Source organism: Amblyomma maculatum, chromosome 9, assembly GCF_055883805.1.
Source record: "Amblyomma maculatum isolate TAMU_Amacu chromosome 9, ASM5588380v1, whole genome shotgun sequence".
Lineage (NCBI taxonomy): Eukaryota > Metazoa > Arthropoda > Arachnida > Ixodida > Ixodidae > Amblyomma > Amblyomma maculatum.
The window spans coordinates 28,304,342-28,419,892 of record NC_139352.1 but is presented as its reverse complement, the minus strand read 5'-3'; the positions used below and the strand labels follow the sequence as shown (position 1 = coordinate 28,419,892).

Genomic DNA, 115,551 nt, shown 5'->3' with positions numbered 1-115,551 from the left:
CTGAAATAATTTTCCTCCTGTATGGCTTATGCCGTGCAGCGGGCGGTCCAAGAGTTCATGCCCACAACTCAGTTACACAATCTTCGTTACGCTGCGCTTCGTTGGTGCATACATAGACCATCAAATACAATAAAAAGAACTCAGAAGGAGAAGAGGCACGCAAACACAGGCTCTAATTATAGTCTGAGATAATAAACTGACAAGAATATTTTTTATTTCATTTTGTCACTCTGTATTTGTTCCTGTTGAAATGTATGCACGGACAACTAGGACGAATATGCACAGGGCGCAAGCAAGTCCAATATAAAAAAAGTATTTACAACACCCCCTATATCAATGCATAATAATAATGATGTTAGAATTAGTATAAACAAACATGCACCACTCAATGCCTCTAAGTGCGCCGAAGGTTAGTGCCAGATGATGTTTGCCCAAGGACTGTTGCTTACCCCCAACCAGCCAACTAAGAAAACGAAATATGGCCCTGCACCTGCATCGTCACCATTGGCTTACCAGCAGCCCTTCCTCCTGATGGCTTTACAGTTCAAGTTACTGGAATTGCTACTCTCCATCCAACAGCTCCAAGTGGCATTCCCAACCCAGCCTTTTTTGAAAACTTCACTGTTTGGACTCTGAATGCCCACCAGAAAGGAAACAGGATTCTTGAGGTATGCTTGGGTGCACTGCTGTCGCAGCAGCATCGCAAACGCTAAATAAGACTAGTTTCAGAATTGAAAGTTCAGGTAGTGAACGCAATAATTTGAAGGGTAACACTGCTTTGCTGCGACTAAAATAGATTTCTCGGGAAATAGTTCGATGTGTAGATGTTTCCATTTACATTCCAAGAGAGGAGTTCCTCTGTAACACAGAAATGTCAATAAGGTGCACCCCACATTCACACAATATTGTCAGGTTTGACTACTGGGCCTCTGCTGAGCCGCTTTCCAGTGCAAATAATACCCTCAGTCTTCTTTCCTGTAACTTATTCATTGCACGAGCACATTAGGGGGCAATCACAGCCTGCTGATTTTCTAAGTGCAATCAAAGTTTTGGTGCACTTTTTGTTGATCTTGAATTTCCTCTTAGCGGAAGGCTTTTCGGAGGATGAAGGCACCAAGGAAGCGCGCATTTCTTCAGATGTTGAAGTGTTGCCAAAGTGAAGTGCGTGGGACCCTTCTGGGGCAGGCGTGACAAACGTTGAAGCTTCTCTTCTGACACGTCCTCATCTGAATCCTGTTCATCTTCCATTTAATTTCCGACCCCGGTCTACATCATAATTACTGTCAGACTCTTCACTAATGTCCCTGCTGATCGCATTAAGGAGTGTCTGGTTGGCTTCTTGTTACGCTTTGATGATTTCTGAAGTGACCAGTCACTCATGGAAACATTTTCTCATGATACTCCTCTGTAGGTAAGGACTCAACCGCATCTACAGATTCATCCTCCTCTAGCCATCAGTTCGATAGCCGGTCATGTGCACAGTCCCTTTAATATAGAGAAAAATTATCCCCTCTTCCTCAAGAAAGCTGAAATCCTGAGGCAAATGTCATGCATCGGCTCAGTCCAATGTGAAGAGGAGGAATTGTGCCTCCCGTTCTTCAACATGACCATGAAAATGTGCCATCCTTGTCTTGCATCCACAGCAGCCGTGGGTACGTCATATAATGTATCGATCATCTGGGAATAATGCTTCCCGGTCTAGAGCGATGCTCAAAATGTTTTTCCCGCCCTATTGCTAATGGCACACTGTGGACAGACCAATAGTTCGCACCAACGACTCAGTTACACATGCTTCGTTATGCTGAGCTTCGTTGGTACACACTTTGAGCGACAACTGTACTAACCATGTACTGAAAAGGTGAAGAGACGCAAGGATACAGGCTTTAAATTTAGTTGGGTGTAATAAACTGATTAAATTAGTTTTCATTTATTTTCTTCACTGTGCAGTGTTCCTTCACATATGTACGCAAAGATTACTGTGACCCAGACCCAGCAGCAAGGATACAGGCTTTAAATTTAGTCGGATGTAATAAACTGATTAAGTTAGTTTTCATTTATTTTCTTCATTGTGCAGTGTTCCTTCGCATATGTATGCAAAGATTACTGGGACCCAGACACAGCAGCTACTATGAGCTCAAAAGGAAAAATTTTAAGGGGTAGGGATACCAAATTTTTCTGTAGTATTTTTGGGTTCTAAATAGTGCATAGCTAATCCGTAACTATATAGCACGGTGTTAGAAGCACTAAATCGCATTACATAATTTACTATCTAACTGTTCGTACAGAGCAGTTTCGGTTTCGGTTCATAGTTGCCAAGTTTTACAAGGTGGGTTTCGTGTGACGTGTTATGCTGGCAACATATCATGAATGACATGTGATCACGAAAAACTGACGCTTACAGACTAGCGCGTCGTCTGCTTGAGAAGCACGCGTATGCCAAGGAGGTTAGTGTATGTGTGAACACGCACAGACCGACCTAGAAGCCGCACAAAATGTCGTGGAGTGCCTCCAATTCAGATTTTTATTTTGGGCCAGACAACGAGGATGAGGATGACGAGGACAGACAAGGAGATGCAGCTGTTGCCAATCCGGATAACCACTTTGTGTTTGACCCGCTAGCTAGCGATTTGGAGGGGAAGAGGCCAGCATCAGGCCTGGGGCAGCGATTGAGACAGCATTAGATGGGCGCAGAGGCAACGTTGACTGGTAAATGTAGAAAATTGTGTTGCTCATAATGTCCCAGCGTCAAAGTGAGCGAGATCAGACAGTCGCTACTTTAAAATTGTAACGAAAAAAAGATGTCTTTTTGACAAGTGTTCTCGCGATGAAAATATATTGATCGTGAGCTGGGTAGAACCATTACTAACGGACAGATATGTTTACGTCCCCTCTCACATTCCAGGCGGTTTATATCCTTATTCGAGTGCGCCAGGAAAGCAAGTATTGTATCTCGTAAACTATTATTGATCGCGACAGCGTGGTATCGCATGCATAGTTGCGTTGCTCCGTCAATAGCACATATGGAGGGTCGTTCACAGACTTGCTCATGCATGTGTTCTTTCACATATGCCATGAATATTCCTGCATGTTTGCCTAGTCGCTTTGCAGCACTCCTGATCGTACCATAGCTCCCGCACACGTGAGTGTTCTCGCGCATATAAGGCTCAAACTGCGCTAAAAAGTTGCAGACGCGTTCAATGAATATACGGCATCGTCTTCGGCTATGGGAGTGATGGGACAAACGGGCTTTGAATGTCAGTTCAACATACACGACGGGAAGGACACAAGACTTAACTAGGGGAGAGTCGGGAGGTCTGGGACGGTTGGAGGAGTGGGACACCTGGTGTATCTCCCTAGCAACTCGTTCAAAAAAGTTCTTCAAATAATCTCGAGGTGGCACTAGCATATGGATAGCCTGGGCGTAATGGCCGATTTCTGTGGCATGTAGAAGTTGCTCCGATAAGAAATCGCCGAATTCAAGTGTCAAAAGTAAGTATCTGCTATTTCAGTCACAGCTTTATCATATTTAGAGAACGCGTAGGTCGCTAATATAAATTTTTGTCCAAGAAGGTGCATCTGTGCCGTGCCTCGTGCAGTAAAATGTTTGGGCCTAAGGAGAGAACTTTCGCCACGGAACGTTTCTTTGTTGGTGCAATGCTGCTTGGGAGGAATGGGACAGTTAAGATGAGGGAGGAACGGGACGCTGTCCCATTCCTCCCGGCAATACGACTAGTGCTGTGGCTAGCGACTCTGCTGCAAGGCTCAGCCGCATTAGCCTAAAAAAGTTATTTTTGTTTATTTCATGTTTTGAGGTAATATTTATTCGGTGCCATCAAAATGGCATGAGATTGAAGATATGCTGGTTAGATGAAAATTCACGCTAGGGCACTCCAAATGGGGAAATAAAGACGCAATTTGAAACGTGAGCCTCCCGGGAGAAGGGCATAACTAGTTGGCTACAGCTGTAGTGCTGTTTAATGACGCAACGAATTAGACAAAGCCAACATTTTTGAGCTTTGTGAGGGTGCTTGTTTACATTTGCATGCTATTGTTCCACTTGAATTTTCAGGAAGATGCCAAGGGTATACAAGAAAAAGCATCCCGAGAGGGTTCGAACGACGAACAGCTTGATGCTGGATGCTGTGAGATTAGTTTGCGAAGAAAAAAAAAATATAAGGGCCGTAGCAGAAGCTCTTAAAATCTTAAAATCAGCCCTTGGTCGAGCAGTACAGAAGTACAAGGGTTGTAGTGCGAGAGACAGTATTTTGTTCAACTCCAACTTGGTCTGCGGTATGGTCTTCACAGGAGAAAATGAAGTACTTTTGAAAGAATATTTGCTGAAGGCAAGCAAGATGCACTATGGACTAAAACCTCTATCACACGGTACGTGTAATGTCATTCGCAGCGAACGACATTTACAATGAATGTCATTGCGATCTGGCATTCCCAGTCTACACGGGCATACAGAATGGCATTTGCAATTGATGACAATGTCCATCGTGGTCCATCTGCGAACTGTTGTGATAAAAAAAAAGTACAAGTGATGATCTTTTATTAACCTGTTTGCTGTTCTTTGTTTGTATTACAGTATTGAACATCTAAAGGCTATTTAAAAATAGACTGGTCCGCCATGCGACAGCTTTAACTGACAAACGCTTCGTTTAGAAATCCAAAGCAAGACAGGCTCAAAGTCGCTCTCGATGCCTCTCGCATCTCGCCCGCCATCTGCAACAAGCCACCATAGAGGTAGCCAGATACTGCTGAGAATACTGCCATACTGCCATGCCTCCGGAATTCGGCGTTGTAGCAGGCGCTGAAGACGTTGCTGGAATGCTGACAGTGACGAATGAAGAGCAGTGCAAAAAAGCACTATTTCTTCATCTCCTGAAAATGAAGCGACGAAACCGGCTCAAGCAGCTGAAGATTGCTATTGAAAGGTGCGCGAAGACCACTCAAGATTTGGAACTGCGTTTGGTGATGAATACGTTTACGGCAGTCGCCGTTTGGGCTAGCACTTCATCGGGGATTATCCGCGAGCGATGGTCCTTTCCAAGGAACGAGAACTGGTTTGAGGAAAATCTGCCAAACCTAGGTGCATCCCACTTCAAGCAAGCGTTCCGCGTCAGTCCTGCCACGTTCCGATATCTTGTGGAATCGCTGCAGTGCGTGTTGCAACGTAAAGAGACGAACATGCGAAAGTCGGTTTCCGCAGAGAAGCGCGTAGCAGTGGGCCTGTACCGCCTATGTTCCAGCGCCGAGGACCGGACCATCGCACACTTGTTCGGCATCGGCCGGTCCACTGTGAACATTGTGTACAGGGAATTCTGCAAAGCAGTCGTCGACATTCTTGAAAGCGCCTGGCTGCACATGCCGCGGCAGGAAGGTATGGCGGAGCACATGCGCGAATGCTACGCAGTCACCGGCTTTCCGCAGGCGATCGGAGCTCTGGACGGCTGCCATTTCGCCGTGTCTCCGCCGAAGAAAGATGCAGCCGACTACTACAATTATAAAGGCTGGTACGTATTTGCTTTCTTGCCTTTAAACTTATTAATAGCTGAGCAGGGCAAGGACAAAATTACCGAGAACTACATAACTAGTAAATGGTTGTTCTTTATTGCACAAATGAGTATGCAGGCCTGAAAGCAGGAGCCACGGAATCGAGATGCATATTTGGAATGTTGAGATTTGTACAACTTTTCCACTCAAATGGGAAATGTATCGGCACGTTGATAGGTGTGATAATTATTTTCTATGCACATCATGACTGGCACACAGGCCGTGATCATTATTGTTTCATTAAGAACAGCATGCAAGAGCTAGCATCTCTTTTTTTCCTACACTAGTGCAGTAAGCCTTTTTAGCAAACCTACCACCTAAAATTGAAATGCTAGTTTCTTGTTCGAAATTGTAACCTGAATATCATTGTAAATATTTCTGTATATACAGCTGTTGTCAGTAGTTAAACTTCATGCTGATAGGATGTGTTTATTCAGTTTCTACACCATGCTTAAAATTACTCCTTACATGCAGGTACAGCATAATACTACTGGCAATCGTTGACCATCACTACCGCTTCCTCTACCTCAACGTTGGGAGCCCAGGCAGATGCCATGATGCCCATGTTTACGGCCGGTCAAAGCTAAAGAAACTTGTGGAAAGTGACAGATTCAACTCTCCCGTGTCAACCATTGAAGGAGTTCCTGTCGCACCAATCATATTATGCGACCAAGCCTTTCCTCTCACGGCACATTTACTGAAGCCATATCCAAATGCCCCAATTGGTTCGAAGGAGGCACTTTTCAACTACAACTTCTCAAAGTCTAGGAGGATAGTGGAAAATGCATTTGGGCGTGTGAAGGCTCGCTTCAGGTTCATTATGAAGAGGATGGAGTGTAAACTGGCAAACGCAAAGCAAGCCATCAAGGCATCTTGTGTTTTACACAACATCTGCGAAGCCTTCAGAGACAATGTGGAGGAGCAGTGGGTGCAAGACATGTACACTTTCAATGCACTTTATGAGCAGCCATCCAACAGCAGTGATGCTGTTGGATGGCTAGTGAGGGTCAGGACGTAAGGGCGGCACTTGCCGATTACTTCTGGAAACGGGCCCAGTAAACACGGCGAACCACAAATTGATCGCTCAAGTACGCTCTTTATTTTTGCAAATATTTGAGCAGTGCCTCAGTCAGACATTTTTCGTTCCCTAGAGATTCACGAAGAATCTCCAACTCCATTTTACGCAGCTCCATTTCTTGTCTTCTGCTTTCCCCGAGCTCCGCGCTCAACTGGCTGTTCGTGTTGATCAGCTGTGATAAAAGTGTCTTCTGCGTCGCGTTGCAACTCGGCTTTGCTGCTTGGCGACCTGGTGGTGGTGCTCTATGGTCTTCTGCACTGGATGCCAGTGGTGAAGGCACTGAGAGCGCAGCAGCCTCACATTCCGATTCATATGGTGCTGGAGGCATCTCAAAGGTATCGGCATCATTCCCATTGCTGTCACCTGGCGACGACTGGTTGTATTGCATGCTATCGATTAGCTGGGAAAATAAAAAAATATACCACACATGAACATATTAGTGAAGAAACTGCCTACAAGGTCTTTTCTGGTTAATACAGAAGCAGAAAAAAAACTACTTGTATGCAGCAGCCTTCACAACCTGACAGTAATATTCATTTCTATATTGTACGCTACTGCAGCATTTTGTAGTAACTGTGACATTTCTCTAACACTTACCATGTACAAGTTGAATTCTTGTGTACATTTTGATACAGAAGCCACAAGAAGCAGTGTAACAAATGAATCAATAAATAAGTGATGCTCCACATGTGTCGTGCAAGAGAATCAGTGTGTCTCCTTCGTTATGAGTGATATAAAATTTGAAAAATATTTCTTGGTCTTGGTTCACAGGAAGCGCGTATAGTGCTATATACAAATGCACGTACTATCTCAACAGTGGCACCATCGCCACACACAGCAGTCTCATCAACGAGGCTGCTGTCGTTGATAGGGAGGTTTCCCAGAAACCTTGCGATTTCTTTATAGAAACGCCATGTGATGGCACCTTGCCCCGCTGTCTTGCGGCTGAGCATCCTGCAAGAAACCATTGTTGCAGTGGCTTTATTAATGTTTCGAGGTCTCCACTACGTCACTGCTACTAGGAAAGTTGCTACCCATTCTCAACATGCAGTATGCCAGTCATATCTGCCCAGGAATGTATTGAATTTATGCTACTTTCACTGCTTGCACGAGTCAATGAGGGGAGAGAAGCTGTAACGAATACTTTGGAACATCGGTGCTTTCGCACAAAACGAATACATTTTCCCGTGTTTCATGCAACAGGCAGTTGCTAAGGGGAACGGGTTGGCATCGCCGGGTATAGGGCACGGCGAAACGGAGGACCATTGCTTTTGGTACTTTTTTCAAGCGTGGTAAGCTGCTCAGCACGCGAGGATTGGCACACGAAAGGGGAAAAAAAAAAATGACGCATGCGTCTACCGGTATATACCATGCTTAACAACGTGCGACGCTGCGGGCAAGGCTGCGGGTGCGCACCTTCGCATCTGAAAGCAGCACACGTGGCTGAATATGGTGAACAGTGGCAGGCGGTGAGAGCTGTGAAGGCAAAAATAAAGTTTTCACTTACCGGTATCTGTTTCCAAGATTTTCTATCTTAGATTTCACCTCTTTCACAGTTTTGTCAATGCCCAGCGCAAGCAAGCACTCTCGTATAGCTACATAAACACGCATGTTGCGCTTTGCCCGGCGCAAATCACTGAGGTGGTCCTCCCAAATTTTGATGAGCGCACGCATTTCGTCGTCGCTCCAGTGCGCCTTCTGCTTCTCACATTGCACTGTCGAGGCTGCAGAGTCGTTTTCCATGTCGGAAGTCGAGAAACTCAGCTGGCGGATATAAGCACACTGCTATGCGACCTTCGCAGCCCACGCTTCACCGACAACGAGGACGGTTTGTAAACAAACATGGCCGACAGTAGCCGTCGGCGACTGGGATGAAGAATATAGTTGCACAAGTTGCTCCAAATATCGTGCTGTATGTGAAAACATAATTACATGTTATTTTCATCAATCAATTTTGACGTTTACTTTAGTTATACTTTGTTCTCATTTATTGATTTTGCGAAAGTTTGCCAAGCCGCTGGTGTTGAGAGTAGGCAAGTCTCCAGTGAATGAGTTCGCCCAGCTCATTCGCTGGGCGAATGTCATTACCTGTAAATGGAATTTACTATGCACGTGTAGCAGGCAAAAAAAACGTCATTAACACATAATATCATTCGCTGCAAATGACATATGTACCGTGTGACAGAGGTATAACAAGAATGCAAGTTCGTTCCCTGGCATACCAGTTTGCAACAGCATTAAGTCGGAAGTGCCCATCATCATGGGAAGTCAACAAGTTAGCTGGAAGAGACTGGTTTCTGGGCTTTATGGACCGTCATCCTGAACTGTCGCTTCGATCGCCGGAAGCCACCAGTCTTGGCCGGGCAACGAGCTTCATTAAGCACAACATCGATGCTTTCCTTTCTAATCTGAAAGGCGTCTACGACCGACACAAGCTAACTCCAGACCGCATCTACAACTGTGACGAAACAGGCTTCACAACTGCCCCCAATCCGCCAAAGATTATCGCAGCAAGAGGAGAGAAACAAATTGGCCAGGTCACATCTGCAGAACGCGGTGAACTGGTGACCGTCTTATGCACTGTCAATGCCATAGGAAATGCTCTGCCACCGGTATTCATTTTTCCACGAGTGAGATTTAGATTTTTTCCTGAACGGCGCCCCAGCCGGAAGTCTTGGATTGGCAAGCAGGTCAGGATGGATGTCCGGCGAGCTGTTTGTACTGGCATTACAGCACATTGTGACACATACAAAGTGCTCGAAGGAAGAACCTATTCTTCTAATCCTTGACAATCACGAAAGCCATGTCAACATCAACACCATCAACAAGGCCAAAGAAAGTGGCATCATTCTGCTGACCTTTCCTCCACACTGTAGCCACCGCTTGCAGCCACTTGATGTATCTGTGTATGGACCATTCAAATCTCGCTACAACGCTGCATGCAATGACTGGCTTATAAATAATCCAGGGAAGGCTATCTCCATATACAACGTTGGAGAACAAGTGGGATCCGCCTACGTATCAACGGTAACACAAAAGAATATAATCTCGGGTTTCCACAAAACAGGTATTTGGCCTTTCAATAGCGAGCCCTTCACTGAGGACGACTACATGATGTCTTCAGTGACTGACAGACCCGAAGCTTCCCCTAGCGGAGTGCTGTCACCACAGCCAGCTACCGCAATATGTGAAATGGATGGATCAAGCCTCCAAGGAAAAGTTCTGAACTCTGAGACGGACACTAACGCAGCTCGAAACATCCTCAGAGATGTCTTCACGCCCACAGCCAATGAAGGTGCATCAACGTCAGCTCCTTCTTCCAGTCGCATTATTCCAAGCGACCTCAGGCCCTATCCAAAGGCTGCGCCACGCAAGTCAGGGCAAAAAGGAAGTAAGAAGGGTAGCACCAAAGTGCTTACAGATACCCCAGAGAAACGTGCCATTGAACAAGCAACTGCGGAGAGGTTTGCACGGCGGAGTCTGAAAAAAAGAGCACCAAAGGCAGCTAAGATTGCTGCCTTTGGCAGCAATCTTAACGTCAAATGGATATAAGCTCTTCGAGTGACGAAGAAACTGTTGCCGTTGCCTTTGACGATTCGGGCAGTGACATGTCAAGTGTCGATGATGAGAGGCACAAAATTTCGGAGGTCGAATGGCCGAATGAAGGTTTCAGAGTGGAAAAAGGTGAATTTGTCCTCGTCAGGTTCTGTGAAAAAAAATCTGTCGTCTATTACGCGGGCAGAGTCGAGAGCTGTGAGGAGTTGGACGTCAGTGTCCGGTTTCTTCGAAAGAAAGATGAGAGCTCCCAGTTTTACTTTCCTCTTCACGAAGATAGAGCAACTGTACCAATCACCGACATTGTTATGAAACTGCCGGTGCCGACTACTGTCGAGGCAACAAAGCGGCTGCAGTCTTGCTTCAAGTTTGAAGTCGAACTATCAGCTTATAATGTTCGCTAATGAAGTTGTCACTACAGCATTACACATGTCCCATTCCTCCCAAGTGGTGTCCCACTCCACCCTAAGGTGGGAGTGGAATGGGACAGATTTTGGTGGTTGTAAATTGTTTTTTTAGAGCTACCCTTGAAGAGGTAGCAAACATTGCTTCCCAGAATTTGTGCAACAAGTTTTGCTTTATATTTTAAATTATAAAACATCTGTTTGTATTCAAAATAAAAAAAGCTAAAAATATATTTGTGAAAAGTGTCCCATTCCTCCCGACTCTCCCCTATGCATATATTTCTGTAGGTGCCACTGTGACCGCTGTCACGCCATGGCGACGAATATGGAATCAATTTGCTGCAATGAAATCCCAAAAGTGGCTGCCCATGTGCCTGGAAACGCTGAGTGTGTCACAGCAAACCAAACATTCGAGATTGGATGCTTGAATATCCACGCGCTCCAGATCGCATACTTCGCACTGCTGGATGACAGACCAGCGCTCCTCGATGGCCGAGAAATCCACAGGTAACTGGACATTACTTTCTCGACCACTGACTCAACACGGGTCATGCGAACCTAAAGTACACTGCGGAACTCATGTTACACTTTTGCCATGAGTTTGGCATGTTCGGCCCAGGCTCCTGTCTCATGTGACACTGAGATGTGTATTTATTGTTCAAAAGTCAAGCACATAAAATGATGTGAAAGGAAGTGATTCTTTCTAGTGTTTTGGTGAGATGTGACTCGAAATGTTTTAATACTTGTGAAGTGCCAAGACAGCGTGTGTGACATAATTTAATTCACTGCACACCTGGGAATGTTCATGTTAAATGCCTAGCTGTGCTACCATAGCCAGAAAACGTCTTCTCAGCCACATGAGGTTGAACTAACTTTACAAGCCTGCGGATTTGTTATATCGTCGAAGTGCCAGTGTGCAGCTGGCAAAAGTGGTGTTTGCAGTCATAGCATGGCACCTTTCAATGCCTGGTCCTTCTGAAGAGCACCAGGCATTGTATGGAGTTCCCTCAACAGTGGCGGCGTCCGTGTAGTACAACACTTGCACCACTGCCACCTGAATTCGTCGACCGGAGGTGTGTTCGGGAAAGACATTGTGAGCCCCTCAGGACTCGATTTTATGATGCAGCCAAAGAAGATTCCTTCTTCACAAATGTTGTTTCAAGAATACGCAGTCTAGGTGCCCAGCTGTTGACGATAGCATCGCCTACAGTAGGCACCTCCAGAATGGTGAACTCATTGCAGCAAGCTCAATGCTTGGGCCTACACCTTTGGGGAGCCCTCTGGACTATAGAAAGCCTCTTGTTCACCACGGTTTTCGAGTTGTGTTGGAGTGAAGGACCAACTCGACCTGACTTTTTTAAGAACTTCATTGCATGGGTGCACAGCTCTGATTCCCTCAACAGACGTCTATACTTTAGCGAGTGCATTTTTTGCAGCACAGGCTCCATGCAGCAACTCACAGCAAATTATAGAAAGCATCATCTGTTGCAAAGTTTATTTTGCTTCAGCCTAGTGACCGTTTAGTTCTGGAGAAAATGTCACGAGAAATAGTATAATCAGAGTTTGTTTGGAGGCGAGTACCTAGCCATTTGTCTATAATTCACTGTTCGTACTTGATAGTTTGCAATTAAAGACAAGTTTATTATTGTGGGAACTAACTCTTGCGACATGCCCATCAGGTGTGCAGTTATGATACTCACAAACATTGTAGATGTAATATCCATGTCATTATGGTGAGATAACTTGCTTTTATAAGTTTAATTTGAAGAACACTCACTGACTTTTACTTGAAGTATATTCAGCTCGTTACATTGTACTATTCTAATCTGTACATTTTTTCTGAAAATTCATTACTTTTTCTTTCTTAGGCTTTGGAGATTTCCTGCGAAGAAGCTTTGGCATTGGATCAGAATACAAGGCAGCAGCCTGGTAGCAATGCGTGAAAGGCAGCACATCATCACCATGTGACAAGTTCAATGCTTGAAGTTGTACAACATATAACCTGGACAGAGAAAGGCTTACACAACTTCGTCTCAAAAGACTATCATGAGTGCGAGCAGTCAAGTAGGCATGCTTAAATATTTCGCGTTTTCTGTATTAAAAATAAACCGTAACGACAGTAACAGGTGTCGTGGATTCATCTTATTTTATTGTTATGCATATGTATGCATATGTATATTTTGGCTGCAGTGGTCATTGTCCGGAAAAACTTTAAATGTATGTAGTTCACCATTTTAGTTACCTCTATCCTCTGGTCAGGAGGAGAATCACTTGAGCAGCCACACACGAAAATAGAGTTGGTAATCATGTTTGGTTAGTAAATTACGTTTCTAATGCTAGGTAGGTGAAAGTTCAAAAAACGCAGACAGATCTGTTGCATATGACATAAATGCATTAGGTGCTCTATTTTTGACTGCCTTGCTTTTTCAAAAGATGCTGCACTGATGTACTGCGATACAAAGGAATTTTACAAGCAGGTTTGGTAACACTGATTGAAGATTTCTATTTTCAGCTTCTGCATCTCAATTCCACTTTTTTTCATAATCGCTTTGCTATAACTGGCGGATCATGAGCATCTTACTGAAGTGCTGAAATAGTTAGGGTGATTAGGTGTTATTCGTATTGGGTACCAGGTATTTTCTACCCACAGACACTTCCGAGAGTTGGCCTTTGTAGGGCAGGGCTTGCTACACTAACTTAGGTGGACAGAATTTTGAGTGACAGATCAGTATATTGACAAGCACATTTTCATTAAACGCTTTGGAGAAAGCCATTTGTATGCGGTCTTATTTTGACCAGAACCAGAAACAAAAGGTGTTCCTAGTTTGTATTATGCATGTGACGAAGTGTCTGCATCATTGTATTTCATTTCTTGGACCCATAACTAGCCTATAGCTACAGGTACAAACAGTGTTGGACACATCTTTACTGTATTTTCAAGAAAAAAAAATACAGAAAAAGAAAATATTTTCTGCATTGGGAGTTTGGTTATGCAGTGCACTGAGTGAATTAGAGTGTGCTCATATTCAGCAAGGAATTTCATCATTTGAAGGCAGCATAGACATCTTTCAGGCTCAAGGAGGTGAGCCGGAATACAGAACAGGACGAGTATCCTGGGATCTTTCCAAGAGTGAATAGGCCGGTTTCGATTCTACCTTACCCTTATGATTGCCACTCGCTGCTGATTGCTCCGTTGAGAGCCCTGGGGATAACCACTGCAATTATAGCAACTGTGTAGTGCTGCAGTACGTTAATCACAATTTTGATCCACTGCACGAACTAAACTTTTCGGTTACATTTTTTATGCAAGATAATATTTGCAAGCAAGAAATATGCACTTTGCAGCTATTCTTCTGAAGTCTATTTCTTACCCTGAAAGATAGTATTGTTTACACAATTTGATATCCATCCTTAGTCTTGTGCACATGCTGTGCGAACTGCAGTTCAAAGCTACTGCTCCCAGAGCTTTGAGGCAACAGCCCCTCGAAGAGGTTAAGAAAACAATTCTTAGTTATATGGGGCTTTTTGGCACAGAAGCAACTCTGACTAGAATGCGTCAAACACAATGCTAGATGATTTATTATGTGAAGTGCCTAGAGATGGTATTCATATTTGATTTAAAACATTGACTTTCTTAAAAAACGTACAAACAAGAGAAAAATCGAATAATTGTTCATCTAAAAGCAATGCACTATGATATGGATGTGTTCATTATAGAATACAGTAAAATATATTTTCCTAATATCCTCAAGTCACGGGCATGAGACTAAAATATGATTGACTGTGAACTTGTCACCACACATTTCACACACTGGTTTGATTTTCTTTGTTAAGAGGAAATTATGTGTGATATGAGTATGTCCTATGTGCAGACGACATAAAAAAGTTCAATGAAAAGTTCCTGATGTCGGCAGGATTTCCATTATCCTACAATGGACTTTATATAATGCAGCTTGTTTGCTTCATGTTTTCAAGCAGCTTGCCAGCTGGTTTTAGTTTACTGCGCATTAACTTTACGCAGTCCATTTGTGGCAAGTTCACACGTTTTATTTCCATGGTTCCTGCTCGTGCAGCACACACATAAGCTCTCTTACTGCCCCTTATCTCAACGCGACTGGGAACCCAGCAGGATTTTATATGTTTTTGTGATGTGATTTTTACCATGTTGTGTATTATGCTGCCAATTAGCAGTTCACCTGCTGTTTAGAGTTTAATGCAGTGAGGACGCTTAAGCAATGAGTGTAGATAATGCTATTTTTGATGTTTTCATTTCTTATTTGCTCCACAGCAGCAAAAACACGCTGCAGTGCAGACTGATGCATAATGAGGTAGTCTTGTGTCATCTTGTACTACTGCACTTCAACATAGTTATTCATTTTGGAACGAGCTGTGTAAAACGCGATGCAATTCATATAGTTTTCTTTCAGTGCCAGGAACTCTTGCCTCTTGCAATATGTGCTCGTGTGGAATGAGCATTTTTTGGAACTGTGTTAGTGTGAGGTGAAAAACTGCAAGGAGAGTATACCACAGCAGGAGTGGTCCCTGTCTTGTTACAATATATTTAGTTTCATTCAGTACGTCAAGATCTCAGTATTTTTCTTTGAAGCACAACAGCAGTGGCTGAATTGTTTGAGGCTTGCTGAAAAGTATTCGAGAAGGGCATTTCGTGACAAGAGTAACAGATGTTTAGGCTGAGGGTGGATTTTGAGGACGTATGTGCAAGTTAGTGCTATTCTTCGATCTTCTAGGAAAGGTTCATTTGTTTCTACATAAAGGTTTGCTATTGGGGATGTTCTATAAGCACCAGAAGATAACTGTAAACCAAGATTATGTATTGGGTCTAGTTCTACGTCTAGTCTAACCCATAGTCATTAAACCCATAGACTAACTTGGAACGAACAAGAAAACGATAGCACCCTAGTTTTAGTACATTGTACCATGCCAGTAGTTTTAGGACATTGAGGGCCTGGGACACTTTGTTTTTTAGGTTATTTATATGTGGTAAAAATGGTAGTTATTTATCAAAAGTGATGCATAAAAATTTGTGTTCTTGTTTGTGTGGTATTGCGATTTAGTTTAGATGTGTGGGATAGGGTTGCAGGTCTCGTCTCAAAGAGAACAAGACTGCTACTGCTTCTTGAGCCAACATGTCTGCTTTCGTCATCGCAAATACGCTCAAAAGCAGCATCACAGGGAAGAGCTACAAAGCAAAAGCAGAAATGGAGACATCGTTTTCAAAATGAAGCAAAAGATCAAAGTCAGAATCTGTTATGTTTGGAAAACATTGGCGAGTTTAACCTACAAGTCACTTCTCACCGCACCCTCAACCAAACAAAGGGTCATAGCAGCCCGTCGAATAACCATTCGCAGAAACACCGAAATCAAGACCAAACACACTGTACTAACCTTCAATGGCACAGTTTTGCCCGAATCTATTCCCGCCGCCTATATTCATTGCAAAGTCCGCCCCACATTCCGAATCCACAACAGTACTTTAAATGCCAGCGCTTTGTACACAGCTTGATGGCAACCAAGGTAAACCCACATGTCACATGTGGCGAACAGAAACACACCGAGGAAAGATGTGAACGCGCACCCAATTGCATTAACTGCAGCTGCACACATAGCGCATACTCCAGGTCATGTCCAGTCTGGAAAACGGAAGAAGAAATTATAACTTTGAAGACCACAGAAAACCTTTCCTACCTTGAGGCAAGAAAGCATCTCTTTCCAACAGAAAAGGGTGCATTCTGAAGTGGTGACACAGGGACCGCCATCGCCTTCAGTTTCAGTTGGCCCACAGGTCAATCCGATGGACCTAGTGTTGGCATCCAAGTCCCCACCACAGAAGCCAGTGGCACAGTCCACAGGGCTGAAACTTTCGCAAAAAGGCCACGCAATCATCGCAGGAGCCCCTCAGACACCACCTTCAGCAGCAATAACCTCAGCGATAAACACCCAGAACAGTTCTGCTGAACTGGAACTGACGCCCCATCCCCCTAACCATTTAGTGCCCACTGTTGCCCAGGAGCAACAGCCCAAAAAAAACTTTTTGTTGAATGTGCCCTGCTTAATGATGCTGCTGGCGCCATCTGTGCTGGAGCAGCTTGTGCTTGAAGTAAATATGTAGATATGGCAGCACCGCTTCTTTGTTGTTTTTTACTGTTCTGAGAGGTGCCAGTGCAAGGACCGCACATGTGAGTAAATTTTTTCAGCTATGGCAGTATAAGACATTACTATGACAACTGCCAGACTTAAAAAGCTCATAACGCCTTGCACAACATTTATAAGGAGGCTAAACGGTGGGGCTGCAATTCGTACAACAAAGTTTTATGTGCCAAAAGTGGTGTTGCCCAGGAGCAACAATGGGCATATGCAGAAGCATGATCACATGTAGGGAGATATCGTTTTTGGCAGTCTTTGATGTGCTGAAAGCAATAAGCAGTGTTCATTCTACCGAATAGAATAAGCATTTCTCATAAGGTCATATTTTATGTCTTTTATATATAAATGGCGATGTCAAAAGAAAAAAGTGGCTTACTGATGAATAAATTCTGGAGCTTATCTTTTTTCCGGACGGTGACTTGTCCGACGCAGGCTTTGACAGTGACCCGGATGACCTCCGACTATGATCAGAGTTGCTTAAAAATTGATTGATGCCTGTCCACTAGAAATAGTGACCAATCTTCGCAACAAAGAGGCATGTATAGAGGATGACGAAGAAATGTTAGGCGATAATGTTGAAGCTTTGCCAGGTACTTCTCGTGCACACTCGATGGCTTCACGCGAGAAAAAGAAAACAAATGTTTGCAGAACATGGAGGAAAGAAGACCTTTTGGTTGATGACACTGACTGGAAGGGGGAGCTGCCCTCACTGCCCGATGAGGTGCTAAGCCCTTATGAATACTTTAGTTCATTTTTTGATGAAGATGTGTTGGACACACTGCACTATCAGTCAAATCTGCATTCTACCCAGAAGAAAGGCACCTGTGCGAATATCATCGAGGAGGAAATGAAGTATCTTTCCATGGTCACCCCTAAAGCAGTACATGAAATCGAAGCGTCACAAATGGGGTTATGAAATTTTCACGAGGGCAGATTCTTTTGGCATTACACACAACTTCCTTATCTATGTCGATAACGGCACTGCGCATGACCATGGGTTCGGCACCTCTGGAAATAGTCATTGATGTGGTGAAATATCTTCCAGAGCACGAAAGCCACAAGTTATTTTTTGATAACTGGTTTACCAGCCTGCACCTTCTGGAGGAGCTGAGGTGTAAAGCACGCCTGTGTGTTAGCACCATCAGGGTTGACAGGACAGGGAAGTACCTGCTGGCTGTTGATGCAGCTCTCAAGGCGCAAGGAAGAGGCTTCGCTAGGATGATATTGGAATCAACAAATGGTTTGATAACAGCTCCGTCCACCTTGTGTCCACCTACACTGGTGTCCAACCCACATATGTAAGCATTGGAACAGCAAGGAAAAGCACGTTGTCGATGTTCCACACCCTTTTGCCGTGAGGGAGTATAGTGCCTTCATGGGAGGTGTTGATCTCGCTGATATACTCATTGAGCTGTACTGCACGGACCACAAGTCCAAAAAAATGGTACACACGGATCATTTTTGTGGACAATTGATGTTTCAGTTGTCAATGGGTGGCTGGTGTACAAACGTCACTGTGCTCATCTCCTGACCTTTCGAGCTCAAATCGCCCAGACCCTTGCACTCGTGAAGTCAAAGCCACTGAAAAGAGGTGCCACCGAGCTTGGAATTCTGCCTGCGAAACAGATGATCCATTGCCCGGTGACACCAAGGACCACAGTGGACGTGAGGTATGATGGCATGAATCACTAGCCTCAGTATGATGAAAAGAACCACTGTAAGTACTGTAAATCTCCTTCCAATCTGCAACTGCTTCAAGGCCATGTGAAGTAGGACCTCAGATGGCCAATGTTGCTCCTGAACAACACCTCATTATGCAGCCATAAATAAACGATTTTTTTTCCTGACAGCATAATTCGCAAGTTCCTGTGATGCTCCATACTGAAATAAAGTTTTGGGCAGCAAAGGGCTAAGGCCACCCCTTTTTCCAAGAAACTGCCACTGGAGCAGGGCCTGGTCCAGTGGTGCAAACAAAAGATTCACGCTAAGGCCGCTGGCCATCAACACCAAGAAGCATCTTCCATGTCCACTGGGGAGAATATGGATGTTGGCGAGGGCTTGCCGACATTCAAAACTAACATCGCGGTGTCTTCATGGAAATCCAGTACCACGAGAGTGACAATGGATTCAACCAGCAGCGGTCAGACTCCCTACAGAGAATTGGGAAACGAGTGACTGCTCCTGAGTGTGCATAACTGTCCCAATCCCCAGACTATCACAATCCATATAAGATACAGTGCAACTGTAGAGGTTTACATAGAAACTACACAGAAATAACCGGCATAATAAAGACAATGGCACCTAGAGCTGTGTGCCTACAGGAAACAAACCTCATGCCACAGCACAAAAACATCTTAAAAAAAATTTCCGGAAAGACCAAGTGCAGGCTAGCCGACTTTCAGGTGGTGTTGCTATCATAATGCAAAGCGACGGCCCTGCAAGAAAGGTACCTTTAAAAGCACACTTAGAAGCTGTCGCAGTAAGCATCGTTAGCCATAAAATAACATAATCTGTGTACATACCACAACACTACACAGTTACCATGAATGACAGAACTTCTTAAGCAATTGTCTGGGCCGTATGTGATAACTGGGGATTTTAACGCACACTCCTCATTATGGAGAAGTGAACATACTGATCATAGAGGATTTCATTCTTTCAAATATCATAGGTTTACTGAATACGGGAAAAGCCACATATTGCTGCCCCAGCTCTGGAAAAATGACCCGCCTTAACTCCTGACACCTCACCTGGATAACTCGAGGCAGTGCCCTACTTTTTGGAGCTAGATCAGGGTGCCTTAAAACACGCAGCTATAAAATCAAGTTTGACCAAGATGACACATGTGCAGTATGTGGTAAACCCATAAAAACAATAAAACATCCTTTACTCGAATGTGATGGTATCCATCCAGGTGTCAATGCAAGTGCAGCCACTCTTCCTGAGGCCCTGGGGTTTACGATACCAGGGTCGGCTGAATGAATCTGAAGTGGAAGGTAGCAAAAAGCGATGAGAAAATTGGTGGCTTAAAAGTAGAAGTGACACAATGTTAGTAATGTGGAAATAAAAATTCAATAAATAAAATGGTCTAAAAGAATATTCAAGACATAAAAAAAAGAATGAGCATGATAGCAACTGCTAACACCCCATATCAAAGGGGATGCTCCTACATTCCATTCATCCATCCAACCGTTGAGTGGAATCATGCGTTAAGTGCTGGGAATGAAGTTTGGAACATTGATTGTTTCACCTTTGATAGATTTTAAGTTTCATTCAAAATCATGAAAAGTGTAAAGATAGCAGATATGACTGCTTTTTCAGCATGTAGACTGGAACTGCCACAAATACGTGTGATCGATGTGCTTCCATAGCAGGGTTAAGCGCTGCCGTGAATGAACAGTTCGTTTCACTGGGTTTTGCGCAACTTATCAAATGTTACCCTGGCTTTATTTGTCATACCTTTTCATTGCCCGTGGACTCACGTTTAGGCATATGAAAATTTTTTCCCTGTCCACAGAGTTCGAAGCTTGGAATGATAATCAGGAAACTCTAGAGACAGCTCATTTTGTTACTTCAGCTGGGCCAAAACAACCAACACCTGGTGTGACAGCGTTACTTTGTCTGCCATCACTCTGGTTTCTATGAGAAAAAAGGATTAGGCAAATAGAGGGCAAAATCGCAAGGTACTAAAAGTGCAACAGTCACTGTTTTGCTACTATGGCAGTGACCGCAACACACAATGAGGTGACTAGAATTTCAAGGTCATTAAAAGGAACTGAATCACCAGCACTTGTCATTTGCATGAAGGGAAAAAAAAACCTATTGGGCATGCCATCAAGAGTTGTTGGGGAAGCACGTTCATCTTGTCAACAGCTGGGTTGATGCCATCTGCTAACTTGAAAGGAGGTGAGAAACCTTAGTGAGGTAGAGAATTGGCTTCATAGAACAGCGAAACAGATGATTTTGAAAGTATGGAGATTTGGATTGAGCAGCTTAGCAAGAGCTCAGGCCCAATTCTCTTGTACGTAGATAAAGATAAGTTGTTTCCCCAAGAAGTGGCGAGTTTGAAATGGCACTCATGAACATTGCTCAGCAGGACAAGTTGATGAAATGTGGTCCACAAGAAATGTGCACTGACTCAACATATGGTAAAAATAGGTAAAACCTCCACCTGACAACACTGATGGTAATTAGAGGCAATGGTTTAGGAATTCCATGTGCCTATCATCCAAACAGTATGTCAGAGAAGTATGCTAATGCCTGGACTCAGACATGGTTGCTCCTGGCTCAAATCTAAAAAAAATGCATTGCCTAGATGAGTCGCAGTTCCAGGCACTTGTGTCAAAATTTCTGCAAAAACCGAGCTTGGATTGACAAACTTTGTTGAATACTTTGAAAGGATGTACTCCAACCACCCAGAGCAGTGGGCCCTGTGCTACAGAGCCTGCACTGGTCTTACTACAAATAACCATACTGAGTCAGTGCATGATACCGAGAAATTATTTTGAAGAAAAGTGTAACCAGAGGCTGGACAAGCTGTTGCTTGTATTATTCGAGCTAAGTTGTGGAAGGTTCATCAAACTGCTCACTTCCCAGATCATGGGCCAATCAGACCACCATACAACTAACTGGTCAATACAGGAAACACCTTGTCGACGTAGAAATTGCTAACTCGGGAGTCGTGTCAAAACTGTTTGAAGGGCAGTGAACAGTGGCGTCTCAATCCCAGGTACGTGTGAACTACAGAGCTGTCCTTACTAGTCAGTGTAAGCTGTGCACATATATGCCTGTTAGGACTGTGGTGCCTGTGTGCACAAATTCTGGTGTGAGTGGAGTCTTTTATGTAAACCTCACTATGTGCAAGCATGTCCATACTGCAATTGGGAGTTGTTGCAGGAATGCGGCTGTCACAATCAGGCTAATGAGGATACAGAGGTTCCTTTGTCAACTGCCACTCTGTTCTGTCACTCCTATCAAGGATTGTCTTCTGTCACTCCTGCCAATAAAAACCACGAAAAGCAACCAAGACATTGGCAAAAAACACTCATGCCTCCAGTAGCGCTCCTCTTCAAAACAAAAGGTTCCACACCTTTGCAACAGCATTATACTATGCAGCAGCTATTAGAGGGTGAAGTTCCAGCAATCCACACTAGCATTTCATTCCATGTTTGAAATGTGCTAACTTGCTCATGATGACAAGCCTAAATTGAAGGAATAGGAGTTGAAAAGGTTCATGTCCCTACCAGCTAGTCCTCTATCTAGCTGTTATCTTTCGTCATTATATTTGGCAATTCTTATTGCTTTCATGTTTCAGCATCCTTACTGTGATATAATAGAAGCAAAGAAATTCAATTTCTGAACAGAAGAAAGGATTCTTTTCTCAAAAAGTTCTGTACATAGTGTGTTTTCCATCTGTTGGTAGTTAGCATAGAGCATTTCCCATTTGCATACAGCACGTTAGTTATTTTGTTTTGTTGAGTTTAATGGCGCATAAGCAACCAAGGGTTGGGGGTTGGGTTGGGTTTTTTGGCACATAGGCAGCTAAGGCCATCATGCGGCAAACACTAGGTTGCTGAGCTTCTTTATGAGTGAAAATGAAAAGTTTAGAAAATTACAGCTGATTAGAATCCCTAACTCTTTAAGAAAACTAAAAACAGATGAAATTTCAACAAGCGGTTTGTCTCCTAATAGTAAACAGGGGTGGAATGGGATGCGTTCATTATAGAATGGAGTAAAATATTTTTTCCTTAACTGTTCAAGTTCTGTGCACGAGATCGAAATGTGGTTCACAGTGAACTCACCTCCACATTCTTCGCATAATGGTTTTTGCTCTTTTCTCAGTAAGAAACTATGTGTCAAGTGTGTGTCCGATTCGAAGACTGCACAAAATCACCTCACTGAAGCGTTCGTTCTGTGTAAATGATTTCCATTCTCCTACTATGGGTTTTACTGTGTGTAGTTTATTTTCCTCTTCGTTATTCCATTTTTTCTGTCATTTATCTATCAGGCTTCTTTTTACTAACTTAATACAATCCTTGTAGGATTGTAGGATAGCAACTAAGGCTATCACGTACCAAACACAGGGTTAAATATCTTTTTAAACAGACTCTAAACGGACTCTAAATATCATATAACACCGCTACACAGACCACTACGGGATTCTCGCCATTTTTCTTATTATTTGGGCATGAGCCATTTTCGCAACTCGACACCATACTTCCTTACTGGCCCGATTCTTCTGAAGCCACCACTGTGTCTGAAGCCTCGAGATACCCTGAGGAGTGCAGGAATCTTGCCCATTCACTCACATCTTCCAAACCGGGCTGATAAAAATATTGTTCTGACTCAGCTAACACCACCGATAGCTTTCTTTCGCAAGCCTGTGTTTGGCTATGTGTGCCTTGTGCATCACTTGGCCTCTCCTCCAAGCTACTGCCGAGATACCAGGAACCCTACCGCGTCCTTGAACGCACCTCACCTGTCAATTGCATTCTTGAGCCAGTCACGTCTTCGCCAGACCTTCGACGACGTGGGCGTGAGACCGTCCATGTCTCTCGGCTCAAAACGTAATACAACCCAGACGTGTTGTTGTACCCTTAAGTCGCCAGGATGGCTCCCTCTTCTCCTGGGGGAGGGGGGCTGATTGCAAAGAAGAAGACCTGGCACCAGCGTGCCGGCACGAGACGAGAGCGCCAGTCGTTTGATCCAGCGCCTACCTGTAAGCCGCGACCTTGCCCTGCAATAAAGCTCGTTACACATGGGGTTTTATGGTGCATAAACAACTAAGGCAATCATATGCCAAGCATGAGGTGTATTAAGTTTATGTTATGAACACAAAATACAAAAATTAGACATTACAACTTGTTTATGAGCACTGCATCCTGTAGGAAGTTAAAAACATAGGAGGTGTTGACAAGTGCATCCTCTCCGAGGAGCAAGGTAGAATAGGATGGATGGCATTTGCTTGCATGTAAAAGCGCGAAGTATTTTTTTCTCACTTTCTCAATATAATACAGGAGAATAATGTGGTTCATAGTGACCCATCTCCACACCCTTCACATATTGGCTTATCTTCTTTCTTAAGAATGAAGTTATGCATCAAACGAACATGTCCAATATGGAGGATAAGATCCCTTCAAATGAGTGTCTCTGATGGCTACATGATTTCCATTCCTCGATTCCTGGTTTCCCAATAAGCAGTTTGTTCTTTGCTTCATGAAGCTTGTCATCTCAGTACTCTTTGTACAAATTTTAAGGCATCCCAGTGTGGTACATTCACTTTCTGAATTTCTACACAGCAGGCAGCTACAGAACCTGCATCAGCTGTCTCACTTCCGCTGATTCCTACGTAGCTTGGTATCCAGCAGAACTTGATTTCTTGTTCTCATGTTTCAACTGTTATTATGGTATGTAACATGTCTCACAGCATGAAATATGAGGCCAGCCAATCAATGAGATGTTCTATGACCTAAAGATGAAAATGTTGAAGGGGGACAATATAGGGATTGATAAAGTTGTGGCTGAGATTGAGGACACCGGTCAGAAACATCAATTGCAGGAAGGGATGAAGGGCACAGGAGACTGGAGAGAAATTGCAGTCAACATAATGTTCTGTGGTATTCATACGTCCACTGACATTGCACACAACACAGGCGTCGACATACTATGCCTCCATCCAAATGCAGCTGACACAGCCCTTTTACTAAACACTGGCTTCTAAGCTGTTTCAGCTGGCATTTGGCAATCATAACTGCTCACTTCTATTTCGATGTTATCCGACTACTATGGGGTACTTTTAATTTCAAAATGGCAGCTCAAAATTTACTTTGTAGAAAAGAAAGTCGCAGTGACTGTCTCATATCCTGGTGGATGTTTGAACTGTGTCGCGAGGGAAGAAAAGCAGGTGGAAGTGACAGACCAAAGGCAGAAAGTGGCGCATTTTCACTTGCAGTTGCTACTCACCGTAGAACTGCAACTGTGGGTGCGATCACTCGGCTACCACCCTGGAAGCCATGTGGAACCTCTGATGTGCCACAGAAAGAAGCTCGTTTGCCTGTACCTAACTAGAAGAGGACTCTACCTTCGCATGCAAAACTGGATGAAAACGCACATAAGGCATGCATGTGGACCCTGTAGAAGGAAGGCACACCAACTGATGGTAGCCGCTCTTTACTGAGGTCGAAATCCCAACATGGCACCCACACTGCTCGAGTTCCACACTTTTGCGTTTCTTCCTTTTCATGTTCTAAAACCTCAGATTCTAATCTTCAATACACTTTGAGCCCCGAGGTTACAACCTCTAATTGATACAGACGCTGAACTGGCCTAACTAGTTCTGATCCCTGCGGCAGTCGAATTCGGCATGTACACACTATCCCGTCCTTGCTCTTTATACATTCTTCAATGACACAAGTTTTGGCGTATTGTCAGCGCGAACAATTGCAACATCACCAGCATTAAGGTTGTGCACATTGTGCACTTGGCGAGCAGGCAAACTGCGAAGAGCATGGAGGTACTTTTACGCTTTGGAGGTACGCTTTGCCAGGACACTTGACACACTGACAGGCTCATGTCACCCAGAACCTTCCTCGCAGCTCCGTCACTGTCTTACGCCGCCATGGAGAACATTGTACACGCATGAAACACCGCAAGGCGTGTTGATGAGCTGTCACAGGGAGCAACACAGGCATTTTTCTTGCTGGACGTCACAGCAGCATTCTGGAGCCGGATTCCGATTCTGAGCCCACCGTCGTCATCGGTGAAAGGGTGAAGATCTCGTATTTTCTAGGATGGGTTGACCTTTTCCCCTTGTGAGCTAGAAAAGCTCCCTAGCAAAAGTCTCTGAATTTGCTTGAACCAGATGATCTCAGCCTCTCGCAGTTCTTGCGCATCAAGGGGATCGGTACAAGTGACCACTGAACGACAGTTATTGATGTAGCGTGCTATCCATGCTATCACTCGAATAGTTGTGCTCCAAGTGCTGAACTGGGTAGCTGGCTCCAGAATCATCAAGTCGCACTTCAGCTGTGATATAACTACACTGTCATCAGTGCATCCTACATTACTGTCTGGCCAAGCGTCGTGAGAGAGTGACAGCCATTCAGGACCTTTCCACCAGAAGTCGTTTTCTATCAGATCCCTCACGGATATTCCTCGGGTTAAAAGATCCGCCGGGTTTTGATAACCAGGGCAGTAACTCCAATGAGATGGCGCACTTAGAGCCAGTATTTCGGTGACTCGATTGCCTACAAACAGTTTCCATTTAGGTGCCACACCATTTATCCAATAAAGTGCGACTGAAGAATCGGTTGAAAAATACTCTCCACCTCTCCCCTCTAAACGATACGGTGTTTCCAAAATATCCAGAGTTGCCCTACAGTTTGGCAGCAATGTATCATTCAAGTGAGGACCTATGCAGGAAATGGTCATATTGCAAAATAACTTGGGTGGGCAAGTAGCTGAACCTACTAAGGGAATCCCTGAAAGACTGCATTTCTAAGCAGCAGCAGTGGTGTCAGGACTTTTTCTGCAAGGGGAGAGAGAAGCTCATTCGCCTGTTATGCCCAAAAGCAGGCTACGGAAACCCGCAACTGAGTGTTGGCCATCACTGACCTGCTTATATGGCACCACAGGCAGCTCGACACATCTACTTGACTGCAGTTTCCACATAGTTTAAATACCTGAGCGCAATTGAATACAAACAGAGAAAAAGCAGCTTTCGTGCAATTCTCATAATGGCCATGAGATCTGCTGGCATGACAATGAGGCAGATGAACAAAAAGTCAACCACAGCTTAATTGGATTAAATTTGGTGTCAAGAAAATAGGTATCACGAGGGGCTCCAGCCAATCTTTTCTTGAGTTATATCTGAATATAGCTGAAGTGTTCAGCTGAAGTGTTTTTTGTGTAATACAAGGCCTTGTACAGGATGCTATGCCGTAAACAAGGAGCAGAATGTCCGGCAATCAGTCAGCTATTTCCAGCACATGCACGACCGTTCTGCGGTTGTCGCCTCGAAGAAGGCACTGAAGATCCCAGAGCAGAATGCCTGTCCCACAACTTCCTCCAGCCATTAAGGCATCATCCCGGCAGCTTACGACAATGTGCTGATGGCTGGATTGTGGTACTGTTTCGGGCAGTTGCTCTGTACTATTTCACGGTTGCGGCAATGGCGGTCAGTGACAGCATGGGGATTTGATGACATAATCCATCGAGGGTGTTTGCTTAAGAATGCAGTAGTGGCACTCGTACCTGCCGAGAAGTTTTGAGGAAAGGCCGGGACTGGCGGAAGGGTGTAATGTAAGCAGGAACAAGTGCAGATTTATCACAGGTGGTTTTCTGCTGCTGCTGCTGCCGAGCATGAAAAGTGAAGGACTGGCCAAGCTGACAGCATTCTTCAGCACAAGTTGCAGCTTGGAAAACAGTCGTGAATGCAAAAGAGTTTGATTGGTATGGAAGACAATCTGGTGCTCACTTGAGCGGTGATAAATGGGAGAACAGTCTCAGTTGCAGTGGTTGGAAGCAATACACATTGCCAGCGTGTCACTGAGGCTCCGGTTGAAATGCTAGACCGTCAAAAGGTTGTGTGTGGCAAGAGGCAAGGGAAGCGTTTTTCTGCCTGCTGCACCCATGTAGTTTATGAGGCACCTTGTTCCTATGGGGCCTAGTATGTAGGTCAAGTGGGTTGATCAATGCATCAATGATGGCCTCAGAGAATATGCATAATCCTTCAATGAAATTATCCCCAAAGGCAACCTAATGGTCCGTTACAAATTGTGCAAAGATTACATTCTGCATTTTGAGCAGTGCACAATTCTAAAATGCATAAGTAAGAAAAATTGTTAAGTCCTTATCATCGCACGGGACAAAAGGGCTTTATGCGCAGGCAACCCTTCAATACCTTTGTCGCGCCATGAGTTGGCCTCATGATTGACGAGGCTGGTATCTTTTTGGGGTTTTTTCGGTGTCGATTCCCCTCTGTTTTCTGTGCATCTGTCATGTATTTATACGCTCAGGCATCAAATAACATCAGTTATTAGCACCCGCGTGTGTCTATACTTCGTCTCACAAGATAACCTGCAGCATTGCGAAAGGCAGAGGAGCCCTTGCAATTGTGCTCCTGTCTTCACCCCTGCACACTATAATAGAGAATTGTGCTCCTACTGTCACCCCCGACAGTTTGGGGGAGCATAGGAGCGGAGAGGAGCGTAGGAGCACAACTGCCTATTGTAGTATGTGTGATCCCGATTGAACTGGGGTTCCTCTGCCTTTCGCAGCGCTGCAAACATCTTGTGAGACGAAGTACAGTCCTTACGTGTCTTGTCTTTTTGCCCTGCTCTCTTTTACATGTTAAATCACCAACTCTCCTAGCAACGCAGTTTACTGAGAAACGACATCTTGTTCTCAGTTAAATTAATTCGGTTTGCAGAAAAGGAGAGGCGCAGTATCTGTCGCATTTTTTTCTGTGGAGTCCCACGAAGAGGACTCCGTTATGCATTGTGAAGGCATTTTGCGATAAGGAAGGTTGACTAGTCAACACTTCCTGTTTTGAACAGCTGAGAAAAACATAGCGACCGAAAACGCTAGAGTTTGTGAACGTTCAGCATACTGAACACCAAGAAAAACAAGCTGAGCTAGAAGCACACTCATAAACAGCACTACATTTGCGTGTGTTTCTCACTCAGTCTTCTAGCATTTTGAACTGTTCGAAAAATGATCATAACAGGCCCTTCGAAAGCAACTGCACTGAATGCAAATTCTGCCTGTGATGTACCTTGATTGTCTGAAACCTTAAACAGGACACTTCAAAAGCAACTGCATTGATTGCATATTCAAGAACATCGTGAATGAGACTGCCTGCAATGTACCTCAATCGTCTGAATCCTGATACAGTGCCACACATTTCAATAGCAACTGAATTGAATGCACGTTGAAGAACATAGTGAACGAGACTGCCCACTTGGTACCACCTCAGCGCTCGTCTGGCAATATATGCGCCATGCAAAGCGACAGCCACGCAAAGCGACAGCCACGCCGCTGGTGGCGGAGTTGAAAGTAAATCCAGGAGCAGTGCCGGCCACCTCATCTGCTAGCCGTGTTTCTATGCAGTCCTCGCATCATGAATTCACTTACCCACGGCGTTTGCATCATTGCATAAACCGCATCTGCTGCCAATGCACTGTGACGCAAACTACGGGGCATTTCTCGCAATAGTTTTCTCCTCGGTAAAGGTTAGAAAGCTATAAAAAACACACAGGAGATTGCATTTACTTATCCCAGCTCGGCAAACAAGATGACCAAGAGCGTACTATTCAAGTTCACCTCGTGTTGACAAGACGCTTGTTATGTCTTATACTTCGATATGAAAGCACTTCAAACAATATCAGCACATCATCGTGAATTTTCTGACGATCGCTACGATTTGCCTTTAAGTACACCCTACAGAAACAAAATAATGATGGTTACTGCATAAACCTGGTACAGTTCATTTACTTAGTGCACTGTTGCATATTTTCCCGGTGCTTAATTTAGGTCCCGAGTGCAAAATAAAGACTAATATGAGCGTCAGGTAAGAGATGTAAACAATTAAACTTGGTGCTCCAAAGTGCAAGGTAAGTGCATTTAATGGTCTATAAACGGTGCATGTTAAGACCCGCATCTAAATATTTTGTCCTTTTACCTAAGCGCATAAATTTTATGAAGCGAAGGTTGTAAGTGCCATTTTATCGCCTTTCACTTATTTCCAACTACATACACTACGACACGTGTCATCACCACGATCCAATCCATCGTTACGGCTAAACCCGTGGAGGATGCTTCAAACATCAGGGCGCTTGTTTGAGCATTTCCTATTAACATCAGATGCAATTGCATTGTCAGACCCTGTTTGCACTGCGAATTCAGTACATGTACCTCTATTTAGCCTGAATCTGTGAGCCTTCCCAACCTATTACCATATCTGTCTCGCAGCCCGAAAGTCCTGGGTTCGACTTCCACCCTCACTTAAAGTTGCCTCCATTTTCATTGCCGCTCAATTACCTTCTTCCAGCTACAGAACTTACTTGACAAATTTAGAATTAATCAGAAAATTTTAAACTGCTCCCAAATTTTCCATCGGGACTTTCCTTCAAAGTCAACAACGGCACCGAATTTTCTACTACATGGGACCCTTAGCGACATCAGACTAAAGTTTAGTGAATTCGGCCGATGAAGCAATATGCATATAAGCGAGCGATGGCACAATTTAAAGGGCCCATGAAAAGCTTGAATGTGTCCATAAGGAAGGCGCAAGAGCGTTCGGCGTGCCTTCACTAGTCAGCAAAGCGCAAAAAATTTTTAGGCTAACATCTTTGATAACGCAGATATTCCATATTAAAAATGACGCTCCTCCTCTCCCATCGCTTTAACCCTCAACTCATACACACCAATGTGCCGGCCAAAAAAGAAGAAAATGTCCGGGCCAACACCCCGCCCGTAACGCATCACGAAGTGACGCTACCGACTCGCGGTTTGTTTACTTTCGGTGGTGCTCCGATTTCTTCCCTTTCGTGTTTGCGTTTCGCGTGTCGGTCGCCATGGATCGCATGGATCCCGAGCTCGAAGCCAGGCTGCGTGAAGCCGCTGCAGAGCTGGACTTTGATCTATATGATTATACTCCGTTTCGTAATCCGCTAGACGGCGACGACAGCAGTGACAGCAGCACGCCATCGACTGGCCCGTCTGAACCACCCGCTGGCGACGGAGGCGACGACCTACCAGGTGCGTTCCGTGGCGCGCGCGCCACTGCATATAAGTAACAACTTTCTTATTTCACAAAATGCCGTTTCGTGTTTGCTTCGGGGCCTTTTCACATCTTACTTATGCGCAGGTGCCGCTGCGGCCTCGAAAGCATGCCCACACCTGAAGATGTGTGCTGCTGCAGCATGTCGGAGGTGCTGGTGGTGTGCCAGCAGGATGGCAGCTGCATTACGATCCACCCAGCACTCCAAAGCGTGTGCCTAACGCCCGATGTCCTTCGGGCTGTGCACATTGCACTAGAGGAGGAGGGTGCGAACATCGATGGAGACGAAGCTGTGAACAAGTAGGTAGTGCGGAAGCGTCGGGTGACAGATTCGCATTATTTTTAATTTCTTTTGTGTGTGTGTGTGTGTGTGTGTGTGTGTGTGTGTGTGTGTGTGTGTGTGTGTGTGTGTGTGTGTGTGTGTGTGTGTGTGTGTGCGTGCGTGCGTGCGTGCGTGCGTGCGTGCGTGCGTGCGTGCGTGCGTGCGTGCGTGCGTGCGTGCGTGCGTGCGTGTGTGTGTGTGTGTGTGTGTGTGTGTGTGTGTGTGATCCGTTTACTGCAAAGCGTGGTATTTTCAGGCAGCACCGCTTCATAGCCTACCGCTGGTTTACCAAGTGGATTTGGGGCAGGCTGGGCGAAGGCAACAGGGTGGTGCTGCCAGCCAGCGTCATTTGCCAGGTTCGGCGTGAATTTCCGTCGTCGAGCTACGTGGGATTCAGGCACCCTACCCTTTATACTCACGGGATTGTCGCTTCACTGCAAGCTGGCTTCTAACTTTATCACGTGTGACAGGTGCGCTGCTTCGAGTGGTGCATGGAAGCGCATTTATTTTTAACATGGAAAAATAGAGAATGCTATTTTATGAACGCCAAGTTATGCACTTTGTCGAGTGTGTTTTGTGGCACTGTTTAAGAACAGACATCTCATTCCTCTAAAGTGCCAGAACTTGTAGATGTGTAAGCAAGAAAGGTGTAGAACTGTTAGCTAGTGAAAAATAAAGCCTGGGAAGAAAGTTCAAATCCTAGTAAAAAAAAAAGATAAACATCCAAAAACAAGCCAGAATGGAGGACAATGCTGAGCATCGCCAAGACTGCTTTGGCACATGCTTTCAAGCATCTACCATAAACATTAATTTATTTGGAATAAAATTTTATAGAAACAAAAAATCAAAACACAGAATGCTTGTGCTGAGGCAGAACAAGCATTCTGTGTTTTGATTGATACCGAGTGTGTGAGTGCTCAATGCTGACACAATGAAATGAGTGCTTCAAGGTTTGTTTATTGATACTCCTAGCAGTGAATACATAACAACAAATTGCAGAATACATCCATTCCAGCAGTGGAGTAATAAAGGTGAAGCACAGATCAAACCACAACTCTTGTTCCTGCATTTGCTGATCTGAATTATTAATTTGAATTTATTTACAGTCTAATACGCTTGCAGAGTATCACATTTCTTATCTCCAAGCTGCAGTAATAGCTGGTCCCTTTCAGGTGTGTTTGCCTAAGTGTAGGGGCAGCACTGCATATTTTCAAAAAGTTGTGCAGATTCAACCATCCTTGAACCAAATTTCATGAGCGTTAGCCATTGGCCGCAGTCACAGTTGCTGCTGCCGCTTCGATCTTGGCTCGCTTGAACTCTTGTTCAGGTTTTTGGCAATGGGCTAGTCTGGCTTCTTTTTGTTCAATGGTCTCAGCAGGCTGTCTGGCACGGTTGCAGCCTCAGTCTTTACTGAGATGGCGTATGTGCATGGTGTATTTCTGTAAGTTTAGTGAAGGAGAAGGAGTAGATGAAACATTAAGACGATCATTGTAGTGCACAAAAATGTCTTGCAGTTAGAAATTGATGGAGGCGATGTTTACTGTACAGTGCGAGAGTGCGTTTTAGTTTTACCACGAGGTGTGATAGGTTGTGACGATAGCATAGTGCTCTCATGTCTGAGCTATAAAGATGACATTGTTTGCTGCACAGCGTGAGAGTTCAAAGTCAACATTGCATTCACTTTGAGGTTTGTGCATGGGAGGAGTAGAGCGAATGCGCTATAAGCCTTACTTTAGCTGTCTCGGCTATCACCAGCTGTCATGCCTGGACATAATCCCCTATTCCTTGATTATCAGCTGTATCTAACTGTGAATTACATCGCTCTCCTTTCATAGTGAATATATGTACACGAATTCTGCCACTACGGTAGCCACTGCTTCTCATTTTGGAGCCTGTACCGCAGGAATCACTTAGTCGGGCTGGGAGACCTTGTCATTGCCTGTTCTAATATTTATCCCTCTGGCATTTTATAGAGCTAGGAGCTTCTTTCATAATTCATTTATTTGGCACTGTTGATAAGGATGCTTTTAACTTGTTCTCTTGCAATTTCTGGAGCCTGGGGCCTGAACTTTGTCGACAACTTGGCTTGTTATCTTGCTTCTTTGAGATATGTGAATATGTTTCTAGTTTTTTCTGTCGCTTTTCTATCCGCATATCTCCTCTTCTGCGACTTCTTTTCATGGCCACTTTTTCCACTGTTGGTGTTTACATTTTATTCATCTATGCAGGATAGTCAAAGGAAAACGAAAGGCAGTATAGAATAGAACACCAGGAAGAAGGAACAGACCTGAAGAATTTACAGCTTTACAGAAAAAAACCATGATGAAATTTGCAAGGAGAGAAGAAGGATGGAGTACTTATACAAGGGGAAGAGGTCACCTGCCTTGGGGCAGAGCATTCAGACCAGCTACGTGGGTGTGTGATGGTGGGCTGTCGGCTTTGACGGTTCCAAGTGGCCTCCACTGGCTTCTGCTTTGGTTATGTAGGCTGAGGCATTCCCCGTCTATGGTATGAGCAATGCACTTTGCAACACACTCTCATGCTGTGCAGTAAGCATCTTTCTCTTCATCAAGTTCAAACTGAACTTAACAGAGCTCCTCATCCGAACACCCGTGTCGACAGCAAACAAACAGGCACCGACATGTGAGCAAGCTTCTCCCACACCGGCCATGCAGGTGCAATGTGCAGTCAGCACGGCACCATTTTCTTTACAGAGAATCCAGACTTTCAGTGGTTTCTCTCCAAGCCGTTGTGAGTGATTCACCTGCAAAACAAAGTAAAAAATGGAGAGATCTTCAAAGTACACATCGTGTACACAGTGCAGAAGTATGAAAAAAAAAATATCACAGCAAAGACGCACTGTCATCCTTTCAGCCATGAAGCACTCGCGAAAAAGCTATCTTGTTTAAAAATTATGAAATCTGAGGCATGGCACATGAATGCAGCTAGCGCAATTACTTTAATTTTAGAGTGATTCAGTTGACCTCTGCGGTGCGCTTCAATATAGCGCGTCTCTTGTATGCATCGGTGACTAATCAGGAAATGCTTTATATTATTCTACACAACGTACGAGACCACAGCAAAGGATCAAGCTTACCTCTCCTAGTAGCAGCATCTTTTCTCCTTGCAGGCGCTTCGCCGACAGAGTTTTCACCAAGCCGCTTGTAAAATAGTTGTGAGACTCAAGCGATTTGTACGCTTTCATTTCCTCCAGTGTCACGAAACTCGAGGAGAACACCAAGTAGTTTACAATGTCTCCATGTGAAACTTCAGGGAAAGCGTCGACATCCATCGTCGTGTCCGCACCCGGTCGCAACGTGTACGGGTCCACATCGTCGCGCAGCCTGATCTTCTCTTGGTAGCGCGCACGCGCCGATCCAATCAGTCCAGCATAATATGCCTCGTTAAAAGCAGGCTTACTATAAACAGGAGGCATTTCTCATAAAAAGCGGCAACATTCGTCTAGAAGCACAAAGAGAAACGAACACTGCAAGCACTGTAACAGGCGGCGCGCGCGGAGTCCCGTTTCCGAATGGTGCTCCAGCGTGGCTCTGACGCGTCGGCGCGGGTGGAGGTGACGTCACGTGCAAGCCATTTATAGGGAGACAAGTGCAGCGGCATGAAGGGTTTTGGAGGCATTTCCTGTTTTATGAGGATAACTAACCAGGAAGCGGTTCTTTTTCCAACTATCCGAAGAGAGGAAAAAAAAACAAATGGGGAAGGTGTCACGATTGCCTGCCACTGTTGTACAGCATTCTTCCAGTGCCATATTTTATTAGTCTTAACAAAACATTAAACCTGATTGACATTGTTATTTTTGGCTTCTCTGGGTGTTATCTCGGAGTAAATCGCTATAGTTGGTTGGTTTGTGGGGTTTAATGTCCCAAAGCGACTCAGGCTATGAGACACGCCGTAGTGAAGGACTCCTGAAATGCCGACTACCTGGGGTTATTTAACATGCACTGACATCGCACAGCACACGGATGCCACTCCGTTTCGCCTCCACCGAAACGCAGCCGCCGAGACCGGGATTCGATCCCACTTACTTGGGCAAAGTAGTCGGGCGCCATAATCACTACGCCACCCCAGCGGGGCATAAATCGCTGCGACTTGCTAACGTCATTTTTTGGAGCTACTTGGCATCTGGTGAAACAAATGTGCTGCACAGCAGGTCTTAAAGGGTCACTGTCCAGGTCTTAAAGGGTCACAGGCCCTTTTAAGCAAAGGAGCCCAGTGTTTCGATCAGGTACCAAAGATAGTCTGTGCAAAATGCTACAGTGACACGCGCGCCGCAAAGCATCGAAAATACAATTCAAAGCTCTCTCATGCTCTTCGCTGGGAAGCCAGCTTCCCCGTTTCCTGCGCTGGCCCGACGAGCCACAGCAATGACGTACGTACCGCAAACGATGTCCATTGGTCCGTCTCGCTGACTGATGGGAGAAGGATGAGTGTCTACCGCTCGCAGCGCACTTTTCCTTCGCCACGACCACACTGAATCCAGCGGCGCGCGCTCGCTCGACCGTTTTTTTTTTTTTTTTCGCGCTCGCGGAGAGCCACGCCCCACCTCCCGCCAAACGCGGAGGAGGAAGGGGAATTTGTATTGCGGAGGCTAGACGACCTCGGGCAGGAGAGTGAAAAACCTTTGCGAGGGAACGGAAGGAGAGAGGCATGATAGAATCGGGTGATTGCGGTGGCTGTAACTGCGTTATTAGTTACTCTTTTCAAAAACATTTTGCGGCCTTGCGTTCTAGGGGCGAAGTCGCACAGTCACCGGGGAAGAAAATATTTTCGACCGGAGAGTGGACAGTGGGCCTTTAAAAGAGGCATGCATTTATGATTTTATTACTATTCTAGACAAGACGCTCATTTTATTACCAGATGTACTGTTCCTGGTAGCGTCCCTAGTGCTTCTCCAATAACGTTTGGGAATTTTTCCACTATGTGTTTTGCGAAGTCTTCCTCTGGAGCGTTAAGTGTAGCTACCAGATCATAGTACATTGTTATGAGACCCATGCTTTCTGCTGTCTTCCAATAGGAGGAGTGAGCTCATCCCTATCAGCTAAAAATTCCAGGGCATGCTCGTTTCCATTTTTGGCAGTAACCTCAAGTTGGGCTATGCCTTTGGAGCAAACTTTGCTTCTGTTCCATGACCACAGTGTCGAGACCCCTCCAAGAGCGGACAAGCTTTTCGACAGCTCAGAGGCCGCGCACACTGCCTCTCGGGTCTCCTATCGGCCGGCTCACGAATCAAATGTGTTCAACGACCGTTCCGGGGCATTGGCCGGCGCAACAACCATGGCAAACTCCCAACCCGAGATACGAGGCTACGACCACGACAGCACGGTGTGGGCCACCATACCTGCTACATGAAGCATGCTGGAGCAGCACCAAGTCTTCAAGAGCGCCGTGCTCACATATCAGGGAAAGCGGGTGGTGTCCTGAAGACCGCTTCCGCTACCGACACTGGCAGATACGGACTTCGTCGTCATCGTGAAGCCCAGAACATGAGCCTCTTTCATGACCCTTTTTCCGGAGAACAGCTTTGGACGGGCGTTCATCCCCCACCTCAGGACGGCCACGACTCGCGCCATCACTGTTGTTCCAGTAAGCAACCAAAACATTGTCCTATTTACACTACACATCCAAAGATTGCCAATGGGGTCATCACTGAATTTGCCATCAACTTCCCATATCATGCCATCAACACCTCCGTATGGATGGGCATGATACCTGGTACGGGGTGGTCACCATCCCAAACACCAACCCTGAAGCCATGCTCCGTGATAGCCGAAACTGCAGGATGGAGAAATCATGCACGTACAGAAACTGGGCGCTCCGAACAAAGTGCGGCTCACCTTCACTGGCAAAGTGAAGCCAAAGAACATGCAATATGATGCAATATGATGCATTACTCATTGATTTTCTCATTAGTTTCGTGTTGTTTTCTGACTGGTTAAAGGCTGCGCCTGTGCATGTTAGACAATAACGCATTTTGGTACGAAAGGGGGGCTTGCTAGAAAGGCTGGGACTGGTCGGCTGCCTGAATCGTGGACTGATGGCCTGACTGGGGCGAGCTCCGGTGAGGCGAAGTATTTGAAATGAGGGCATGCCAGTACCACTCTGGCATAGTGTGAATTACCAGCTGACCTGTGTAATAGTCTACAGTGCCCGACGAGTTGCCCACTCCATTTTTTGCTATGTGTCACAGATAGACGAACCGAGCAGGAACACCATTATTATCACTGAAAATTAAATGGTGCCTTCCTCACTTTGGGAGGACAGGTTGGAACCTCAAAGTTTTCAGGCCACTTCTAGTGGGACATAGAGAGAGCATGGCTTGCTGGTCGTTGACCCTGCTAGGTTAAATAGTAATCTCAATAGTCGCACTTCAAGTAACTCATTTTTCAACACATCCGAAAGTGTTGTTAATCTAGAGCTTTCAGCCATCCGTCCACCAGGTGTCCTGAAAAAGCTACCTGTCGAGGAGGAGGGATATCTGGAAAGAGCCCAAGCCTTCTTCCTGTGAAAGAGCAGCACAGCTTCTCGTTGGCAATAGCTAGCTGGAGAGCTTGTGCAGGGCTAGTCTATATTTGCGTCCGTTGGTAGAAACCTGCCCGTTCACTTTAGGAGGCTGTGATGTCTTGCGCCTCGCAAGTAATATGCACTGGCTATATCTGCGACATACTGAATTTGCAAATTTATACAAAGGTGCCAATGACATTTCTAATCCAAACATAGGACCACAAGAGATTTGCAACATTAAGGTATGTAGTCTTGCAATGCGTTGGCGCTTTTCCAATTTCAGTAATGAAGTCTCATTTATCATTTCATATCCTGCCACTCGTCCTGCAGCTGCCACGTGGCGTGGGCATCATTTTCGTAATAAAAATATTGTCACGTTGTTTCCAGACTACGGACAACGAAGCGAGCTGCCACTAGCTTAACAGCCATTGGCAGCTCAACTGCAAGCTGAAGGCTGCATTAAAGGCCACTGTACATTTGTTTTTTGAGCGATCCGTCTACGTGCCCATCCGCCAATGAGTCAGGTCTTAACACAGGCACAGGAATGCACGCGTACTGCATTCTGCTGCCACTCAGTCTGTCTACCTAAACTTTTGATGAATTAGACATATGCACCCTTCGAGACACATCGCAGCTCGTGGCTGTTGAGACGTGTCATGCCCCTCCTCCTCTCTTTGCATACGCAAAGACGGCCATTCATGAGCCGCCGATGGAGGCCTAGATGGATGGTGGCAGTCGACGTAACTTATAGCAGCTGCATGTCCCTATTGCTCGTTTATTAAGAGTGCTCAAAACAACTTCATAGTTTGCTTTGCCCCGTGCACAAACGTCAAGTGAAAGTTCCCCTGATTACGAGGATTTTCAAGGACAGCTTAACCCTTTGAGGCTTTTTGCCAGAAATGTATGGCTGCAGTTTTCCATCCTGCAAGGATTTTGCCGTACCGATACGGTTTCAATTACAGAGATAAAAAACTAAGCAAATAACATAGCACATTTTCATAAATTTTGCGCTTAACATGCAATTTGGTGGCGATATGCCGGAGGCAACCAGAACTCTGCCTAGTACTTCTTTAGGGTAGGTGGCGCCACCACGTTTCTCGCATTTGCGGACAACCTTGTGCTGTTGGCCGAGGCTATAGTGCCTAGAATATACTGGCCAGTGTGAAGAGCGGCAGCGCTTCCCTATGGGCGAGGGTGGCGCCGTTTGCAATGAAAGCCAGTTGATAGTGGCAGAGGGTGCTCTTGTCAGGAGGGTACCCCTGGAGCAGACGACGCGGTTTTTTCATTTCAGAATCCAGTCTGTTGGTGTTGTGCGTGCATATGGGTTTTCAACTTGGCTCAAGCTGATTCTGCTGCTCGTTTTGTTCACGGAAATGCAGCGTTTGTTTTTGTGAGTAGGGAACTGCGTATGGGAGTCGTTCCATGTGCTCCTGTAGCAATTTCGATGTGACAATCCGTTGTGTGCGTGCAGTGTGCATGTGCAGTGTGCACCTTTGAGCGCTGTTTTTTTTATCTATCTACGAAGAACAAAATGAGTTCGATTGTAGTTTTGTCTGCACGAAAAGATGCCGAAACCAAAGCGGCAGTTCAAAGAGAAGGCTTGCTTTGTGCCTTTATGCAAAAGCGGTCTCCGCTCGAACAAGGAGAGTTTCAATGTTCACTGCACCATCCGACGCTACGCGGCTCGCAGAACAGGAACGCCGCATCAGAAGAAAAGACAGAAAGTTAACGCCAATGGCTGTGGTGGGCGAGAAACATTTGGGAGCTACTATATTGAGCACATGTTCCGTGTCACCGTGAATGGCGTTACAAATGAGCTTCCCCGCAATAAACCACATCTGAAGCCCGACGCTATACCTACTGTATTCCCGGATTACCCTAAACATCTTGCGCATAAATCGCCAGCAAAAAGGAAAAGTAGGAATCTGTGCAAGGAAGAGCCTCCAGCAAAGCGTTACAGGCATGGTGAGCCAGAAACCTCCGAGTTAAGTTCAGCCATTGGGAGTGCCGAACCAGTGATCCTTAAAGAGCCTTGGCCCGCCAACGGAGGTGAAATGAATGAAAATTGCTCCATACGTGGAGGTCCTGAATTAGCAAGCGCTGCTGCTGCTGAACAACCCTCGCCGACTACCAGCGAGAGCATGCACCCATTATATCTATTCCAGTAACTTGGATGAAAGTACTAACGTTTCCCATGGAATCATTGGCTTACGCCTACTGTGAAGCCGAAAAAAAATAATTTCGCCACCCTTTTCATAGAAAGTGGTAGTGTTTGGAAAACCTTTACCTGATGGACAATCAGTGGCAACGGTTTACCTGAGGGGAAGAAAGAAGTCAGAACAAATTGTCATGACATGCGAAGAGGCCGAATCCTTGATCGAGAATGTTTCACTGCCAGCTCTTTGTGGTGGATGCGGCATAAAGCCTGCTTCAGAAAAGTACACTTCCTTCAGGGGCATGATTCTTTCTGAGAAGTGTTTGTTATCAACAAAGTCCGATGGAGAGTCCTGTGCTTTGTGCAAGAACCTGAGAATTCTGGCTCAGGTACAGCAATGAAAGCCTATGGTGCTACCGTCGCTCAGATACATATTCCGTTTTTACTTTGTGAGCCCCGGGGATGTTCAAAACTCGAAGTTTCACTGAAGCGGCGACGATTGAATATGCCACAAAATTCTAGTCTATGTTCACAACAAACCTTTAAACTGGTAGTCAGCTGCCTCCAGTAGAGTTGTGGTCTGTTACAAACTTGATGAAAGCAAAGAAATGCAGCACGTGCCTAGACCTCTTGCCGATGTTAAGAGAGCGCGGTAGGCTGCGGGCGCCGTGACAGGTACCCACCCAGTTTGCAGCGCCCCTGGCGGCGGCCGCCGGCATTCATTGCTGGCGGCACCATCCAGGAGGCCGCAGTCGGCACACTAGCCAGTATATTCTACACTATACCGAGACTGAGGCACAGCTGCAAAGGCCGGTTACAATATGCGCAGAACACATGACTACACTGGGGCTGACATTTAACCCTGCCAAATAAGCTGTGCTGCACTTCTCGGGCTCGTCCGGTGGTGCTACTACCAAATGGAGAGCATACCGCAGACAGCCGACAACCGATACCTGGCAGTTCACTTGAACACAGAAAGTACCCTATATGCAGCCCAAGAAAAAGAAGGCAAAGTCAACTCGCACATGCAACATCTTACACCAAAAATGTCTGTGGGGTTGCAACCGCTATGTGCTGATGCGAGACCAGTGGAAAAGTGTGCATTGTCGTGACGCTGGGGCTAAGTCGACCCGGCCTTCACTTGGTAGCGTGCAGAGACTCGGGGTTGAAGGACTGAATCTTCGAAGTTGGTAAAATATATACAAGCAGGTTTAATGGCACTTTGAGAAAACTTATTTACATGATTATTTACACGAAAAAGAAGGGTACATCAGCAAAATGGCAAGCGTTAAGAGTTCAAAGCGAGAAGCGACTGGATGAGCCGTTTACCCAGGGCTCAGAGCGACATTTCGTGCCCTGCAGCGTCCTTAAAACCACCTATGTCCAGCCCCTCTCTGAAGATGCTGACCAACCAAATCCAGGGCACGCCCCTCAGATATCGGCATCCAATCGAACACATCACTGCACTGATGGTCTGAAGCACTGACTGGCCCGGCATTGTTTCGTTGGGCCTGGTCACTTGTTGGTGGGAAAAGCTTGGGAACGGCGAGGAGGTACATTTCTATTCTTCAGCCAAGAATCGATAGGCTGGTTCCGGCAAGTGGATTTACTTCTCAGAAACCCAAGTGCACGTGCGCGCCGCATACGGCTCCCAGCATTGTCCTTTCCAACAATTGCAAATCTTTCCTGCATTCCCAGGAAATCCTCTAATGGCCGTAATCACCTTGCTCCTTTCTTGTCCTGTACGTCAGCGGACGTGTCACTCTGTCGTCTCCTTTGGACAGTAGGCATTCCTCACTGGACGATAGCACTTCTCGACAGGAAGGGTGAACAATTGAACGAAAGCACTTCCGGCTATTTCCCGCAGGGGGACATTTCTTTGTGTTTTTCTAGACGTTCTCTTGACAGGGTCAATTTGGCATTTGCAGGGTGTCCACAAAGCAAAACAGGCTTACAAAACAGGATTCCTGGAAACAGGCTCACTTAGAGCCATTGTACCAACACCACATATCCACAGCACTTATCCATGCCCACAGGCGAACAATAGAGCGCGCAAGTGCGGATGATGCACGGTCGTAACAGCCTCCTCCCCCGCCAGAAGAGTCTCGGAGGGCAGCAGTCGCAGCGGCTGCATGAAGAGACGACTTAATGACCTGCACATGAACGCTTGAAGCTCGCTGTTGCTTGTCGCGTTGTCTTGATTGTCGTAGGCCAAATTGCTCGAGCTGTCTGAAACTCAACCACATGTCGAAGCAAGCACTCGGCTCCCGTCTGAAGAGACCAGGTTAAAAGAAAACTGCCATTGTTGTTCGAGAAAAGCCCACTCTCAAGACGTTCAGGACCCACGTATTCCTAGAAAACCAAATGTGCTGCTTTACATAGCCACACATGTACAAGTGCACGAGAAAAAAAAGAAAAAAACCCGATTATCAATTTGGATACATGGTGAGGAACACCTCGGACCGCTTAGAAACAGCGGCTAAGCGCGTCCGCATTCCCATTTAATTTCCCCTTTTTGTATCTTATTTCAAAATTGTACTGCTGTAAAATCAAGCTCCACTTAAGAAGGCGACTGTTCTTCGATGTCGCAGTTTGCAGCCAAGCCAGGGGACAATGGTCAGTCTCTACGGTGAATTTGGCCGCTCCAAGATAGCACTGCAATTTTTGAATGGCCCATACAATGCAAGCGCACTCTTTCTCTGACACGCAATAAGCCCTCTCTCTAGAACTCAGTTTTCTGCTCAGGTAGAGCACAGGGTGCTCATTACCGTCGTCATCTCTCTGGCAGAGAACAGCACCTAGCCCTCGATCACTTGCATCACACTGGACCGTGAATTCTCGGTCATAGTCTGGAGCTCGCAATACCGGACGGCTAATCAGCACAGCCTTCAGGTTTACGAAGGAGGCTTCCTTTTGTTCGTCCCAGACTACATTTGTCGGTTCTGTCTTGCGGAGAGCGTCGGTCAGAGGGCTGGCCAAAGCTGAATAGTTAGGGATGTAGTGATTGTAGTACCCAGTCAGACCCAGGAATGCTCGAATTTCCGTCTTCGTGCTCGGCCGCGGGTAATCTGCCACCGCAGAAATCTTAATCTCGCTGGGTTTCCTGAAACATTGACCTACATTGTGACCCAAGTAGTCCACGGTCGCCCTTGCCAGGCAACATTCCTCGGCCTTTACGGTTAGTCCAGCTTGACGCAAAAGGCTCAGTACAGCTCTTAGATGTACCATATGGTCCGCCCATGAGTCGGAAAAAACCGCAATGTCGTCTAAATAAGGCACCGCGAATGTTTCACACCCCTTTAAAACCCTATCCATGAGTCGGGAAAAACAAAATGGAGCATTTTTGAGCCCGAAACTCATCATTGTTGGCTGGTAGCTGCCCGTCGGAGTGACGAAAGCCGCGTATCTGCTGGCGCGTTCAGCGAGCGGTACTTGCCAGTATCCTCGAGTAAGGTCCAGCGTAGTCACATATGCCGCTCTACTGACCTGTTCTACCCTCTCCTCAATATTCAGAATAGGATACACTTGATCCCTGGTGAGAGAATTTAGCTTTCGGTAGTCTACCACAGGCCTAGGGTCTTTACCTGGAGCTTCTACTAAGATCATAGGCGAAGCATAATCGCTTTCCGAGGGTTTTATTACTCCCAATTCCAGCATGCGAGTTACTTCCCTATCCAGAATTTCTCTTTGCCTTGGAGAGAATCGGTAGCACCTTGATCGCACTGGCACGTCTGAAGTCAGCTCAATATCGTGCTCAGTCAAATCAGTCCTGCCTGGCCTGTCCACGAAGCAGGCCTCAAACTCTGTTATTATCTCGCCCAGATCGGTCAGCTGGGATTTCTTTAGTTCTCCTCTCTGCTCGGTCTTTTTGAGAAGCTCCTGAGCGTTGCTTCCTTTTCCGCTGAGGCAAATCAAGTTGTCCCCCATCTCCTCGGGAAGGTTTAACGTTAGATTTACCACGGCTTGCTCCATAGCTAAGTCCTCTCGGGTTCCACTTAAAAGTCTCGGGAGATTACTAGACACTGGCGGCAAGAGGTTACTCTCAAGAACGTCCTCATTCCGCGTCTCATCAAGCTCACTTTCAAGTTGACTTATCTGAGATGCCTCGCTCTCAAAGTTTTCTGACCTGCTATCTTCCGCATCTACCACTGTTTTAACTGCCGTTTCCTCCGCTGTGGATTTTTCTGGAAGGAGCAGTGTAGCTAGTTCTCGCGCCTTTGAACGTGTTAAGGCTTGCACAACTCTGTCTCCGAAAAGGATCCCCCTCTTTCACAGTAGCATGTCCGATTTGTTGGAAAACAAATACGGATAGCACTTAGGAAGCTTTCCTGAAACGGCAGCCTCGGTTGTTAACTTGCTGAAAGGGCCCTCGATGACCACGTTCGCGATTGGCAAGCACACACTCTGTTCCTCCCCTACCTGGCGGATCCACGCACACTGTCCTGTATAGTCGGAAGGCGACACATACGCCGGATAGACAACATCCATCGTTGCGGCCGAATCGCGCAGTACCTTGCAAGGCTTCCCGTTGACTACTAGGTCGTGCAGGTAGGGTTCCAAAAGCTGCATATTTTCATCGCAGTCACTGACATACGAGAAAGCAATCTTTTCTTTCCGGCAGTTGACGGCAATGTGACCCTGCTCATTACACCTAAAGCATGTGAGCCGCTTCCTAGCCCCAAGCTTGTTCTTTGTGTTCTGCGCATTGGTCACTTCCCCACTTTTCTCACTGCCGTCCTTTCTAGGGCGTTTGCCTGAAGAAGCCTTCCTTTCTTCGTTTGCAAATCTAGCAAAGTGCCTTTTCTGACGGTTATTCACCCTCAACTTGGGATTGCGGGGCCTATCCACTGCTGGGTTGCTGAATTGTCGGCGCGAAGCATACTCCTCAATGAGTTCGGCAGCTTCAGTTGCCGACTTAATGTCGCCTCGGTCCTGTAACCAATTTCTTTCATTTTCTGGGAGGCAGTTATAAAACTGCTCCAAAAGAATTCGCTCGACTACAGCGTCCCTATCACTGTAGGAATCAGTGCTCTTTAGCCACTCGCCCAAATTGACTCTTAAATTGTATAGGAATTCAGGGTAACTCTCGTCCCTGGACCTGGTAGCGTTCCGAAAACGTTGTCTGAACGCCTCGGCGCTAAGCCTATACTTTCTCAGAAGGCAAGCTTTGACCTTCTCGTAGTTGTCCGCGTCCTCCTTGCTTAGCCGCGCGACAACCTCCGCTGCCTCGCAGGGCAGAACCGTCAATAATCTCCGAGACCAAGTGTCTCGCTGGAAGGACAGTTTTTTGCAGGTTCGCTCAAAGTTAGCCAGATAGAGACCGATATCCCCTGATATATCATATGGCTGCATGTACTTTGACATCTTGAAATCTGCCTCCTTGTTGAGAAGAGGTACCGCTAGCTGGGGACAATTTCCCGACCTCTTGCTCAACTCTAATTCTAATTTCCGGAGCTCAATTTCTAGCTCCAGCCTTTTTGCTTCTCTTTCAATTTCATGCTTCTTTTCCTCTTTTTCCCTCTCAAGCTCACGCACCTTTTCCTCTTTTTCCCTCTCTTTCTGCTGTCTGAGCTGTTCCTTTTTTTGACCGATGAGGTTCCATGCTTCACTGAGCTCCTCATCATCGGTTCCCAGATCAGTGATTGCCTTTATAATCAAGGGTTTTCGTGCCAAACCACTTGTATCAATTCCCAATTCCTCACATAATAGCAACAGCTCCGGTTTCTGCAGCTTTTGTAGGTCCATGATTGCTCCGAGTGTCGGCTACTTCCAAAACAACAGTGCAAACTACCAAACCTATAGGCGTTTCAACACTCTTTACCAGTTCTAAAATCTAACCCTGTTTTAGAACCTGGTCCACATCAGAAGAAAAAGCCAAGCACTCACCCACACATGCGATCGATGTTCCGAGCTGCTCTCTTGTTGGCCGATTGTTGCGCCTGTTTGTTACTTGAGATGCCACCTCCGATCACCAGATGTTGTGGCTTGTAGCTTCAGATGCCACCTCCGATCGCCAGATGTTGTGGCTTGTAGATTCAGATCCACCTCCAATCAATAGATCTTGTGGCTTGTAGATTCAGATTCCAACGCTGGTCACCAGTTGTCGTGACGCTGGGGCTAAGTCGACCCGGCCTTCACTTGGTAGCGTGCAGAGACTCGGGGTTGAAGAAGGACTGAATCTTCGAAGTTGGTAAAATATATACAAGCAGGTTTAATGGCACTTTGAGAAAACTTATTTACATGATTATTTACACGAAAAAGAAGGGTACATCAGCAAAATGGCAAGCGTTAAGAGTTCAAAGCGAGAAGCGACTGGATGAGCCGTTTACCCAGGGCTCAGAGCGACATTTCGTGCTCTGCAGCGTCCTTAAAACCCCCTATGTCCAGACCCTCTCTGAAGATGCTGACCAACCAAATCCAGGGCACGCCCCTCAGATATCGGCATCCAATCGAACACATCACTGCACTGATGGTCTGAAGCACTGACTGGCCCGGCATTGTTTCGTTGGGCCTGGTCACTTGTTGGCGGGAAAAGCTTGGGAACGGCGAGGAGGTACATTTCTATTCTTCAGCCAAGAATCGATAGGCTGGTTCCGGCAAGTGGATTTACTTCTCAGAAACCCAAGTGCACGTGCGCGCCGCATACGGCTCCCAGCATTGTCCCTTTCCAACAATTGCAAATCTTTCCTGCATTCCCAGGAAATCCTCTAATGGCCGTAATCACCTTGCTCCTTTCTTGTCCTGTACGTCAGCGGACGTGTCACTCTGTCGTCTCCTTTGGACAGTAGGCATTCCTGACTGGACGATAGCACTTCTCGACAGGAAGGGTGAACAATTGAACGAAAGCACTTCCGGCTATTTCCCGCAGGGGGACATTTCTTTGTGTTTTTCTAGACGTTCTCTTGACAGGGTCAATTTGGCATTTGCAGGGTGTCCACAAAGCAAAACAGGCTTACAAAACAGGATTCCTGGAAACAGGCTCACTTAGAGCCATTGTACCAACACCACATATGCACAGCACTTATCCATGCCCACAGGCGAACAATAGAGCGCGCAAGTGCGGATGATGCACGGTCGTAACAGCATGTACACCTGACGTTCACTAATACCGCCCTGCGCCTATCTGCCCTCACATGAGAGTGGCTCGAACGCATACAGCTCAAAGTGGTCCGGCTGGCGCTAGGCTGCCACGAACAAGTTGCTGTGAAGGCGATACAGGGCGACATGGGGTGGTCAAAGTTTGAGGCCCACGAAGAGCAAAATCACCTATATGAGGCATGCCTCAGCACCATGGAAAACTACCGGTAGGCACAGAAGGTGTTTTGCTATGTGCAAGTCACTGGCATCCAAACACAGTCGTGTACCCGTTTGCAGTACCTGCACCAGAAATATAGTTTTGGTCACTCACCATAAATGAGGCCGTCAAGCACAGGAACACCATACAGATGCAATTGTGCCAGGCTGAGAACACCCAGTGGAGTGCTACTACACAAAGGAAGACGACGCTGGCATTGTATCACGACCACAGTGTAAGATATAGGCTAGGTGAGCGGACGGCAAGGAAGAGGCGCGCCTCGGCGGCGCGGGGATAGTGTTGTAGTTAAAAGGCGAGTCAAGAGAGTGCGCACCAAACAAAGGCCCGGCTCCGCTAAAGGCCCGCATCCCCCTGCGTGCCTAAGTTGCTTCTATGTCTGGCTATTCTGTGAGTCACGTTTCTTAATTTGGTGTTTCGTGCTTTGCTTTCACCCTGCCCTGATGCAGTGGTGACATGGGGAAGTGCTTTGTGCCGTATTGTAATACGAGCTACAAGTCCTGCGCCGAGAAGTTATCGCTTTTCAAGGCACCATATGACAACGCCAGGCTGGAAGTATGACAAAGAGCCGCGTGCTGCAGCCGACAAACCATGTATGTGAAAAGCATTTTGCTCCCTATTTTATTCTCAGGACACGGTCCTCCGAAATAGATGGCCATGTCCTTATGTCAGGAAAGAGGAGAGCCGGTCTGATGAAAGATGCCGTGCCTTCAATTTTTGATGGAGTGCCGAGTTAAATTTCGAAGAAAATCAAGTCCCCGAAGGGGACTGTGTTACGGGTGCGAGTAAGTCGTTCTTTCGACGCATCGAATTTCAAAATATCTGTACTTTGACTATAGCCTCTGAAAATAAAATATAAGGAGCTCTGCAAATAGCAATGTCATCTTTGTTAAGTCCGTCGTTGACTTAAAACAAGGCATTCGCCGACACAAGAAAACTACAAAGATCCAAAGATGGGGGCTGATGGCGTGCAGACAGGGGCAAGGGGGGGGGTGGGAAGGAGAAAAGGGCAGTGACTACGCGATATGGAGAGGATCGAAGAGAGCGCATTCCCCGCTTCTGTACTTAGGCTGCAGTTCGCACATTGCGAGTCTTCACTAGAGACGTCCCGAATCCTAAGCCCGGGCACATAAGTTCCGGGGTTGTTGGCGCTTTCAAAGAGCGGAGGCTGCTGAGGTGCACCTAACTGCCACAGCTGGCACCAAAGCTTGCCCCCCGTGGAACTGGCGTGGCCGTGCATAGTGCATACTTTCCCCTGTAGCAGCCTATTGAAATTCTCGCCGCTCAAATGTCTTGCACTGCCTTCTCATGTTGGCAGCTGGCCTGGTTGGCAGGACCAGAGCGCAGATGGCGCAGTACAAAGAGGGTGGAGGCGTTGTGTCGAGTTTGTACACGCGCGTCCTTACCCATAACCGCACAATGACCCTAACCAGCGTACCGCAGCGAGCCCATCCTTCGCCCCTTGTTCCCGTCTCCACCTCCACATCTGACAACTGTATAAATTAAGGGGAGATGCTTTAGAATTGCACCGACAAGCAGTAGCAAAGGGTGAAGCACGCTTTTCCTGATGACGGTTTCAGCGTGTCGGGTACAATGTGAACTCCCAGCAGAGCCGAGATCACGTGAAGAGCCACGCATGTGTTTTCCAATGTACAGGCTCCCCCTGCTCACAATACACTCTCACCCCACCCTTCTTGTCAGCAGTGGCAAGAGGTTTGGCAGGGGTCAGCGTCCTATCCCCTCCCCACCCCTACGGTGTCTTGACAACAAGCTTGTAGTCTGATTTTTTTTTTTTTTTTTTTTTTGCTAGTGGAGATGGAGGGCGCGTTAGGGCGATAATAGTAGGGGTTCTGGACTGAGGGAACAGCCAAAACGGGGAAAATATCTTTTCTTCCACATTCTTTCTGCGAGCGTTGGAGTGAGGACGCAGTAAATGATTGTGTAGGAATCTTTATCGAACCTATATTATGCAGCATGTTCACACATTGGTGACTAAGACCCGAGTGCCCGTTTATCGGTACTCAATGTTGTAAGCTGCAACGCCGAGCATTGTTTCTGCGCAGCCTTGTGTACACGCGAGTAGTTTTAACAGCCGACAAGTGTTCATTCAAATTGGCCTGCCTGCTAGTGTTTGGGAGCACAACAAACACATGTGTCGAAGGCGACAGGGACTTGTAAGTAGCAAAAGCATTCCTCAACGGATGTGAAATAAGTCTTATTTGAACAGTGGTGAGAAATAACAGTTCAGAAGTGCAAGTTGCCGGGCTAGTTGGTACTGCATGTGTCTTTGTCTCCCTTCCTTCGTGTTTCGTCCCGTTCCTTGCGCTGTTTTATTTCATTATGCAGAAATAACAGTGTTCGGATGAAATTTTTTTCTTTCATTTAAATGTCGTGATAAGACGAGAAAGGATAATGAAAGGTGGCCCCACATATTCCAGAGGGTGGCTGGTCAAAATATTAAATTTACTCCACATTTCATGTGCTGTTATCATAAAAAAGTGATGCAATTACTCCCTCTGCATTTAACGTCTTGCGTAGTAGCAATATACAACAGATTTTTTTTGGATGCTATAGACTCCTTCTTTACTCAGCACCTCTTAATTTTTGTCTCAAAATTTTTTTCAGTTTTGTAATGTCTGTAAACCTTCAGTAGATCAACTTCTACCGGCGCAATTGTTTTCTCTCAGTGCTGCAGCTGGTGCACCTTATCTGTTACTATAAATATCTCCCAACGTTACAATAGTTAAGTTGGAGCCTAGACTATGCGGGGGATTCCCGCGGGTGACTCAGTAATGGGTGTGCACAAAACATGTGGTGTTTAGACGAGTGTAAATAAATAGTTTGCTTGCGTCCAAAAATCGGCTGCTGTAAAGTCAATCGTTGATATAACAGTGGTGACGAGGAAGCAGATCCCAGTGCAGCGTTAAAGGTATACTGAATAAAAAAATTGCCGCCGAGATTTCCAGCACAGATAATAGCTATTGCACTGGGAGTGAACAAAACAATTCACTTTATGAACAGAAATGAGTGGAAAGTAAGTATTTTAATGAATATTTCTCAAATCACCACACCTAGCAGGCTCCTACGAAAGCTCCGACAAAACGGGATAACACGACACATTTACCTGCCTCCCTAGCCAACCTCGTCACAAGTGGTCGCACCTGTTCATTTTTCCTTTCCCCTGTGGCACTCAAAGCGCATGGACGGATGTGTTTTTTTTTGTTGCTCGTGTTTCTGCGCACAATTCATCGTTCCCTCCCAGCGCACAAACAACTGTAGCGTCCTCCTCGACCTCCCTCGTATGCAGCATTCCACATTTCTCAGCACTGTGCACGGCACAACCTGGGTAAACCGACACTGCGTGTATCTTAGCCGGTCAACCAGCTTCAGGTGAGGCGACGACGGCCATGACGTGCTGAAGGTAAATGTAACGTCACACCCGCCGGCTCACAGTCGGGAGCGCGTTGCCTCTGACCCGCCGGCCGTTCAGAAGTCAGAAAACGTCAAAAATACAGCTCTCCGCTCAAAACTAACCCGAATTACGTGTCTGTACTAATGTAGTCGTGTCCTAACAATGCAGTTGTGGTGCTTTCTCAATATTCTTGGATATTTCCCATGCAACACCTTGACTACACTCGCTTTTCTCGTACGGATACCGGAATTCAATGGCTTTACTTCGGCTTCAGTGTCACGGAGAGCGCACAGAAAAGAACCCGCACTTGCTCAAGCTGCGCGGGGAGGAGACGAATGACGCTGTCTGTGCCGTGGTCCAGCCAAGCATGCCAGCTGCCGTGGTCTGCTAGAGTACTACACCATCGTAGCTGCACTGAGGAAGCATTTAAACCCGCGGCCATCTGAAGTCAGCAGCCGGCTCACTTCGAATGACGAGACTAGCTGGAGAAAGAACTGTAAACTGGCTGCTGACTGCAACTTTGGAACAATGCCTATACAAACACAGCAGCCACTGAACAGTCAGCCAAAGCAGTGTCGTCGCTATCGCTTGTTAACCCGACTATGTTCCCATTGGTGGTCATGCTTCGTGACAAAGCCTTACAAGAGCGCCGGTTCACTGGAAAGGACCTCACGTTCTGGAAAGCATGTGGCGACCCATCAAGAAGTGCACCAGACAAGCTGTTCGCACAAACAGAGCCACAACAGGGAGATAAGTTTGGAAAAAGTCTGAATAGTTCGCTGCTGTTGGCAATAGCTGTGACAAACAAAATACACAGACATGACTGTTTCAAGAAGTTACGTGCAACTTTTAATTGCTACCGGCATGGGCACCTAGAAAAGGCCTGCATCACTATAAAGAAGCAAGGTAAAGCAGCTATTTTACGTAGCCTTAGCGCAGATGCTTCAATTACACAATTTGGGACCTAACAATGTGTCAGCTTCATCAATGCTGTACGACCTTGAAACCTCTGCACACGGTCTGAGTAACTGCTCACTTGATCATGAACCACTATTTGATGCAGTTTCAGATGAACTCCGAACCAGAGCGGCGTGCACCCTCATCAGCAAGGTCACCTTTCACACAACGTGGCCGGAACAACCACGACGGCAGTACCTGCTAGGTCGTGGTCAGGGCAGATCGATCCTCTCACTAATGGGTAGTGCCGGCGTTGACGTTCCCAACAATAACGGGGTGAACTGCAAGCTGCCACTTTTAGTTGTTTAGACAGCGAATCAAGAATCTTGAGAAGAAGGTGGCTTGGCGCACTCGTGACAGTGACAAAACGACTGTGGAATATCTAAGAAAAATATAAAACCTTCTCGTAAGACGTTCCAGGATACAACATTCTTGTCTACCTGGGCTTGCTAAGCTATGGTATAAGCAGTTCTTCAAAACAAGGTCATTACCTGTTGCCTTGGCATGTTCAGTGGAGGTGAAAATTGACATTTTGCAAGAACAGGGCACCATTGAGCCAACATAATTTCTTCTTGCAAAGAATCTGAAGGCAAGTTATTGGGACCCTTGAACAGCCTTTTGTTGGCTCCCTGAAGTTATGTATTCTCTTAAACCAGCTTTTCGATTGCTTGAACTTGAATCATGTTGGTAATTTTGAATGAGTATAGTAATGAGTATTTTAAAAGTATGAAGTGTGATAGTGTTTTAGAAGGTCGTATTTGTGAACAATTCATGGCCTCATTCTTCCTTAGGGGTAAAACATGCTTTCAAATTGCGTAAAACTAAATTTGCAAAGTGTAAATTCGGGGTTAAATTTAATCAGAAATTAGGATAAAATGATAAAATAATAAAACAAAAAAACAAGAAATAAAATCAAAATTTCCTGAAAAATAATTATGACCTGACAAAATGTGCCCCCCCCCCACGTCAAAAAACAGTTCCAGAGTCCCTGCAAGTGTTCGAAAGCACAAGTATGCAGTGCGAGCAGGATCCTGCGTCCATCTCTCTCCAAGCCATCTCTAAAAATGAGAAAAAAAAAAAAAAGACAGGCAAACTCCTGTTTAGCCTAAACTGCCGCTTCAGGGAATAACAAAACACCGTAAAAATAAACACACAAAGGATCACACAGACAGAATGAAGTGCTCTATCATGACCATTACTTCCATTGTGTGTTATGTAATGGGTTCTGGTTAAGCTGAGATGCCTTAACGTCGCAAACAAGAAGTTGTCACAGTTTGGCACCTTAACACAGTCAACTGCAATACAGAGCCTTAGTCCGCAGCCACAATACTCTAAACCTTATAAGGTTTCCATGTTTTAAGCTAGGCCAATGAAAAGCCAATCAGCTTTTAGAACAACAAAGTTTGGACACAGATGCGTTCCATTAACACTTTCCTGTCTGCGGAAAACGGGGTGGTTTTTGGGTAGTTGTCATTAAATATTTTTTTTCGTTAACAAAACTTGCTTGGCACAAGAGTGTCTGGTATCATCCTCTTCATAATGGTACTTAGTAACAATCAACATATTTATTGCGTAAGTGATGAAAAAAAACTCAGCAAGTAATTGTGGTTAAAAAACTAACACACAAAAGCATCAAAGGTTCTTGACACAAATACAACAAAGATTTTTCAAAATATGTTTTTTACAACCGGGACCAATGCAGCACTGCAGCAAATTCAAGCTTTATGTATACAGTATTCACTGTATTGGGAAAGAAAACAGTAGTCGAGGTCGACCCTCTAGCAGAAAATGCACAAAGGACGTTGTCACCCTGCAGATAACGGTTCTGGCCTTCAAACCGTGATCTCTTCCGATCAGCGTGCAACAAAAGAACTTTTCGGGGGCGAAAGCGAAACTTATTAGGGTATGGCTGTTGACGTTTCGGGACTATCTGATGTAGTTTCGCATCCTAAAATGAGTTCTTCGATGCGTCAACTTCCGCGGAAACGGTACGGTTCCGGAGCGCGTGACGTTGGCGCCATGATGTAAACAAGGGGCGCTGATCACCTGACCCCCGGAGACCATCTGGAGGGGCGCGCACGGCAATAAAACCAAAAGCAAAACTGAGAAAAGAATTTCTTTCCCACTGAATGATGCCACTTGTCAAGGAGCGCTTCGAAAACAGGACAATTCGAACCATGGAACTATCGATAGCGGGCTATCGATGGGAATAGGTGTGGACAGAAAAAAGTTAAGTGCTATTGAGGTTCCACTACTCATCTGGGATCACCTACTGAGGAATGAAATCATAGAGTGAACAGGTGGGCTAAGTATGCATCAGGGCTTTACATCTCATAGGTTAACATGGCATAATCCATTCAAGGCTATGTTCAGAGTACAGCACTGAATGAAGGAAGATACAAACTATGGCTGATTAGGCCGGTGACATTTCGATACAGATACATCCCATTAAGCGCTATTGTTGAGGTTCCACTAAACACATCTGGGATCACCTACTGAGGAATGAAATCATAGTGAATAGGCAGGCAAGTATGCATCAGAGCTTCACATCTCATAGGTTGACATGGTGGCATAATCCAATCAAGGCTATGTTCATAGTACAGCACTGAATGAAGGAAGGAACAAACTATCACTGTGATCAGGCCACTGACAAGCAGCCGGTGCGGCACCAGAAGTATGGTGGGTATCTCCTAACATCTAACGCTATCTTCTGGGGATCCACATCATTCCACCACCACATTTCCTTGTAAATTCCCTTTGGTTTGTTAGTCTGGGGCAACAGCTTTATGAAGAGCATACTAGATATTAAACAGCTCTTTTCATCACGAGTCATCACACGATTATTTACAGAAACATGAAGCATGACACATTTGCTATAAAGCTTACAGGAATGCCCACAAAGGCAAGAACAGCGCTTAATGCAGACGACACTAAGATCTGCAGTTAGAGGACATCTAAAGAATGCCCCCATGCATACATCTTCAGCTTTGAAGTATAAAATTATTCAGTGCCAGAACCATACCAATCTAATGCAGCTGCAATGGTGCCTCTGGCTGCTTGCAAAGGAATGTTTTCAGAAGCTGCATACTTAGTCTCAAAAGCATAGCTGTTGCAAACCCTGCGAAAATCGTCAAGATAGGCCGCTGCATCGGTCCTCAGAAAAAGAATAGCGCGGTTCATTAAACTCAGGTTTCTAGTAAGGATGTCAAGAATGTGAGCATAGCTTTCACTGTAGGTACACAAGTGAGTAAAGTTCAATTCTGTCATTATGTAGTTGTCCGTCATGACAAGTGCCAAGTGCCTCAGAATGTTTCCTTCAAAGTCCAGCCCTTTGAAGCTAAGAGAGGTGAGGTGCCTGTTCAGCATCAGCACAGCTTCCAGAGCATCTGCAGACCTCTTTGTGGACAGTGTCCAGTCGGGGAACCGGGCGTCCACAATAGAATTGTTTTCTGACAGTACGTGCAGCACCTCTCCCACAATCTCAGAGCGTGTAGCTACAGACGAAATTTTGAGCCGCCTGAGTGACTGAGTGTTGCGCAGAAAATAAATAATGGCCAAGGTAAAATCCTGTCCGTTGGGAAGGTACACGCTTAGCTCTGTGAGGTGCTTGTTCACACACATGGATCGAAAAACCCGCGAAGCACAAGTGGCGGACACAGCTCTCGTCCAATAGAGTTTGATTGCAGAGACAGTGCAGCTGTTGCTCCTCAGTGCACGGGAGAGTCCTTTCATGCCTTGCCTATTCCACGAGGTGACCAGTCGCCCAATCATCCGCTCTACTGGGTTAAACGAGAGGCCCTCGTCCACGTCCAGAGAGCCTAGCCGGACACGCTCTATGGTAGAGTTCTGCGCCAAGGATGACACAAATGGTTTTATAGCTTCCGCCGTCAAATTACCATCGAGCCACAGTAGCTTGAGGCTGCGATTCTTAACAAGGACTCGTGCCAGCAACGCGGCTCCCAAGTCATCGAAATCACACCCGGAAATGTCAAGCTTCTCGAGCACACAGGAGTCTGCCAGAAGCGCGAAGGCAAGGGAACAAATGTGCACATTTTTAACACTGTCAAATGACAACCGCAGTGACTTTAGTCGAGCGGCCCATGGGTGAAGCTCAGGCAGCAGGAATTTCCGGTCACAAATAGTCTGACCGTCCATTGCCAAGTGCTCAAGAGCACAAGTATGCAGTGCCAGAAGGATCCTGCGTGCTGCCTTGGTTGTAACACTAGTCACAGTGAGACTTGTCAGGGTCTTGTTCGTTGCTAAGACATTCGCCAGACATTTGAACACTTTGTCTGAGGATTCATGGCAATTTCTGAGGAGAGAGAGTGCCCTCAAAGAAGCACAACTGTTGATAGCATTCATCACAATTTTAGCAGCCTTTGGGGACATGACCGGCATGAGCCGTAAGGAGCGAAGGCGGCTGCTGCTCAACAGCAACTGTGACAATGCATTCGAGGTCTGTACGTTAAGCCGAAACACCGAAAGGTCTAGGTTTTCCAATTCCCTGGCCTGTCTCAGTGCAGCTATGACCGACAAGGCACTGTATTCCCCTGGCAATTTAGTTTCCACGCGAAAGCAAATGTCTCTCAGGCCGGATGCAGCAGCAATAGAAGAGGCCAGGGCTTCCGGATAGTACAGGAAAATTGGAGAGTTGTCAAGGTAAATCCGCTGCACGCACCGATGCATCTTCAGTAGGAAAAGTCCCAAGAAGCTGCCAATAAGCCAGTCTATTTCGAGAATCTCTTTGTCGACTTTCTTAGCACCGATGTTGCCAAGCGTCAAGCAACCTGGTGCATGCTCAGTAACATGAACATTAGTTTTGTGGAGAAATTTATTGAGTGGAGAAAGCAAGCAAATAATCCAGCAGTTTGAGTTGTCACCAGAGTGGGAGCAGGGATGGGCGATATCTGTGCCGGCAAGGTTTTTCCACTGTAGCCTGAATCGCCCAACTAGTTCCCTCAAACTGGAGATGTCGACGCAAGGAAAACTGCGGAGGAAAGCGTCGAACCCTGCCTCTGCCCTGAAGGAAGGTCCATCTCTCTCCATGCCATCTCTAAAAATGAGAAGAAAAAAAAAAGACGAGCACACTCCTGTTTAGCCTAAATTTCCACTTAAGAGGATGGAAACTTGAGCGAGTTGGTACTGTACCATACAAACAAACTCGAAGAACAGATGGACAGGATGAAGTGCTTCATCATGACCATTTCTTCCTTTGTATATTTGTGTGATGCTATATTATGGGTTTCAGTTAAGCTAACATGCCTTAACGTTCCACTCAAATGCAATGCAGAGCTTAAGTGCGCAGCCTCGATACCCTAAAGCTTACGAGATTGGACTAGCTTAGCTTTTTTCCAAACACAGGGGTGGAAGCAGGCTCAAGCATTTTGAAGCAGCTTTGGGAGCAGTAATAAAGCCATTTTGGAACAGCTTTGGAGCAATGTAATAAGAGTTTTTGAGCATTTGAATTGTTTTGGAGCCAGTTTCTAAGGTCAAATGCCTCTGATAATTGTGGTTTTCTCTTTCTGACAGAAAAATACGAAATCTCCAATGCGATGCCTTTTTATGCCTGTCCAAGTTCATTCGAGCTCCCTTACTACCGACCGAGCCATCATGGTGGGTTAACCAGAGACAGGGATGTAGCCGCACAAGATTACTCTCTGCATTGGTTATGAAAAGTAGTGTCGAAATAAGTTGAAATAAGCAGTTTAGCAGCAACCTGTGCCTATGATGCAAATGTTATTTGTGGATGCTAAACCTCTGCACCCACAAAAAAATATAAATAAGCTTGAAAGCTTTCTGTGGCACCAGTCCTAGCACAATTGCTGGCTGACACACATGATGCATCCGAAATCTCAAAATCCTTCGGGACATTTTCTGACTTGCATATGATTCAAAGCAATGAACAATCATTATTTTGCTAGTTCATTATACCTCTTGAACTAGCAGCAGAACATTCAACACCGCCATAGTAATGCCAATACAAATTTGAAGCAACAAAAGCCCAATTAATTTCCCTTCCATCAATTATCCACTGCCTTCCAATCCAGTGTTATAGCTGCAGTCAAAGATATCTTGCCCTCAGCAGGCACATTAAAGTGGCCCTGGCTAGCATTTGCGAACACTTTTATCCCTTCCCCAGAACAGCATATTACAGTAACAACTACATCCTCAATGCACCAATTACCAGGCAATTAATATACACCAAAGTTTACCTATATCGACGATCACTGTAACAACAAAGACTGCTTTCACTAATATATCTAGATCTCGTCTCTCGCCTTCAGGAATGTGCTAACCGTATAACTTACTCAAATTTATTTTGGTTAGTTTAATGTATACAGTAGAATTAATTTAGAAGTTTCTTTTTTTTACAACAGACTATGCTGTAATTAAACCGAACATACCCTATAGTTTTGTAGTACAGCTTTCCATCCTTTTCTGCGCATTACTGAAGTGTGCTGTGATTGCGTCCCGTCACTACACGGTCTGCCAGTATTACTACACTTATTTAGCATTTGAAACCCTAACTAACCTCAAAGGCAGTGTCCAACCATGTGTGTACCTGTTCTAAAGTTAATATAAAAGACAAAAGCACAGCTACAAGCTGGAAAAGGTTAAAATATATACAGGCACAGACACCATTGGACGTTTCTGCAAGCAACTGCCAAGATTTCAAGAAACGTTTTTTGCAGCCCCTGGCACCAGGCTACACCCCCATTTACTTCAAAATGGAATTATAGGAATCCTTTGCAGCCCTGACCCACGTTTAAAATGGCAATTTTCTTGCCAATACTCTTAGAATTAATTGGAAGGAGCTGCAGACTCGCCCCGGCAGAAGCAAAACGCAGATTCCCTGCTAGCTTGCGGCCACAGTGCCTTCCAGTTCACATGATTGTCCGCTCTCTTTAAAGGTCTCCAAAAGGTTGTTGACCAACTAACTTCAAGAAATGTTGAAGAAGGGTTGTTTACTTGAAACAGATAGAAAGATTTTGTATGTAAACTAAGTGCTTATTATGAACCCACAACCTAGACCATTTTCAGCATCGCTTCTACGAGTGCCAAGCAAGCATGGTGGCGGCACAGACACTGGATCTAGGTACCGAGTTCAAGAGAAACATTTGAAAGATATCAGTAAAAGAATTTTAGGTGTTTCGTTATTTTGCACAAGTTTTTTTTTTTTTGGCAAGGTTGCTTCGTTTATAGGGTTTAACGTGCCAAAGCAACTCGGTCTATGGAGCCACCATAGAGCAGGGCTCCGTAAATTTCGACCACCTAGAATTCTGTAACATGCACTGGCATTGCACAGGACACTGATGGATATCTTGCGTTTTGCCTCTATCGAAAAGCAGGACTGGGATTCGATCCCGCATCCCTGGGTGCAGTAGCCAAACCCTAAAAACGGTGGGGTACTTTTTCCCGACAAGCTAAACATGCAACTGGCTGTTGATAGCATTATGGTCTTTTTCTCAGTTTTAAATGGCCTCAAGTCGATGACTGAAGCTACCATTAACAAGAGATATTTTTCAGACCTTAAATTTACTGCACCCGATATTCACGTCTTCTGGAAATATGACAGTTCCAAGCCCTTTCGCAAAGCTTGTAAAACAAGGCACAGCTTTGGCACAGTTGCTATAAAAATTGGTTTGGCTTGGTTTGTGGGGTTTAACGTCCTGAAGCGACTCAGGCTATGAGAGACGCCGTAGTGGAGGACTCCGGAAATTAAAGCAGTTTTTAAATACCATGGCTCGTACAGCCGGGTTGAGAAAGATATATTGAGGGAACTCCATAATTACAGACGAGAAAAAGAAAAGTGTTATTTCTGTCACGTGGTTATGGGCAACCACTTCTATCATGTAATTTAGGAGGACACTTTGTTAGCAAAAAAGGAGGAAGAGGTTTGGTAAAGAAAAGATGCTCCTTTGCACATCATACTTTATATTAAACGCCTACCAGATCTTCTCTATGAACCTAACTGTGTCATGTCCCCTCCATATTTTGGCTATTATTGATGTGCTTTTGTACGCCACCTTTTTTTTATATATTCTATATGAAGTGCAAAGAGGCTGCATTGTCAATGTGGGGGTTTGCAGCCTCGTCCAGCTGTCTTGAAGGCTGCTTTTCCTATTTGCCGCCAGTAGTGCCCCATGCACTTGATGCAGAAAAGTATTATTCAAATGCAGTTTGGTTACCCCTCTTATTACTGCTCTGTCACCATCTTCATGTTCACTGCAGATATGTTAATACATGGCAATATGTGATGCTTATATAAAGGTATACAAATAGTTTATTTTTCTGACCAGTGTTAGAATTCTTCATTTTACCAAATGGTGCAGTTATCATGTTTGAAATTTTTCTTACTTGTTACTCACTTGTTCCTGCTTTATTAGTTGGTATTTTATTTGATTTGTGAAACTGTGATAGTTTGGCCGTATTACTGCCTATTACTAAGTTTGAATGTCCTAAAGCAAAGCAACTGAGGCTATGGAGACCCTAGCACCATCGCCGCTGAGCCCCTTGTTGTAGCAAGGTGCCATATATGTTGTATGTTGCACCAACAATCACCATCATTCCTAGTCCTGTGTTCAAAGTCTTAGTAATTATCACTTTTTCCCTCGTGCATATTTGTGCTTGTTTCATTACTGTCTCAACTCTCATTCTGATATACCTATACTGTTAAAATATTGCAAGGTTCCTAAGCGCAGACACTACAGTACCATAGCCACTTGTGATAGTAAGGTGCTGTATACAGTGTATGTTGCATCAGCAATCACCTTCGTTCCAACTCATCTGTTCATAGTCTCGATAATTATAACTTTTTCCGCTGTACATATCTTGCTTTGTGCCTGTTTCATTGCTATCTCAACTCGCATTTTGATTTATCTATTATGTTTAAATACTGCAAGGATCTTAAGTGCCTTGTGGTTTCCCATCTCTGTATAGACCACATGACCCATATGACTTCATTCTTTGGAACCGGCGTACCAGACAATTCTTAAAAAAAAAAGATTTATTTAGTGTTGCCTGTCTGATTAGCCTTAATATTGTACAGCTCAGTGTATAACTTGTGCTCCTATATATGCTATTTTTCTGAAGTTGTTGATATTGCTCTCCTAGTCTGACTGCGTACACCTGTATATGCCAAAGTTTGCCGGTTTTCATGCTTGTTCACTGCTGAAATTATATAGTATTCCATACTACCGCTCTAAAATGTTGCCCTACTACAAAAATGGCAGAGCAAATGGCGCACAAGAGACAGAGAGTGCCTTTTGATGAAAAATTCAATAATTGGTATTTGTGGACTTGTAGCACCTAGGAACTTATGCTTCAGAGGTTCACCTGAAGTCTATCCTCTGTTTTTGTGCAAAATTCAATTTATCAAGCATGAAAAGGAAGAAGACAGTCTTGAACAAAAGAATTTTGGTGCACTGTCCCTTCAGAAAAGGTAAACAGCGCTGTGTTTTTCAAACAAGTCATTTCAGTTTGATAAAAGAACAGAGTTATATATGGCTCGCATTTAGATTTCCTACCTAGTGATTCGGTGAAAAAATTGGCTGTGGTTTAGCTTGTGATTAAACCTGGGGTTACGCGAGAGCTATCTGCATGGCTACGCTTAGGTTTGGCTTGAAAGTAAAAACATAGCTTTTGCGCATAGTAGTTTACTCTATGGTTTCAGCTTTATTTATGCCATAGGGGGCACTTTTGACCACCAAAGTGCGATGAGGCGAAAGCCTCTATTACACGGTGGTCCAAAGCCCTCCACTACGGCACCTCTTTCTCCGTTTTCACTCCCACCTTCGCGATGACGCGGTAGCGTAAGCTACCAGCCAACATATAAAGCCCCACTTTAGCCGGGCCATATGAACGTGCTACGTGGCCTCGGGGTAACATGAGACCAAGGTTTTAGCGGGCTAGTTGCGATATCACTCTGGCATATGAAAGGAGAGACCCGAGTTGGCAGCTCCTGCCAAACGTAACGCCAGGAAGCCTAGTGCTCGGCCATGTCAGCTGCCAGCTACTGCCTCCCACAACTAATTTTATTGCGAAAGCAATACTACGCTCATGAACGGCCTTTCGCGTAGTGGCGGCCGGTAGCCACGTTTGACCTTTAGAATGACCTCTGACGTCATACCAGGGTGAGATACGGGCTACCAAGTCGAGTCGCCGCGCTCCTGCCGCTAGATGGTGCTGCGCGTTAGACTTCTGACGTCATACCAGGAGAGACGGGCTAGCAAGTCGAGTCGTCACGTAGCGGCAGCGGGTAGCCATGCGTGAAGACGCAGCGCATTGCATTCTTTCTGCTGAAGGCGCTGCGCTCGCTTTGACGCCACTATAGAGAGGTAGGTGGCGAAGCCAGGGGTGAATACTCGCGTTCCCCGTCTGCCAAGTCAGTCGCCATGCCTCCGCAGGAAAAGACGTGTCGCCTCCCTGCTGCTAGGAAGCAACGGCGAGCTACGGAGACAGATGAACAGCCTGAAGAGTGTCTTGCTCGATGGCGTGCTCAAGATGCAGCTAGGCAGGCACATCAATCTTCCCGTGAATTCTGCTCATCTGACGATAATCCAGACTGGAGCATGATGGATGCTCTGAACAGCGAAGCTGACTCTGTATCCACGTGTTCATTCACCAGTGACGAACCACAAGCCGTGCTAAGGCGTAGCCAAGATTACTTTCGCAACCTACCAGGCTTAACCAAAGCTAAGCATCAGCCAATTTTTATTGCGAAAGCAATACTACTCTAGGTTTCGAGCCTTCAGCGTAGCGCAGCCGGTAGCCACGTCTTACCCACGTGACAATAGGGTGAGAGCTGGACTACCAACTCAAGCGGTCGGCAAGAGCTGCCAACTTAGGTCTCTCGTTTCACATGGGACAGTTGTCAGAATCAGCCTGCTAGGACCCTGGTGTTCACGTTACCCCTATAGGCCACTAAGGCACGGTCATACAGCTTGGTTAAAGCGGGGCATTATATGTGAGCTGAGGAAGAAGAAAAAGAATGCTCGGTCACCCGCAGCTAATGCTTTAACTCAACATTTGGTTCAGCAGCATTGAACCCTTGCAATTTTTTCTTCTTCGAACAGGCATGGTGAAATGGCGAAACTGGGCACCGTAGCTCTCGCTACAAAATGTTTAACAGAAACCTATGCTGAGGATTGAACCCCGGCCCCTCATAAAATGAACAAACACACCCGCACTTCGATAGAACCACGGAGCACAACGACGGAAGCATGGACCGATGCTAATCCGAAGGCTTACGGGGCGGTTGCCTACCTGCGCACTTCAGGAATCACTGCACCAGCCGTTACTCTGATCTTATCGAAATCGCGGGTGGCACCGATTAGGAAGCTCACTCTTCCGAGATTGGAGTTGATGGCAATGCTGGCACGCACGAGATTGAAGGAATATTTGATGCAGTCAATAAACATACCAATTGTCAAATGGCATCCCTGGAGTGATTCTACAATTGCACTTCATTGGGTTCGCGGGTCAGCGCAACAGTGGCCAATCAGGGGCTAGAAATTCAACAGCCTGGAATCACTGGCCAAGAGCAGAGAACCCTGCCGACCTTCTGACAAGAGAGAGCCTCAAAGCCCTCAAGTCAAAGACAGTTTGGTGGGATGAACCTACTTGGCTCAAGGAACCGCCCATCGCCTGGCCAAGGCACGAAAATGACTTCGATATGGCAGCAGCAGAGGAAGAGAGAGGATCAGTGCAAGTGCACAACGTAGCAATAGAGGAAACTGTCTTACCGCTGCACCGGCACAGCTCCCTGAACAGACTTGTTCGTGGTGTTGCATGGATGCAGCGATTCTTGCACAATTCAAGGAGGCCTAATCAGAAAATCAATGGATATCTGACGAAAGAAGAGGTCACCCAAGCATAAACTTGTCTTACACGTCAGGTGCAAAGAGAGGCTTTCCATGAAGAGCTAGAGTGCGTACGTCGCGCATCACGCTTGCCCTTCAGCTCTCCTTTGCGGAATTTGAAAGTTTACTGCGATGAAAACGCCGTGCTAAGAGTTGGGGGACGATTGAGCAATGCTGGCCTCTCCTATAGCAGCATGCATCCGATAATCCTGCCTGCCAGTCATCATTTCACTGAACTTTTAACGGTCGCCACCCAACGCCGCCTTCTACACGCAGGCGCACTTGAGACTCTCATAGAACTGAGGGAGCAGTTTTGGTAGTTTGAGGAAGACAGATGGTGAAAAAGATCCTGAAGAAATGCTTGACTTGCAATCGTTTCAACAGCCGCCCTGCTACTGAGCCAGTCACCCCTTTATTTCGAGACAGGATAACCCAGGATCCACCATTCGAGGCGACGGGCATCGATTTCACCGGGCCATTGAACACAAGGGATCAAGGCAGCAAGAAGTCATACAGCGTCATTTTTCACATGCGCAATTACCCGCACAGTGCACTTTGAACTGGTGGCTGACTTGTCTACTCCCAATTTTCTAATGACAGTTAAGAGGTTCATTTCTAGAAGAGGAGTCTGTAGAGTGATTTTCGGACAATGCTAAGACATTCCAGAGCCCTTCAAGAGATCTCAAACGACTGTCGACAACACTACGTGGAACAGAAATCCGAAGTTATTTCTTAAACCACCAGATAAAATGGAAGTTTATTGCCGAGAGAGCCGCTTGGTGGGGCGGATTCTGGGAGCGAATGGTCCGTTCTGTGAAGACTTCTCTGAAGAAAGTTTTAGGCAATAGCTTGTGTACTTGAGGAGCTGACAACAATCTTGGCCAAAATTGAGGCTGCAGGCAACTCAAGACCCCTAACCTACGTATCCACAGAAGCTGACAAGCCGGAGCCACTAACTCCATCGTATTTTATCGTGGGAAAGCGTTTAACGACCTTGTCCCCGGGCAGCAGCGTAGAGTCAATGTCTCCATCACCGGGTCAGCTGACTCGCCGCTGGCGGTATCGCCAGTCTGGCTTATCACTTCTGGCTTAGGTGGCCGCGCGAAACCTCACAATTATTCGCTCCGCTCATTTTGCTGTGTCAAGCTCATCTAGTGCTTTGAAAGGAACTCTTGTGCTGGTTCATCAGCCTCATCTGCCAAGACAGCCGTGGAAAATTGGACAAGTGGTCAATGTGCTTGTCGGGCGTGATGGACCGATAAGAGCCTGCATGGTGCGCCTACCTGGTGGAACCATTTTAAGAAGACCGATCCAGTTTCTCTACCCCATGGAGACTACCTGTGAATGACCTGAAGCTCATTCCGGGGGGAGTATGAAGAAACTTCGTTCTAGCATTTTTTTAACTTGTAATCTAGCAACCTGTGTAACATATACTCGCATGGCAAAAAACCCCAGTCATCCTTTATAGCTAAAACGATGGTATCGTCATTTGTACGCGCCTCTAAGTTTCCACGGAAGCTGTGCGTGAGAAATCAAAAAGCGTTCGGAGGCTGGAATCAAACTGATCACTAAAGTTCAGAAGCTCGGGAGGGACTTGCAGGTTGGGCAGGAGAAAAGGATGGCACTACAGGCACAGGTGGTAGAGCTGGTCAAGATGGAAGGGGGCAAAGGCCAACCAGCGGAGGAGACAGTGGTAGAGCTCAAGGAAGAGTTAAGAAAGCGGGTTGAACTGGAAGGACGTGTGAAAGCACTTATGACACGAACAAGTGACCCCAGTCGGAGCACAGTCAGGAGGGAGACAATTCCAGCGTGGAGTCCCTTGCAGGGGGAAGTAAATGGGCACAAAGAGGCAGACAAGGCAAAACTGCAGGCAGATGTCGAAACTAAGGCAAGCAGCTTCACGACGCTACAGTGAAGTAGCACGGTAGTTTCTGGGAAGGTCAGTGACAAGCCCGGGGCTGCTCAGAAAGCATGCTAGACTACCCTGCCCATTGCCACAGCCAAGCGGTTTACTGAACTGCATCCCCTTGTCATGGGAGTTATATTGGAAAGACAAGCTAATGCATTAACAACCGGTTAAGAGAACATGCTTATTCGCTAAGGAGATCTATTCTAGATTCCCACAGCCAAGTGGTTGATTTGAATTGCATCCCTTTTAATGTAGCCACCGTTACATTAGACACTGCAATGCAGTAACGACCGATTAAGAGAACATGCTCATTCACTAAGTGAATCCGCTGTAAATTGGCAAAGCTAAGCAGTTTAACTTGCATCCCCTTGCCATGTGGTCACTGTTACATTGGATTGACAGGGCAATGCATTAACAACCGTATAAGAGAACAATAACTTGCTAAGAGGACATAAAGAGTTAACGATCCCCGACAAATTGTAAAGATATATTTGGACAAAAGAGCAAGGAGAATATTCAAAGCCCTATAGACTACTGAGAGAGGCCAAAAGTATCACTGTTCCATCGATGATGCTCCCCCAAACGCATCTGGCATATCTTGTATGCGCTTGATTCGTTGCAGCAAATTTTTTTGCTTTGCATTTTTTCTATTTATGCCAGAGCTGTTTTACATGTGCCGGAACAACTCATTTGTGACATGCTTATTACTAACAATGCACAGCAAAGGGTCATGAATGACTGGGTCTAGCTTTTGCACTTATTATAACTCCACCCATGATTCGTGCCTACAATCAGGCACGTTTTTATGTCCTATTCATGTTATCAAAAAAACAAGCTGCTGCCCCTCACAGCAACCAACACTGCAGAAGTACCAGAGCGCAGATGTACACCAGCTTTTCAGCTCTGGCAGCTCGATGCACTAGAAATGAGATCTGCCAAAGCAAGCAGCCAAGGTCACCGAACCCTGCTCAGTCAGAGACAGCCGATGTCACATCAATCAAACTGATGTCACGAAGAAGCAGGGGTCATTTCAAAAGGCTCGCTGACACTGGCACAGGAGAAGATGGTGACTGTCAAAGGCAAACTAAAGTGGCTTTTGAAGCAATGGCAGTGGTCATCAACAGACAAGGCAAGCTGCCTCTGTGATGCATTTTTGTAGATGGCCTCATAGCTGATCAAATCTGTCCACACAAAGCCTATTTCCTTCCCGCATGCCATCAACGAGAATGTAGACCAGCCGATAGCATCCCTTATCCTGTTAAAGAACCAGAGGCAGCAGTTCTTGACCTTCACAACTCTGTAAAGCTTGCCAGAAACAGGCTCTAAACAACAGCATGTGTAACGGCTGGCCACTTTATAGCAGAATGAAAGGCTACACTATGCCACGTTAGGCAAAGCTCCTTAACAAATGGCACACACTGCTGATGAAAATCATTCGCACAGATCGAATTATGAGCACTTCCGCGGGGCAACGCCATTTGCATAATGCCCAAAGTACAAACTAGGTTTTGTTGACCCGCAGCTTACTGAAGGTATTTAGGTGCATCGACACTTTTGAAGTGCTATACTCCAAAAGCATAACCAAAAGGAAATGTGAACGACATTGACGCCACGTTTCAAGCCACTATACTTCATGTTTAGTCTATGATGTAGTCTATAGAAGTGGCATGGAAGACACGACGTGCACATTGCCACGTGTGCCGAAGTGGAGATGTGGGTGCTATAGCAGAGGCATGGGCTAGTTACCTCTCCTGCAAACAAGAGGCGGCAGAGGTCATACAGTATAGAGAAATTTCAATGTGCATTAATGACTGAGCATAAGGAGACAGACCGATAAGCACCAAAGAAGTTCTGGAGGCGAATTAGGGCTAAGCCGCTCAGAACAGACGGCTGCCCTAGCTGCCACTCAGAGGCACCCAATGTAGATGCCGTTACAGAAAAAGACTGCGCACCTCTGTTAGAGCAGTAGCTAAAGCACTACAAAGATTCCACACTCCAATCAGCCCCAAACAGCCAGCCTGCAAAACCTGTCACAAAAGATTGAAGCTAGCAGGGCAAGCAGCGGTGGAAGACTTAAGAATTTATACTGATGCCGGAGAGACAGACTTAGGAATGATGATGTTTGGAAAGCACCAACAAGCAGCATCACATGCGAGCGCTAATACAGCTTCAGGATGCGATGAAATCCCTACGTGTCTAGTCAAGGTGCTGGCCAGTCAAAAACGCCACAAGCTTTGGACCTCCTAGAGCATGTGATCATGAACGCACAAATCCCTGACCTGCGGTAGACAGCTCAAGTGACTCCATTGTATAAGGGGCTGGGGACAGGAAGGCACTGAACTACAGACCAGCTGCACTCGCACAAATGCTCCATCGAATGTATGCTGACATTGTACGACAAAGGATACAAAGCTGGGCTAAGTGGAAAGGGATTCTGCAAGAGTTTACATGGTTTTTCATGCTGGGTGGCATAGAGAAGACAACCTTTTTGTTCTAACTTAATGCACAGAAATCACAGAGTTAACCCTGAGCCCGCTGCAAGTTGGCATTCCAGAGTTTTGAAAAACCTTCGATTGTGTGTACATGCCCATGAGGACACTGCACACACAGAATAGGCCTCAGTGCAGAGGATACGCAGCTCCGTGAGGCCATGCACAATGGTTTGGTTTGCGAGATTTAACATCCCAAAGCGACTCAGGCTATGAGACACCGTAGTGGAGGGCTGCGGCAATTTTAACCACCTGGGATTTTTTAACCTACGCTCACATTGCACAGCACACGGGCGCCTTGCGTTTTGCCTACACAGGGGTGGAAGCAGGCTTGAGAATTTTGGAGCAACTTTGGGAGCAGTAATAAAGCCACTGGAGCAATGAAACGAGTTTTGGAGCAGTTTAATTATGTTTTGGAGCAGGTTTCTAAGGTTAAATGCCTCTGATAACTGCAGTTTTCTCTTTCTGAAATACAAAATCTCTAATCTGATTCCTTTTTATGCAAGTTCAATGCCTTTCCAACTTTGCACTCATCATTGACAAGACAAACGGTCAACAACTTGGAACAGAACCGCAGCAAAAGGAACGCTTGCTGGTGCACTTCATAATTGAACATCTAGTGTGACCTAAAGCATTCTCCTATTTTGACTTGACAGATTCAAATGTCGAGCCTACTACTTCGATGCGCTCAAGCAGCGCCACTAATTTGGAGCTCAGATTAATGGGCATGGCATTCCCGCTCTTTATCTTGTGCATATCCTCTTTGATCCTATGCCTCTGCTGATAAATTCTTGAACACTGGTCGTAGTGCCTTCAGGAAATATAGACGGCACTGAAGGGCAACCTTTTCATCCTTCAGCATTTTTACTTCACTGCCTCCTGCCAATAGTTCTATCATTCTTTGCTTGAGCAATGCTGGGGCTCATTTTTAACATCTTGGCGATAGGCCCAGTATGGCTTTCCAACACTCTTGAGAGGCTTCCTAGTGATCGACACCTTTGGTGTACCAACCCATGACGCTTAAAGTACGATTTTGTCTGCCATAGGCCTGACAAGCTTGTCACTGACAAAGAGGTTCAATGGTGAAGTGCCTGCTTGTTCTCATAGCAGAACCATAAGGATAACTCATGCAGTTTTTGCCGTCAGACAAGTTTCTTAAAGGCTCACCGTAGCTTGCCGTATCTACTTTGCTTGCTGCTCTCGCTTCTCCCTCCACACGTGATTCAAAAGGCTGAGAGGAGGTGCTATGTTACACACATAGTGAATTTTTTTTTTTATTCCCTTCAATCGCCTGTGGCTCAATCTAAATTTACTTGAGAACAAATATTGATTATGCTCCGTGCTTCCCTCCCTTACAAAAATTTCATTTGTGCCCAGTGATATATTTGCCCCAGTGCTGCGACATTGTTTCCGTGTACTGCTAACCTTGATGGCAGAACATTAAGGCAGCCAGTGTGGAGCAGTTTTGTAGCAATATTGCATTTTGGAGCAGGATGGAGCAGGGAAAGCAGTTTGGAGCAGAATGGAGCAAATGGAGCAGCACTTCCGCCCCCGAGCCTACATCGAACAGCAGCCGCCGTGGCCGGGATCCGATCCCGCATCCTTCAGCACAGTAGTCGAGCGCCCTAACCACTGCCCACCACGGCGGGGCTGCCGAGCTTAGTGAGCTGACGGCAAAGGTGGAAAGGAGTGGTATCACAACAAGTCTCCATCAAGTGTGGACTTCCACAGGAGAGTTCACTAATCGCCGCCCAAAGGATCGAGGCGTCGCGGTGTGGTTACACACTATAACAGGCAGAAGGTGCAGGGACAGATGGTGCACCGGATACCAACACTATTGCATGTCTACGTCATTGCTCTGCTTGGAAGTATGATTCTATCATGCATTTCCCCAATTGGGCCTCCATTTTGAGTGCAGGCTAGACAAAGTTCCGAGCTGCTCCGCTGACTTTGTAGACAAAAACTGCCCGTGTAGCAGCGCTCAATGGTTATTCGAGTCGATAGACAATCGGTTTTGAGCCTAATTCTCGTATACCCAAATCCCAAACAGCAAGTGCAGCGCGTTGTCTTTCCCGCCAGTATGCTGTCCCGCTGAAATGCGCAAGCATGGCAGGATTAAATCACTAACCTGTCTGGTGCGGGCATGGCTGGCCGAGATTAGCTTGTCAGTCCCGCTAGAAGCCCCACATGGAAGTCTGCGTGCTCGTCGAAAGGCAGTGTCAAGGAACAATGCCGCCGATGCCTCGGTCACAAAAACGTTCTCGAAGAACTCGTCAGAAACGTTTTCTCTCAAGCACAGCGATGAAGGCTACAGAAGTGTAACTAGAATGTCACGTACAGACTACAGCAGCCTATGCTTGAGCTGCGGGTCAAACTGCATCACCGAACAGCAACGACTGCCTCTTATCCCGCACACTTCACCAGCGTGGACAACGTACTGTAACCAACGTTACTTGAACGTTAGGGCAGTTAGGGTGGTTAGGGTGGCTAGAGCGCTAGAATACACTTAACGGTCGCGCCAAGTCGCGCTAGTTGACGCAAGACCACTCTAGCGGCGTTCGTAGTGTTTCATGATATATAGCATGGCAAATGCGTGAACAACATGCAACGGGAAAGTAGGGTAATTATTTTTGCGCGACTCCACTATGCACGTGACGAAACTTTACACCCATGGAGAAAAAAAAAAAGAAAAGAGCGCAAACGTGCCGACTAGCGTTAACACATACTGATGATGATAGCCAACCTTTTTTTTGTTTTTATTACTTTTTTTTTTGTTTCGTTCTTCCGGCAAGATTTGTCAGTTGCACATGTCCAGTGTTGTAATGTTGGCTACTTCTGCTAAACTTCCAGGCGGAGCGCAATACTAAGCACCTTAACGCCTTCCTTTGAAGCCGGAGGCAGAACCCAGACGTTCCCGCACTTGTTCTCAAACAAAAAGGGCACGCGCAAGACGCCAAGACGAGCGTCTGCTGCCACGACCATTCAAGCACGACAGTAGTGGTATCCAAATCATCATCGCAATCGTCGTAATGGCCGCTTCCTTATTGTTAGTTTTTGTTTCCGATTTTTTTTTTTTTCTTCTTTTTTTACGCGGCGACTGCTCGGCAGCCGTCCCGCACGAAGAATCGTTGGCGCTATTGTAACGTTTGTGATTATTAAAGCCTGTCAGCCCACGAGCGCTGGCTTGCCTGCTCCTCTCGACGCGGATGGGCTCGAGCTCGCCGGTCCTACGTCCCCGGTGCGTGCGTGGTGAGCGTTTCGAGGGCGAGCGAGTGGCTGCTCCGTCAAAGCGCGGCCGCCTTCTTCTCCGGAATGACATTTGACAGGCGGGGTTCAACGGAAAGGTAAACGCACTCTCCGCCGCCACCGCCGAGGGAGGTAAGTCGCCGCGGCGCTCGACTCCCTCGGATCCGCCAAATCTATGCTGCCGGATGCCAGACATTTCGAGAATCGGTGAGTCCGTTAGTACCGTGCTATTGCCGAATCGGGCGGTTAAACTACGAGCATAATGAAACGAAAAGGCTTCAATCCGACTCGAAACGGAAAACCGGCCGTTCGCGGATAGGAGCTGCTCCGTGGTAGGGCGAGCCGCGTTGACCCAGCAGCGCTCTTGACGCCAAATGACCCGACCGATAAGCGCGTTGACTCGCTGTACCCAAGTCCATCGTGAGCCCGCCGTGCCGTCGGAAACAAGCAGAGAAACGCAAAGGTGACCAGGAGGTGAAGTAGTATTTAGATTGTTTTTACTAAACGAAACTGCTAGGAAGACAAAACATAAGAGAGTGTTGGAGGGGGTGAAGGAAGAGGGAGGGGAGCATTCGAATTCTTCGTTCGGGACAATTCACGACGGAAAGACAACGTGGAGAGATGGTTCATGTAGTTAGCTTTCATGTGCAACGTGCAATTTTGGACTCTCGTCAAGGTTTGGTGCGCCGCATATAAACGCATTATCCGTATATAGTACGCGCAAAGCAAAATGCAAAGAAATGGAAGCGAAAAGTGACTCAGTGCTCGGAAGAGAAAATGAGCGCGGCGGCCTTGCCTCATGCGTCGTCGACGCTCACTCCTTGCACGGTCGACGAGTTCCGAGAACTATTTCTTATGACTGTTCCTCGCGCGGTTATCGCTGCTTCGCCTGACGTTGGTCGCAGACTCTCGTGTTTTCCCAAGTGTCGTTGCTTCCGTACACACTGCTTCGATAGAAAAATAAGAACTATCAGCAGGAATATGGGTCACGGTCGCCGTATTGTAAACAATGCGACGGCGATACACGTAGTAGGTAGTACGCATAATAGGGCGCGGGCGCCCGCTGTGTTTGCTGTATGAACGGGAAATCTGCCAACTGTTTCGTCACAGATTTCGTCGGCGAGCGCAGAAATTTCGTCATCGTAACATGGTCGTTTGACAAGACTTTGTTTGGCACGCAGCGCTCGTAGAAGGTGTCACCTGGAGTTGAAGGAAACGTTTCGCTGTCATGCTCAATCATTAACCGGCACCGTTGCACTCGTCATAGAATCGAACTTTCAACCTCGCGACGGCATTACTGGCGCTGTCAGATGGCCGAGCCGTTGTGGCCCGTCGGAACCAGTATGTTCGTCATGAATGGGCATCGAAGGGTACCGATCCCGGCTGCACTTCATTGCCCATTCACGTCTACTTTCGATTGGAGGGAAACGATCTTGTTTGGTCTAGTAGATTTGCTCCTCGCGCAGCAGACTCGCAGTTCCTTTCTGCAGTGCTTCGTTTTTCACAAGACCTGTATCAGCCAGTGTGAATTGACCTGTATCAGCCAGAACTCATCCGACTGTGCCTGCAGGCAGGAGGTGGAGAGAGGAATTGGATAGCAGGAGAAAAAAAAAAAGAAAAAACAGCGAAACGAGAAAGAAAAAAAAATTAATTACATATTTTACGTAGCAGTAATTCTAAACGTGTCATTGTCAACCCAACTGCTACTTATGCAGGACACAGGTTTCTTCCATAAATTTTCAACTAACGCTGTCCTGTTTCAGCTGTCACCACCTTATCTGTGCAAACCTCTTAATCTCATCTGCCCACCTGAGTCTTAATTTACTCACCTTGCCATATTTCCATTGTTTCAGAATCCGCTCCATCACCCTAAGTGGCCATCGCTTGTCTTGCCTCAATTTTTGCTTTTCATAGCCTGCTCATATTCATTCCTTTTTTCTTTTAGCCTGGATATCGGAAACTCAGATTTTTTCCCAGACTTGCTCTGCTCTCTCCCTATATCCGAGTATTATACCTATCATTCTGCTTTCCATAGCCGGGTACACTGTCCTAGATTTTATTTCAAGGACTTTTGTTAGTGGAAACTCATCTTGCATTAAGTTCTGCAGCGAAGGCTGCCATGGAATTAGTGTAGCTGTGTAGCCCTCTATATTAACATAGGAATCTATGGCATCAGCAGTCATTAACTGCATAATGAATTTTTTTCGTTTGGTTGCCTTGCATTGAAATTGCTATTGAATTAAATATAAACCACCTGGTGGCAAAGCAGAGAGAAGGAAGTTGCCCTCTCCACTTGTAAAGGAGAGGCCGGTGGCTTCTGATGCGAGTGGAAGAACGGGCAGTGTAGGGAACTACCTGAAGTTGACATACTTCATAATAACGGCAACTCAAAAGGGGAGGACAGCGAAGGAGTATGCAATGAGAGTTCATCTCACTTTAACAATCGCAAAGCTTTTGTCTTCCGTTGCGTGAAGGAATGAGTGTTCGCGAGAATTGTGTATGGCCAGATGGCTAAGCCAAAGCTGTAACAGCTTTTGCTGATGAATGCGGACTGGCTGCCTTAGCTCTGGAACTTTTTTTTATTGTACTTGCTCAGCATTTTAAAAAAATGCGAAAGTTGATTGTCTCAAGCGATACAGAAATTAGGTTCAAACAGTGCCCATGAATTAGTAGAGCAAATGCCACTGGACATCCATGCCGAGTACAAGTCCTCAGACATGAGCTGATAATTTGGCAACAAATTTTTAGGTTTATGTTAACAGATAGGAAGTGTGCAGCGTGGATCAGAGAAATAACTCAAGGTAATAACATTCTAGTGGGAATCAAGAAGAATGGGCAGGGCATTCGCTTCTGTTGCATGGTGTTCCTTGCCACACATTCAAGTGTGGGATTGCAGATGGCAGGAATGCTAGACAAGAAGAACACATCTCACGGAATCTCTCGCACAGATCCAGGAGGTGTTGACGTGAGATCCGTCATATGACTTCTTGGCGACACATACCTGGTCAGAGTGCGGTACTGTCTTGTTGCTTTATGTTCTTCCAATCAGCCCAGTATATGAGTTGAGAGAGAAAACATGGAGGTTGCTCTTAATCGCTGATATCTCTGGCGCTATGCATGCTAGGCCCAATAACGTTCTGCAGAAGGATGACAGGTGATTTCATTTCTGTCAGTACAATTGGCTTTTATTGCCCTTGGTGAATGCCATTTCATTGCTGCCATCATAGGAGAAGTGCAAAATTGCTTCAGGCCAAATGTCCAGTTGCATTTTCCTGTCACGACTATGTATATGAGTTCTATGTTTCATTTTACATTTGATAATTTTAATAAAAGCAAGCTGGGCATCGGCGCAAACGTACACACATAAATAAATATTCGAGAAAACACTGGTGTCGGCTGGTATGCTGCTAACTAATGTGTGCATTTGAAGGTTTCATTTATCCACAGCCAGTGCTTGCTACCATAGTTGCTGAGAGGTCTCCCTATAACAGTAAGGTTTCTACTAAGCCAAGCAATGGAGCACCATATGTACTACGGGCCGTCCTGTAAAGATGTGCAGGTTTCAGTTCATGGGAGTAAACACAACAGTAACACAGAACTATCAACACCCATCTTATATGCATAGGTGATACAGTGGGTACCAGCTTCTTCTTTAGTCTGGTGCTCAGCTAAGTACTTCAAGTTTATTCCAGCTTTTGTCATACAAAATCATGGAGGACGAAAAAAAAAAGCGGTTCACGACAACCGCTTGAGAAGCTTCGTTACCCGTAGAAGTCTGCAACATTAGCAGGGACAGTTGCATGGGAGAATCATTGTACATTGTTAAAGGGAAAGGAAGAAAAAGAAATGACAGGTTACATTTCAACACATTAACAAACGCAATAATCAATGAACATTTCCCGAAGTGCAGAAGAAGCCATTTTTGTTAGATCACTATAAAAAGGTGGGGAAAACAGTTCTTTTACCTCACCTCGTGGATGCCCAAAGCTGCCCTTGTGCTGTTAAAATCTGCAGGTATAATCGTCAATAAGGGATGAATTTATAAACATTGAAAAGCTATACGGCTTATTCAGGAATTTTGCACTTGGGAAAAAAAAATTTTGCTCCTATAATTGAGACGGCTCAAGTGGTCGTGCCTTTAATAATTGATATTTCGGTGCTTCATACTTCTAGAAGATGAAATGTGGGCAGCTGCGCAATAAGTAACCAGATTGAGTCAGCTGCGAGACAAAGACCCCTCGACACCCTTTCCCCAAATGACTCATATGATATATATTGCTCGGATTTAGTTATTATACGCAGTATGTGTGCCATCTTGTGGGTCAGTGTGTTGCCACTTGTGTCAGTTTGTAGCACTCGCTGTATTTTTGCGACTCTAAGCAGCTTTCTCCCCCCTCTCAATTTCTTCCAAAAGAAAGTTTTTTGACAAAAAAAAAAAAACAAGCACACGAATCTAAGCATCCACTTTATTGCAAGGAAGAGCGCGTAGACAAGGCTGTCATCGCGCTTACTCGCTCAGTCGTTTAGGAGTCGTTGGAGTCCCGAGGTGGTGCAGCATCGGTTGTGCTATCTCCAGCTTCCTGAACAAATTGATGGTCACTGACCATGTCAAGAAAACAAGCTTCAACGTATCAGAATCCATACGGGTTCCTCGTTCACTGAGGCGGCCAGGGTTTGGTCATCGTTTAAGTATGCAATACATGATGTAATCTCTCATTACGTCGGTGCAGCGAATGCCAAAAGCCAGCCGAAAGCGACCCCGATGACTTTATAAACTTGTCATGTGGGCCTGGAATTAGCAGCCATTCAGCAAGGCTCGGCAGATTTCACGGGCAGTGTGGGCCCGAATTGTTTTATTTGGTGGCAACTGTTTGGCACCTCAAGTGACAGAATGAGTTTGAAGGAGGCTGCCACGCGCTGTGACATGGCTTGACCTTCAAGCCAACTGTACCGCATTTGCTGAGAATGTTTGCCAAACAAAATGTTATTTCTCACAGCCTTCTCGTCAAGATATTGACATGAAAATAGGAGGGTTTAAAATTTTTCGAGTCAAACACCCCCCCATGCTTTTGGCATCAGGATCGTGAAAGAGGAAACTTAGCATCAAGTAAATATGGTAATACCAGGCTAATCTTTGCTTCGAGAGAGTGGGAAGGTAACTTGCAACCTGTGCAGCTTTGTGGCTTAGGGTCCTTGCCGTTCAGTGATTGGCTAGGGTGGCGAGTACGAAAATGGATGAATGCTGCATGATGTCAGCCCACTTTAACAATCTCCCAATGGTCTGAATTGATCCGGAGCCCTCTGTTATGGTTTCCTCCATAGCAGGTGCGTCACTCGGGAACATAAACCCCTTCGTTAGCAACTTCTTTCAAATATTTATTTGCATAGCACTGCTTGGCAATTTGCAATTAATCCAACTGTAATGCAGCTACAGTTCGAACTGTTATCGCTAACGTTTTAAAGGGCCCCTGCATTGTTAACCTGGCATATTGGGTTTTATTTTTTGGCTTGGCTTACAGCATTTAACATCCCAAAGCGACTCTGGCTGTGAGAGACGCCGTGGTGGATGACTTCGGAAATTTTGACGATCCGCAGTTCAGCATGGACTGGAATAGCACAGCACACGAGCATCTGGCTTTTCACCTCCATCCACCAGTTGGGCACATGAAAGATGTTTTCAATAGATGTTTTTATTTTTCTTTAATGGAATAACATTTTTTGGATCCTCTTTCTTTTATTGCGAAAGCAATACTACTCCCATTTTCAGCCCTTCGCATAGCCACGGTCGGTAGGCACGTTTGACCTTTAATGACCCCAGATGGCTGTGACGTCATACCAGCTGCAAGAGATGGGCTACCAAGTCGAGTCGTCTGGTGAAGAACGGGCACAGCGTCTCGCTCTGCGGCGCGCTCAAGATGCAGTTAGACGAGCACGTCGTGTTTCTCTTGAATAGTCCTCAACCGTTGACGACTCCGAATGAAATGTAATGGACGCTTTGAACACGAAGACTCTTTGTCGACGTGCTCATTCAGCAGTTAAAAACGTAGGAATGCAACTAGGCAGCAACGACGCGTTCAGGAAACAGAAGGGCAACAGAACTATAGCGTAGCCATGCTATTATTGCTTTCACAACCTACTGTGCTTAACTAAAGCTAAGCCCCAGCTAATTTTTTATGCACTTAATTCTGCAATGGATTAGAAATCAGTCTCTTCAGCATTTATAATCAGTAAAGAATAAGACATCCCATTGCCTTTTCAAGGTGCTTTTTACACAGCAGCGAACTTACACTTTTTTCTTGAACTGTATAAAGAAGGCTACGTCAGCTTACTGGGCCCAGCCACGCACCTGACACGTTCGTCTAAGAAGGCTCGATCGAACATTGACATTTTATGTTCTACGTGAAATTCCGCGCCATCATGCATGCTTGCTACATAAACTTCATTTAAACGCAACTTTCACGCACAGATATTTACATTTAATTGGACAGGTGGACTCCCCAGAACGTTCAACTTGTGGCATCCCCGAGACTGTGGACCACATGTTATTGGTGTGCCCAATGTAGGCACGTGAAATAAATGTACTAGCCGTTTTTTTGAAGTGTTGGGACAAGAGGCCTCTGTCGAAGGAAATACTGCTGGGCGCTTGGCAGGACAAGTGGGAAGGGCATCAAGGCAGTGAGGGCTCTTTGCCATTTTTTGTACGCCACCGGCATCGATTCGCGCTTGTAAAGCAACCGTGCCTGTATATATTTTCATATACCTTCTCCCACATCATCACCCATCATGATCCTCTTTCTTCTCCCCTTCCCCAGTGCAGAGTACCAGGCCAGATTTTAATCATTCCGGCCAACCTCTCTGCCTTTCCTTTCAATAAATCCATCTATTTGAAATGTGCTGCACTGTAGCAGTGATTCCCTTGTTTCACATGAATTCAGCATCATGGAGTGACGCAACTGTTGTGAATGCAGCAATTAGTGCTTCAGAAAACAGTGGGCTGGGTAGCACGCTCTAAGTCGTTTTCATGCAGACAGGTTTTTGACGCCAGTATAATGTCTTTTATTTTTTTCTGTATTTCCAAATTCAGGTGTATCTTCTACACAGAAAGTCATCCCATGATCCCTTAGGTGTGTATTTCACAATCCCTGGCATTTTGGCAAAATCTTTAATCATTTGGGAAACTTCATCTGAAATTTAGTGCATGCCTGCAAAACACTAAGTTTGGGTGCCTTGCATTCAGAACAAATTTACTTTCTTGAGCCTTGTATGTACTATTTAGGTGGAAAATATCCATCTTTAATTGAACCAGCAAACAGCACTTGAAAAAATTGATGTGATATCATGGAAGGGCTAAATTTGCCCTGTCAGAAAACCGCTTGGAAGAAAATTGTATTCCTTTTGGTTTTGGGCATTCACATTCACTCACATATTTTAAATAGCCCAGTTAACTACAATGACCAGATGTAATACTTTTTATCTTGAACCAATGTACAACTGTGAGAATATGATATTTGCTTGAATCTTAGCAGGCCTTGATTCTAAGCAGAAACCAATAGTTGAAGGCCAAAGAAAGAAGAATGCCTTCTGTGAGTGTAAGCTGACTGAAAATAACCCCTTCAGGCGCCAAAAAATGTTTTGCAATAAAAAAAAAAATATGAGCACCATTTTGTATTCTCCACGCTTCAAATCACAAGTCTTGAAGAAACTGAAGCAAAACATTTATTCCTTCAATGTATTTTGTGCTGTCCCCATGCGGGAACAGAGCGCCTCAATACAGAAAAAAACAATGCACACTACTAACAGAGCCTGCGATAGTGTTCTTGTGACAGCTGGCACGAAATATGATTAATTATTTGCTGCTTTATTTATAAGCAACTCTTTAGTGTCTACTTGGTGTGAAAAAGATATAAGCAATTGTTCTGAGCCGACACGCACAAAAAAAATTTGGCATTTTTGACAGCGAATTCGGCACTTTGCTGTGCATCCCTCTCGGCGGCAGCGCTGAGAGTGGTGTGCTGACATACTCCGGCCAATGATTGTAGCCATCATACCTAATGGTTGCAATTGGTAGCGAATGCGGGCTAGCCTTCTTTGCAACAGGCTCAGAGTACTCGCTGCTCGGCCGACCGCGCTTTTTTGGAGGTGCTCTGTTGAACGCGATTAGGCTGTTCGCAATGTCTGTTTGGCAGGCCATCCAGTCCAAAGTACTTTTCTGTGCAAGTTTCTCTGCACTGGCGTCTCTCAGGTATTCAGTCCAGCCATTGCACAGCGCAAATGAGAGAAAGTGAGAAATGACCCTCACCGGCCACTTTCTAGTTCTTGCTGTAAGGGGTTACAGTGACATCAAGAAGTCGAGTTTATCGACCCCTCCCATGTACGTGTTGTACTGCACAATCACTTCTGGACATTCAATTTCAATATGTTCCTTTTTTGCCTCGCTCCATCGCTTGACTTTTCCAACGTTGCCAATTCCAATTTGTGTGGATGCCATGTTCACGACTCCATTATCTTGCCATCTCACAATGGCAATGTCTCCTTTCTCAGAAACCTTCTCATCCATGCTTCCCCGACCTTCTTTCTTCATTTCTTTGTCACTTTTTAAGCAGCACTTCAACAACCGGTTGGCTCGAATTGTACCGCTGGCAAGAATGCCTATTTCTTTCAGCTCCAGGAACAGTGGCACTGAGGTGAAATAATTATCCATGAAACACTTCAGGTTCTTTTCTTTTGGCACTGTCTCGACAAGACGCATGACAATTGACCTGCCAAGTCCGAGATGTGCATGCTGCGCACTGATCCCTGTTCCCTTACCTTGGTACAGCTCAAAGTCATGAGCTAAGCCATCGGCGCTGCAGCGGACAAGCACTTTCACCCCTTCCGGATCCGGCTTTCCCTTCAGAAACTGTTTTGCAAGGACACGACCTGTGAACGGAACCATCTGCTCATCTGTACTACTGTGTTCCAAGGGTTCCAGCTGCAAGCACCGTGACCTGATAGCTTCTATTACAGGGCGCACTTTCCAAAGCTTGTCCTGGCTGGCTGGGTCCCGCGGAGCGTTTGAGTCTGTAATGTGTAGCGCGGCTCTTATTCAAAAAAATCGCTTTGCTGTCATGGCTTCAGCTATTGCGGGAATTCTTGTTGAGGCTTGCCAGTACATTCGAATCCGCGGAAATTTTAAAACTCCCATGAGCATGAGGATTCCACAGAAAACTGATTTCTTTCTCACAAGTTCCCAGCACTGTTTCATCTTTTTGGAGCACATACATGTTAGTGAAAGTTTCAAGGTCACGAAAAGTGTGGATGGAAAATACCGGGTAAAGTATGTCATAGGGTCCTCTGGCACTGATCCACCTTGAGGCTGGTAGGTGCAGTCAGTGTGGTTAGGTGGAAAAGCTTGGGCCACCCATTTGAATGTCACCTTCTTCGACGACACATCTGGCCCTTGTTTGTCCTGCGCGCTTGACGTTCCTGGCGATGCTCCTGCACTCAGTGCAGTGCTATTTGTGGCAGAAATCTGAAACAAAACATCACATTATTTCCAAACCTCAAAAACAGAAAACAGGCATCATTACCATATTTTGCGTATCTTCCTCGGTGTGTTCGTCATCGTAGAGATCTGCGTCTGAAATGTCGCCGTTTTGAATTCTTCAAAATATATTTTCCGCAGTGTCGTCATCCAACCTCCTTCTTTCTACGCCGTGCTTGAAAATGCTTGAAAAGATGAGATATTCTTCATGTTAGTGTGAGAGCGAGGCCGCACACTCCGAAAAGGAGCATTTGGGAATGGTGGACTTGAGGCGCCGTGTCCCCGAACGGGCACGCAAACATTCGGAAGTGCATGCAAGTCTTAACACGTTCCTAACAAGGATAATAAAACCTTATTTTGATAAAAAAAATGCTAACGTTTTGGTCAGCCTAAATTCGCACCAGTGAAAAATGAAAGAAAACAAGGAGCATTTACTCATAGCTCCGTAGAAGGTAGTAGCATCCATGTTTCCCGCGCATTTCCGGCAGCACTTTGCTGACTTCGCATAAGATGGCGCCACTTGTTCATTAAGGCGGCTCAGGGGGCGTGTTCTCGCAGATTCAAAACGGCATTCTTGCTTCGACTTTTAGACAGCAGGGCGCGCGAAGTTCACGTCCCCGGACGGGGACACGGCGCCCGAAGGGGATAATAAAAACGAAAATACACCAACCACATCGAGGTGCAAAGAACGAGTATTTGCCAAAATTATTACGCCTGCACCTTGTGGACGCGCCATTCGTATCCCACATGCAGGTTCTGAAATCGCCTGACAAGACGCAAGTCCACCACCCTTAAGATACTTTGTTGGGCAAGTTGGTACACATTCATTATTAATTTAAACAGCGCAAACAAGAAGACAAAGGACAAGATAAAAGGAAGCCACAGTACAAGCGCTGTACTGTGGCTTCCTTTTATCTTGTCCTTCGTCTTCCTGTTCGCACTGCTTAAATTAATAATCCACCACCCATGTGGTTTCTGTGTGGAATCGGAGCAAATTTTGTTGAGTCTGAGCGCTTCCGTCGCCTATGGCTTGGATGGTGGAGTTTTCTGGAACAACTCCTTCGTGCTATTTTTCTAGCTTCAATGAGTTGTTGCCGGGCATTATGGATTAGATTTATAAACCTTCTAATTGAAGCTGGCCTACAAGTTTCATAGCTTGTTCTTAAAGAACACTCCACCTCAATCCGAATAATCGTGGTTGTCTCTTTCTCGAAGTCAAAACAAAAGCCTATGTTATAGTATATTTAGGTCATTTTTATGAAAGAGAGTATGCTGTCAGTCATTTTACCTTTAACCTTATTAGGGAGTTTGTTCTGCCCAGCTAATGTTACCCTTTTTTACTTTCAGGTGCATCCCGGTTTTGCATAGGCTGGCCTCATCAGTGCATTGGTGTCTGTTTGTGCCTGCCTTTGTTTCCCTACTGTTGAGACAGGAGCAGCAGAACCTGCAGCTCCGATATCATTCTCATCAAGCGCAGAGTGGGGCATTGACAGTGTCGCTTCCATTCTCACGCTCAGTTTGCCAAAACACAGAATTTGGCTGGCATGTCCAATTGTTTTTGTGAAACCCTATGCCACCAATTTTTATTTTGCTTATTTCAGGAAATACTGCGCATTTATCACAAACTAGCTGCCTAAGCACCGCTACTACTACTGTTGTCACTCTCACATCAAAAAGAGGCGAGTGTAATGTAGCTGCGAAAGAGAAACAAAAAAAAAGTTGTTTTTTTAAGAATACAAAGTAATATGCCTCAAATACCATCTCTTGCTATCCAGCTAACCAGAGAGCTGTGGGAGGAACCTAAGCTCTGGGTAGGCAAAAAAAAAAATAAATAACCTGGACAGCTGCTTAGGTTTTTTGTTTTTCGTTGAACTTTCTAGCATTGAAAAGACATATTGCTGGTCATACTTTGGAGTTACATTTTACTTGCTTACGTCCCCATTTTTTTTTTTTTTAATCTTCGGCATTATTATCAGTGTCAGTTCTCCCTTTGCTTTTACTGTACAAATTATAGGCAGAGGAGAGGACTGTGGGCACCTAATTAACCATCGACGACAGTTTTTGTTCTTTCAAGTTATGTATTGGGCATATACTTGGATCACGGTGTGGCATTCACCTATAATTTGCTAAATAATTTGTGTCTGAATTATTCCTTTGATGCTATTTTCGATTTCGGTTTCATCCGAATGGCAGCTGAACTTGTAGTTGAGGTTTAGGTCAAATGCAGCATGAAAATATTGTAGTACATTGATGCATCGTTTTACTTTGCTACAGATGCAATGATAACGAATGGCGTATCAATCATGTGCCGTTTTTCTTATGCTTCACCACCTGAACACCAAGTACATGTAACAGCCATCATTTCATGAAAGAACCGAAACAACATCAATATAGTTTATAAATTATTTAGTGGTTGTAGAAAAATACCATTGTGTGATATGTGTATTCTATGTCCTGGTGCAATATTTTAAACATAAAAACAAAAAATTGGTGTCTAGACTAATTAAAAGTATTTGACGCTGTACAGTAGTCAATGATGGCTGATGGAGACAAGGTGGACATAAGAACTGATATGCTTTCTGTTCTCAGGTTAACTTTGTCCAGTTGTTTTTCTCTGTAACCACTGATCCTTGACGTCTCCCTGGCAACAAAAGGTGCATTTATCGCCCGAGAAGATTGATTTTAAATATATGTTATTGATTTTATGTATATGTCAGTCATCTTAAACTCGCGACATCTGTGCCAAAAAGGATGGTCTTTCAGCCTTTTTAAAGAAATGCATCTGAAATGAATAAATGGAAGCCTCTGAGATACATGCATTTTACTCTCAAAACGGGCTGCATGGTTCCATTTTTAAATATATGTTATTGATTTTAAGTATATGTCAGTCATCTTAAACTCGCGACATCTGTGCCAAAAAGGATGGTCTTTCAGCCATTTTAAAGAAATGCATCTGAAATGAATAAATGGAAGCCTCTGAGATACATGCATTTTACTCTCAAAACGGGCTGCATGGTTCCATTTTGTTCTATGGTATTTTCTAGATTACCTCAATTTCGGGTGAGAGTGGCTTTTTAGTGATTTAATACTGTGTCTTGTCGATGCTGTCCAAATTGTGCTTTTCCTCTGTTTCCCTTTAAGGGGGACATAGCTCTTAAAGTTACTTTTCCAATTTTTGACCAAATTTGATAAAACCTGGCATTCTGATTTAGTTTCTTGCACTGTTTTCAAATATGTAACTATTTTTCCAACTGGCCAGTTAATTCAAGACATAATGAAATTAATTGTTCATAATTTGCAGAAACAATTAAAAAATAACAGCACTACAAAAAGCTAACACGAACATATTGCTAGATACTAGAAAGCATAACAAATGCAATGTTAGAACTTTTTTGATATAACAAATATTAGCGATGTTATAGCAGTTCAGAGTTTTCAGTTTTGCTCTAAATCAGACAGGAGGGCACCCATATTTGGGACAGTGAACTTTGAATTGCTATAACTTCGCTAATATTTGTTATATAAAAAAGTGCTCCTAGCATTGTATTCCTTATGCTTTCTAGTACCTAGCTATGTATCCATGTGAATTTTTTATAATGCGGTTATTTTTTCATTGTTTCTGCAAATTATGAACAATTAATTTATCTTTTGAACTAATTGGCCAGTTTCAAAACTAGTTACATATTTGAAATTGGTGCAAGAAACTGAATCATAATACCAGGTTTTATCAAATTTGGATAAGAATTAGGAAAAATTGTTTTAAGAGCCATGTCCCCCCTTAAAGGTACAATTCAATATGATGATGCCCTTTGCTGTTGTCTTGCTCTTTTGTCTGCTTTGCTCCGGTTGATGTGGATGCGTACCAATTGGTCCAGATTCTTATTAGATTAGATTATGTTAGTACACTTCTAAGCTTGTACGAATGTGCATGAGTGGCACGTTCGTATGGCTTGGTTAAAGTGGGGCTTTACACATATTTCGGATGCTCCTCCACCTAGTGGTAGCTTATACTTCATGCTGATGATTATAATACTGGTACAAATTATGAGATTAGTGAGTCCGCAAGCAGCAAACCACATGTACGCGAATGAGCATTTGCGAAAAGCGCCGCGTGTGGAAGCCACTAATGGTGGTGCATTGCAGCCTTAAAAGGGAAGCTTAAGTGTCCTCCTCATACAGGCACTTAAATTATTCCATTTCGTTTTCCTTAGCTTACAACACAACAGCTCTTTTTTCATACTGTTTTATTCATTTTTTTATGTGTTTTTCGTCTGTGATACTGTGTTTTTGCACCATTTTATGACAATTTCTAGCCTCTCTTTTACCGTCATCTGCGCATTCAAACCAAAGCTGATTGCATTCTGCGCACGTTAGGCACCTTGCAATGTTGAAGTTTCCAGAGCCCTCTATTGCGGCATCCCTCAAAGCCTGAGTCGCTTTGGGGTATAAAGGCCTGTGCACCAAACCAAACTAGCTGATTCAGTATGTGGTTAGGATTCAAAATTTAAACTCTATTAGTTCCGAGCGCCTAATTTTTTTGTGTTAACTGACACTCTTGTCATCACCTTAGTTATAAACACTGATTTTTCAAATGAATTCTCTGTATGCTCTTTGAGTTCAAATCATAAGAAGTTCAAATTACTCTATGAATAAATAGGAATTTTTTTTTTAATCCGCTGCTTTTTTCAGGCAAATCCTGTAGTGATTATGAATTCCTCCAGCCTGTTTCATTGAATGCCTTACTTGATACCATGCACTTGTTGTCTAGCTTACATCAGAGACTTTTGTGTAATACCCACAGTTGACTCTGAGATGTCCCACAGCATCTACTCGTTGTCATAAATATTGGCATAAATGTTGTCATAGATAGCTGCCCTAGTGGAAGAAAATTTTTCTCAGTCCAAATAATTTCTCTATCAAGGCAGGACAAAAAAGTTGTTGATTTCAGCACTAGGACTTTGTTTCATTTGTGTTATGTCATACTTACAGTGACTGCCTGATGTGTTAAACTGTGATGCTGAAAAAACTGCATAGTCTTTGTACAAATGATGCAAATGATGATCTTGTGTACAGCAGTGAAGCATAGCCGGAAGCTTGTATTCATGTCTCCACTATTAGCCTATTGGTAGAGAATGATGTGATAATATCTCGGCGTGATTGTTTATACCTTGCTTACCATATCGACGTTATCATAAGCACGCTTTCATTTCTTGTTACCAGTTGTCAGTCTAGTTATGCAGCATAGATTTAAAGCATTCCAGAACTCAAGGCATTTTTTTTTCTGATGTCTTAAAAAAGGCTTGGCTTGGCTTGTGGAGTTTAACGTCCCAAAGCGACTCAGGCTATGAGAGACGCCGTAGTGGAGGACTCCGGTAATTTACTATTTTAGTAGCAGGACACTTAAGTTGATGTTAATGCCTTACTTTACAGGCTTGTAAATGCTGCCCAAATGCCAATCTTTTTTTTTTTTTTTTTTTTCTTTTTGTCGTTCTGCAGGCTACAATAGCAGTGGCCAATCCGGTCACACCTGGCGCTTCAGCGGTTCAAGACCTCAGGACATCTGAAGTAGTACAAAGCAAGCTAGGCTGATCACATCGTCAAGGCACTGTTTGAAGGGTATCTGTGCATGAACAGAACAGCCCAGTCTGCGCTGTCCTGAACTGTCGACGAAATGTTGTCTTCAGTGCGCGGAGTGCTCGTGATTTGGCTCTGTTGAAACCAGTGAAACGCGCTGTAGTGTCGTGATGTTGATGTCCGCATGTTTTTGTCATGGATACCAAGTGGGCTGATATCGTGCAATGAGTATGGTCGTGAAGAGGCAGCTGAAAGCGGTCAGCTTCACTGTCCTTCTATAGCTTCAAAGCATATTAATAACTGAATTCATATGAAGCAATTGGAACCTTGGCAATACTGTACCAAAAAGAATATCTTCACTATTTCATCTGTACTTCAAGGATGGAAATGGAATCTACTGATGTGCGTAAACTAACGGATCCATGAGTCGTTATACAGAAATACATGTGCCTACCCTGAGAAAGCTGCACTGATTCTTCAAGTTGTATTGTGAATATGACCAAAACAACCAGAGAAAGCACTGTTTGGAGTTTATTTCACTCAGGCAGGAAGGCTGAAAGAAAAAGCTCCCAGCAGCTTGAAAGGCAGCTGAGCCCTCAAACAGCAACTTGGTAACTAAATACAGCATACAAAGCTGAGTTACATTAGGTGCAAGTGTTAAAGAAAACTAAGCAACTAATGCTTGGTGATATCGGGATTGTGACATAGTGACGTGTTCCCCTCAAATTTCTGAGATTTACTAATGCAAGTTTCCCAACTTAGCTTGGCATTTCTTTAGGATGCGGAACGTCGAGGCTTTGGCGGATAATGTTTTTAAACATTCCAAAGTGGGCTTTTGCCCTTGTTTTGCATATTGCGTGCTGAGGAACTTCATGCCAAGTTTCCCAACTTAGCTTGCCATTTCTTTACAATGCGGAATGTCGGGGCCTTGGCGGACAATGTTTTTAAGCATTCGAAAATGTGATTTTGCCCTTCTTGTTTTGCGTAAGGAATTTCATGCCATGCTTTGAGAATTGGAATATAACACCTGTGGCTGTGACCTCTAATTTTTTCAGCATAAAATTCTAATTCTGCAAACTGGAAACAAATATTCGCAACATCCTGTAAAAGACATCACTGAAGTGACGGTGGTTTAGCTATAGCCAAGTGCCGTGCAAGTTTTACATACAAAAGCACATTGTTACCTATTCTTTCTCCGACTTTGTGCTCGAAGGTTGTTGCAAACTACAGGATCATTGTTTACGTGTACTTGATTATATCTAATTAGTGTTAATTAGTCCTTGTTAGCTTTGACCATGGTCATGGTCATATTCATGGCAGTCATGGTCACTCATAGTATGACCATGTGTAGCAAAGCCAGGCTTGATTTGCATAGAAACACTCTGTTCAATAGACTGAAATTGCAATTAGGAAATCATTGACATCCATTATGCTGGATTAGGAGTGCTTTCACACTAATAATGCTTTGGAATGCACCCTGAGCTATACTTCAAATCAGTGTAGGAGTTTAGCGTGATGTTTTAGTTATTCAAGTTAGCTAAAGTGACCTTGGCCGAGAATCCAACTTTCTATTCTCCGACAGTAAAATAAGTGCGCAACAAAAACGTGAAAAAGAGGACAAGAGGACAATGACGGCGCAGACACTGACAACTGATTTAATGGAAGAACGGAAGAGCATATGTATACACACACTTGGCGTACGCACATGCACATAGTAAAAATAGTAGGGGCAAAATATGGCGTACAGGCGTTGTTTTCCGCCCCTAATAAGATTGGCAAGGTAGGTGCAGCAGTTCAAAGGAGGCTGGGGTGCACAAGAAGTGAGAACAGATGCTAGGTCAATCACGCCAAGAGTTTCATTAGTTGTAGGATGGGTGTAGTGTATCAAATACTATTGTCTTGTGGCCGTACGTATATTGGGCAGACAGGCCGTTTCATCAACATTTGGCTGATGGAGCATGCGCAGTCTATAAAAAAGAATGAAACAAACAAACTTAGCAAAACATTGTAACGCGTGTAAGTGTGTACCTTCCTTTGTTGACACTAATATACTATTTCTTCATAAAGACCAGACTACTAGAGAAATCGCCAAGGCTTTCCATATTAACAGGAAGAAAAATGTTTGTGTCAGTAAAACGTCTGTCGCGTTGACAGAAAAAGAGTTGACTATGCTGCACAATGGATTGTGCGTCGGCAGTTTTCACCACATGCGTGTGATGGGGGGCTTCTTACATGGGCTGTTATATTTTTTTTTTTAATTTTGACTATGCGCATCTGCGCTGTCGTTGTCCTCTTCTCTTTGTCACGTCCTTGTTGCGCACTTATATTACTGTCCGTCATGGTTCACCAACTCGCCCAATCAGCCGTTCTACTGTTCATTTCTATTCTCCGTTGGACAAACTGTGGGGCATGCAAATGTAAAAAGGAGGAGGCGGCTAGAAATACAGAAAGAAAACAGTGCAGGTCGTTAGGAAGACAACGAAGAGCTAACAGGCACAGAACTGGGAAGCACAATGGAACAAGTTGGTGGGTACTGTGCCACGTGAGGCTGCGTGTGGTAACTGCTCCCATACTATTCTCGATTTGTTAGCCTGCTAACAATAAATGCAAGTACCACGTTCAGATGTTTTCGTGTCATTCTGCTGTGCAATCTGCCTTGTAAATAGGTAGAACACAACAGTGTAATTTTCTATTCGGTTTGTCTTTTCATCTATGGGGAGGCAGTTCTTGAGCGGTGGCAATTAGGAGCATAGCACTCGATAGTGGTTGCCTCTGTCAGCATAGCACACGCCGTAAAACACAGCCCGCCTTCCTTTCATACAGCATAATACTGTAATGACGTGGATGACAGCTTATACAGCTGCGTCTAAAGTTGATTTTGTTGACCATCTCGGCAATAGCGGCCTTAAATATGCTGCCTGACTTGTTCAGAAAGTGAAAAACGCCCAGAGAGCCGCTAGTCCAGAATATCCAAGGCAGCATCTTAGCTTGTTGCTCATTTGGGCTTGTTTTGCTTGATTCAGTAGCAGCTTTGAGAAGGATATTGACATGACATGTAATTTGTCTGATTTATAGGGTTTACATGTTATTTGGGCAGGATTAATCAGCCTTCACTATGAAAGTTTGTGTATTTCGCTCAGTGAGGCATAACAATGAGGTATAATGGACCGTATAATCAGAAACTTGTAAAAACTGCTTTTTCTTCTTTCGTTTCTTGGGAGGAGGGGGGGGGGGATGTTTGATTGGCAGGCATTAGGTGTATTCAAAAGCTGTTATTTAGTTTGTTTTTCCTCTTTTCAATACAAGCACACCTTTGCATGTTTCATTTCAGTTTTGCCTAAAGACTTTGTTTACACTGTGTCACAAAGATAAGGTATACCTTAATTCAAGAAGAATCATATCAATAAAATGTGTGCCCACTTGGCTTCATTTTTATGCATTGCATTAAATTTTATACCTCATAGTTCATTGGCTAAAATGTCGACTGCCGATCCCAAGGAAGTGGGTTAAAAAACCGTTTCGAAGCTGCTTCTTTTCAATGATGCTTAAACCCTATAAGAAAATCGTGATTCACTTAGAAGAAGGCCATTTCTTCCATGGTAAAGAACGAATTCAAGGCTCGAAACAAGCATCTGAAGCATTCATTGCTTGGATAATGCTGGTGGTTCAGTGTTTTTGTGTGCTGTCTGCTTTATTCTCTTTTTTTTTTTTTTCGTGGACACTCTGCTGTGTTCATATTGAACTCTTTGAAATTGTATTATATTAGTAATAATATTTTTTTAAGGCTCTGTAACAGCAGCAGCGTAAGAAATGTGGCAACTGACATGCAATTTCTAGAATGCCAGCATAGTTGTGCCATAATGTGTCCCACTATTTTCAGTCCTATGCTTTGTACAGTGTACACAAACAGACTCGCTTCCAATCTACATGTTAATTCAAAAGTATTTCTGTTTTGAGTGTTACTTCTCATGGCACCTCAGGCATTTCTAGTGGTCCAAACAATCTTTATGTGCTGTTGCAGAGACAACTGACTTCCGCCACACCTTTGCTATGCTTTGACTAGCAGTTTCTGCCCTTTCTGCATTTCTTGTTTTGTAGCCAAATTTCTATTTATAATTGGCTACTATTTTTCCTAATGTAAAGCATTTGTCTGTGGCAATGACATTAAAAACTTAACTGGAGTTTTAGTACAGGTGGAAGGGAATTATCTAAATGCTTTAACGCTCATCAAAGTATCCGTACTGGTGTCTTTTTCCAGAACAAAATGGCTTTCTCGTTGAGCTGGTTGGTTTCTTCGCCATGGGGGATTCAAATAACATATACTTGCTTCTGTATGTATTTTGTGCTGAGAGAGTTCCAAGAATAGTGGGAACTCGGCATTTTTACTTACCTTTGGATCATTGTAATCATTTGACATAAACTGGCTCCAACAGTCTTTGAAGTACTGGTGAGAATTTTGAAAACCTGATGCATTTTGCTCACTTGCCATTTCTTCAGTTATGTGCATTTTTGTTCCTGTCTTACACGAAGTTTGCAACAATGGTTCACTTGTGGGTAATCTGTGCAGTAACTGCATTCAACTTGCTGGTGCTGGATGCTAATCTTTCGCCTGACTTTTATATGTGTATATGATAAATGGAGCTCATTTCCTGCACTACGGGATTGGTGGAAAGTTCTTACATTCTGTGTTCTGATTTGCTAGTGTCGGCTCGAAACTGCATAGAATACTGCAAAAAGGCTTAATTCTGTTCCATTCCATAAGATGGGTCTATGAGCTGTGATGCCACCTGCTCATACCTATGTAGCTCAAGGGAGGTTGATGTGGATGTGAGAGATTGTCGGAAAATGTTGCCTTTTTTTTTTTTCGCGTTGCGTCAAGTTATTTCTGCATGTTCTACAGTGTTATTTATGGCCATTCGGTTTGTTATTTAGCATTATTTTCGATCGGTTGTGTACCCTTTCTTTTTCCTTATGCAATTTTTGTTTCCGTGAAATGTTTTTGATTGGAATTATTTTCCTTTTATGCCGCAACCTTTTCATCACCATTTTCGAAACTTTTTCTACCTGTTCTGGTGATCACATGTGTAATTATTGTTTTGCTTCTGCATGCGTGTGCCATTTAGTCTTTAATATTAATGTATTTGAATTTCGTTGGAAGATATGTTAGCATAGCTCTTATTTTTAATACTACTTATTTTTTGATGTACATAGAGTGCACGCACTACTCGTAGCGGTATGAGAAAGTTCCCTATTTGGGTAAGCAGTTGTGAAGTGAAATCGTCATGGTTAGCAAATCGAAGCAGTTTGAATCCTTGATATACATTTGTATGATTTGCAAATTTTGGTTAGAAAGCAAGCAGTCTGAGCCACTGTTTCCTTTTGGTTTTCATTTACCCTGTCATTGGGGACGCATCTATAGATCACATTCATTGGACATACTTGCATATATTTCAAGTGGAATAGCACTGAACTAATATTTTTGCAGCTAGCATTACAAGATTATTAGGCCAGCTAATTCTCCTGGAAGGCAACTTTATATGAGCCATTAGATGAATAGCAATTACAATCAAAAGCACAGAGCAAGTAACTGCTCTTAACTTCGTGAAGAATGTTTGACAGTTCTACTTGCAACTCAGTGTCAGCATATTGGAAGGGCTCTAACTATTGCTGTTAACAGTTTTGAACGAACTTGTGTATTACTTTGCATTTACAAGGTCGAGACAGTTGTAATTTCGAAGTCCAACACCATCAGAGCATTGGTAGGCACTAATTAAACCTTGCTGCAAGCATCTTGTATTGCGAGTTTAGGTGCTTTCTCTGCCGAGTGACCATGCTTATTGCTTGCAGTGCAATCACCAACAGTCTACTTTTGCTCTCCCTGGTCCCAGGTCTGCTTCGAGGCGGCCGCTTCTCGGGCGGTGCCGCCGCAGCGGCCGTGGCAGCCAACGTGCGTCGCTTCCACTGCAGCTTTTGCTCCTACTCGACCATCTACAAGCAGACACTACAACGTCACCACCGCACGCACACTGGAGAGCGCCCCTTCGAGTGCGAGTTCTGCCTTAAGACATTTGCGCAAAAGTGCAACATGAAGGCCCATCAGCGGCTGCATGTAGGCGCTTGCCCTTACCGTTGCCAGTTCTGCCACCTGGGCTTCAGCCGTCGTGAGCTGCTCACCGAGCACCTGCAGCATGAGCACGCGCTGCAACTTGCCTACAAGTGCGGCTACTGCTCGGGCGGCTTCCTAACGCGGCACGAGCTGTGGCGCCACCTGCGCACGTGCACCCCGTGGGCAGCCGACGCGGTGGCAGCAGCGGCCATCTCGACAGTGGTTGCTTCCACTCCGGCGGCAGTACCCACGTCTGCCAGTGCATCGTCGTCACCAACCACCACGTGAAGTGCCTGAATGCGAATTGTCAGCTAAGCTGTAGCATGTCCTTTCCTTTGCCTTTGCGTGTCCGTTGGTTGTATTGCCACTGGGTGTTCTATGTGGCTCACCTTCGTGCACTGCACCAGTTTGGGGCAGTCATCTGTAGTAGTGTATGTCATCCCGTGATACCTTGTGGACTCCTCTCGTTTGCAAAGGCTATCACGGGAAATAGTTGAGTACCCTGAAGTCTATGCATCATCAATGCTGGCTTTCTGTCAAAGCCAGTTCTCTAGAACATTAAGTGCATGGTGTGTCACCACTTACAGCGTTGTGGCATTAGTGCCTATACAGTGAAAGCTCGTTAATTCGAATGCTACTTGGTGCTGCCAAGCTCCATATAGACCTTTGCATTTTCGGCTCCCTGGGCGCTGCCATATTGTTCACTGGACTGGACAGTCGTGTTCATCGCGCGCAAGCATTGTGGAAGCTGCAGCGAAACCGGCTTCAGACTGTCCAGAGAGGAGGAATTTCAACAACTCCCTCGCCCGATGCAAAGGTCTATAGATCTGTGTATAAAAATGCCCATTAATTCGAATGCGAATCGGTTCCGCTACGGATAATTCTAACTACACGCCGCCGTGACGAATTGCGTGGGAAAAACTTTTTTCTTCTGTCTATCCTTGCACCCATCAGTCATCAATGGAAGCATGCGGCCAGCAGCGGTCATGACACTGGTTTTTAGCATCGTTCATTTCAAAAGACATTTGCTGCTATCGCACGTTCCAATGATTGAGTGGCAGTAGACTGTGGTGGCATGATAAGGCGAACATACTGAAAACGAGACATGCAAAACCAGACAAATGCTGGCACTCTGCCAAGTTTGCTTTCCCCCCTTGCTAGAGCTAACGTCACAAGGTAAACACACCGTGATGTGTGCAGCATCTTGGCTCACTGCCGATAAATGCGTTGTAGACCGTTGCGGTGTAAAACGGAAGCGCTGATTGGCGCCTTCTTTTTTTCAAATCTTTAGGCAAAAATCGTTAGTGGTAGGGTTCATTATGCAAGTAAATACAGTAAATTTACTGTAATGCAAATGGTCCTTATCATTTTTTCGAGGCCATTCAATAATTCGAACATCAAATAATTCGAACTTTTCCCCCAATCCTGTGAAGTTCGAATAAACGAGCTTTTACTGTGCCCTAAAGTTTGTGGCATAGTGGAAGTACCCCACTAAATGGTTGCTGGAAATGACACTGTGAGAACAATGTTGGGGAAACAGCATATAGCAGACTCTTTTTAAGATGAACTTAAAGGACCAGAAAATTTGTTTATCTTGTCAGGCAGTCGTCTTGACAGAGGTGCCCCTCAAAAAAGATGTGAGCATGCTAGGTGTGCCCGTATGCACGTTACATGCAAACGATGAATAAGATGGGGTATCTGAGTGAAAATATTAACGTGTAGAACAATTATTGATGGTCTGTGCGTAGAATGAGCTGATGACCGCATGAAACAAGCCCGTGCCCCCAAGAACACTCACTCCTGCAAGGTGGCTTCTCTGCGGTTTTGCATAGACATACATGGAAGCCAACTTCACAGGTGCACTTCCTTGCACAGAATTGTGTTATGTAATATTTTTAGCTTGAAGCTGCATCTGCTGAGGTCTAAGGGTGCCTTCTAAGACAAACAGTGACTCCTGAAGCCACGAAATGAAGTCATAGCAATAATAGAGAAAAACAAACCCCCTTGCCAACTGAACCAGCTTCGCAGGCTGCAAGCTTATTGCTTCTGCTTCATCACGCCCTCCCGGTCTTCCCCCCACTCCGTGAATGAATCACAGCACTTATTCTGCATCTCCATCTACAGAACGCCATCATTATATAATGACTGACAGAAAGCAACTGACCCAACAAAACATACCCCACACAGCATAGCTAGACAACATGCTTGAGTCACCTATGCAAGTGCTGCGAGGCACACACAGGTTTGCTTTCTTTGAACAGAACCCAGCTTCAAGCAGACCCTACTTTCAGCAACCATTCCACCGGGGCGGAAGTCGCACCAAACGCATTGAATCGACCGAACCCGTAACGCTTAACCAGTCATGCCTTGGCAAAGGCCTTGTGGAAGGCGCTGCATTGTTGCCGCTGGTAAGAGCGGGATAGAGACTGCAAAGCCGCCATCTTCATTCCCTGCCTAGATGTGGGCAATCATGGAATGGCAAGGTCACACCCTTCCAACGATCAGTACGGCAAAAACATACCGGACAGCTCACGCTGCCTCATGCACTAAGACGCGAGGCTTAACTCTACTATTCTTTTTTTTTTCTGTCTTTAGCTCTGACTCACCATGGTTCACGGATGTTGCAAGGTTTCATCATAACAAAACCATATGCGACAGAGGTCACATTAAATGGTTCTTTTTGTTTTTTTTTATTGTGAAAGCAAAACTACTCTAGGTTTCGAGCCTTCAGCGTAGCGCAGCCGGTAGCCACGTCTTACCCACGTGACACTAGGCGATGTGGGCTGGCAGGAGCTGCCAACTTGGATCTCTCATTTCACATGGGACGGTTGTGTCAGAATCAGCCTGCTAGGACCCTGGCATTCACGTTACCCCTATAGGCCACCCAGGCACGTTCATACAGCGTGGTTAAAGAGGGGCTTTATATGTCGGCTGAGGAAGACGAAAAAGAGAAGAACGCTCGGTCACCCGCAACTAATGCTTTCGCTCGAGATTTGGTTCAGCAGCGTTGAACCCTTGTAATATTTTTTACATTCAGTGCTATGAGAAACCAACCAAATGTTCTCGCATTGTTTATCTGATTTGAGAATTCGTCTTAACGGGAGTCTGCTGTAGTCCCTTTCCCTTTTTGCTCATCACGTTTGCCCTAACCAGGCAGTGAGTGAGCAGTGCATCTGTGCTGGCTCTATTTGTGTCAGTCCCTTTGCAATGTGATAGATAAATGAGTGGTTCCTATGGTGTGTCGCTGGATACTTGTGCTACGTAACTCTTTCATTGGCTGTCTCTATACTATACATTGTTCTGATACCAAGGTTGCATACTAGCTTTGCACTGAAAGCCTGAGAAGTTTACAGTGGTTAGTTCACTTTATATGGTCACAAGTTTTTCAGTCTCAAGCTCATTCTATACAATTACATTCCTCGTTGGTCTAGCCTTATACAGTTACCTTTTCGTGTGGTCGTTATAGCCCTTAAGCTGCACAAATTATCCCAGCCAGCTGGTTAAATGTTGGAAGTATTCGTCTTGAACTGGGTCCTAGTAGTTAGGACACTGTCGCGCTATCGTGAACAGAAGCATTTTAATAAACCATGCAGCAGCTTGATGCGTTTAGGGCACTCTTCATCGTTTTTTGCAAAGCTGGTCTGATCGGCAGGTTCTTCCAGAAAGGCTTGAAGCAATGACATCTTACTTAGCCTTAGGTCGTATGCTACGCTTTTACTCCCAGCATTTCACGGCTACACAGTTATTCATAAAAACTCTTTTTTTTTTTTTTTTTTTTTTCTTTTTTGGACCAATTCATAACAGAGAAAGGTGAAGTGCGAAGAATGCAGACGTGTGACACAAATGCAAAAAAAAAAAAATGTTGATTGTGTTCTCTTAACATTAGTTTGGTGAACAGGGACTACTTTGATTGGCCTTTTTGCTTCAGAGTGGCATGAAACGTCAAGGAAAGAATTTCTGATAATGTATATTTTGTAGCATTTGACTGTTGACCCAGAACTGGTTGTATATAATGGAGAATTCCACTGGTTTAAATTTAAAACAGGGTGCTCAGTACAGGACAGAATGACCAAATCTTTCACAGAGCTACCCAGCTTTGATGGGAAGGCAGAAACACTTCTAATGGACCTGAGATCTGGCCGCCCGTCTTTGTTTCAATGCTTTGTTTTTCAACGGCACTTTGTTTTAATTGATATGGCGACCGGAGTAGTTCCACTCTGACATGCTAAAATTTTGCCATGCACATAGTCAACAGTGATTGGGCATAAGCACCAGAAATGTCTGCATGCCGCATGCATGTGCACAGTCTAGCTTGGTTTGAAGGTTATTGCACGAGCGTCGACCAAGAGCAGGAACACCGCCTTGACGCAGTCTTTTTCGCCAGCTTCCTTCACTTGCTTTGCTGTCCCTTAAGGAGTGGTCGTTCCCTTCTAGCCAAATCACTATTTTTTTGTGTGTGTATGCTTCGGCAAAAGCGCAGTGATGGAACTGCATGCAACGTTTTATGCAATAGCATACACAGTTAAACCTCCATGTCGTGAATTCCTTGATATTACGATGTTTTTCAATTGTCCAGCACCGCCGCCATTGAAGTATGTGCATTTTCAACTTACGTTGAGGACAACACAGAGGGCTAATGAACGAAAAATGTAGGGGTAAGGTTAAAAGATCGGAAGCATGCTGAGTGGGTCAGAAAAATAACTCAAGTTACTGACATTATAGTGGAAATCAGAAAGAAAAAACGGGCATGGGCAGGACTTGTAGTGCAAAGAGAGGATAACTGATGGTCGCTTAGGGTAACAAACTAGGTTCCAAGGGAAGAAAAGCGTAGCAGGAGGCGGCAGAAAATTAGGTGGACGGATAAGGTCAAGAAGTTCGCTGGGGTCAAGTGGATGCAGCTAGCACAGGACTGGGCGAATTGGAGAAATATGAGAGAGGATTTCGCCCTGCAGTGGGTGTAGTCAGGCTGATGCTTTTCAACTCCATGTAACGAACATGTTATGGCAGTTAACCTTGCTATAACGAATTGGCCGTGCCGATTATCTCATAGATAGTGGCAAATTATTACAATTCTGGCAGAATCCCGCAAATTCCATAACGATAAAACATGAACTGACATCACAAGAACGTCTAATATAGCAACAAGCGACCATAGTTGATATGCACCGTGGTTCAGCGCCGAAGGCACATCTACATGGCAAATGCAGTGGTCTCTGCTGCTTTTGCTTTTGTATCATAGCATTAAAATAGTTCATGCTTAAAAGCAACGAATCGTAACAAAAAGAGATGCAGGACAAACTGTGCGTTCATTGCTTCCATATAGTTTCTCGCGAGCTCCTGCGCGTCATTAGCAGTAACTGCAGAGAGTGCTGGCGACGCGAGACAGAGCTGGTTTTCTGGGGCAAGCCATTGGCGCTTCCTCACCCTGTGGTGGCGCGGATGCGTGCGCTCTTCCTCAGACTGACTCCTTCCTTTTCCCCGCTGCCTCGTAAATGCATCGTATGAACTGCGGTGGAGGCTGCTGCTGTGATCGTGCCGCGCCCTCAGCGCGATTGCAAAATGTTTCACTGCTTCTATTACTTTTAAGTAATTCTGGTTTGTTGTAAACACTTCTTGCATTAAATTCTCAGTCTCATTTTTGTTCTGCATTATCCTTTTGTGTTTCTCAGGCAAAAGCTGCATGTAATGAGAGCCTGGATGTAATTAAAAACTACGGACATTATATAATTTTGTTAGAACCAGGTTTAGTTGTACAGCTTGTTTCATTGAAATCCAACACCGTTGCCATGATCTGGCATCATTCCAAACAGTGACAATGACAGTGTGAAAGTTCGAAAACACAAGAGCGACTTGATTCCTTTTGAAGAACGGAAATGACACTATAACCACCTCACTTCTCGGTGAACGCATCAACTGCACCATATGGAAGGGATAAAATTGTGCGAAAATTTGTTTGGGGGCAAAGGTTAGGTTTTGAAGTGATGTGTTTCTTTTTTTCCAACTAAATTTTTATTCAAAGGAAGCTGTGCCGAAAACGACCATTAATTTTCGTCGCCTTGCACAAAACTGTTATCCGCAGAGGTAGAATGCAATCGAGTCCACCACGATGGCAAGAAATGGAAAGCTTGAAACTGAGGGGAGGGGGGATGTTCTTCGTGGGGGTGGTGGTTGTGGCTCAAAACAGCCAACAAGGGTGAGAAGAATGCGCACTTGATTTTTCTCTTCTCCACAACCAGCCGCTAGGTTCCTGGAACGCCAAGCCAGTCGACGCTCATGTAATAACCAACACATCATGCTAGGCTGCACATGCCTCTTCGTTTGCGAAGTTGTGAGCTGTATTGCCAATGTAGCTGGTGATTTTTCGACCATCTGTTCGGGAGATAATTTAGAAAGCGTTGTTTCAGTAAGCGTATCCCAGGGTATGTACAGAGTCATCTACTTCTACCTATAACACTGTCGCTGCTTTCAAAACAACATTGCGTTTGACGCAGGCACATATCGATGCAAATCGATGTAAGCGCTGAAGGAACTGGAGGTGCTGCTTCACAAGGCCTGCCGCTTATCTTCATTGCATGGCCGGATGGGACGCAATGATGCTTTGAAAGCAATGACCGCGTTACAGCTAGAAGTGGGCGAGGCTGTACTATAAATGTTCGTTGATTCAAACTTCATGGGACCAGAAAAAAGTTTACAGCGAATGGCCCTGAGAAAGCTGACAAGAACCTCTTGCACTATGGCGAATTTATTTCGCGAAAAAATGCCTATTAATTGCCTGCTTTTTAGATGAGAACAGCGTGGCGGTGGCTATTTTTTTCATTCGTATCAATGCTTTATTACATGCACAATAATGGAATTGTCAGTACATATCCTGTCCAAAATGGAAAGGGCCTCCCTGGCATCCTTCACTGCGCGATGCAGTAACAGCGTTGCCGCATCACAGGCATTCTGCGTCACGTGAGAGACTTCACTGCACAACGTGCTGAACGGCACTTGATGAGCACAGCACATATTTTCGTAGCAGTGGAAGAGCGATGCGGATGAAACCAGGTGAAATTCCCAGTACCACCAATGATTGTCCGAAACTCTGCGCAGCTGCGTTGATTTGCAGTCGATAGTTGCCATTGCCGCAGAGTGGCACGATCTCGTAAAGCAAAACTAAAGCTGAGTAGTTGGCCTATTATTGGAGATGAGGCCGTCCATGTTTCCTCGCGCTTGCTGCTTTGCGCACGTGAGAGGTGCGTGATCCATTCCACAACATGCGTCTCAGGTTTGAGGAGTGCTATCTTGACGATCGCTGACAGTCCCAATCATTCCTAGACGTAGCGTAATCGATGCGAGACCCTTATTGTTCGACACCATAGCCCTACATAGGCGTTGGCTGGTACTGCGCTGAGAGTAAGACTTACCCATATTTCCAAATTAACAGGGGTAACGAGCACTTAATTGCAAATCTTGGAGGTGACATGGAATGGAAAACAGGCAGCCGCCATGACCCCCAACACCTACCCTCCGACGATGCTAGCCGTTGAATTGGCCATCGTGCTGGCCGTCGCTCCGGTTTGGCCTTGCCCATTTTTCAATGGTTTTGCCTGGTTTTATCTCGTCTTCCCGTTTGGCGACGTGCAACTTATAACTATGCTGCCTTATCGCAGTGGCAATATTTTTTTTTTTTTGGCAATATGCCAGGCACCCAGACGTGGCCACGCATAGTTCAGTTCAGTTAATTCTTATTCCTTCGAATTCTCTTTGGTGAAGCTGTCTGCATTAAAAATAATGGGCTTTTTTTTTATTATATATAGACTTTGTGTAGGGCTTCAGGAGACCAAAACGTGCGGTGCAAATTATTGAGGTACGAATTAACGAGCTTTCGTTGTGCATTTTGCCCTCTTTGGTGATGCTGACCTCTGAGCTTCCTCGAGTACCACCCCAATTAATCGTGAAAGAATCGCAACTACTTATTTTAATGACACCCGCTGCCCAGTGCAACATTCAGAAATGTAAACAGCCTCTGTTGCCTGATGACCACGCTTAAGGGAGACACTTCCAGAAATGATGATACCACATCATCAGAATCCCGGCTAAATATGCCTCTGCAAAATGAATTAGTAAGCAGTACGCCACATGGGGCGAATCGCTCTTTAAAGAACCAGTGGTACCTGTGAATACAATGCAGATTAACGAGTTTAATTCGCTGTCAGTATGCTTAAGGCTTTAGTGTGCAGAGAACATTTCTCAGCATATGAAGAGCTGGTACCACTTGGTGACTCTTGGCCAATGATTTGTACAGTACATTGGTAAAAAAAATTTCAGCATTTAAAAATTCCACTTTCAAATGCGAAAAGTGCAGTAGGAAGCAGTAAAGCAAGCATCCTATACGTGTTCATGACTACTTAGTGGACGTATGTTTTGACTGCTCTCCGTAACTGGTGCAGAGTTCCATACCAGAAGTCATAAAAGGCCTTCTGCTTCATCGAGACGCCTTTATGGTTCTCTCTATTAATCCCACAGCTGCTGTCACACACGAAGCTTGTTTGCTGTGGGGCACAGAGTATAAGGCAACATTTTCATATTTATAGAATCTCAGTCGCGTAAATAAGAGGTAGTATTAAAAAACTTCGATTCATTAAAGTTTGGTGTATAGTTCATACCAGGCCAGTGGTTAATGTATAAAAAATTGCGCACTGTTTTCTCCTTCATGTAAATGCTGCTGTGCTTGCCTGAGCTGGTTATTGCGGCACACCTAATATATGGCATGCATCTTAAACACTGGAAATTGTAGAGGTCACTAGAATTACTGTGTGATGTCAGGTGTGTGCGAATGCTATTCTGTGCATAGAACCTCAACGATGCAAAGGAGTGCCAGTGCAAGAAGCTGTTTCGTCGTTTACGTTACGCGGCATGCGTGTCATTGACTGGCAGTAAGCTGATGGTTATCCCATGTTGTTCTATGCTGTTTAGTTTATTTAACATCCACTAACGAGTTGCATGCCCTTATGGTTAGTGCTTTGTATGGGTCTGAAGGAAAAATGGTCAGGTCCACATTCACACGATTGCCCAGCCTGAATCTCGCAGCATCTCGCTTGCTTCCGTCTTCTAGACCTCTTATTGTTTTACTGGAGTCCAGCGTGTGAGCCTGGGATGCAAAACATGTGAACAGAAGAGTGCACAGCGGTATGCAGTTCAAAGTGTTCCCAGGTTCAGTCTCACATTTGCCGTGTCATGGCTGCCTCTGCTTGAGAGACTGTTGCTTTAGAGCAGTCACTGTGTCGACTATAGCGTGACAATGTCACACGCAAATATTACAGCAGTTGGAAAGTACTGCATTTGTTTTAGAGTTGAGAATAGAATAGGCCCTCAGTACCTGTATGCAAAAACCAGTTGTAGTGCCTAATAAACTCGAGTAAGAACTGCCCAGGACAATGGATAAGTCTTTTTTTGGGAAAGCCAGTAGGGGATGTTAAGGCCCGTCTTTCAAGATGACGCAACTTCGCAGTTATGCTTTGATTCTTGCACGATTTTGTTCAACACGACAAGTTTACATGGCTTCTAATTGGTTTCTTCCTTATAAAAAAAAAAAGTAACTAGCAGTTTAGTTAAATCACACAAGGTCTTCCTAGTGTTATAACGTTAATTTCTAGGAGTATGCAAATATTGAAATACGAATCGAATATGTTTGTTATTCTATTTGTATTTGTATTAGAAAATTTTTCAAATTCATTGCAGTTTCCCCGCACTGCGTGCTGCATTGGCTATGCAGTGAAGTATCCTTAAAGCGAGTAGGGGGCCGCTGTGTGAAGAGGGTCTGTTTTGTGAAGAAGGCCTTCCCGACAGTGTGCGCAAAATGAAGAAACGAAGCGTTCAATGAAACCGGCAAAAAACGTGGCTCTTACTTTGGTCTCATCTGAAATGCAGACGTTCATTGTACAGGCATTCATCAGATAAAGTTACTGTGATGCAGGTGGTTTTTGGCGGTTTTTCAGGCCCTTTCGAGCTTTCACTTAATTTGGGCATTTTTTCTGTTCCCTTGTTGGCTGAATTAAACCGAGCTTACTGTAATCAGCAGTGAAATTAGTGTACACATAACTGGTATGCAAAGGAGAAAAGCAAGATGCCCGTGTGCTGTGCGATGTCAGTGCACGTTAAAGAACCCCAGGTGATCGAAATTTCCGGAGCCCTCTACTATGCCATCTCTCGTTTGAATCACTTTGGGAGGTGAAATGTCGTAAACCAAACCGAATCCTGTACAAAAGTGGTACTGGATTTTTCGCTAGGGTGTACACTTCTGCGCAATTCTAGATTAATTTTTAGTTGCAAATACCGTATGAATTGTGAAGTAAGCAAGACAGTGCTTGCAGTCATTTAATTCCTAATTGTGTTCTTTCACTGTGCAGATATTTCTTATCTGAAGGCATTTTTTTTCAATTATTCGTTTTCTTTTTGTATTTGAAAATTTCAATATTTGCACACACCTATTGATTTCACATTAGCAGGCTGCATTGTAACCACTCGTATTAGAGGTGATTCAAGCTGAATTATAGCGCTAGCATTTACAGCATGCATAGTTTACATTCATCCCTGCGGTTTTTTTTCCTTTTTAATGCTTGTAGAATATGTACAGGTATCTTACATTGTTCTTCCATAACAGTTTTTATTTATCGCAAGGATTGAGCAGTAACTACTTGGTCCTTGCATATTGAAAAGCTCGCTCAGAGAAACTTGTTTTCATTGCAGTTCTCTATACTCGTGGCTTTGCAAACAGGGCTTCAACTCTTGAGGCTTTTTCTTTCATCACAGCTAGCTCTCAGAGAACATGTCTCCTTCACTCACTTTTGTTAACCGTCTAAAATTGTCCATGGACGCATACGTTGTCACCTGACGCAATATGACCGCTTTATTTTTTTTTCTCATTAGTTATTGCACTCGGAGACATAGAGGACTTGCTTAATTTATAATTTAGTGACGGTGCATTCTGAATGCAGCGTATAAGATTTCATATTTGAGATGCCAGATATTTTGGTGTGCATTTGGTTCCTCAACAGTGCATGATTCAGTGCCGTATCTGTGTACTGCACTTATATACATCTGTTATGTGTGCACGTGCATGTGAGCGTATGCACATAATCTAGTAGCATATGTGGGAGTGATCTTTTTTTGCTATCATTCGTCGTAACAGTCTCATGAATTGAATGGCTTTATCTATAGTTGTAATTGTTTTTAATTGTCTATATTTGTGACTGCAGGCACTGGTGCCTATTCCATTGTATTTTTGCTTGATTATGCTTAAACAGTTCACATTTGCAGCGTACGTGCTTACTGGCCAACAGGAGATAACATATTTAATATTCCTTCCCCCTGTTTTTAATATTTTTATGCAACCAGTGGTGTTTCGTGTTCATGGCTTTATTGCTTGTGATGGTGTGACTTTATTTTAGTTCACTCTTAGCCCGTCTTATGGTGTTAACTAACCTCCTGTTACTGTTGAGTGAAGGAGTTGAATAGCTTTGAACAGTTTGATGTCCAAGGCTATGATTTCGCTCCTGTTATGCACTAGATGATAGAGGCACGGTTAGGTTCTTACTTATTGTGTTATATTGTGATTGTGTGACAGTTATTTGTTCACATGCGTCGGCTTGTGCGAAAGAATGCATCGTTAGATGTAGACCTATACTGTGTTGCGGTCGTTTGAGCTTGTGGTCTGGAAAGGTCTCGGTGCTGCGAATGTTGTTTGAAGCCGGTGTAGGGTGGATTGGTTTGCACTGGACTCAGTGTAGAAAGCTGTTAAAAGGGGTAAAGTAGGCTGCATCCTATGTGTGCCGTTCTGCTTATTCTCATAACCTGCAGCTCTGAGCTGATCAGCATTTAACTAATTTTATTCTCGTTTCATTCCATTTTGGCTGGTGGGCATTTTCGTGTGAACACTTAATTGATGGCTTGTGCTCTTAATGCTTTACGATTTTGATAACCTCCCCACTGATTTTGGATCAGCTTCTTATTGATTTTATTTTTGCTGGTGTCATAAGTGAAGTTGAATGTGTATGTGTATACAAAGTATTTTGTTCTGTGTGATTTCGCGGTCAGTTCTTCACTTTGCTTTTCATTGGCAATGTTAGACGGCTCTGTTCAGAGTAAAGAACATTTTATGGCTCCCTGAGCAATGCCACGAGAAAAATTCTCTTCCTTTTTTTGGGGCATACATATGGTACAACTTTAGATTTTATTTATTGTTTGTGGGTTTATAAAGCAATCTTTCTTTTTGAGCTCATGGATGCTTATCCATCGTGATCCTGGCAGAGTTCTTCAGTTGGCTAGCAGTTTTCATTTTTACATATTCCCTTAACATTGCCTGGACAGCAGAGTAAGAAGCCACATTGTAGCGCCTAAGTGCTCTTTTGCGTACTCATTCTTTGTGCATTTTGTTTCTAATATTTAAACACACAGTTATAGGTGACAACTATGTTAGTGGTTGTGGTGAACTAGTATAAGTATTTATACGTTGCTGCGCATTTAATGCATATTTTATTGGGCTTGGAGTCTGCTGAAATTCACCAAGCAACATTGTGTACCACTGTCCTATTTATAACATGCCTAGTGATGTAATATAGCATTTTGATACTGCTTACTCACTCTTGTGTCTGATTTCACCAAGTGGGAAATGGGAACCTTCCCACGTAGTGTGACATTTTACCTATTTGGTTTTGTGATTTGTTCAGAATTGTAGTCATAAAAGAGGAGTTTGGCGGTTACTGGCCAAAGGCCGTACGCATATTTAACCTGTTGAATTTTTTTTTCATGACTCGGATGGTTTTTCTGCACTTAAGAAACAAGAAGAGTGAAGTTATGTCTTAAGTATTTAACTGTGGCTTAGCTGAGTGTTGTCTGGTCTAAGGCATACAGTCCATCCTAGATATATTGAATTATTTCTTATATCAAACTATTCAACGTCTGCGTATTTGTCGAACCCCCGTTCAGCGGAGCTCCCACGACTACTTTTCAGACCCAGATCCGAGTCAGCAGCTCGTCCTCGGGCATCTGCCCGTGGTGCTACTGCCGTAAAGTCATAGGACAACATGAATGTAGAGTGTGCTTAATAATGCGGGGAAACTTCCATACAGTGAACCAGTTGTCATGCTGTGAAGCCAGCGTTGCTTACAAAAGGCTTGCCAGAGTTCTAAGATGGTGCAATTTGTTGCTAAAAGTGACGCACTGCGCCCTAATTTAACCCTTTCGCTGTTGGGGCGTTTCTGGCCGTGATGCACCCCCAGTGTCGGCGTGGTTTCAGGGAACAAGCATATCAGGCAGCGAGCATAGCTATTTATTTTTTATTATAATTGCTATACAGATAACAGTCAATGAAATATGCACATTTCAGAGTTGTGTAGATGTTGTTAATTAACGTAATCATCATTAGCAGCCTGCTCATAAATTAGATAAATAAGAATAATATAAGAAAAAAACTGCTCGATTCTTCTTGAGGGTTCAAATCCGAGCTCGGATCGTATTTATAATCAGAAGAGCCATCACTCCAGTCTGCAATCGAAGGCTCCGCGCGGTCAGCCATCTGAAAATAACCGCACACACGGAGGGTGCACTTTCAGTGGCCTGCACAACGGAGAGAAATGGCACATTGTAAAATCAATATGACAGAGGGAGATGGAAAAAGGCTTAAACAAGCGAGGGCGCGCAAAGAGAGAGCGAAAGCAGCGATCGAGTCATATGTCGACCTATTGCAGAGGCAACGGCACGCGCCCCTGGACGTGATGCGCCTTAGCAGACATGCCAACAAAATAAAAATAAAAACCTACAGCCGTGAACCTGTAACTACAAGCGCGCGCGCACGTCGCATGATCGAGTAGCATGCGCGGAGCGACCGCGCCCCCCAGCACAGAAGGTGGCAGGGGTGGGCGCGGTCGCTCCATACTTGTAGAAAGATTTTACAGGTGGTGCAGCCTGTCCCAGCACGCCAGCTTCGCGCTCAGGCTCGATGTTTTGAACACGCGATAGAGAACATACCGGTACGTCTGTGTCACTGCGGGGAAGGGGGGGGGAAGCATGAAAACGTACTAGTATGTTCGAGACAGCGAAAGGGTTAAATCAGATAAATGCGTTCATAGCAAGCCAGTAGCAAAGTTTTACCTCGTGTCACCAACGATGGCTTCTTCCAAACCATTGTCCACTTCTGTTTCAGTGAAAAGTGAATTTGGCATAGGAACTTCCAGCGAACAATACGCTGCCGATAGATCGCTAGAATAGGTGCGTCATATTCACACATCTGGGTTGTGCACACATAGGCGCGGGCAGAGGGTGCAAAAAAGGCACTTCTTCCCCATCTCCACTGATGCCTCCTTATTTTCCCACTGATATTCGTGACAAAAACCTTTCTGGAGTGTTTATTTCATGCCCAACAGCAAAAGGAAAAAAGTGTGTAGAAGAGGGGGGGGGGGACATTTCTCTAACACCCCTGCTGTGATGCAACGGGAGTGATGCAAAAAAAATGAACACAAGCTTTAGATGCTAATGGAGAGCTCTTATTTCATTAGGGCTGAAGCTACAGTTTATGACCATGCTTTGAAATTTCAGAACATGTTTATGTCCTGTTTCATTAATATGGAAATTGCGCAGCCCGAACTCTGCACACTGTTGCCTCGTGAGAATGATAGATAGTTCTCTTTGCCTTCCCCTTTAAAACTGAGGAGTTGCACGGAGCTGGAGAGAGCTACCACACAGTTTTGTTTGCTGCTGATTGGTCACACTTAACGAACCTGGTTCTGGCTTTGACAGCTGTGTTTAGATAGAAGTGAAATGCAAGGTGCCCATTATGACATGTTAAAGAGCCCTAGATGGTTGAAATTATCCAGAGCCCTCCATTGTGATGGCCTGAGCCGCTTCGAGAAGTTAAGACTGATAAACCTAGTTATCTTCATAAGCTATGTTGACTTGTAATCATTAGTTATTGCAAAGCTTGTCCTTCTTTGATCTTCAAGGTTATGCTAGCTTCCTTTCACAGACCGGTGATCCTGAGAAGTAACAACTAAAACATAGACTGCACTCTTCTGAACAGCTTCAGACGGCATTTTTAGCGCTAACCAAACGTTTACACAGGAGACAAGGAAGCACACAAGACTGGCGTTTCTTGTGTCCTTCTTTGTCTCGTGTGTGCGTATGGTTAGAGCTAAAATTTCATCTGAAACTGAAAACGATCTAGCCTGTCTACAAGTTCTTAACAGGCCAGGCTCATTAGTGCCTCCCTAAAATATATTTTAGTTTCTGTGACTTGCTAATTCTTAACATGACAGACGCAATTACATTGCATTGTAAATAAGTGCACGGGTGAGATATGAAATACAATTTTTCTGTGCAATGTTTTTTATGGCTAGAGAAACGGGTATGTTTTGAGACCACTGCATAGTTGACTTAAGTAGCTCACACTGAGGTCTCAGTGAGACAGTATAATAGATTCTTCATGTGCTTGAAAATTTTTAGGCGAGCCATTTTGTGTCTGAGTCACTGAGCAGGCATGTCTACTGTAGCCGCTACCATCTATTGCACATTAGTGAGCAGCTTATGTCGGGCTTGTATTGGCATATGCTTGTCATATTGCTTACAGCAGGTTACGCATATCTGTTGCAAGAGACTATTTGCTTCTCCCAGTGTACCACAGTAGTATGCGGATTGACTTTCCCAATACATCCACAGGCCTTGCAACAGAAAAGCGTGCTAACGCAGGCTCTGCTCTAGTTTGACTGCTTGAGTCAGCACTAGTGTGAGCAGATGACAACAAAAGTTTAGGTTCTGTAGTGCAGCGTTTATAAACAGGGAAGCAGTTTTAATTGGGATGCTACTGCTATGCAGGGCAATTGACCATTCCGGTCCCACATACCTGGTCCGAAGTTTTTCCCAAGCATGGCTGGAGCCTTTCTATGTATTCCCGTTATACGCAGGCCCTTCTGCTGCTGCTGTTATGCCCCTGGGTGCAGCTGTGGGCATTCCTGGAGCGGTGGCACGTTCGCAGTTTGCCGGTATGCAGCGCCGCCTGTTCCGGTGCAGCCGGTGCTCCTTCTCGACCGTATACAAATGCAGCCTGATTGTGCACCAGCGCACACACACGGGAGAGCGCCCCTTCCAGTGTCGCCTGTGCTCGCGCACCTTTGCGCACAAATGCAACCTCAAGAGCCACATGAGGGTGCATACGGGCGAGCGCCCCTACCGATGTCCCCTGTGCTCTCACAGCTTCACGCAACGCGGGGCACTCACGGCGCATCTCCATGCACACCACGGAGCGGCGCTGCCTTCCACCATAGTTCAGCAGGCTGTGGTGCCTCCGGTGCAGCGTTGCGCACTTTGCCCGAGCTTCTTCAGCCTGCCCGAAGAGCTTGCGGCACACATGCAGGCATTCCATGCCACACCCTGAACTTGTAACTTACTGTTCACGAAATTAGGCATTCCACAATGCGCCCTGAGGTTCTTACTTGCCATTCACAGTGCAGATGTTCCACATCATGCCCTGAGGTCGCCGCTTAGCATTGATGTTGGGAAGGTGGTGCTGTGTAAAGACTTAGAAGGTCAGATAGATGATAGGGATAATGGGAACAAAGCGATGGATGATTGGTGAGTATGTGGTTATTGCTGACTATTCTAGCCTCCTGGTCACAATGAGGACTGAATTTAGGGGAGACCTACATGGAGGTTTTCATAAAGTGAAAAGATCTCAAAGCAAAGGTCCTGAGAGGTATAGGAGAGGTGAAAAGTTGTATCAGATGGACTGCACCATCTGGCAGTCCGAACTTGCAATGCTCCTTCTACTACCTCTATCAGCCACTTCTGACTGGTGAATGGTGTTTTTCTGGCATAGAGACTGCATCATTGACACCATGGTGTATACGGTGATGCCCACCCGGGCACTGAGCAGTATCACAATCCCATATTGAAAAGACTACCACGCCACAGGACTATCCACCCAACCAGCCAGTGTCTTATGCTTGTGTGCATTGACTGGAAACGCTTCAAAGATGCAATGCAAATTATTTGATGAGCACTCCTGTAACCAAGCCTGAACATTGGCCTTTGTGCAGAGGCCTGGTGAAAGAAGTGGTTTTTGAATTCAGTAGTCATAATAGTGGGGACGTTAGATCAGGGTCATCATAACGTGCTTGTTTGGCGTGTTCACACTTGAAAAACGATAGAAATCAGTGAAATGCATGGTACAGGAGTGCACCCCTTTGATAAGAAGCAAGTTGGACGTTTTCGGTGCCGAGTTGTCTTTTGTGACTTTTGAATGACTAACTGAGGCACGCCTGTGGTGGCCAACATGCAACTGTTGTGCACGAAATCATCAGTTCACTCATTGATATGCTGTGACGTGCAACCCATCCTGTCAAAGTATTCATGAATCAGACCTATTGGTGGAAAGGGCATTCTTGTCGCGCGGACCTGCAAAGTGCTGGCATTTGGTCTTTCTGCACACAGTACCCCAGGCCAGTGCATACCCAAAAACAAAATGCCAGTGTATCCTTCGGCCTGCATAAATAAGATTGCTTTGCCCATAAAATGCTTTTGCTGGCAAAGGTTGTAGCATGCGATGCCTACGAAAGTTATTGGTGTTGTGGGTGCTTTTGCTGAGAGTCACACTTTGGCAAACTTTCAGCTGGTCCAAGCTGCTGTCGTGACTGAGAGAAATAACCGATGCATCATACAACCATGCTGCATACTTAAATTATTGCACAATTGAAATATTTCTAAAAACCCACTCACATTGCATCAGAATTTGTGCTAGTAGACATAGCATTCCATCAACAAGAAAACATTCTAGATACAAAACACTGGATAAGACTTTTGTTATTGTTTATTTTTTTCAAAAATGAAATTGTCATATTTTGCAACGTCCTAGTAGAGAAGTTGTTTCACTTTCAGAAAATCTATTATGTACTTGGGTAATCACAATTTCAAAAATGTTTTCTTTTTTTTTTTTCACCGTTTTTCCTGATCATGTTGAACAGGGGGGTAGGAGTTTTCATAGGCTTTATCTGCATTTTTCTCAAGACAGCTAATTGGGAGGTTTGTGTACCTTTTTCCCAGAACTATGCAACATAACAAAAACAAAATATTTTGCACATTTCATTCAATACCTGTTACTTGAGCACGCAGCTGAGATGAAGAACCTAATTCACTTTTGTATCTTGAAAACCAGAAACGAAATATTCATTGGTAGCAGTTTTCTAGCACCAAAAGTGTCTCTTTTATTTTTTTTTTTTGCTGAAAGGGAATAGTTGTGATCGTGTAACGTAACCGTTGCTACTCATGAAAAATTTGAAGACACTGAGCTCAGTATAATATAAGAAGGTACATATTTAAAGAGTCGCAAAAATAAGCAACAGTACACAAACTCTTAACTTAATTTTTAAGCCCTATAGTGCAAGCTGCATCTATTTACGAGACTGAAGACATTTCACATCTTATATTGTGACTGCTGTCACCTGTTTTTGGAAGCCACTTTCAAAGTCTCACTTCACCTCAACTACCTATAAATGAAAGGGAAATTTTTATTTGAACAAATATGTTGCTAGAGAGTAGGTCATTGTCATAAAAACCACTTTGTGCAGTTACTGGTTTCATTTTGGATGCTTTTGATTTCCTCATCTGTGCCCAGTGGTGTCGCTGGCTCAAAGTAACAGAATTCCACAGTGTCACATGCTCGTTTAACAGTTGTTTATATTGATGTTTTAAACCTTAGCTGAGTGGATGCATTCCACTCTGCAAAAACACTGATTGACGTTATTTTACATTAACTCATTAACACAGTGGGAACCTATACCTGTCTTTGCGGCAGCCTTGTTCACATTGCCCTGATTTTTTCTGCTCGTCTGTGCACATATACACGTAGCTCGGTACGAGTGGGCCTTACTCATTTTGTGATGCAGCCTCAGGAAGTAATGAGCTGGCATCTTGTCTTGGATATTTTGGGGTGCATTGGTGAGTCAATTGAAAATGCAGCTACTGGTCAAGTGTTTTGTGTGACAAAAAAGTGTTAGCACACGCTAGCCACAAGTATGGCACACGGTAATCCTATGTTCCCATGTTGTACATATCTTCCACAAGAACAGTGAATATATACTGGAAAGGGGGCATGAACCGTGATATTTCCACTTGGTTTGTCACCTGCAGAGAATAGCAGGAAACTTATTCATGTTTAAAGTGTCTACCGTTTACAATATTTGCTGAATCTGCAATGTATCATAAACAGCCACCTTTGTCATGTTGAATACCAAGCGCGTGTAGAGTAACAAGCTCGGTGAATAAAGCTAGCATCAATAGCAGAGTATCTTTGTAACGTACCTCATCACAGAACACCCTCCGATGGACTGCTCCACTTTAAAAGATGTCACCATAAGTTGTGTCAAGGGTCTTGGCAACAAACTCTTTAGTGATGAAAGAAAAAAGGGGGTAGTGGGAGGACACTGGTATGTTGTGATTTGCGTGAGTGGTGCTATAAGGTACAGCCGTCCAAATTAACTGGCATGCGTGATGGCCATATTTGCTGCGATTCTGAGCACCACAGAGGAGTTAACCTGCTAAAAGTCCAAGTATAAGCAAAAGCTCACCAAGCCCTTGCTTAATCTTGATGACCTTCCGGCATGTTTTGTCTTCCCTAAGGCACAGGAGCAGAGAAAATGCGACCGTCACGCATGCCGGTTAAAGATTTGGGTGGCTGTACATGTTAACAGAGTTGTGCACAGAGCAGAATAGAATGAAAGAGGTCAATTTTGACTGTTCATTAATTTATTTTTAAACTGAAAAGGCAAAATTTAGGCACATGTTTCTCTTGTGGCTGCCAACCAATCTGCTTAAGTGGATTTCTCATGCTTTCCGGACACTGAAATCGAAGCATGCTAATTAAAGGTATTAAAGGTATTGTGATTTGTGCAAATGGTGCTAATCTGCTTAAGTGGATTTCTCATGCTTTCCGGAGACTGAAATCGAAGCATGCTAATTAAAGGTATTAAAGGTATTGTGATTTGTGCAAATGGTGCTATAAGGTGTGCTATAAGTGAAGTTGTGTGCGGAGTAGAATGGAATGCAAACGGTCAGTTTTGACTGTTCGTTAATTTATTTTTAAACTGAAAAGGCAAGATTTAGGCACAGCTTTCCCTTGTGGCTACCAGTCATTCTCCTCACACATTCCAGACACTGAAATAAATCAAAGCATGTGAACTAAAGGTTCCTTAGCAAATTCCCAATCAAGAGCGTGCAGTTGTTGCCTTGCCAGGGTAGGCAGGAGTAGCACATTTTAATGAAGTCATCCCTCTTCATGTGCACCATAGACAAGGCAGGAGCAACTAATTGAACAAAAAAGGCTACCCAAATGTTTCTTTTGGTGGGATTGGAAGGCACACCACTTCCCTTTTGGCTTGGGTATGTCAGCTGGCATTTTATTTTTATTTACTTCCTTGCTGGTGCTTCTTAGTTTTTATTCGCTTTCATGCCTTCATGTCAGTTTTTGTCCATTGTGAATAGCTTACAACACTCACATTTTATTTTGGATCCACTTCCTGGGTACAAAGGAACCAGGTCGTAAGTAGTCATGATTTGTGTGTATTTTGTTGCGTGTTTTTAACGCAGCTTTTGCCCCCTCAAGCCTTGGCTTTTCAATTCCAATTAGGATTGCATTTTCACTCATCTGCTTTTCGATTGGAGTTGATCATACTTATGCAGTAATGATTTGCTATATTTTTCGCCAGGATAGCCTTCTTTTTGCCCTGATTATAATAAAACAGAGGAAGCCAAAGGTAGCTCATTACCAAGTTTTCACTTCATGCATCACGGCCAAAACAGATCCGTTGCACAAGGTTATGCAGTCTTTTTTCTGAAATCTCACAATACAGATTGAAGCCCATTTCCACATCCCACCTGATACACAGCACAAACCTACTGAAGTTTCATGTCTGATGCCATAATTCTGCACCTATGGTACACTTCCCACAGTAGGCTGGCTTTCATCGCTGCTTTGGCTCCTCAAAGGTGTGATGATTCTAGACTGTCATTGTCATCTTGGTCTGGTAACATCGCCAGTTCAATGCTTCATCTTCAACTGTGGCCACTGATCACAGTAGTCTTCTGTCTTTTAGTCTTAACCCATTCCTTCTGGCAGCGTCATTTTCTTCCCAGCATTTGTTCCTGTTTTCACCACAAGCATAATTTATTTGTTGCCAGTTCACTCGCTTGATGCTTTTTCACCTATAGATTGCTGTTGCATCATCTTCAGACCATTGCAAAGTAGAGGCTCTTCATGCTCATATAGAGACTTGTGGCTCCACCAGTCACAAAATTAGCTTATGATGATGTTTCCTCTCCAGCAGTGACTTCATTCACAGCCCCAATATTCGTCACAAGCTCCTTGGGAAGTTGGGTGTTGTGTTTTGCTACTCAGGAAATTGGTGCATTGTGCAAGTCTTTCATAGCTGATGTGGCCCCAAAGCTTTTTCTCAGAAATGTGTTTGTGTCATGTACAAAACTTAATTAGTACACTCATGAGTCTCTCAGGTCATAAAAGCTTGCTTACTTCTGCTGCCTTGTATAAGCAACCTCTCTCCAAAACCTACTACTCCCAACCACTGTCCATTGCAAGCCACTCTCAGATGAGGAGTCTTGGCACATATCCCTGAAACATTACTGTAATGTTACATTTTTATTTCAGTGGAACATTATTTCGATGTTCTTGGCGTCCTTTCTTTCTAACGTTTTAGCATCCATACATATAATTCTTAGAATAATGTTTCAGTACACATTTAAACAATATAAATTTAACATATACAGAATATAAATGTAACATTCTTGAAAACGATAAATCAACCCTGCATGAGCATGTCAGCCCACCACTTGTGATGGTGCACAATATAAACTCCTACACTTGCCTCTGAACAGATTGCATAAAGTCGAGCTTTTATATCAATCGCTGAGGGATGTCCCATCAGTAATTGCAATGAATGGATAGTAGGAAGCAAAGCTAACAAAATAATAGGGCTGTGCATGCATTCTGAGGCAGGCATTGTCTCAAAGATTTAGTTGCAAAGAATTGTTATTGAAAAAAGATGTTTGCTAGAAGAAAAAGAGCAGAAGCGATGGACTCTGTGCTTGTACTAGTATATATATATATATATATGCATGCTTTGTTGTTTTATAATTATGATTTAAACACTATTTTAATGTGTAAAAAATTTTATTTGAGCTGCATCTCTGAAACATTGAAATAATATTAAAATGCAACAAATAACTTTTTGTACTAACAGTCAGAAGTCAGTAGTAGTGTAATTTTCATTCTGAATGTTGTACAAATTTTTTTGTCATACAAACATTATGCAATATACATGCTACTTACACAACACTTGTGTAACATTGTGTTGTTCGGTGCTATCTGCTTAGCAGGCCACGCAGGTGTTCCTGGCGGCCCAGCCGGTTTCATCCATACACAAGATCAATCTTTCGTTTTATTGCAAAAGCATTACCATACTCTGGCTATGCAGCCAAAGCTAGAGCGCCAAAACGCATCAGCTCACTGTGCAGCAGAATATAGTCCCTTTGTAAATTTCACTGATTCGGCTCTGGAATATGGTATTATAGAAATATCATTATTATAACACAAGCTCCTACAACATTAGTGCATTCTGAAATTGGTACACAGCAAGCAAACTACTGTTCCCTTATATGCTCCAGGAGCACATACAGCGACAGTAGTTTGCTCGCTGCACTGTACTGATTTGAAAATGCACTAAAACATTCTTACATACAGGAACACTATAAAGTCAACAGAATGTCTGCACCATCTGTCGGGAATCTGCTAGTACGTTAGCTGCTTCTGCTTCATCTACCAGCCAGAATATTGTATGCTTTCGCAATTTGCTTGTTTCGGCAACGTACGTAGCGCACTATGATCATTAACCGCGAATTTACGTTCATTAAAGCGTTAATTGTCTAAAGAAAGACATATCTGCATTGTCAGCTCGAAAACTATAATTTGAAGTAAAGACAGCCGAAACGTGAGGCCAGATATGCTAGAGCGTAGTACTATACATATAGTAACACCGAAGTTCCACCCCCGTAACCTTCGCTGTATAGCCAGAAAAAAACATTGTCCGTATAAATATGGACCCATTCGAAAACCCGTCTGTGTGGCGGCACTAGATGGTACCCGTAAAATATGACGCCATCGCACAGATGGACCGCGCATCCGGATGCACCAACTGGTGGGTGATGGGGAACGCGATGTGACAATATCCGTGTGGATACAATGGCACCCCTTCACATGTCAGACATCCCTCCACCCTCACCTCTTCCCCTAAATCCGTTCCCGTCCCATGTTTTAGAAAAAAGCGCGCCATCGAACACGCGCTCTAAATCCTCACTCGGGAGGAGGAGGCATCTGTGTGCTAGATTCAGACAGGAGCGGCTCTGGATGTGCATCATCGATGGCATGGCGAACAGCTTCAAACAAATGCCCACATTGCGCCGTGCTTCGCCAGAACTCTGCGATATGAAATAACTGCTCTGTACCTGCCCAGCTACGGCATCCCTGAGACAGGTGCTAACTAAGGAAAGCAGGCCTGTAGTGGGACCTTTTGTGACTGCCGCAAGTGG

At 44.8% G+C, this 115,551-nt stretch overlaps 3 protein-coding genes and 2 pseudogenes across 5 annotated transcripts; 3 read left to right on the top strand and 2 right to left on the bottom strand.

The window, feature by feature from the left end:
* Window positions 1-5,190: 5,190 nt before the first annotated feature.
* LOC146178703 (uncharacterized) lies at window positions 5,191-6,615 on the top strand (annotated as a pseudogene).
* LOC146178700 (uncharacterized) lies at window positions 6,514-70,139 on the bottom strand. Its single transcript, XM_084578460.1, has 3 exons — window positions 69,606-70,139; window positions 7,441-7,588; window positions 6,514-7,034 (listed from the first exon to the last, which is right to left on the bottom strand). The coding sequence occupies exons 1-3, from the start codon at window positions 69,620-69,622 to the stop codon at window positions 6,654-6,656; spliced, it is 546 nt and encodes a 181-aa protein (XP_084434586.1). The 5' UTR covers window positions 69,623-70,139; the 3' UTR covers window positions 6,514-6,653.
* LOC146178702 (uncharacterized) lies at window positions 9,300-10,709 on the top strand (annotated as a pseudogene).
* Window positions 31,060-36,755, bottom strand: LOC146178701 (uncharacterized). Its single transcript, XM_084578465.1, has 2 exons — window positions 33,958-36,755; window positions 31,060-33,624 (listed from the first exon to the last, which is right to left on the bottom strand). Exons 1-2 carry the CDS (start codon window positions 34,294-34,296, stop codon window positions 33,364-33,366), a joined length of 600 nt encoding a protein of 199 aa, XP_084434591.1. The 5' UTR covers window positions 34,297-36,755; the 3' UTR covers window positions 31,060-33,363.
* Window positions 70,140-70,260: 121 nt separating the features above from the next.
* On the top strand, window positions 70,261-94,691 carry LOC146178699 (uncharacterized). Of its 3 annotated transcripts, none has more exons than XR_014700630.1 (2): window positions 70,261-70,930; window positions 85,743-89,010. XR_014700630.1 is itself a non-coding variant. In XM_084578459.1 (2 exons), exons 1-2 carry the CDS (start codon window positions 70,909-70,911, stop codon window positions 92,212-92,214), a joined length of 528 nt encoding a protein of 175 aa, XP_084434585.1. In that variant the 5' UTR covers window positions 70,261-70,908; the 3' UTR covers window positions 92,215-94,691. The 3 variants fall into 3 exon arrangements, 1 of the variants encoding a protein (XP_084434585.1); XM_084578459.1 differs by lacking the exon at window positions 85,743-89,010 and adding an exon at window positions 91,709-94,691; XR_014700631.1 differs by lacking the exon at window positions 70,261-70,930 and adding an exon at window positions 81,161-81,724.
* Window positions 94,692-115,551: the final 20,860 nt, after the last annotated feature.

Excerpts from the sequence above, each read along its gene's own strand:
- LOC146178701 (XM_084578465.1), bottom strand. The coding sequence starts at position 34,296 with ATGCCTCCTGTTTATAGTAAGCCTGCTTTTAACGAGGCATATTATGCT. Across the intron at positions 33,625-33,957 it reads AGATGCTGCTACTAGGAGAG|GTGAATCACTCACAACGGCT; the intron begins GTAAGCTTGATC and ends TTTGTTTTGCAG.
- LOC146178700 (XM_084578460.1), bottom strand. Across the intron at positions 7,035-7,440 it reads ATGGTGCCACTGTTGAGATA|CTAATCGATAGCATGCAATA; the intron begins GTACGTGCATTT and ends TTATTTTCCCAG.
- LOC146178699 (XM_084578459.1), top strand. The coding sequence starts at position 70,909 with ATGCCAGACATTTCGAGAATCG. Across the intron at positions 70,931-91,708 it reads GCCAGACATTTCGAGAATCG|GTCTGCTTCGAGGCGGCCGC; the intron begins GTGAGTCCGTTA and ends CCCTGGTCCCAG.